This window comes from Armigeres subalbatus, chromosome 1 (genome assembly GCF_024139115.2).
Source record: "Armigeres subalbatus isolate Guangzhou_Male chromosome 1, GZ_Asu_2, whole genome shotgun sequence".
NCBI classification, from domain to species: domain Eukaryota; kingdom Metazoa; phylum Arthropoda; class Insecta; order Diptera; family Culicidae; genus Armigeres; species Armigeres subalbatus.
The window spans coordinates 236788835-236933013 of record NC_085139.1 but is presented as its reverse complement, the minus strand read 5'-3'; the positions used below and the strand labels follow the sequence as shown (position 1 = coordinate 236933013).

The window sequence follows — 144179 nt, the reverse complement described above, 5'->3', positions numbered from 1 at the left end:
TTAAGGAGGGTTATTCCTCGGTAATTGGCGCACTCCAGTCTGTGCCCTTTCTTAAACAGAGGGCAAATGAGGCCGTCCAACCAGCTAGCAGGCATTTCCTCGTCTTCCCATATTTTCGACATAATATGGTGCAGAACTTCATAAAGCTGCTCACTGCCATGTTTAAGGAGTTCAGCCGGGAGCTGGTCCTTCCCCGCAGCCTTATTGTTTTTCAGCTCTTTCACAGCTTTTTTAACCTCATCTAGTGTAGGTGACTCCACAGCTTGTCCATCGTCGCTAATATTTATTCTGTTCACCGATGCACCGATGCACCCCCTCTCCTCTATGTCACACTTTTTGTACGAAACATCTGAAAATTTTGTATGGATCGTCACACTTCAGGTAACCCCCTCCCCCCTCTGAATGGTCGTTCCCTTTGACGAAAAGTGTCATTCGGCCAAACGTGTCATGCAGCCGAAATGTCGTTTGGCCGAACAAATCATTTGGACGAAAAAGTTGTTTGGTTGAATAGGTTATTCCTGAAAATGAAGTTTGGCCAAAACGGTCGTTCGGCAGAAAGAACACTTTAGGCGAAAAGGTCATATGGCTGAACGGGTCATACGGGCGTGAATGTGAAAAGTGTGAAATAGTTAATGACAGTTTCGAAATTAGAAGTGTGAAACGTAAAGTAAGAAGTGCGACGCATAAATTCTCACTGTTTTCTCCTCTTTTATAACTTTTCACTTCGCACTTCTCTGTTTGAATGGTGAGAAGTAAGGCATGAGACGTATTGCTTTCCATTTTCACTCCTCATTTCTCACTTCTCATGTCGCACTGTGTAAAGTGCGAAATGAGAAGTGGGAAATACGTGAAAAGTGAGAAGTGAGACATGTGATCATTGATAATTGAGAAATTAGAAGTTAGAAATGAGAAATGAGAAGTGAGACGTCACACTACTCATTTCTAACTGTAAAACGAAAAAGACTCACACATAATTTCTCACTTCTCAATTCTCAGCGTAAAAAGTGAAAAGTACGAGTGAGAAACGGGAAATGGGAAGTAAGAAATGACTGAAAAGTGAGACGTCACACTTGCACTTCAGACCCCTAATTTTTAACTTCTCACTTTGCATTTTTCAATTTCTCCATTCCTCACTGTAGAAGGTGAGAAGTGAAGTGTTTGATTTTGGAGATAAGAAGTAAAAAATATCGGCTCGCTCTTCATTTTAATTTTTTGCACTATAATTCACATTCCTCCCTTCTCATTTCTTACTTCTAACTCTTAAATCATCCTTTATCACTTCACACTTTTCACATTTGCTAGTGTTCAAACAAACAACATTTCTGGCCAAATGAATCGCTTAGAAAACGAAATTTACGGTCCGTTAGGCCAAATAACATACACTTGTCCACTGGAAAACTGGAAGTGCTAGAGTGCTTAGCAAAGTAATTGCTGTTTGGTTCCTAAAAGTTATTAATCATGTGTGCGATTCTTCCCCTTTTCTAGTTGAAAACACTTTCTGACTTTGCGGTAAGGTACGATAAAATCTGCTCAGCATCAGCCGCCGCGAGAAAGCCCTGAATTTCAATCAAGTTAGTTCTCCTGCACTCACTAAACATGACTTGATTTTCGGCTGGGTTTCTGGGCATGTATTCGATCGGAACATTGGAGCCTCATTGCCCACCTCCTTCGACAGCTCTTTCGTATGACGGTTTGCATGGTTTGCTCGTTTCGAGTGGAGATGCGCAATGCCACCCTGATTTACGCTCAAAGCTAATGAGACCAGATGTCCCGCATATTCGCTATTTGTCCCGCACTGAAAAGCGTCCCTCGAAACGTCCCGCATTTTACAAATTTCTAGATAATGTCCCGCGAAATAATATTTCTATTATATATTTTCAAAGAAATTATAAGATTTTTAAAATATACAATTTTGACTAAAGCAAACGTTTTGTAACACAATCGTATGGATCATAGAAGTCAAGATTAAAATGTGCTTCTGTGACTCAGAAAAAACATCTCTATAGTTTGTTTTACTCAAGCATTATACTGCCATCATACGCATATTTGTCCCATGTTTGCTGGGATTTCATATGTACATGGGACAGTTATGCGTATAACGACAGTATAGTAGTGTCAAATTCTCAAATCTCATCCAGGATTCAAATTAAGCGCGAGTAAAACCCCACCCAACTCATGGCCCAGAGAATCGTTCATGATTCGACTTGCAATTTGCATCATTACATGATTTCAACGTGTTCTTCTACGATGTATTCATCAAATTAACAATGGATAGTAAAACCATACCTTAACATTAAATACTCTTCTATTGGGTTTTGACGCTTTTAGGAGCAAAATCATTTTTCGGCAAATGGGCGAAACGATGCGATTCTGTGTGAAAAAGACTCTCTACCAACACTGGCAACACTACCCTGGGAATCTTGTAAGCAGATTTTGCTCCCAAAATCCCACTCCATATACATTTTATGCGGACCAAAATCTTGCGGAAAACTTCCCCAGTTGGAAGAAGATATTGGATGTCGATAGTAATAGATCCGACAGTTCTAGATGCAAAAAGTTCTCCAAAAAATGAATATTGTGTTCAAGGTAGCCTCACATTTCGGGAAAATTTTCTATTTCTGGAGGCGGAAGCATCAACCGCAATAGACTTTAAAAAAATGATCTAATTAATTCTTAATCACAATACTTTTGTTAGGTAACTGCAATACTTTCTAACTGCAGTTCAGTAGTTGCAACAGTTTTGCAGTTATCAGACAGGGAACTTCAAAAAGATGTGAAACTCAATAACAGCTACTATGCGCTGCACATTCAACGTTTCAAGAAAGCTTTGACTTCTAAAATGAGTAACCGTTTATCGAACAGTTAGCAAACTAAACCTTGGTAATAAATAAGTTCTGAAAAAAAGGAAAAAAATCGCACAAAATTTATCTGGTCACATTGCTCAAAGCCCTAGACTAGATTTTGAAAGATGGTGGTGGCCCCAATTTGTCGTGCACAGCAGGACGAACAGCGGTAGCACAATCGTTGGTCATCAGTTCGCTGTACTGTCCTTCCAATGATACTTACACTCACTCACTATTCGGAACAGAGCTGTTGAACCACTTGGAAAAACGATTAATATAACTGGCGTCAAACTTTTATAAGATCACGCACACACTGGTAGATCTTTGGAAGATTCTTAGAACAGATAGGCCTTCGGTCAACCGGAACACAGCTTTTATATTTTCAGGGATGTATTCGATAAGAGGATGTAAGCGGACTTGTGGTGGAGCCAACAAGCATTAAAATGGAGCCGACCTGCTCTGTATAGCAATATCACCAATATGGGCTTGTGCAAGTGTGTGTTGTTAGAAATATACCAGCTACCAGTCGAAGTCTCTGAACAGGGGTTCCCAAGAACTAAATTATATTGTATTTGTTTCAGAAAAAGCGTAAAAACACACACTCTCCAATAAAGTAGCAACAAGATACTGAATAGATTGCACTCTGTAGGTAGCTGGTTGTGGAATTTGCAAACTATAGAAGTGAACACTCGTGAAGTCCCTTGGAGGGTTAAACAAAAATGCAAGTTGCCAATATAATAACATGGGCATCATCAGAATCAGTATCTTTGTTCCTAATCCATTGATAAGATAAATAATGTATTTTTGGCGTGAAAGGGGCATTTTAACGAAAGCCATTTAACCAAATATTTCTAAACCATTTGGCCAAAACCCATCTGTCTAAAAGTAATTTGGCCGAAAATGTCATCCGGCTAAAATGGTCATTAGATGAAAAAGTCGTTTGGGATAAATGGTCGTTCAACAGATAGGGTCATTTGATCAACAATGTCGTTTGGTCGAACAATGATCTGACCGAAAAAGTCGTTCAGCATACTTTTAATTGTGCTTATTCTGCGTCACGTACGAATTGAGGCGTTCCGAATGAAGTGACAATTGTCGATACCTTCCATTTTAATTACACGGTCGTCTCACGTCTCACGTCGAGTCATTCAAGACACAGAACAAGCACAAATTTCATCATTAACGTGATTCTTTAAACTGATAGATCAATGCCGTCGGACCAAAAATATCGTTTGGTCGAACAGGTAATATGGCCGAAACTGTCGTCATTTGGAGAAAAAATGTCTTTTGGCCGAAATGATCGTTTGGCCAAATCGGAAAATGACGTTCGACCGGAACGGTTGTCATTTGGCCAAAAAGATCACTTTGATGAACAGGTAAGATGGACGAAAATGTCGTCTGGCCGAACAATATAAAAAGTGAGAAATGATTAATGCCAATTGAGAAGTTAGAAGTAAGAAATGAGTAGTGAGAAGTGATACGTCTCACTTTTCACAGATCCCTCCTCTTTTCGCAATTCTCTGTTCACATGGTGAGAAGAGTGAAATGATGAGTGAAAAGTGAGATGTCTCTTTTTCCACTCCTCATTTGCCACTTCTTATTTTTCACTGTGTTCAGTGGCGCCGGGAGTGGGTGGGACAAGTAGGACATGTCCTGCGCATGAAAATACCTGGGTAGGACAGTCAAAGCATTGTCCTACCCATGATTATGACCTATGATAAGAAAATACCAAATTTAATCAGATATCTGACAATCGTGGAAGTTTCGGGGCTTTTCCGAAAAGCACCTCAGAGTCTGTGAGAAATTCTTTCTATTTCAAAAAAGTTTCAATTATGTTTTAAGATTTTCGAAGCAGTCTTGAAGTTTCTAATAGTTTCTGCTCTTCCATAAAATTGTTGATATTTTTCTGGAAGTACGTTATTATTTCTGCTAGTTCCGGGTGGCTCAGAGAATTTATGAAATTTCAGGTGAATTAAACAAAAGTTGAATAACAAGGATATAGTCAAATAGCTTAGCTAAGACTGACTATACTTGTCAATGGTATTTTCTCCGTGACTTATCAGAACGCTACGATCCAAGTGAATAAAGGTTGAGATTTACCACCTATTCTGGATATACACGTTTCAGAGCGTTCAAATATAGATCAGTCAGTTGGGAAAGGAGAGAAATGTTAGTGTGTAGTTTTTATGCTACTAGAGACCGAGAATACCTCAGAAGTATAAATCAAGTATTCACTTAGAAAAGTTATGCATTCTACATTATGTGATGTATTCTCCAGTAGACCTTCTGTATATAAGGCAGACGCGGTAGTCACTAGACTAGACTGCCGAGCTCATCTCCATCTCATTTAAACTAAGCAAGAGAATCTGCAAATATGAACTAGTTTATAATGATTGTAGCACATTCGGACGTGTGACAGCAAGTCTTTGAGGAAATTTGGAGTATAATTATTTTTAAGATTTCTTATTATTTATTTATTCAGACTAAGGCCGAAGTGGCCTGTGCGGTATATAAGAGTCTTCTCCATTCGGCTCGGTCCATGGCTACCCGTCGCCAGCCACGCAGTCTACGGAGGGTCCGCAAGTCATCTTCCACCTGATCGATCCACCTTGCCCGCTGCGCACCTCGCCTTCATGTACCCGTCGGATCGTTGTCGAGAACCATTTTCACCGGGTTATTGTCCGACATTCTGGCTACGTGCCCGGCCCACCGCAGTCGACCGATTTTCGCGGTGTGAACGATGGATGGTTCTCCCAACAGCTGATGCAACTCGTGGTTCATTCGCCTCCTCCACGTACCGTCCGCCATCTGCACCCCACCATAGATGGTACGCAGCACTTACCTTTCGAAAACTCCGAGTGCGCGTTGGTCCTCCACGAGCATCGTCCAGGTCTCGTGTCCGTAGAGGACTACCGGTCTAATGAGCGTTTTGTAGATTGTCAGTTTGGTACGGCGGCGAACTCTATTCGATCGGAGCGTCTTGCGGAGTCCAAAGTATGTACGATTTCCAGCCACTATACGTCTCCGAATTTCTCTGCTGGTATCATTTTCGGCAGTCACCAGTGAGCCCAAGTACACAAATTCTTCTACCACCTCGATTTCGTCACCACCGATGCCAACTCGCGGTGGGTGGCTCACATTGTCTTCTCTTGAACCTCTTCCTATCATGTACTTCGTCTTCGACGTGTTGATGACTAGTCCGATCCGCTTGGCTTCCCTCTTCAGTCTGATGTAGGCTTCCTCCATCTTCTCAAAGTTTCGTGCCATAATATCTATGTCGTCGGTGAAGCCAAATAGCTGGACGGACTTATTGAAAATTATACCACTCGTGTTAATCCTTGCTCTTCGTATTATCCCTTCTAAAGCAATGTTGAATAGCAGACACGAAAGACCATCACCTTGCCGTAACCCTCTGCGGGTTTCGAAGGGACTCGAGAATGCCCCTGAAACTCGAACTACGCACATCACCCGATCCATCGTCGCTTTGATCAACCGTGTCAGTTTATCCGGAAATCCGTTTTCGTGCATAAGTTGCCATAGCTGGTCCCGATCGATTGTATCATATGCGGCTTTGAAGTCGATGAATAGATGATGTGTGGGCACGTTGTATTCGCGGCACTTCTGCAGTACTTGGCGAATGGCGAACACCTGGTCCGTGGTGGAGCGTTCACCCATAAAACCCGCCTGGTACTGCCCCACGAACTCCCTTGCAATTGGTGCTAGTCGACGGCATAAAATTTGGGAGAGTACCTTGTAGGCGGCGTTCAGCAATGTGATTGCGCGGTAGTTGCTACAATCCAGCTTATCGCCCTTTTATAGATGGGACACACGACACCTTCCATCCACTCCTGCGGCAAAACTTCTTCCTCCCAAATCTTGGTAATGACCCAGTGCAGCACTCTAGCCAGTGCCTCACCACCGTGTTTAAATAACTCTCCTGGTAGTTGGTCAACCCCAGGGCTTTGTTGTTCTTCAACCGGCCAATCTCCTCCTGGATTTCTTGGAGATGCGGAGCCGGTAGAATTATGTCCTGCGTGCGTTCCCCAGGTCCATCACCATACCGCCATCTTCGTCTGCCACATCGCCATTCAGGTGCTCTTCGTAGTGCTGCCGCCACCTTTGGATCACCTCACGCTCGTTCGTAAGAAGGTTCCCGTTTATGTCCTTACACATATCGGGCTGTGGCACGTGGCCCTTACGTGAACGGTTCAACTTCTCATAGAACTTTCGTGTGTTATTAGCGCGGTACAGTTGCTCCGTCTCTTCACGGTCTCGATTTTCCTGCTGACGCTTTTTCTCCGGAAAATCGAGTTTTGTCTGTTCCGCGCCTGTTTATATCGTGCCTCGTTCGCCCTCGTGCGGTGTTGCAGCAATCTCGCCCATGCTGCATTCTTCTCTTCTACTAACTGCTCACATTCGCCGTCATACCAGTCGTTTCTCTGATCCGGGGGCACCGTGCCAAGTGCAGCGGTTGCGGTGCTACCAATGGCGGATCGAATATCTCTCCAGCCATCTTCAAGAGACGCTGCGCCTAGCTGCTCTTCCGTTGGGAGTGCCATTTCCAGCTGCTGCGCGTATTCTTGGGCTAGTCTACCGTCTTGTAGCCGCCCAATATTAAGCCGCGGCGTCCGACTTCGACGCGTGTTGTACACCGTCGAGAGTTTTGAGCGCAGGCATACTGCAACGAGGTAGTGGTCGGATTCAATATTTACACTGCGGTAAGTGCGGACGTTCGTGATGTGGGAGAAGAATTTACCGTCGATTAGAACGTGGTCGATTTGGTTTTCCGTTTCTTGGTTAGGTGATCTCCATGTAGCCTTGTGGATATTTTTGCGGGGAAAGAAGGCGCTTCGGACTACCATTCCGCGGGAGGTTGCAAAGTTTATGCATCGTTGCCGGTTGTCATTCGATACGGTGTGCAGACTGTCCGGTCCGATGACCGCTCTATACATTTCCTCCCTTCCTACCTGCGCGTTCATGTCACCGATGACGATTTTGACGTCCCGCAGTGGGCATCCATCGTATGTCTGCTCCAGCTGTGCGTAGAACGCTTCTTTCTCGTCGTCGGGTCTCCCTTCGTGTGGGCAGTGCACGTTGATGATGCTATAGTTGAAGAAACGGCCTTTAATCCTCAGCTTGCACATCCTTGCGTTGATTGGCTGCCACCCAATCACGCGTTGGCGTATCTTACCCAGCACTATGAAGCCGGTTCCCAGCTCGTTGGTGGTGCCACAGCTTTGGTAGAAGGTAGCCGCCCGATGCCCGCTTTTCCACACTTTCTGTCCTGTCCAGCAAATCTCCTGCAGCGCCACGACGTCGAAGTTGCGGGGATGTAATTCATCGTAGATCATCCTGTCGCAACCTGCGAAACCTAGCGACTTGCAGTTCCATGTTCCAAGCTTCCAATCGCGATCCTTTATTCGTCGCCTAGGTCTTTGACGATTATATCGAGTCGCATTTTCTTAAAACCCGTAAATAGTACATACTGAACACTCTGAAAAATTCTTAGACGATCATAAGCTTTACTGGTAGACCATAGCGATGTTTCTGAGAGTTTGCCAATGGCTCGAATTCCTAGTCAAAAGTTCCAAATCGTTTCATTGTCTCAATCGTTTCTTTGGCTTATTTAAGGTCATCTTTCCAAAGAACCAATATTTTTAAACCTCTAACAATTTCAAAAATCGAAAACAAAAGCCGAAAACGTGTTTTTTGTTTTAAATTTTAAAAATACTTAGAGGCGTCAAAAAATATGGGTTCTTTGGAAAAGTTGCCCTTAAATAAAAAAAAACAATGGATTGAGCGAATAAAAAATCTTGACGGGAAAGGTCAAATTGAAACCGTCATTAAATAAATATCAAATTTTCAAAACGATTTATCTGCTTTTGTAAGCAAATCTCGCGTGATTTTTGAAAACGTCGTAAGTCCAAGTGAGAGACTCTCTTTCACTACGCTCTCTTTTGCTAATATCTAGGCTAGTTTAAAATTTGTTCAGTGCTGGAAAATCCAATGTAAATGTTAGTATGGCTTTGTAACAATCGAAATAGAAAGTAAACAAAGAGAGCCTCTCTTTTGGACTTACGACGTTTTCAAAAATCACGCGAGAAATATTCAAACGTCAATTTGACGAATTACGCACTCCCACGTAAACCAACACAATCAACAGGTAGCAGAAGCCTTTACCTTTGCTTTCAGTGCTTTCAGATTCGTCAAATTGACGTTTGAAATTTTGTTTACAAAAGCAGATAAGTCGTTTTGAAAATTTGGTATTGAATTTTTTTTTTAAATACAGAAATCCATAGCCACTTCTGAAAATTCGTAAAGATGTTTGAAGACATGCTTCTAGGAAATGATCTAGCGAAGCGAGTTTTATAACTTACCCGAGGATGTCCGAAAAAATCTTTTGAAATATGAGAGGACCTTCGGATAGTGCTTGAAATTCAGTTTTTGTCCTACCCACGTCTCGGAACGTGACCGCGCCTCTGACTCTGAGACGAGACCTGCAAAGAGGAAAAAATGTAACTTCAGCTGCTGCCAGTCAACTGCTGTCACGAACTGTCAGGTGCAACCAGCAGCTTTTTGAGTGAAAGTATTGGTATCCCAAATAAAATATTCCACATCATTTTTGTTTTACCAAGACTTTTTAACTTTAACGAGTATTCCAAACCTTCCGTTTAGCTTGTTAATAATCAGTAATAAACCTGTGTTTTGTTCCCGGTATAAACATCCTTATGAAAATGAATTCACTATTTCGTGAATTGGATACAATTTTATTGTGCTCAGATGGGTCCACCTGGGGCTTAGGTGAAACAGTCAAGTAAACAGTTGAAACTCGATGGTCAACTGTGATGAAAAGAAGAACAAGTATCAAAACAAGAGAAAAGAAGCAGCGTCTTTGCAGGTCTCGTCTCAGCTTTGACTGTGTTATAAATTGCGAAATGAGTGGGAAATGGGTGAAAAGTGAGAAATGCAACGTCTCAATTTGTCAAGTGTTAAACGAGAAGTGAAAAATGAAGAATGAAGAAGATGATTGCGTTAAATATGTGTTGAATAAGAATATGTGTTAAATTAGAAGAGAGAAATTTAGAACGAGAAGTTAAAAATGAGACGCCTCAAGTTTTACTTCTCAAACCTCATCTCTCCCTTCTCAGCGTAAAAAACTGAGAAATGCGAAGTGGAAAGTGAGAATTGGGCAGCTGGAAACGATTGAAAAGTACGACTTTTTTATTTTGAGACTTTCTTATTTTTCACTTCCCACTTCGCATTCCTCAATTTGCATTTGCCAAAAAAAAGTAGTTTGGACTATCATATATATATATATATATATATTTTATAATGTCCTTATAACCGTTATTTTATAAGCTGTTTGGCTAAATATGTCGTTTGGCCAAAATCACGTTTGTCCAAACAGCTCACATGGTCGAAAATGTCGTATGGCCGAAATATTCGTTAGACGAAAAGGGTCATTTGGTCGAACGGGTCATGCAGTTGGGAATGTTGCTTAGCCGAACAAGTCATATGACCGAAACGTAGTTTTGCCGAATACACACTTAAATTATTTTTTAGATCTCGATTTTTACTGAAATTCGGTAATTCCTTTACCGAAATTTCGTCAATATTTTGCCGAAATTCAGCAAAGTTGATTTTTTGCTGAGATCTCGGTAACGATTACCGATGACTCGGTAAAGTTTACCGAAATCTCGGTAAAAAAATTACCGAAATTCGTCGAAATTATTACCAATATCTCGTTGGATATGTTGGATTCTCGGCGATCGGTAAACTTAGAATTTTAAGTGTGTAAGTCATTTGGCCGCAGATGCCGTTTGTCCCAAAACTTCATTTGACTGAACGGGTCAATGTCGTTTGGCCGAAAATGGATTAATCAACGATAATTGAGAAGTTAGAAGTGAGAAATGAGAAGTGAGACGTTTCACTTAATTCACTTCTCATTTCTCAGTTCACATTGCGTAAAATCGAAAGTGATAAATTAAAAGCGATAAATGGATGAAAAGTGAGAAGTGAGGCATATCACTTCCCATTTCACACTACCAATTTCTCACTTCACACAGTGGGAAGTGAGCAACGAGAAGTGAAGAATGAAAAATCTTTCTCACATTTAATTACTAATTTCTTACTGTGTATATTGATAAGTGCGAGATGAAGAATGAGAAATGAGAAACGAGGCATCCAACTTTGTACTTCTCAAACCTCATTTCTCACCCCTCGTTTTTTACTTCTCGCTTCCTATTTTTCAATTTGCACTTCCCAGAGTGAAGTCTCTTTTACTAGATGTTCTGTAACTCGATATACTCCCTTACTCGATGAAATTCAAAGCCCCTTGAATCTAGCATACTGTGTTCCCTGTGTAAGTCGATATCTCCTCTACTCGATACTCTATAAGTCGAAGTAATTTTGCAATGCATTTTCACCTCGCTAACTCTATGTTGTCAGAAACAGTACAGTATGTTATCAGAAAAATGAGAAGTGAAAAGTGAGAAGTTAGTAGAGAAAAGTAATGAGTGAGAAATGAGAAGTCAGAAGTGAGATATAAGAAGTTATAAATGAGAAGAGAAAAGTGATAAATAAATAGGGAGAAGTGAGAAATTCGAAGTGTGAAGTGAGAAGTGAGTCGTGAAAAGTTAGAAGTTAGTGAAAAGTGATAAGTGAGAAATGAGAAGTCGCAAGTGAGATATGAGAAGGGAGAAGTGATAAGTGAGTCGTGAAAAGTTAGAAGTTAGTGAAAAGTGATAAGTGAGAAATGAGAAGTCAGAAGTGAGATATGAGAAGGGAGAAGTGAGAATTGCGAAGTAAGAAGTGAGTAGTGGGAAGTAAAAAATGAGAAATCAGAAGCGAGTTAGAAATTAGTGAGAAGTAAGAAGTGCAAAGTGAATAATGAGGAGTGACAAGTGCGGAGTGAGAAGTGAGTTGTGCAAAGTGAGAAATGAGAATTGTGAAGTAAGAAGAGCGTAGTGGGATGAGGGAGGTGAGAAGCGAGCCGTGCGAAGAGAGAAGTAAGAAGTAAGTAGTGAAAAGTGAGAAATAAGGAATACGAATTGAGTTGTGAGAAGGAAGTAGGAAGAAATGAGATGTGAGTTATTCTTTCTCTTTTTTATTTTTCCTTCTTCTATCTTGCTTCTTCTTCCTGTCTTATATATTTCCACTCACTTCACACTACTCACCATCTCGCTTCTCACATCCCAATTGTCATCTCTCATTTCTCACTCCTTGCTTCGGTTTATGTCACTACTCACACCATACCTCTCATTTCGCAACTATCACTACTCACTTTTCCGCATTCACTTCTCGCCACTGACTTCTCACTTCTTATTACTCACTTTCCACTACTCACATGTTACAGCACACATCTCACTACTTAACACTCACTTTCTTTTTTCAGTACTGGCTTCTCACTACTCTGTACTTATTTCTAACAACTCATTTCTCACTTCTCAGTTCTTGCCTAATAAGGAAACAAATTTTAACTACTCGGCCAAACGGTATTCGGCCAAATATAAATGTGTTCCCTATCTCAATACCTACCTCACTCAATGGTCCCTTCAATATCGAGTATGGAAGATTTCACTTTTCATTCGTCATTTCTCACTTTTATAATGAAAAGTGAGACGTGGGAAGTCATAAATGTGGAGTAAAAAATGACGTCTCGCTTTATGTTTCTAATTTCTCACTTTTATTTCACAATCCTGATTTCATACTTCTCACTTCTCAATCATCATTTACCACTTCATACTTTTCACATTCGCTATTGTTCGAGCAAACGACATTTCAGGCCATATGATCCGTTTAGCAAACGAAATTCACGGTCGTACGATACGTTCGGCCAAACAATTGTTTCGACCGTATGATACGCTCATTGGGAAAGTTTTTTGATCACCGTACATGACTCAATCATTATTGATTTATTGGCATTTATCGGTGAGTACAACATCTAAAGCTCAAAGTAAGAGGGAGCGCAACAATGAAGAACAGTATGGATAGGTGTCACAAGCGAGCGACGAGTATGAAGCGAACAGAAATTGAAATTTTAGTAGAGGGCCAGTTGTGAGAACAGCATTGTTGAAATCGCTGTTATTCTGCCTAACGTCCACCCAGGAACGGCTTGGGTAGTAGCATGGTGACTACTCTTACCAAGACAGGCAAAATAACAGCGATTTCAACCTACTATTATGCTGTTCGGCGCATGAGAACAGTTCTAGCGATCGGTGGCTTGTTCGGAGATTCATACGAAAGTCGCGCTACTTTGCTTCACGCCTCATCCCGCAGCTCTTACTTTGCCCAAGATGATCTTATTCGAACCGCATTTCAATTTTTGCCATTCCTTTTTGCCAATTCGTATTCTTGGGCAAAGTAAGAGCTGCGGGATGAGGCGTGAAGCAAAGTAGCGCGACTTTCGTATGAATCTCCGAACAAGCCACCGATCGCTAGAACTGTTCTCATGCGCCGAACAGCATAATAGTAGGTTGAAATCGCTGTTATTTTGCCTGTCTTGGTGAGAGTAGTCACCATGCTACTACCCAAGCCGTTCCTGGGTGGACCGGTGGACGTTAGGCAGAATAACAGCGATTTCAACAACTGGCCCTCTACAAAAATTTCAATTTCTGTTCGCTTCATACTCGTCGCTCGCTTGTGACACCTATCCATACTGTTCTTCATTGTTGCGCTCCCTCTTACTTTGAGCTTTAGATGTTGTACTCACCGATAAATGCCAATAAATCAATAATGATTGTATGATACGCTCGGTTAAATGAAATTTTTGACCAAATGGCCCTTTCTGCTAAACGGCATTTCTGGCCAAATGACCTATTCGATCAAATGTCTTTTCCGGGTAAATTACCAGTTCGGTCGCATGTCGCATTCGATCAAACGACATTTTCGACCAAACGTCCAATTCGGTTAAATGGAATTCAGATTACTTTTGGCTTAACGTGTTATTCGGCATTTGCTCAAATGGCTTTCAGTCGAATAAGTATCGCTCTAACGGCTCTTTCGCATTTTGCACTTTTGACTACATTTTGTGTGTTTTTTACTCAGCATTCTTTTAATAATTAGTAATCATGCGTTTGTTTAGCATTTTTTATAATCACATTCTTTACCATATTTATGAAACAAAGTAAACGTTATATGGCCAGAATTCTAAAGCGTATTAAGCTGTCCAAAATACCGTTACCCATAAGTTTAATTTCTCTAAGTACTCTTTTTATGTATTACCCTTGTATAAATCAATATGAGCGTCATCCCTTGGATAGAAAAGCGAATCCATATTTTTCTGTTCGTTTGTTGTTGATTTCGATATAGAACTGTACGTCGTCAATGCGTGGCTTCAAAGGTTGACATTTTTATAAAAATAACGCCGATAGAATAAATAAATCAAACTCAACAAAAAATAAATAAATGCAATGTCCATTTGCAACAACATCACGTTCCATTTCATTCCGCGGAAATCCCATCGGTTCGCAACCTTTATCTCGAGCACACGCCACACGCATCCGTTCGCCAAAAGATTCCCAAGAAGCACTCCCATCAGCAAACCCCCTCATTCGACGAACCGCCACCACCACCAGCCAGCACCATTATTGTTGCCGCGATGATTTCGGCGAAGCCGCAAGCGGCAGCAGAACCGTCATAATTGAATTTATCGGACCTATCAATTATGAGGAGTATTATTTTTGCTTTCTGATATGTTTAATTACTTTTACAGTTAATTTAATTGTTATGCTTTTGCCGCGCTCGTGCTCCACGCCTCATGGCAAGCTCTTCACCGAATTCATTTTGCGGCCATGTATCGGTCGTGCGCGCGTAAAAGTTGATTCTGCCCTGATTGCGCCTCCCGAACCTTCCGGAAAACTTTGTATACGCGTTAACGTTGCAATGTCGCGTCGCGTTCATTGTGTTGTGTTTTCGATTCGTGACTGTAATTTCAGCGCTTTTTCGGGGAAACGGCGGTGCACTGTGGGTTGATTGTTCCAACATGCAAGCTCGAATTATTTATTTTCTTAAATTGTGTTTAACCAGATGCTCGTAGATCTTTACCAGACGGTTGTTTTAGAGATGCTCCAGCAGTCTTCGTGATGGCTTTATCAATAGCATTCTCAATATGGAAAGTAGCTTCAAGAATTCGTGAACTACAGAAACGACGTCAGATTTCTTAAGGACAAGCCTTCCGGAATCCAAAACAAATTTCACTCGCGTTTTCGAGGGCACCCTACTCAATACGGAAACAACGCACAACTGTCATTATTATTATTCCAGCTTTGCTGCGTCGCAGCATGCGTAAAATAATAAAAATGACAGTTGTGCTTTGCATCCGCATCGAGTGAAGCGTGCCCTCGAGAACGCGAGTGAAATTTGTTTTAGGTATATTCCGGGAGATTTTTCCATAAGTAATCAGAAAACATGTCTGGACGATTAAGACTGAGTGTACAATTTTTGTAAAACAATGACATGCTTTTTATTTGGGATTATCAGCAATCATGATGACTACTTCTTCGTAATGAAATGATCGTAAAAGAGTGATTAAAAATCGACATAATTGAGAATACCTTTTCCAAATTTTGATCAATCAAACCACAGTGCACCGGTCGGGGCGGTGCAATTTCCAGAAGGTCATCAACGACTAATTTGATTCATTCTCACATGGCGCGTTCGTTCTTTGGCTGGTTTGTTTACGCGTGCATATCATTTTTTTCGGTTTAATTTTAAGAAAGAAAACAATATCATAACGATGACGGTAAACCATTTGCAACTAAATTGAAACGCGATTATTTGGGGTTCTTTCCTCCGATCCCCTTATTTCTCCGATCAAGCCTTACTCGCTAGGGGTGTTACATTGATTTACCGATATATGTGTGTTTGTGTCATTTTTTTATATTTATAGGGTAGCTTATTTTTCATTTCATTGACCTAAACTAGAGATAACATCAGTTTGTTTCAGGTTTAATATTCACCTTGTCCTTTGACTATGTTACAAAAATATTCCCCGTGCATGAACTGTGTCTTTTTCGTTATGGCTTAACCTCGTTTTAGATTTCTGTTATCCTATACTTTCCTCAATATCGGAATGATGTTTTCGTTTTTTTTTATATTCAATTCGAAAAAAATGTACCAATCTTTCCACTTTTTATCCACATTGCTTAAGATTTGTTCGATTTAGTAATCTAGCTTTTGTTTCTGATTTCCATTATTTTTGAGATTTATAAATTTGAGCCGCACTGCTGTCCTTTCCTTAATTTGACATTTTATGTTTTTGGTTTGGATTTAATTTACTAAATCTCACTGACGCTTGGTTCAGCACGAATTGCGTCATCGGCTGTGAACTGGAATGACGCATTCCGTGTTACCACAACCAAACACAGTATGTACTTATCGTCGCTCAAGCCGGATAAATATCGCATGCATTAATGTGCTTTTGTCTTTTATACTCAATAACATCTTCCTGTCATTTTACATGGTATAATAATGTTTTGGTTTCATTTCCGCTACTACAAGTTCACAATTTATATTGATTTTTCTTGTGGTTTGTTTCATATTTTTGTTATGTTTTTATTTTCTCAATTTCATACTCAATGTACAAATTATAAGGCCTCGTTTTATGTATCTTTCGCATTTTCTCTCTCTCTTTCTTTCTTTCTTTCTTTCTTTCGTTATCTCTTGTGTGTTTGTATGTTTACAAGCGAGTGTATGCGTTCTGCTTCTTCTGTTATCCATTATACAATTGCTCCTTGACAAAGTGCTTGAAAACAAAGAATGGCTCTTTGGAGATTGAGTTTGCGGGGAAGTAGAAAGAGGCAAACATTACGTTGCATCATTCGATCAGATAATTTCGATAATTCTATTCAATTTCACTTATTAGGCCAGTTGACTGATTCGGACAACTGGCTCATTCGGTCAGTTTGGCAATTCGACTACTGCTGCCATATTGAAGAGAAAATTGAATTCAATTCCACTACTTTACTTTAGTACCATTTTGAAGCATTTTTGCCAGTTTCCCGTCATTCGGTTTCAATGTTATGACTTTGGCCAAAAGACCGAAAAAGATATCCTCCCTTTTTATCACTGTATCAATTATCGATTTCAAATCTTCATTATTTTAATACCCCAAAAAACCTGCTTCTGAGCGATAACTTTCCCATTTTTCTTATTACAATATCCCAATACTATAAAACCGGTCAAACGATATCCTTTCCAGAACATCAAACAATCCAGAACCCGGTGCGAACGTGGCGATATGATTATATGATTATGAGTATCGTCGGAAACGAGATTGCACGCTCCTGGTGGAAACGAAAAGGGGTGCCCATCCAGGAAACCCGGGATTACGGTAGAGGCGGAAAATATGAATGAAAATGAAATCTGTTCCGTTTTTTAGATGCTTTCGCCAATGGGGAGCAAGCAGCGGCAGCAGCAACAACAAAAAAACAGATTACGTTCGAGGTGTCATCAAAGAGGAAACTGAAACGACGGATACGAGATTGCGTCAGGCAGTCGTCCTTGTCCTTGTCGGCGACGCTGCTGTCGTTGCCTGGCGTTGATGATAGCAGGGAGCGATGATGATGAAAAATATTTCCGGTTGTTTTTCTTTATGCTTTGTCTTGGCGGATCAGCTTATCTCGGATGGGAGTTCCGTTTATTTTCGCTTGTTTCCTTCTTTTTGCTTGGGATTTACGCGGTTAGGACGGTTCAAGTGGAACCAGCAAATATTTGTGGGATAATAAGAATTCTCCTGGGAATTCTGGTGACGGTCCCTTGATGACTCATAAATATTGCTGCACGTACGTAGCGACGTGATCACAGCTTTTAGAAACATAAAGAATAGTTACGAGTTCATGGAAATGCGACAGAATTTGTTTTGATCCGTCATTGACTAACGATCCTCAAAGATCATGAGAGCTCATAGAAGTACGGCAAAATTTCTGACATCTATAGACCCACTATTTAACTAAAATTTGGCATAGCTCAATGCCCATTATAAATTGGTTTAGTATTTTCCGGTTCAAAACGATTCTGCCATTCTGGACACACGCGGCTGTCGTATAACTTCAGTGGGAGCCTGTCAGCATCGTCACCCTTATCTGTTGCATAAAGGATGGGGGCCTGTACGAACAAATGTTACCCAAATGGCCCTACGGGCAGTTCCCACGAAACGAGGCTTTCGTGCATTCCTTGGCTTCCCTAAAGTTGTAAGCCCAAACCCCTTGATAATTGCGTACATGGACGTATAACCTATTCAGACTATGAGTTTTATAATATAAAATAATGAGGAAGAAACGTCATGTACTTTTTTCCCAGTAATGTTTTCTTTTCAGTTAACGAATGCTGTTCGATAACTGCAACGCATTCTAGACGTCAAACGGCTGTCAATCGACGTCAGATGCAATAAAAATACATCCAAGTGTGCAGCGCAAAGCAACTATCATTGAGTTTGACATCAGTTTGAATTTTAGCGGTCCGATAACAGCAACTATCGAATTGCAGTTAAAAAGCATTGCAGTTTAATGACTTGCAGTTATCGAACGTCTACAAATACAATTATTTTCGAATATTTCCTATATGAAGCCTGTAGTTGACTATGTTAAATTAGGAATGCAAGGACTCATTTATTCATAAACCATGAAAGTAGTTCTGCTGTACCATTCAATACATTATTGCAACAGTAACGAAATTTCAAGTAACTTTTTCACTTCTGGCGATATTTTGATATTGAAATGTGTTTCTAAGTACTAAGACCAATATTTTTGTTTGTCGCGCTTCTGTATTGCAGTCCCGGATTTTATTTTGTTGGTCGTTGCGGAACGGAATTTGCTTAGTTTGCAACAGCCCTGCAAATGTCATTTGGCCGAAAAAAAGCGTTTGTCGAAAAAGTCATTTAGTGGAAAACCGTGGGTAAACGGGTCCCACAGCTAAAAATGTCGTATGGTTGTCGAACAGGTCATATGGCCAAAAATGCCAATTGGTCGAACGGCTCATTAGGCCAGACGCGCTGTTTGGTCGAATAAATCATCATGCTGACACCCATCTGCCCGAAGGTCATTTGGCCGAACGTGATACACGAAACAATGGTTTGGCAGAAATGGAAATTTAACCAAAAAATTCATTTGGCTGAACGTCATACTATTTGGTCGAAAACTCCTTATTTCTCATTTCTCAATAATATATTTTTTTAATAATATTAAGTTGAACACCAGATGGAAGAAAATCAGAAGGATTCTGTTCGAAGCCCAATCTCGATCCCCACTAATAGCAAAGTGCAACAACTTGAGTTAAGAGGAAGACTGGGCTAAACACTTTAAAATAATCTTAATGAGTTTCCTTCAGGGTTAAAATACTTCACTCTTTCATTTACTTCCACTCTATTCTTCCGCTATAGTTTCCTTCTTCTTCTTCATTGGCATTACATCCCTTACTGGGACATTTCTGCCTCGTATCTTAGTGTTCATTAACCTTCGTAACGTGTTCGGGTCAACGTGTTCTCGCAATATCTCAGGCATTTCTCTGCCAAATTCACCTGTTTGTATACCCAAAATAATTGTCAGCTCATAAGTTTTCCGAAACTGACCTCAGATTGTTGATCGGCCACACCTATATCCGGTAATCGTCGGAGGAAGGAGCCTCAGATGGCCACTTTTATATGGACTGAAATTGCACAAGAATATCACGAATAAACTATTTTATTGCTGTTTTTTTTCAGATATGTACCCAATACTATTTTGGTGATAACGAATCATGAATACAAACAATATATCTACAGATGTGCTAGGTCCTCCAAACCATTCTGGATTTTAGAGTCATGGTCTACCAGGTCAATTACGCTTGGTACGAAACCATCCCGACTAGAAGGTCATATCAAAATTATATCATCCTATGTTATTATGTTATACTAAATTTTTATAACAAAATGTGTTAGAAACATGGTGCAGGATGTTGTTAAAATATCTAAATTTCTATCAAAAACTGTACGACTGGAAACAAAAAACTATCAAATTTTGTTACAATTTTATCATAAAAATAACATATTTTGTTAGAAATTTATAATAGAATCAGATACAAAATATATTGTTTCTGTGCAGTTGGAATTTTTACAGGTCGTGATAGGGCTACAGATTGCGATCAACAATCATAATTTTTTGTTTTTGTCTGAACAAGAATATTTTTCGAGAACATGAAACTAACAACATTACAAATAAGGCAACCTTTTCAAATTATATCAGCGTTGTAATATCTATGGCTGGGAGACTTTGCTACATCTATTTTAATTGCCTACTGTTGGGCAATTCGGTGTTAAACATTTTTCAAATCATATTATGATATAGTCCTGTTACAACATTTGAAAGATAATGGCAACTGAGAACTAAATTGTATCAAAATAAGTTATAAATATCACAATATGTTAAAATTGTGTTAAATTTTTGTTATGCTCTTCTAGTCGGGATTAGCAACCTATGGTGCACATACAGGCCCTTGAAGGACATGCGCACAATTTATTATCTGGATATGTCTCAACCGGATGTTCTAAAATCTCCAAATCATTCTGGAGTCCAGACGAATTGATCTACCAAGATTACTGGGCCCAATATCCAGCCAATAACAACCCGTAGAGGCCCTTAGAGGCCATGCGCATGATTCACGATCTATATATGCCCAAACCGGATGTTCTAAGTTCTCCAAATCATTCTGAAATTCAGACGAAATAGTCTACCAAGACAACTGGGCTCGATATCAATCCAATAACAACCCATACAGGCCCATTGGGCCATGCGCATGTATCACGATCTATATATGTCCAAACCGGATGTCCTAAGCTCTCCTAATCATTGTGGAGTTCAGATGAATTGGTCCACCAAGACAAACCCGAGCAGCACACATGTTGTACAAACTTTCCATGACCCTTTTACAACCGAATTTAGTCACATTTGAGTTGCCGCAACTAACTCGATCCAGATTGTGCTGCTAGGGAAAGCCAATAGCATCCTATGGGGTTCATACATGCCCTTAGAGACCTTTTGCATGATTTACGATCTAGATATGTCAAAACCGGATGTTCTAAGTTCTCCAAATCATTCTGGAGTTCAGATGAATTGGTCCACCAAGACAACTGGGCTCAGTACAAAGCCAATAGTAACCCATGGGGATCATACATGCCCTTAAATACCTTTTGGATGATTTACGATCTAGATATGTTGAAACCGGATGTTCTAAGTTACCCAAATCATTCTGGAGTTCAGACAAATTGGTCTACCAAGGACACTTGTCCTCGATACAAAGTCAATAGCAACCCATCGTGTCCATACAGCCCTCTAGAGGCCGGATATCCTAAAAATAACAAAACATATAACAAACAAAATCGGATATCCCAAATCATTCTGGGTTTCAGGCAAATTGGTCTACCAAGACAACTGAGCACGACATAAAGCCAATAGCAACTCATGGTATCCATGCAATGCCTTGGAGGTCGTGCACATGACTAACGATTTGGATATGTCCAAACAGGACATCATAGGTTCTCCAAATCATTCTGAAGTTCATACAAAATGATCTACCAAGTCATCTGAGATCGGTACAAAATCAAGCCAGGATTTACTGTGGAGCTCAGACTAATTGATCTACCAAGTCAACTAGGCGCGCTACAAAATAAATAGCAACCCATGATTTGCGATTATGTTATATCCAAATTGAATGTTCGAAGTTCTCCAAATCATTGTGGAGTTTAAAACAATATATCTTTCAAGTCAACTAGTCTCGATTTAAAACCAGTCCCCATAGACCCCTAGAGGCCATGCACGTAATTTACATTTCGGATGTGTACAAATAAGATATTCTAAGTTTTCCAAATCAGTCTGGAGCTCAGACCAGTTTGTCTACTAAGTCAATTGGGCTCAGTACAAAATCAAAGACAATCTATGCTGTTCATATAGGCTTTTAGCAGCCAGGCGATTTACGATTCAAATATGTGCAAAAACGAGCACAGCTGACTTGAACATATCATAGATAGAAGATATCTAGATCGTAAATTTTGTACATGGCCTCTAAGGGCCTATATGAGTTGCTATTGGCTATGTATTGAGCCTTGTTGACATGGTGGATCAATACATCTGTACTTACGAATGATTTGGAGAACTAAGAACATTCGGTTCAGACATATTCAGATCGTAAATTATGAACATGGCCTCTAAAGGCCTCTATGGACACCATGGGTTACAAATGTATTTATATTGAGCCCATTTGACTATAGATTGACCAGTTCGTCTGAACTCCCGAATGATTTGGAGAACTTAAAATAACCGGTTTGGACATATCTAGATTGTAAATCATGTATATGGCCTCTTAGGGTCTGTATGAGCACCATGGGTTGCTATTGACTGTCTATCGATCCCAGTTGTTTTGGTAGACCAACGTGCCTTAAGTCCCAAATTATTTGTAGCACTTAGAACATCCGGTATGGTCATATCTGATTGTAAATCATGCGCATGGCCTTTAAGGGCCTGCATGGATACTGTGGGTTGCTATTGAGCTTGTATTGAGCCCAGTTGTCTTGGTAGACCAATTGGTCTGAGCTCCAGAATGATTTGAAGAACTTAGAACATCCGGTTTGGACAATTCGCCAATTCAATTCACCTAAACTCCAGAATGTTTTGGAGAACTTAGAATATTCGGTTTGGACATATATAGATCGTGGATCATGCGCATGGCCTCTAAGGGTCTGTATGGATTGTTATTGGCTTGATATCGAGCCCAGTAATCCTGGTAGATCAATTCGTCTGAACTCCAGAATGATTTGAAGATCTTAGAACATCCGGTTGGGACATATCTTGATAATAAATTATGCGTATGGCCTTCTAGGGCCTGTATGGGCACCATGGGTTGCTATTAGTTTCGTACCAAGCGTAATTGACCTGGTAGACCATGACTCTAAAATCCAGAATGGTTTGGAGGACCTAGAACATCTGTAGAAATGTTTTCTGTATTCATGATTCGTCATCACCGCAATAGTATTGGGTACATATCTGAGAAAAAACAGCAATAAAATCGTTCATTTGCGATATTCGTGTGTAATTTTTGTCCATATAAAAGTGGCCAACTGACGATCCTTCCTCCGACGATTACAGGATGTAGGTGTGGTCGATCCACAATCTTAGGTCAGTTTCAAAAAATGTATGAGCTGACGATTATTTTGGTATATAAACATGTGAATTTGGCAGAGAAATGCCTGAGATATTGCTTAGTCAAATCCGGGTCAATATGACCCGAACATCGTAAGTGTGAGTTTTTTTGAGCACTGTGGGAAGGTTAAGTTTCCTCCAATAATATTTTTTTTGTGGCTGTTCTTTGTGGTATATTAACTTGCTACTGAAGGATTGAGGCTTAGGTTGCGCATGCCGTGTTTTTGAACATCCTCGCCAATATTAGCTGTCAAAACGTAAAATCCTTGTGGATTGTTTGACCTTTCTTTTGTTGAGATTGTTGGGGCGATATTCTGAAATCCGAATAATCGGAAGGAGCATGGGTTTGCTCGATTGACCAGCGTTTCTTGCTGAATGTTTACGAGGGATGATGTAAGCGGGAGACCCATCCGGGGTCCGGGAGGGTTGTTTTTGTTTACTTATATTTGTAAAATCTCCGTTCGCGTATGGCACAGGTAAACACCCCCAAGACGAGGTGCTCGGGGGGCTCAAAATCAGAGTACTAGACTTCAAAGTATAGACCAGCATCCTTCAGGTAGCAGAGAAGGACTGCCATCGCGGCCGCGTCATCTGCCAGTGCACCCCGTATACTGCCTGGGATTCCATAAAGGTTACGTGGATATTCGTATCTGGGGCATCGACAGATAAAGGATAAAGGATCACAGTAGGACTGAAGAGGGCCTCCACCGAAGTTGTGGGAGGCCGTTGTGTGACTAGTCCGAAGCCTCGATATGATTACCTGCTCTTTCTGGGAGGCAGGGTCGCTCCGGGAGCTAGTGGTGCCATTGATTTTCCTTAGAGATAATGTTCTATTGCTGTTCCAGATCCGAGCCCAGTCCTGGCCGGCGACGGAAGGGGAGTATTGCAGATATTCATACCCGACACAGGAAACCAGTACCGGCCACGTTTCTAAGGATCCGGTCATCAGTGTCGATGCAGGCTGCTTCTGCAGGAGTGGAACCCGAGCAGCACAAGTCAGGCAAAAATGGTTGCAGCAATTTGATTGTGACTATCTCTGGTCACATATGAGTTACAGTAACCTATGTGGAACATGCGTGCTGCTAGGGAAAGGAGAAGACCAGAGGCTAGTTGTTGAAAACGGGCGTTAGAACACTGATCAGGTCTCTCTATTCGGTGCAAGTTGACTCCAGACCCTACAGCAAACGACCGTCGATCGTCGCTTGGCCTACCCTTAACCACATGTCTTCCATAAATTAACCCGAGACTTACAAGCCACCTTAACTGCCAGAAAATGCGGTAAAAAGTTGAGCTGCCGATCGACATCCACACCTAGAATGCGGACGATTTTCCGGTTTTGAATGGAATTGTAACCGAGCCTGATAGATAGTCCTGCGAGTTTATTGCGACCAAAGAAGATGTGTTCCCGGATACGCTTATCAGCGTTCATGATGTATGATGTATTCGTCCAGGAATTCTTCCTACAATGACCAGAAGGATGTCATCGGCGTAGACATACAGATAGACGTATGTCGGTAGATCGGCGAAGACCCCGTTCTTTGCAATAAGAAAAAGAGTTACGCAAGAGCCGACCCTTGGAGGTCGTTCGTTTCTTCGGCGAATTCGCCGGAAGCGGTGCCGCCGACCAGCACCTGGAAGGTCCGTCCGGTGAAAAAGTTTATAATGTAGGCAAGTATGTTGCCAGTGATGCCTCATTTTCTGACCTTTACTGAGCTGATGGTAAGGTCAAGATGCTTACCATCGTTGTAGGCGCTCTGAAGGACGATGCACAGGTTAGCAGAGTACCTGCTAGTGCTATACCCTGGGCAAAAAGTGTGGTATTGGAAACTAAACCTTCCATCGGCTCCCAGCTTCTGACGAAGCCGGCGGTTGATCATCCTCTCCAAGGTCTTGGAGGAACGGTTGCCCTGATCGAGGTGGATGGTAGCAGCCATCGATCTGTCGCTTATTGCTTATACACAGTTCGACGGTGGTCTGAGACGGGTTGATGCTATCGATGAATTCATCCCACTGCTTAGACTTCACCTCCCTGATGACACTACCGGTGCTATTCCTTGTAGCGCAGCGTTACAGGGCGTCAAGTCTGAGAGGATGGTCAATATTAAGCTTCCTTAGTGAGTGTAACGCATAGCGCCTAGCTTCGATAGCAAGCCAAGTTTGTTCGGTTCACCATCCAAGTGCTCGACGGCCGGGACGACCACTAGATTGAGAGATAGCTCACTGGGTGGCAGAGAAGGTCGTGTCGGTAAAATCGGTGAGAGATGAGGGAGTCGACATGACGCGCTCGTATTCCTCCCAATTCGCTTCACCATACATATTTCCAACAGCACGTCTCTTGTTGTCAACAGGAGGAGGACCGTTGGTGTAAATCGGCACTGGGTAGTGATTGTTACCGTACGCGTCGGTACTGGCTTTCCAGAAGAAGAGCGGTAGGACGAATACGAATCTTCTTGCCGCAGAGACGTCGATGGCTGTGGCATAGTGCTCTTTGAAAAAGTTGGGGGAACGCTTTTATTCCTGGAACGCTTCAAATAGAACAGAGCCTCTAGGGTCAGCCCTGGTGATTGGCACACTGTTTTTATCTGCTTTCCGGTGGATAGTGTGGTGAAAAGCGCTGCGCCAAATCTGGTATGTAATTGACTTTTTCGATGTTAGAATGGAGAGCTGGAGGCTGCAGATCTTAAAACATGTTTTTCCAGAAGCACTTGGATACGATATGTCGAATAACAATTTTACCCTCAAAATAAATTCAGCGTTGCCTCCTTGGTGAAAATTTTGGTGCAACCGAACAACATTTTAGGTTTTGCCCGGCTTTTGAATAAGGGCCTTCAACCTCGCCGATCTTTTTAAATATTTGTCTGAATTTTTGAACTTCAAGAATTAGAGTGATGTTAAAGGCTTCTTCACCTTCAAATCCACTTTATTCTGTATGGGGAACAGCATATGAAAGAAGCAAACTTTAAGCAGCAGGTCATTGGTATATTGTCAGAATTCAAGAAACTAAAGTTTTGGAGAAATACACCAAGCGTTGTTGCTTAGCCGGAACGCAGAAACGTGTTCTAAACCACAACCACATACAGTATTGCCACATACAGGGCAAACGGGACACGATATGAACGGGCCCGTAACTGACAAAATTTGATTCTCCGAAGGTAAAAGCCCTACCAGGAGGCTCGAGACCGTGAAAGGACGAAGCAACTGCAGCGCTCTAATAACATATATAAAACCCAGTCAACACAAAATCGTATATGATGCAAAATAAGATGCTAAAGTGGAGGCGATATACGTACATATTGTATGCGGAAGTACCTATATGGCCTTCACTTTAGCATATTATGTGACGCCATATACGATCTTGTGTTAACTGGGAAGCTCAGATGTTGAGCCGTTCACGTATATACATGAGGTCGCACGAGAGCACATACACAATACTGTTCAGCACATGATCAACAACCGAATCGCCAGCCGGAACAAACGCTTGACTTGGTTGGTGAATTGATCGCCGCACTGCCCGTTTCTTTCCCCACGACGGCCAACAATAGTGGTTCCCACACGCTATAGAGGGCCATGCTGACAACTACAAGGACCCAAGCCACACCGGCGGACAATGGAGCGAAAGTGAGCAAACAATGACGGCCCGCAGACAACAGAATCTGGAAGAAATTATTATTAATAAATCAATAATAATTTCTTTTATTTATCGGTGAGTACAACATCTAAAGCTCAAAGTAAAGAGGGAGCGCAACAATGAAGAACAGTATAGATAGGTGTCACAAGCGAGCGACGAGTATGAAGCGAACAGAAATTGAAATTTTAGTAGAGGGCCAGTTGTGAGAACAGCATTGTTGAAATCGCTGTTATTCTGCCTAACGTCCACCCAGGAACGGCTAGGGTAGTAGCATGGTGACTACTCTTACCAAGACATCCCAATTAGAATCTGGAAGAGTCAAAAAGCTCCTCAACCATTGTGCATGTCCTGATCATTGCAGAGATTGGTTCGTTGTGCTCAAAGAACGTACGATGAAATTGATCCTGCAGCACCCGTGGAATTGCACGAATATCCAGTAGTCCGAGTAACCGAGGAGAGTCAATCTCTCCACACAGTAGTCTAGCCACGAATGTCGCTTGCTGCCCAGCTTTCGCCTTCTATCGAGGGTATCCAAATTGAGCAATCTGCATCGAGCAGGGTTTGGAGGAGCATTTCGTGGATCGCGCCATGGGAAGTGACGCAGGGCTATTCGAAAAAACCTCCATTGGACACGTTCAATTCTCAAGTTCCATACAACGTCATTCGCTGTCCATACAATAGAAACGGTTTCCCACGATAGGTCAAATCAACGCACAGTACAAGGACTTCAAGAAGTGCAGATCAGTGAAGTCCTTCGCAATTTTCGGTATGAAGCCCAGCTCACGGTTTGCCTTGGCAATTATCGACGTATAATTGGCGTTGAACGTCAGTTTTGGATCCAACACAACTCCAAGATCCGTAGCCTCCGTATCTCTTTGAAGTGTGGTTCCATTTATACGGCAATCCAACAATAATGGGTGCTTTGAACGATGGAAGGTCATAACAGAGCACTTTGGGACACTGGCAGTCAATTTGTTCTGATGGCACCAGGCATGAGCAGGATAAGCGTACTTGCGAAATTGCACAGGGAATCAATTGAATGGAGCTTGGGGCTTAGCTATCATTCTCAATGTGCAAATTTCGGAAATTCAATTCAAAACAAAGTAAATTACGGCGCCGGCCACGTCCTTACGGTCATCAAGGAAAGGAAGGATTATTAGTTCAACTCTCGTTGTTACTACGGTTACCACGATTGTCTTAGGATAGGATATTGTGTTAGTATGAAGGGATTTATTATCTGGATTCACGTTGGGAAGTGATGCGATCTATGGGATAGCAATATATGAATCAGAATTAGAAGTATTAGAGTAATGAGATTAATGAGATTATTTTTTTACAATTGGAATTTGAGTGCTATTGAATTCTACCACGCACACATCTACCACACCATCGCAACCCGCACATCACCCCACACATTCTTACTTGGATGAGTTCTGCACGATGCGGGTATGCGTATGCGGGTAGGGGAAGAGGCCCCAAAACGCCCCCCCAATGCAAAACGCCTTTTGTGGTTTCCCTCATATTTACCGTCATTAATATGTCCGTAACAAAACTAGCTCTAAAATTATGTAGGATAGGCGAAGAAAGTTTCAAAATAGTGCTTGGGAAGGTCGGAAAAACCGAAAATTTCCACATTTTGAAGAAACATCTAACATTTTGGCGAGGCAAAACGCCCTAGTGGCAATAACCTACAAAGTACTTGCGTCTCCACGGACTATCCATACTAGAATGCTGATTCGCCGACGCGTGGTACTTTGTTCCCTAGGAGCTGCCAGCTAAAAGGCGTTTTGCCTCATGAGTTTTCCGGCAATAAAATATCACCACTTTTTTGAAATGTGAATATTATCAATATGATTGAGATTTTTGACAATTTTTGAATGGCATCAACTAGCTAACTTGTTTAACTGATACATAATATAAAAATACCCACGAATAGCGTTACAAATCAGACAATAGAGCAGTGTTTGCTTAGCTAGGGCATATTGCCCCCTCTTCTCCTTCAAATGAATACCAATCTATGTTTACATTTTATTTACTGCAACAAAGTAACAGGCAGTTTGTTATAGCAATTCTATATTCAGAATCATACTTGCTAGCAATGAGAATTTGATTTGCAAAGAGATTGAGTTTTATGATTTACGAAATTCGGGACCGATTTGCGATTTGGGCGTAACTTATTTTGTAAACAAACATTGAAAGGGGAATTCTTGCTAAAACAAGCATTTTATGAGGAAACCACGGTATGGATTCGACAGATTAAGCTTTTCTCTACCAGATAAGAGAATTAGTTTGGGATGAAAACGCTTGCATTCTCCGGAATCCATGAAGCAATGTTTGTTTACAAAATAAGTTACGCCCAAATCGCAAAGCATCGAACTCTTAATCTCCTGCTTATGATACAGAAGCAGTGACACAAGACCACCAAGCACCCTTGATGCAATTATGACTTATCTTAATTTCAATAAAGTGAAGTTTGCTAAAAAAGCTAGACAAAATATAACAATCATGGCGACAAATCTCACATACGTTTCGCTTCCAAAAAAGAGAAAGACCAAAAATTTAGTAAGTAATGATAACCAAAGAATGAAGATTAACATAATAAAGATCCTACATACTGACGGAACCAGAAATGGCACCACTAGTTACAAGGACGGATTGTACCCCGTTTGAAGTCATTTAGCATAATGCCGTTTGGCATAATGTCGTTTGGCATAAAGTCGTTTGGCATAATGGCCGTTTGATATAACGGCCGTTTGGCATAATGGTCGTTTGGCATAAGGTCATTTGGCATAATTGTTATTTGAGCTGTGTAATGGATAAGTAACATTTGTAGAGCCATTCAGTTACGTGGTTTCCTTCATATGGACATTACAGGATAATTGGGAACGGAATTGAACGGCGTGACAAATTAAGAACAAAAAAGCTGCCTGTCAAAACGGGACCATTTGAAATATTGACGCACGTACCAGCAAGATAGATCAGCATTAAATTAAATTTACGTTGGATTTTTTTCATGTAAGGGCAAGCCAGAAAACTTGCCCATTTCTCCCTTTTTTGAGCAAACGGTTTCTAAAAAAGATCATATCTCCCCTTGCATTGAACCGAGCGAACCAAATGCTTGAATTGAAAGAAGGAGCCATATCCTCTCTGGCTTCTGCTGGGCAAATGCATCCTTTCAAAGAAGGGATCATTATTTCCTTTTCCTTAAGCCGAGCAACTACCTGATTTGAAGGAAGAAATCATATCGTCTCTGGACGTCTACCAGGCAAATGCACCTTTTGAAAGAAGGGAAATATCTTCTCGTATCTTAAACCAAGCAAATTCTTGAATTGAAAGAAGGAACCATTTCGACTCTATGACGACTCTACGACACTACCCATAATTCCATTACCCATAATGCCATCACCCCGAAGGCCACTACCCCGAACGCCACAACCCCGAACGCCACAACCCCGAATGAGTCACTACCCCGAATGCAATTACCCCTAATGCGACACTACCCCGAATGACCCAGTACCCCGAATGAGTCATTATTTCAAGTTAAAAAAATGTTACTCAATAAAAGTTTATTCATAATTCAAATTGAATGAACAATAATTGGAGCTGTAAAAGTGGATGAGTGAGTATGTGAATGAATGAGAGTGGGGTTTTTTACGAGGTGAGACACGCTAGGGCTGAAAGCTCCGCAAATAAAGATAATAATAATAATAATAATAATGAGAGTGGGTGAATGTGTAATAATTAGCGAGACAGAGGAAGTGAGTGAGTAAGGAAAAGATATTTTAGTTACAAGATAAAGATTGTCGCTTCGGTTCCCTTTGTTCTGCTGTCCGAAACATGTGTGGTACTAAACTGTCAAATCATATGTATTTTTCCTTCATTGACATTTAGGTCCTCGCCGGTCCTCCTCCTATCCTCGCCGGCAAAAAATGTTCCGAACAGTGACGACAGCGACAATCTTTATGTAGTAACTAAAATATTTTTTGAGTAACGGGGTTTGTGTATGAGGGTGAGAGAAAGGGAGATCTTGTTTGTCTTCGGGAATTTGCGTTGACTTCAAGAAGGCATCATCTCGTTTAGCTTTCTAACGAGCAGACGTTACTTTTAAAAAGGCAGTATTTCCTCTGTATGCCTTATCGAGCACGTTAATTAAAAGGAGGTATCATCTCCTCTGTCTGTCTTATACCGGGCAAACCCGTCCATTTAAAGAAGGCATTATCTCCTCTGTCTGCCTTTAAACAATGCATTATTTCCTCTGTGTGCTTTATACCGGGAAAACACGTCCATTTAAAGAAGGCATCATCTCCCCTGTCTGCCTTATACCGGGCAAACGCGTCCATTTAAAGAAGGCATCATCTCCCCTGTCTGCCTTATACCGGGCAAACGCGTCCATTTAAAGAAGGCATCATCTCCTCTGTCTGTCTTATACCGGGCAAACGCGTTCATTTAAACAAGGCATAATTTCCTCTGTGTGCCTTATACCGGGCAAACACGTCCATTTAAAGAAGGCATCATCTCCTCTGCCTGTCTTATACCGAGCAAACACGTCCATTTAAAGAAGGCATCATCTCCCCTGTCTGCCTTATACCGGGCAAACTCGTTCATTTAAACAAGGCATCATCTCCTCTGTTCGCCTTATACCGGGAAAACGCGTTCTGTTGGAAAAAAGGATCTCTCACTCCATTTCGTAGAATAGTACTTTTCCAGGTCATAATGACAGGAATGACAATTAAAGCTAATTATGTAGAAGATAAATCAAAACTATTGGTTAAATTGGTTGGTTAAACACTGTTGCGATTCATCGATATCTGTTGGTGTTAAACATAAAAATAGAATACTATAGATTCTAAATGTTTTCGGGGTAATTGCCTTTCGGGGTAATGGATTTCGGGGTAGTGTCCCATTCGGGGTGATGGTTTTCAGGGTACTGTCCCATTCGGGGTAGTGGCCTTCGGGATAATGGCATTCGGGGTACTGGTATTCGGGGTAGTGGGGTGGAGCCCTCTATGACACTACCCATATATCCATTACCCATAATGCCATTACCCCAAAGGCCACTACCCCGAACCCCATTACCCCGAATGAGTGACTACCCCGAATGCCATCACCCCGAGTGGGACACTACCCCGAATGAGCAAGTACCCCCAATAGTCCTGATTTCAAGTTTACTGTTTATATCAGTGAAAAAAAATTAAACAATAGAAATTTATTTAAAACTCATGTGAAAAATTATTACTTGTTTTACGACTAATTTAATAGCAGGGCGACTCCAGTTGAGTAAATTACACAATTTATACGAGAATTTTTATCGTTGATCCTTACTTATTTTTCGATCCTTTAACAAGCTTCACCGTGTTGGAATAGTTCTCGGTCCTGAAACTCCCATTACATATCATGTGCTACCTTTGAAGACTGTTAAAGTTGAGGTGAGAATTTCGAAACACATTCCCATGCTCAATGCAGGGAGCTGGAGGAAATTTCAGCCCACGCTGAATGGGCTTGAAACGGCTCGCGAACATGTTTTTAAACAGAATAAAGGGGTAGAAAAAGTTGCTTATGAAATTTGCCGGCGATAAGCCTTACTGTGAAAAGAAGGGCATGACGACAAGACGAAACTATTTTTGTGCCATATTCGACGAAAAGAAGAGATTTTCTCATTCTAGAGAAAATCTCTTCTGTTCGTCGAATATGGCACAAAAATAGTTTCGTTATATCTTGCAAACGCGATCATTTAAGGTCACTCCTGACGGAATCCAATTTTCAAAGTACTCGCGTTTTCAAGGGCACACCATTCGATACTGAAGCAACGCACAACTGTCATTTTTATTGTTTTAGCTTTGCTGCGTCGCAGCATGCGTGGAAAAATAAAAATGACAGTTGTGCGTTGCTTCCGTATCGAATGGTGTGCCCTTGAAAACGCGAGTACTTTGAAAATTGGATTCCGTCAGGAGTGACCTTAAAGGAGGTGTTATCACTTCTGTTCGTCTCATACCGGGCAGACGCGTTTTTTAATAGCAAGCATTTATAACTCTGTTCGCTTTAAACCGAGCAAATGCGTTCATAAAAAAAGCATCCCCTGTGTTTGCCCTCAATCGGGCAAATTCGTTCATTAAAAGAAGGTATTACCAACTCTGTTTGCCTTAAAGCGGGCCAACGCATTCATTAAAAGAATGTGTTATCTCTTATGTTCACGCTATACCGGGCAAATGCGTCATTTTACGATTCATCGGTATCTATGGGTGTTAAAAATAGTAATAGTAGAAGACTACAGATTCGAAATGTATTCGGGTTAATGGACTTTCGGGGTAATGAATCTCGGGAGTCGGGGTAGTGTCCCATTCGAGGTAATAGCTTTCGGAGTACTGTCCCATTCATGGTAGTGGCCTTCGGGTAATGGCATTCGGGGTACAGGGGTGGAGCCATCATTTCCTCTCTTGACTTCTGCCGGGCGAATGCATTTTCTGATTGATTTTCTGATTTTCTGATCGCCTGAATTGAATAAAGGAACCATCTCGTCCTTTCCTTTTTGCCGAGCAAATGCATCCTCTGAATGAAATAATCTCATCTTACCTTGCCTCTAACCGAATAAATGCTTGAATTGAAAGAAGGAACCATATCATCTTTTGCCTTCTACTGGACCTTCTGCCATCCTCTGAAAGAAGGGATCATATCTTCCCTCGCATCAGACCGCATCGTGCTTTCGTGCTGTGCGGTTCTTTCTCTCTTTGCGGAAGGAAGTTTTTAATACTACCCGAAGCTATTTTAATTTCAACGGTGCTTCTTAGCGCTATTTGTACCCACTGATCCCGTTACGATCTTTGCAAGGACCCGTGCCTTCGTTTTACGTTGGACCCGTTTGCGGAAGTAAAATTCCGACAAGCGGTGGTAATCCTGCAGGGACACCGTTCTGGGAAAAACCTCTTAGAAGGTCACGTCTCCACGCTCAGCAATGAGTATTAACAAAAACAAGAGGAAGGGGAGTCTCTGAATTCTCCACTTCCTTCAAAGAAACAAGGTTTCAAGACCGTCCTGCCCAAGCGCGGAAAAAATAGAAGGAAGCTGGAGAATTCAGATATTCCTTCTAACTCTAATATCGGAAATAATACTTCTCCAATCGAACTGAGCAATCAGTTCGATTTGATTAATGATGAAATTGAGCAAATCGAATCTACCTCTAGCCCAGGTGATTCGATTCATGCGAAGAAGCAAAGGATGCCGCCAGTTGTGGTATCTGTTGCCGAGTTTTCTGGTCTTTGGAATGAGATTTTGAGTAGCCTTCAGGGGATCAAGGTTTCATTTCAGATTGCTAGGAAGGGTGACAGCCGCGTTTTGCCGGGATCTTTTGACGATCGCAAACGTCTTCTTCACTATTTAACTGAGAAGCGCCATAAATTCTTCACATACGACGACAAAACTGAGCGATTGTTCAAAGTCGTCTTGAAAGGTCTCCCCAGTGATGACAAATCACTGGATGAGATTAAAATGAAATTTCTCAATTACTTGGATTTTCACCAGTCCAAGTAATTAAGATGAAAAAGAAATCCCACTCTGGTACTTCCCAGAGGGCATTTCTCAAGAATTTTATTTAGTTCATTTTAACAAAAGTGAACTAAATAATATGAAAAGTTGGAAAAGGCCTGTATTATGTCTCATGTCCGTGTTACATGGGAACATTTCCGCAGGCCTGGGGGAAACTCCAAAACCCTACCCAGTGCCGTAAGTGCCAAAAGTGGGGTCATGGAACCAAACATTGTCACATGGATGCTAAATGCATGATTTGTGGAGGAACCTCTCACGCCAAGGACGCATGTCCTGTGAGAGAAGATTCCAATAAATTTAAGTGCGCTAACTGTGGGGGCAATCATAAATCCAATTTCTGGGAATGCCCTTCACGCAAAAAGTTTTGAATTCCCGTGCAAAATTGATGACGGAAATTCCAATCGGATCCCAGATTCGACGGGTAGAAATTTTCAAACGCTCAAATTTCGAAACCGGTTACCGGTCGAGCAATTCATACCCACCACAATTCACAAACAAATTTTGCCGCTCGTCAACGGGTAGCAAGCACTTCAGTAAATTCCAATTTTTCCAATGTACCTACGTATGCAAACATCGCTGCTGGTAGACCAAATTTCTCTTCTCAAAATGAGGTTTATACCCATGTCCCAACGGAAAATAATGGTCATGTTGCCGATTCAGGTAGCATGACTGCTTCCGATTTTGATTTTTAACTGAACAATTGCATCACATGATTGATGCAATGTTCAAAGCAAATACCATTCCTGAAGCTGTTCAGGTTGGTATAAAGTACACACAAAAATTGTTATCGGACTCCGTTTCAATGGATCCAAATAATTGTGTGAAAGTTCTAAATTGGAATGCCCGCTCTCTAAAGGGTAAGGAAGATGAATTATTCAACTTCCTTTCAGTTCATAATGTGCATATTGCCATTATAACTGAAACGTATTTAAAACCAGGACTCTCCATTAAAAGAGATCCAAACTATTTTATCTACAGAAATGATCGTCTTGACAGCGCCTGTGGTGGGGTCGCCATTGTCATTAATAGACGTATCAAACATAAATTATTTTCTTCGTTTGAAACCAAAGTTTTTGAAACCTTGGGAGTTTCTGTTGAAACAAATTTTGGACAATTTTCCTTCATTGCAGCCTACTTGCCTTTTCAATGCAATGGGCAGCAAAAGAATTTGTTGAAAGCTGATCTTCAAATTCTGACTCGCAACAAATCAAAATTCTTCGTAATTGGTGACTTCAATGCCAAACACCGTTCATGGAATAATGCTCAAAGCAATTCCAATGGTAAAATTTTATTTGAAGATTGTTCTGCGGGATATTATACTATTCAATATCCCAATGGACCAACTTGTTTTTCTTCCAGTCGAAATCCTTCTACAATTGATTTAGTTTTAACGGATTCAAGTCAGCTGTGTGGCCAATTGGTAACTCATGCTGACTTTGACTCTGATCACCTTCCTGTGACATTTGAAATCTCACAAGAAGCCATTTATAATCCAATCAGCTCTACTTTTAATTATCATAGAGCTGATTGGGATTTCTCAAAACGTATATCGAGAGGAATTTTGATGTTGATATTCCTCTCGATACCAAAAGTGATATTGATAATGCTCTCGTATATTTGACAAATTTAATTGTCGAAGCCAGAGGCATTGCAATTCCGAAATGTGAAGTTAAATTCAACTCCATTATTATTGACGACGATCTTCAGCTACTGATCCGTCTTAAAAATGTGAGGCGAAGGCAATACCAAAGAACTCGCGATCCCGCGTTGAAAGTTATTTGGCGAGATTTGCAAAATGAAATTAAAAAACGTTTCGCTATTCTGAGAAATACCAACTTTGAGAATAATGTCTCGAAGTTGGATCCCAGTTCGAAACCCTTTTGGAAATTAACAAAAATTCTTAAAAAACCTCAAAAGCCAATTCCAGCGCTTAAAGAGGACATAAAATTTTATTAACAAATGGCGAAAAGGCTCAAAAACTTGCTCAGCAGTTCGAGAGTGCCCATAATTTTAGTCTAGGTCTCACTAGTCCAATTGAGGATCAGGTTACACGGAGCTTCGAAGACATTCTCAATCAAGATAATGTTTTTGACCCTTCGTTGGGAACCAATTTGGATGAAGTGATATCTATTACTAGAAAATTTAAAAATATGAAAGCCCCGGGTGATGATGGTATTTTCTACATACTTATCAAAAAACTTCCTGAGAGCTCTTTATCCTTTTTGGTTAATTTATTTAACAAATGTTTTCAATTGGCATACTTTCCAGATAAATGGAAAAACGCCAAAGTTGTTCCAATTTTGAAGCCGGACAAAATCCAGCTGAGGCTTCTAGTTATCCTCAATCAGTTTGCTTTCTTCAATAAGCAAACTGTTTGAAAAGATTATTTTAAATAGAATGATGGTTCATATTAATGACAATGCTATTTTGTCTGATAAGCAATTTGGTTTTCGCCATGGGCATTCAACAACTCATCAGTTATTAAGAGTTACGAACTTAATTCGGCTCAACAAATCTGAAGGATATTCGACTGGAGTTGCTCTTCTTGATATAGAGAAAGCATTTGACAGTGTTTGGCATGAAGGTTTGATTGTAAAATTGATGAATTTTAATTTTCCTCTGTACATTATTAAACTGATCCAAAATTATTTATTAGATCGCTCACTGCAGGTAAACTATCAGAATTCTAAATCTGATAGATTACCTGTAAGGGCTGGTGTCCCCCAAGGCAGCATACTGGGGCCCATTTTGTATAACATTTTACTTCTGACTTACCTGATTTACCACCAGGGTGTCAAAATCTTTGTTTGCAGATGACACAGGTCTCTCAGCCAAAGGGCGTAGCCTTCGTGTCATTTGTAGTAGATTGCAAAAAGTTTGGATATTTTCTCCACTTACTTGCAAAATGGAAAATTTCCTGAATGCTTCCAAAACTCAGCTTATAATTTTCCCACATAAGCCGAGAGCTTCTTATTTGAAACCTTCTAGCAGACATATTGTCACTATGAATGGGGTTCCAATTAATTGGTCTAGCGAAGCTAAATATTTAGGACTTCTGCTAGATCAAAATTAACTTTTAAAAATCACATTGAAGGCCTTCAAGCCAAATGTAACAAATATATTAAGTGCCTATATCCACTTATAAACAGAAAATCAAAACTTTGTCTTAAGAACAAACTTTTGATTTACAAACAAATTTTAGACCTGCCATGTTGTATGCTGTGCCAATATGGGCTAGTTGCTGCAATACCAGAAAGAAGGCACTCCATAGGATTCAAAATAAAATTTTGAAAATGATTCTGAAGTTGCCTCCGTGGTATAGTACCAATGAACTTCATAGAATTTCTAATATTGAGACATTGCAACAAATGTCCAACAAAATAATTTCAATTTTAGACAAAAATCGTTGCAATCTTCTATTGCAACGATTAACTCCTTGTACCCTTAGTATAAAATAGGTTAAGTTTAGTTTAAGTTGAAAACATTGTAATTCCTACATGGTTCAATTCAACCAGAGGAAAAATTCTAACTGCCAGAGGCAATTGAAATGTATTAATAATAACTAAAAAGCGTAACATAGCAAATAAGGATGATAGTGTTAAGAAAACACGGAACACCTAGTCTAAGAGATGAATGCATGTATTAGATAATTAGCAAATAAAATTAGTAAAAAAAAAAAAAAAAAAATATCTTCCCTCGCATCAAGGTCACTCATTACGGAATGCGAGTTTCAAAGTGCTCGCGTTTTCGAGGGCACACTACTCGATACGGAAGCAACGCTTCTTCTTCTTATTAGCATTACATCCCCACACTGGGACAGAGCCGCCTCGCAGCTTAGTGTTCATTAAGCTCTTCCACAGTTATTAACTGCGAGGTTTCTAAGCCAGGTTACCATTTTTGCATTCGTACATCATGAGGCTAACACGATGATACTTTTATGCCCAGGGAAGTCGAGACAATCTCCAATCCGAAAATTGCCTAGACCGGCAAAGGGAATCGAACCCAGCCACCCTCAGCATGGTCTTGCTTTGTAGCCGCGCGTCTTACCGCACGGCTAAGGAGGCCCCGGAAGCAACGCACAACTGTCATATTCATTATTTCACGCATACTGCGACGCAGCAAAGCTAAACCAACAAAAATGACAGTTGTGCGCCGCCTCCGTATCGAGTGGTGTGCCCCCGACAACGCGAGCACTTTGAAACTTGGATTCCGTGAGGAGTCGCAAGTGGTACTCTATCAAATAACAGTAACTGACGCCGCCAGTGGTCAGACTTCACTGCAAGATAAAAGCAAAGAAAAAAAATCCACTTTGCTGTTTATATTGAATGCATTTTCAGACGAAAAAATGATTGACTTAGTTTTGGCCACGTTCTTACGCTGCGTATACCTATATGCGACGTTCTGACACCTGTATAAGTTATTGACGGAACACGGCCTTCCGGAAATAAGCTGTACGATTGATCGCAGATGTAGTTCCCGAGAGAATCTGATAAGAGTTTAAATTTTAAACACTTTGAACCAGTGAATTTGAGAATAATTTGTCATAACTTCCCATAGAAAAAAAACTGGACTTCAGCGTCCCTTTAAGGCCTGGCGCCCCTAGCGGGTGCAACACGGCCAACCACAAGCTACGACGCTGCCTGTTAGTAACATATGCTAATATAATTTGGATATGATCTAACTGGTCGAGTAATCCCAAAGATTTGCGTCCTATCTCGAAACCTTCAGCACCCTTTAACTTCGCACTACTTTCTTTTCATTTCTCACTCCCTGTATCCTACTTCTCGCAGTGAAATGTTAATGTGAAAAATGAGGAGTGAGGAAAAACAAATAAGTAACGAGAAGTTAGGCGATTACATCTCTTTTCTAACTTCTTAAAGTGAGAAGTGACTATTGAGAAGTGAAACTTCTCACTTCTTATTTCCGATTTCTTACATTATATTTCTCACTTCTTACAGTGGCAAGTAAGATATGTGAAGAGAAAAGTGAGACGTTTCACTTTTCAGTTTCCATTTCTCTCTTACCATCTTTATTCTCACAGTGAAAAGTGAGAAGTGTGAGGTGAAATACACCGACTGAGAAGTGAGAAATGAGACATCTTATTTCTCACTCTTATTCCTCACTTCTTGTGAGCGAAACGGACTTGGTAATCATACGACTACTGCTTCTGCCTCATAGCAGGTGGTCGTGGGTTCAATCCCAGGTCCGTTCCATTCTCTTACTTTGCAACTTTCTCTATATTTCTCATGTTCTGGCAATCGCGTTAACAGGATATGGACTTCCATACCGTTTAGAATTCTATTCTATACCATCAACTTGACTATTCTGGCAGTAACTGCTAGAATTGGAAATAAACGAAAAAGCTCGTTTGCTACATCCAATTAGAAATTCCATCAGTTGCTTTCTTCTATCTTATTACATTGGCAGCTCGTAAACCAAGACGAACCTCTCCCTCTCGAATCTAACCCAAAAATTCCAATAAATTCCGTATGAACTCGTGGCAAGTTCAAAGGTATATTCGGCTTGCAGTGGGCGAGTGGTTGCATTATCATTTTCTCCCCATTCCCTACATTGACTTGCATTCAGACGTGGCAGGCGCCAGTGTGACCTAACAAATGAGTTCACCAGTACTTGTACATTGAAGATGAGTGCTAGTCCCAAGCAAAAATCTTTTGGCTCTCTATGCAAGAACAGCTGATTCGGCCATAATTGAGTAGCAACTACGGGCAGTCAATCAGGCTCAAGCTCAAGCTTATTCCTCACTTCTCGCGAGCATTTCAATGCAAAATTGTTTCCCACTTCCAGAGAAAATTCTGCGTTTCATTTCATTTATTTAGTTATTCCATCTGAATACCTATTGCCATTTTATCTAAGCTTCCAGTTTCTTTTATACTTCCTTGATAAGTTCTTCCAACTTTCTGCGGAGTTTTTTTATATTTTCCACTGAATTTTTTTTTTATAATTTTTTCTTAATTTCCGTTTTTTAAATCTCTATTCTTTTAATTTTTGTTATTTTTTTTAATTTCCATTTTTAAAATTTTAATTTTTTTTAATTTGTGGGTTCATTTTTGGAAACTTTTACGTCAAACTCTTCTGAATCTGTAAGAAAAATTCTCCCAAATTTACATGAGAAATTTCGCTAGAGTTTTAGTGTAAAGCTATTCAATTCTTTTTCGAATCCATTCGAGAAAGATTTCAGTGAAAATTATTCTAAATTTCCTTCATGTTCATATTTTTTTTGGATAACGCAAGGAAATTCTTCGGAATTTCAATATTTCTTAGTCCTCATAAAACTCATCAGAATGTTCACGAGAAATGCTTGAAGCACGAAGCTTCTCCATTTTTTTCATTTCAACGCAACAGATAATTGTGTAACACAAAGGAAATTCCCCAAAATTATTCGACCAGTCTTATCGCGAGCATCTGCCTCCAGCTGGCTGCTCGCGCTTTTGCTGACAGAGAGTTTGACTTTGATTTGCAATTGTTTAACTTTCACGCTTTTTCTCGTCTCCGGACCCGGTTGTTTCACCTCTTTACCGCTTCCCCGCGACTCTAAATCCCCATCCAGGCAATGCCTGTCTGTCTCTGTTGCTGACGTTTCTTTTTCTAGAACGGACTCTTTTTTTTTGTCTCTTCGACTTGCCTCATTTCCTCTCGCCCGTCCACCCCCTCTGCTCTGTATAAATATGCGCTGTTAACTAAACGTTACAAAAATATTTATAAAAACTATCTAACTTTTCTCCTATCGTTCGTATCTCACCCAACCTTACGACCTTTTGCTTCATGCTTCGCGTCCGTTCGCTTTATTTCTCCCGCTCTCATCGCTTTCGCCTTAACACTAAATAGGATTAGTTTATCTTAATCTTACGCCGAAAAAATAAAGGAACAACACGAGATAAAAGGAGAAACGAGGGGCTATTCTATAACTAGAGTAACATGTGAGTGAGTGCTGTTGCTGCTGGCTGGTGCCTCTTTGGATGCTGGCCAATCCGCCGAGCTTCGTTTTTCAAGTTTTTTTTTGTTCTTCATAGCTATTTACAAGATTCGCTCGACTGACTGTTGGCGTGCTTGCTTCGGCAGCTGCTGTACAAGTTTATGTTATTTTTTGTTTTTTGTTTTGTGAGTGCGCGGAGTGAGAGTGTGTGTGGTGAAAATTGCAATTCCCCCCATCTCTCCCACCATCATCATCATCGGAACGCGTCTCCACTGTGAGTGCTTTTGATAGTAACGATACAATAGTGAACGAATTTCAAGTACGTTTTCTCCTTATTCCACCACCACACTATACATTATGAGGGATCAACAGAAATTGCTTCTAAAAAATTAACAACTAGAGTTTTTCCGATATTTTTCTTTGCTTTCTCTTTGCTATCTCGCATCTGACTTTGTCGTTTGCTCTAAGGAGGTCACTATCACGCTTCTTTCTGTGTGTACTTGATTTTTCAGATTTGGCTTCCTAACTTGGTGTTGGCATGGCTTTGTGCCTTTTCTATTCAGTGGCTTTCGGCTTGCTGGCTGTTGTTCGTTTCGAACGTGCTCTCCTAATGAGCAACCCTTGCCGACCACCCGCCGTCATTTGCCACTTCATATGACTATCGTTTTTGGTTAAGAGGTTGGCTTTTTTACAGAGATAGTGAAATTTTCGCAAGAAGTGATAGGATTAGAAGGGCTACATACTTCAGATGATGCTTCGAGTGCAGCTGTGACTCGTGGTGCAGGGAGTGGGCTGTGGAAAGAGATAACATTTATTTTAATTCGTAGTGCACACAAAAATGTTCTTTGTCGAATCAATTTTAAGGAAAAACGACTAAAACATGATCTAAATTTAGATCGTTGAGTCTTATTTATTCGCCATTTTATTTCTGTTGTGGGCCAGAGATTATGTGAACACATTAGTGGAAGACAGCTAGAAAATCATCAGAGCGAACTGTTTCAGTAGTGCCTTTCAAGAATAGGTGGATTTTAGCAAACCACATATCCCATAAGAATACACGATTTGAACCGATTATCGATACAAACATGGTCAGTTTTTTGCGAAACTAATCAAATAATTGTATCTACACATCGACGCACATTACAGAATCTCATTCACAATAAGTCGAAATGGAAAAAGTAACTGAACTCGTTGCTCGTGACCCTTTAGCTGTTTCCTTTTTCCCGTCCCAGCAAACAACCCATTAATCAGATCACCAGATAGCAGCAATACCAGTTCCAGGTGAAGGCATCCACCCATCCGGAAAACACTCACCTCCGTTGCGCCAGTTGATGAGCTTCTGGTTACGCAGCTCATCCGTCATCGGGATGTAGACCACCTGAGTGGTTTCCCGCGTGCCCTGCGGGAACGCATCGATCCGTGCCAAGCATTTGAGCACCAGCTTGCCCTTGATTTTGCCGAGCCGGGCCTCGTCGATGTGGAACCGTATCTCCAGCGTCCGGTAGCGCAGGATGAAGCCATCGTTCTCGATGGTGGTTTCCTGCTGCGGTTGCAGGTAGTCCGATGGGACCTGTTCAAGTGGAGAGATGGAATGGAATTATCCGACGCGGGGGGTCGAACGACCAGTGCGTGCGATGGGGGCGCTACTTACAATTCGATCGTTGATGAACCAATAGAGGCGAGCCGGCGGGCTGGACATGTCCGAGGAACAGTTCGCCACCACAAAATCGCCCAAGGCGTAGTTGTGCTGCAAACCGTTGATGATGGGGTCATACTGGGGTAGAACTGCGAATGAAACGAACGAAAGGTTGGAAAAAATAGTCAATTAGCTTGTCTCGGTTGGGTGGGATTCGGTTCGTTGGGGTTGGAAATGGATGCGCATACACGGACAGTATTTGATATTCTAGTTTAAACTGCCTTCTGGATTAAAACTTGTGATGTATGTATTCATTAAAATTAAATTGGTTTATTTATCTTCTCTATATATAAAAATTAGTTTTCATTTCCTATGAGGCAATATAACTCACGAACTAATGGGCCGATTTGCAAGATTCCCTCGCTAATCCATTCGTCGTAAGATCAGCTATGTTGAAATATCGACGGTTTCGTGCAATACAGGCACACCTCAAAATCTGAAAAATTACGTAAACAACGTTTTGAATTTTTAACTAAAAAAAAGGAAACTTGTATTGTATATGTTTGCGATTATTTCGAATTTCACGAATCTTTCTGCATGTTTTGATACAAATAGATAGGGTTTGAGTGTTTCAGCAAGAAAACTTGAAAAAATTGACAAATTCATGGATTTATATAATGTTTTTGGAAAATCAGCAAATTTTGAAGTACACGTAACTTTCTATGCATTGTGGAACCATTTGCATTTTCCTTTCTATGCCATCAAAATGTCAAAAACTAACATATCCTAATTGAACCAGTATTGCACGAAACAGTCGATTTGCAAAAAATTTACAATTTTGAAAGGGAAAGTTTTTTTTTTGTCTTTATTAGGTCAGCCCTAGGCTGGCTCGTCTCCGAAGGAAAGTTAAAAAATATTCAAAATACAATATGAGTTGGGAGAAAACCGAATGCGATCGAAAAAAATGATTCAGAATGTGGTGAGCAATTGACAGATGCAATGCAAAAATATACAACCAAAGCAAGGTCGGGTACGTTCAACTAGTTATTAATAAATTAAAGTTAAAAGTATGTTTGCTCACATTGTTTAATTGGGTATGTTTCGGAGATAGCAAGATTCTTGCATATTCTTTTAAATGTTCCTATCTTAATATTAATAATAACATTGCCAAGTAAAACGAGTATTTATGCGCCTCGGTCTCTCGATTATTTGATGTACTCCCGATTTGCTCCCGAGATTTTGTTTGTCTTTGGTTCGTTTATTTTCAATTTGGACGTTCGAAAGCTGAAAGAACCGGAAAACCACCCAACTCGGTCAGGCCGCAGACCCAGGAGTTAAGGCCATTTCCTTCCCATCGCTTGTTTTCCTTCGGAAGGTTACGAATTGTGTGAAGGAGGCGCATGGTATATGGTAGTTTGTTTTCGCATGTAAAATCATGGCCTAGAAAATCACCTTCGGTAGCAATAGTGTGATAATGAAGACCGTAGGGTTTAAAAAAAACCTGTACGTTGTGGAAGAAGTGCCAGTGCATAGTGATTTTTTTTCCAGTGACTATTGTAGCCAAGCCAATTCGTCATCCAATAAACTTCTTTTCGTTATTTAAAACAAGCGTTGGACAGTTGAAAATAAGTTGCGTGTTCACGCGAAACGAACACTGAATGATATTTTTGACGTTAGACATCCCAGACAACCAGAATGCATGCATAATAAAATTGTTTTTCTGTTATGCGATGCTTATGCGCACAAATTGCATCGCATACCAGTCGCGAAAACCCTTTTTAAGTACAAAAGTGGAGGCGATATAGGGGTAATGACGGCTTTGGCAGGTTTTGTTCTATTATTGGCAGGGGGTTTTTATCGACCGAATTTTATGAAATTTGGCCACAATATTCTTTGCATATCAAAGAATATTGTGGCCAAATCTCATAAAATTCGGTCGACAAAAACCCCCTGCCAATAATAGAACAAAACCTGCCAAAGCCGTCTGTTCCCCTATGTGTATTTCTTATCCAACGCTGCACGGTAGTGTATGCGATGTGCACGATTTTTAAGCGAGTTTCTTCGATATACATTGCGATGTAGTTTGTGATCACAAACTCGGTGTGACAGAAGATCCGATTTAATTTGAGTTTGTTTGCAGGAATATGCGATGTCAACAAATGAACCTGGAATGAACTCGCCTACTGTGCGCATCCCAATACGATTTTGATGAAACTTGGATTGGTAAACGATTTTAATCGTGAATTCTTATGCGATTTGTGGTTGCTGGGATCAGTAGTGGAAATACTCGCTTCACGAGTAAGAAAAGAGTGTAATTGGGCCTACCAAAAATGCCACACTCGCGCGAACCTACTGCCTGCATTTTTCTGGCGCTTGCTTTGTTCGCGAGTACGGACAGAGCAAATACAAAAAGCAGGGCAGTGTTTTGTTCGGGAGTCAAAATCACGGTCGCGAGTATTTGTGATTACTTCGAATACAATGGATAAATTTGACTTGACATAAACACAATAACAATAAACAATTGTGTTCTTGCTCGAACATCAGTGAGAAACATGCTCCGATGTTGTTTTATGACTGTAATGGCAAATGGCAAATTAATATCCGAATGACTCGCGAAGCTTCACGAACATTTTTCAAGGTTCGTTTTTTTGTTTTCTCTGCGAGTAGTAGGTAGGCAAGAAAAAGGCAAAACAAATGTTCGCGAGTCTTTTGCAGTGCCTACTTCTCGTTTTGTGAGTAAGGTTCGCAGATTTCCACCACTGGCTGGGATGGGCCGAAAACCTCACTAATAAAGATAATAACAATAACGTTAGACATCGTCTAACCCGAAGGTGACAAATCAGAATCTAAAATGTGTGACCGTCACAAAATCACGTAAAGTTTTGAGCGTTAATAACGCCTTTTTCTTTCGATGGAGTTTGGAAATTTATATATCATTCGATTATGAAACTCTCCAGCAATTTGTTAATTTCGGTGAAACTTTCAATTATTTACTATAAACTATTGAAAATTTCAATTATTGTCATATTCAGTAAAAATTTCAGATCCAACTAATTCCGTTCATGCATTCCCAACACGGGCATCAGAATGATGTAAATTACGTGCCGTTTGGCCCACTTCTTCATTTTCGCTGGAGATAAAAAGACCCGTATTTCTCGCACGCACTTCTGTTCGAGAATACAGAGAGAGCGAATAGAACGATGACATCGGTAGCGATCCCAGCATCAGCAGCAGCAGCACTCCAGCGGAATTTCCTCGCATGTTTATGGATCAGGTTTTGTTTTCAGTTAGTGGTTGGATAGCGTCAATAGCAGCAGAGTGAATTTTTTCTCTCTTTTTTTTGTGGGCTCAAGGGCTGACGATCCCTCCCCAGGCCATCTACGAGTTGTGGGGCTTGCCTAGGATGTGGTGGGGTTTGACAGTGGGCCCTGTTAAACCTCTATAAAAAGCTGCATGTATCCGCAAGTAGGCCCCACCAAAGCGACCGTGTGCCGCGCACAAGCCCAAGTCCTGGTGTTAGGTGGGACGCTAAACAGCCCTGACACGACGGCCCTCCGACGAGACAGGAGGTTTGCGCAGGCCCGTAATCATTACGAACAATATAAGAGATAATGCGACTCGATATAATCGGCAAAGACCTAGGCGACGAATAAAGGATCACGATTGGAAGCTTGGAACATGGAACTGCAAGTCGCTAGGTTTCGCAGGTTGCGACAGGATGATCTACAATGAATTGCATCCCCACAACTTCGACGTCGTGGCGCTGCAGGAGATTTGCTGGACAGGACAGAAAGTGTGGAAAAGCGGGCATCGAGCGGCTACCTTCTACAAAAGCTGTGGCACCACCAACGAGCTGGGAACCGGCCTCATAGTGCTAGGTAAGATGCGCCAACGCGTGATTGGGTGGCAGCCAATCAACGCAAGGATGTGCAAGCTGAGGATTAAAGGCCGTTTCTTCAACTATAACATCATCAACGTGCACTGCCCACACGAAGGGAGACCCGACGACGAGAAAGAAGCGTTCTACGCACAGCTGGAGCAGACATACGATGGATGCCTACTGCGGGACGTCAAAATTGTCATCGGTGACATGAACGCACAGGTAGGAAGGGAGAAAATGTATAGACCGGTCATCGGACCGGATAGTCTGCACACCGTATCCGCGCAATGGTAGTCCGAAGCACCTTCTTTCCCCGCAAAAATATCCACAAGGCCACATGGAGATCACCTAACCAAGAAACGGAACACCAAATCGACCACGTTCTAATCAACGGTAAATTCTTCTCCGACATCACGAACGTACGCACTTACCGCAGTGCGTATATTGAATCCGACCACTACCTCGTTGCAGTATGCCTACGCTCAAAACTCTTAACTCTTGACGGTGTACAACACGCGTCGAAGTCGGACGCCGCGGCTTAACATTGGGCGGGTACAAGACGGTAGACTAGCGTACGTCGACCAATAATACGCGCAGCAGCTGGAAGTGGCACTCCCAACGGAAGAGCATCTAGGCGCAGCGTCTCTTGAAGATGGCTGGATAGATATTCGATCCGCCATTGGTAGCACCGCAACCGCTGCATTTGGCACGATGCCTCCGGATCAGATAAACGGTTGGTATGAGGCGAATGTGAGCAGTTAGTAGAAGAGAAGAATGCAGCATGGGCAAGATTGCTGCAACACCGCACGAGGGCGAACGAGGCACGACATAAACGGGCGCGGAACAGACAAAACTCGATTTTCCGGAGGAAAAAGCGTCAGCAGGAAGATCGAGACCGTGAAGAGACGGAGCAACTGTACCGCGCTAATAACACACGAAAGTTCTATGAGAAGTTAAACCGTTCACGTAAGGGCCACTTGCCACAGCCTGATATGTGTAAAGACATAAACGGGAACCATCTTACGAACGAGCGAGAGGTGATCCAAAGGTGGCGGCAGCACTACGAAGAACACCTGAATGGCGATGTGGCAGACGAAGATGACAGTATGGTGATGGACCTGGGAGAACGCGCGCAGGACATAATTCTACTGGCTCCGGATCTCCAAGAAATCTAGGAGGAGATTGGCCGGCTGAAAAACAACAAAGCCCCTGGGGTTGACAACAAAGCCCCAACTACCAGGAGAGCTATTTAAACACGGTGGTGAGGCACTGGCTAGAGCGCTGCACTGGGTCATTACCAAGATTTGGGAGGAGGAAGTTTTGCCGCGGGAGTGGATGGAAGGTGTCGTGTGTCCCATCTACAAAAAGGGCGATAAGCTGGATTGTAGCAACTACCGCGCAATCACATTGCTGAACGCCGCCTACAAGGTACTCTCCCAAATTTTATGCCGTCGACTAACAGCTGGAGTTCGTGGGGCAGTACCAGGCGGGTTTTATGGGCGAACGCTCCACCACGGACCAGGTGTTCGCCATTCGCCAAGTACTGCAGAAATGCCGCGAATACAACGTGCCCACACATCATCTATTCATCGACTTTAAAGCCGCATATGATACAATCGATCGGGACCAGCTATGGCAGCTAATGCACGAAAACGGAGTTCCGGATAAACTGACACGGTTGATCAAAGCGACGATGGATCAGGTGATGTGCGTAGTTCGAGTTCCAGGGGCATTCTCGAGTCCCTTCGAAACGCGCAGAGGGTTACGGCAAGGTGATGGTCTTTCGTGTCTGCTATTCAACATCGCGTTGGAAGGGGTAATACAAAGGGCAGGGATTAACACGAGTGGTACAATTTTCAATAAGTCCGTCCAGCTATTTGGCTTCACCGACGACATAGACATTATGGCACGTAACTTTGAGAAGATGGAGGAAGCCTGAATCAGACTGAAGAGGGAAGCCAAGCGGATCGGACTAGTCATCAGACGAAGACGAAGTACATGATAGGAAGAGGTTCAAGAGAAGACAATGTGAGCCACCCACCGCGAGTTGGCATCGGTGGTGACGAAATCGAGGTGGTAGAAGAATTTGTGTACTTGGGCTCACTGGTGACTGCCGAAAATTACATCAGCAGAGAAATTCGGAGGCGCATAGTGGCTGGAAATCGTACGTACTTTGGACTCCGTAAGACGCTCCGATCGAATAAAGTTCGCCGCCGTACCAAACTGACTATCTACAAAACGCTTATAAGACCGGTAGTTCTCTACGGACACGAGACCTGGACGATGCTCGTGGAGGACCAACGCGCACTTGGAGTTTTCGAAAGGAAAGTGCTGCGTACCATCCATGGTGGGGTGCAGATGGCAGACGGTACGTGGAGGGGGCGAATGGACCACGAGTTGCATCAGCTGTTGGGAGAACCATCATCGTTCACACCGCGAAAATCGGACGACGGCGGTGGGCCGGGCACGTAGCCAGAATGTCGGACAATAACCCGGTGAAAATGGTTCTCGACAACGATCCGACGGGCACAAGAAGGCGAGGTGCGCAGCGGGCAAGGTGGATCGATCAGGTGGAAGATGACTTGCGGACCCTCCGTAGACTGCGTGGCTGGCGGCGTGTAGCCATGGACCGAGCCGAATGGAGAAGACTCTTATATACTGCACAGGCCACTTCGGCCTTAGTCTGAATAAATAATAATAGATGTCACAAGCGGTCCGAAAGGCCCTTCTGCCGAAATTATGTGATAATCGGGTGTGGCCGGTGCGGAGGCGGGAGATTACTTGCTGGTCCTTGAGACTAGGCATGTCGTTCCAGGGTTCCGTGGATCCCTTGACCTTCCGCAATTGCGTAGTTCTGGAAGCAGCCCATTGGTTTTCCAATGCTGGCTGACGATCTTTTTAATCCAGGCTTCAACGTCACTCAAGGGAACCGATGTTGTGAAACGCCGACCTTGGTGGCTGGCACCAGCCAGAATGTCCGCAGTGACGTTGCCTGGCACTCCGCAGTGCTCGGGAATCCAGGCGAAGGTTGTCCAATACAAATCCAATACAAATCCAATCCAAATCCAATCCAAATCCAATCCAAATCCAATCCAAATCCAATCCAAATCCAAATCCAATCCAAATCCAATCCAACACCAATCCAAACCAATCCAAACCAATCCAAATCAATCCAAACCAATCCAAATCAATCCAAATCAATCCAAATCAATCCAAATCAATCCAAATCAATCCAAACCAATCCAAACCAATCCAAACCAATCCAAATCAATCCAAATCAATCAAACCAATCCAAATCAATCCAAACCAATCCAAACCAATCCAAATCAATCAAATCAAACCAATCCAAATCAATCCAAACCAATCCAAACCAATCAAACCAATCCAAATCCAATCCACATCCAAATCCAATCCAAATCCAATCCAAATCCAATCCAAATCCAAATCCAAATCCAATCCAAATCCAATCCAAATCCAATCCAAATCCAATCCAAATCCAATCCAAATCCAAATCCAATTCAAATCCAATCCAAATTCATTTCAAATCCAATTCAAATCCAATTAAAATCCAATCCAAATCCAATCCAAATCCAATCCAAATCCAAATTCAATCCCCCTTTTTCTTCTGATAATAAGGAACTTTTGACAATTTTCGAGAGCCTTTTCCATTTCCTACTGGTTTCACAGATACTCCAGACTATACAGATTCCTCAACGAACGCGGGACGTTTAATTAGATGCCTGGAAATGCGGGACAAGTGGGCTGAATCCGGGACTCTCCCGCATAATCCGGGAACTGATAGGTGTGCATTAATAAGTGAGAAGTTAGTACTGGGAACTGAAAAATGAGAACTGAGTTATTCTAAGTTGAGAGTTGTTATAGTTGCAAACTAGGAGAAGGAAGTGAGTAGTACGAAAAACAGAAGCAAGAGGTGAACAGTGAGCGATGATAATGGGGAAGTGTGAAGCAAGATGTTGGGAAGTGAGAAGAGTGAGTTGTGAGATATGAGACAGAAAGACAAAGGAAGACGAAGTAGGAAAAAATTAACATGAAAAAAGAAGCAGCACATGTCACTTCTAACTTATCCCATCTCTTATGTTATTTCTCACTTCTCACTTCTCGGTCCTCACTTCTCACCTCTCATTATCACTTTTCATTTCTGACTGCTCATTTCTCACTTATCATTTCTCACTTCTAGCATCTCACTTCTTGCTTCTCATTTCCCATTCCTCACATCTCACTTCTTACACAGAGAAACAGACGTCTCACTCAACATATATTTCATTTATTTTTTGAAGGTAGTCAATCGGCCATCGATGACGCTTCCATCGAATTTGATTGCGTTTGACGTTTGCACACTACCGCCATCTGGTTGCCGCTTGTCCACTCACAGTGCATTTAGCATTGCGCGATAATGTTTCCGTGACGATGATTTTGATTGCATTTTGTTCAAAGTGAGACGTCTGTTTCTCTGTGCCTCTCACTTCTCACTTCTTACTTTTCAGAAAGAAGTTGGAAGCAATAAGGATTAATTTCACAATATTCAATTCTCACATCCTACTTCACACTTGTCACATCTCACTTCTCATTTCTCACTTGTCACTCCTTGGACCTCACTTCTCATTTCTCATTTTTTACATCTCATTTCTCACTTCTAACTTATTATTTCTCAGTTTTCACTTCTCTATTCTCACATCTCGGCTCTCGCTTTCCACTGCTTATATCTCACTTCTCACTTCTCACTTGTCTCTTTTCACTAGTCATTACTCACGTCTCACTTCTCATTTTCGCTTCTAACTTTTTACTTCCTTCTTCTTACTTCTTACTTAACACTTCTCACCTCTCAGTTTTCACTTCCTACTTTTCCCTTTTCAATTTACATTTCGCACTTGTTACTTTTCACTCATATTACTACTCACTTCTCATTACTCAGTTTTCACAATTCGCAAAGACACAATTTTGACTTTAATAACACAGAAATTTTGAACAAATCGAAAACCATGAGAGCATGTTCATTGCGGTGACATTCCACATAAAGCTGATGGGAAATGATATGACGGTAAACCTGCAACGAGAACGCGGTGGTATAGACTCGGCCTACAACGCACTAGTGTGCAGAATACGATAGTTGAGCAGACGAACGTCCACTCGGCAGACACGATTACGCACATGATGCAAAACACACATGAGAGTTAGAGTCGATAGTATTAGATTGAATAAGGTGGATTGAACATTAAACTACACTGGTGGTAATCGATCTTTTTTTTTCAGAAATAAAATTATAATCAACTATAAATCATGAATATTTTTTCGCAGATCTGATGATGATTATCAACAAACAAAAAATTAAGAAAAATTAAAAAATAATAATAATATAGAAACTCTCTTTAGTTGGTGCCGCATTTCACGTGGCTACATCCGTGTAGCACATTTCGATCAGATTTGGTTGCAGCAACTTGATTGTGTATGAAAAAATTGTAACATTCAACATGTGTGCTACTCGGATAGTTCTGCAATCTCTCTACTGCTGATGGTCGACTGGAAGCCGCTTCACTCAAATTCTAGGACATGCATACAATTCCTTTCATCGGCACATCAGACGAGAAATCCGCTAAAACTCTTTACCTTCACTACTGTGCTCAATTTTGTTGTACAGTGAACCCACCCTAACTAGATGTTCTGGAACTCAATATTTTCCCTTACACGATGAAATTCAAAGTCCTTTGAATTTAGCATACTGCGTTCTCTCGATATCTCCCATACTCGATATTCCCGAAGTAATTTTTCAATGCTTTTTCACCTCGCTAACTCGATGTTATCAGAAAGGGTTCACATGCACGATATAAATGGTGTCGAGCCATTAGGTCGACTTCCGTTTGACCGAATGCCATTTAGCCGAATAGTTGAAAATTAACATAGACTTAGCATCCATCGCATCTCACTTCTCACAACTCATTTCTCAATTCTCACATTCCATTACTCACTTCTCATTTGTTACTACATACATCTCACTACTAAGTGCTCACTTCCATTTCTCAGTTCTCAGTTCACACTTCTCACTACTCACTACTTCTAACATCTCACTTCGCCGCTCTCACTTTTCACTGTTCATTTCGAACATCTCACTGCTTTTAATAAAGAAAAAAAATTAACTATTTGGTCAAACAGCATTCGGCCAAATGCCGTTCGCCCAAATGACCCTTTCGGTAAAAAATCACCCTTTCGGCCAAATGGCATTCGGTCAAACTATACTTCTACATGCTATGAAAAGTACCTCCCTCAGCCGTGCGGTAAGACGCGCGGCTATAAAACAAGACCATGCTGAGGGTGGCTGGGTTCGATTCCCGGTGCCGGTCTAGGCAATTTTCGGATTAGAAATTGTAACGACTTCCCTGGGCATAAAAGTATCATCGTGTTATCCTCATGATATACGAATGCACAAAATGGTAACTTGGCTTAGAAACCTCGCAGTTAATAACTGTGGAAGTGCTTAATGAACACTAAGCTGCGAGGCGGCTCTGCCCCAGTGTGGGGATGTTATGCCAATAAGAAGAAGATGAAAAGTATTTGATTTTTCGTTTTCGCAAAACTCATATGTTGCATTTATAGTTCTCGATCACTTAAATCGACTGGTTAAACGGCGTTTGTTGTTTTATTGGGACAATTTCGAGATTATTTGGTCATAAAGTATGAAGGGGATCACCGCTAAAGGCGTTGAAGTTGCTTGCATGTTTGCATGTTCAGATAAGTTAAAATACTAAGTTATTACGATATCTGAATGTATCCAAGAGTGTTTTTAGGCAAAAATGGGCCTCAAAGAGAACGATAGGTAGGGATCTCGAAAACTGTTCAGCAGCATAAAAGCATATGGAGACGCATGGTACATTTGTTTGATGATTCATCTTGTGACTAAACTTTGCAGGCAAATTTTATCTCATCCTTTTTATCAGGTTCCCCTTACCAGGTTCCTGGGCGTCTTTCAAGCGATTTCCACAATTCTTTCACGGTTGTCTTATCCACCTCATCTAGTTTCCTGTAGTTTGCTAGCTTGTTATTATTCTAGGGATCCTATTTTTTGCTAAATTATTTGTAGTAGCGATGCTGTCATTTAAAATGTAGAAAACTTTGATTAACCAAATTCAATATGAGTAAATTTTACCGATTAAGAAGAACTTCGAAACAGAAGGCAACCCAGCTGCAAGCCCCTAAAGTCCTTGCGTCAAATGAGAAGCAAAGGCATACGACAAAATCTTGACAACCCTGCGTGCAGTGCTCTATATCCACTCCTCATCAGCTGGGTCCATGCCCCACTCTAGACCGCAACTATAGCTACGCCTATGTCGGTGAGTTGACGTTGGGTAATTTTCCTCTCAGCTACCGCTAACAATGTAACGACCTTCAATGTCTACAAATTTGAAAAAATGCAATAAAAGGCCGATTTTGGTGTTTGTAATCTAATATTCTCATAATTAAATATCTATTGACCATTTGTATGAAATAATTCAGACAAGCCTCCGTAAAATAGACTGTTCGAAATATGTATGTTCGGAAATTAAATCAAAATGGTATTTTTTATCGAAAGTATATCCATTTCCATTGAATCCATTTCCGGACTCCCAGGGCACAAAAAACCCAAAACTGATTAGATTGAAAAGTCCTACAATATTTGTGTCTCTCAATCGCTCTCATCGTCGGCAACATTCGAATGCAAATAAAATAGAATATGTTATAACTACGTTACTAACTCCCACCCAAACTTTGGCAGATAGCAAGCCTCAGTGACTAGTAATTGATTACCATCAATTATCAATAGAAAGCTCATATAGATACATAATGAATGAAAGTGGAAAAACATCTTTGGAAATGAATCAATTCCAAATGCTCTTTTCCAATTTGTTCGAAACAGCGCTTCCACTCCATAGCAAAAACCTTCTCCCATCAGCGCTCCAAACACCGATACCGGCTCGAACATGTTCCGAGAAGGCAACATGAGAGACCGAGGGCAAAACTTTTCACGAAAGTTATGAAAGAGCAAAGTTGGCTCGGTGAATTCAGCTGTGTCTAATTAATCTTTTCAGATTTTCCTAATGAGCGAGTGCTTTGGGAGGGCGGGCACGGCCACCACCACACCGCCCGCAAGAGATGGTGGGTGTGGTTGGTCGAGTAGTGATGGATCCCATCCACGGACGCGCGCCGCTGATGAAATGTAAATTGACCTACTTGAGGTTCGAGTTTTGATTAAGGTAAGAGGCGCAACGGCTCTCCGGACAACTTTCGATTAATTACCGATAGCACCTGGGGCTCTTTGGAATTGAGTTCTGTACTAGCGCGGATGAACTTGTCTCATTTTTCGAGCATAATATTTCTGAAAAGAAGCTTGTTACTCTTAGTGAAGATAATAAACCCTTGATAAAGTTTAATTTTTCAAGAGCATCGCCAACAGAATAAGTTTTCGACGACTTGAGCGTGGAGAGTTCGGAAAACTGTTCAGGCTCCAGTGTAAGATATGGAAATAGTACAACGTCATGGAAGCAGGTTGATCGGCATAACACCGTTTAGGATGACGTACAGTCAGTCTCAAAATTGAGCGTACAGCATGGATTAGATGAATATATTCGAAAATTCCAAAGGAAATCTAATTGTTGGCTCGGTTATTTTTAATGCATTTCAATATTCATCTCTTCCTTCAATGTATGCGTACATAAAATGGTTGAAAATTTTTCTCCAAAGTTCACTTGTTTGAAAATAATCTCAGGTGAAAAAATTGAGCGTACAGCGAATGTTTTCCTATAAAATTCCTTATTATAAAAGCGATTAATATAATTTAATGTTATTTTTGCATGGCTACATTTCTAATAATAAATATCCGCTACTTAAACATTAAATGTTTTGAAATTAAACCATATTTTAGTCAAAATGGCGAAAAAGTAAGATGTATAAACAATGCTATTTAACAATTCAATGCTGCTGGGCAAAATAGATGCCCTAAGATATGGATTTCACCGGCATCGTGTTTTATATATGATAGATAATCGAAATCGAGCGAGACATACAATAAATTTGGGAAAATTCAGTCGGTAAATGGTGAAAACAGATGTAAACATACAGAGAAAACGACAAATGTTGGGAATGGCATAATTCAAATTAGGTATAACTTTATTTAAAAGTCGATGTATAGGTAGCTTATAAGCTCAGGACACTCATTAATAATAATATTAAAGAAAAACTAAACACGATTTAATGGCGTTTGAACAATCTTTTGACGTAGGATTACGTCCGTCCGGAACATAGGGGGTCGTTCTGCAGATTCAAATCTGAGACCGTCGCGAAAAGTGGTCAGGAAGTATGGGCTAATAACTCAGCCGTTTTTCAACCGATTTTAAAGATTTTGGTGTTAATCGATCGACGAACTCTTTAAGATTTTGCTCAACTATCGAAAAAATGCATTCAAGGTGCTAAACTATTGAAAAATTGAATTTTACTAGGCACTGAAAAATCGGTAAACCAACCAATCGCAAGCACAGACATCAAAATCGTGCAACTTACGGGCTCGACTCCAATCCTCAGTTCAATTAAATTTTCTCGGAGAGCGGGCACAACAAAATATTTGGACTATCGTTTAGTTACTGTTAGTGGCGCATTTTGGAAAGAAAATCGGTTTTTCTCAGGACCAAAATTTTATGAGAAGAAAGAGTTGATTGCAAAAATGGCATCGATTACGGTCCCCGGATACCAGTGGTGCCACTGAAAATGTTTTCTTAATAGTGGCTATTTAGCAGAAAAGTGAAATTTTTACGCAAGGTACGGACTATCGTTTGTTTGCTATAGACCTATGCAGAAGTTCATCAAATTCACTCACCCGATGGAGTTTGACATTTGAGCGAGTCGTCCACGCGAACAAAAGTTCATTTTGCGTTCATTATGCGACCCGCTCAAACGTCATAATTTCTTGGGGGAGTTCATTTTGCGTTAGTCTATGAATGATTAGAAAGGCGCATTGTGCATTCACTAGGAGCTGACCCTGACTGGTGACGACCTTGGAACCCTCCAAAACGGTGGGCTTGGCCAGCTCATCACGCACGAAGATGTCGTTTTCGAGGCTGTTTATAATGCTCGACGTCTTCGATGAGACGCCCTTGAAGATGTATCTCTGAGCCTTGTTGCCGCCGCTCGTAGCAATTATCGTTGCTGCCACCGCCCGCAGCAATCATCATTGCTGTTGCCTTCTCCGCAGCCTTTCCACCGCCGGTGAAGTCTGGTTGGCGCTGCGAAGCAATTGTCCTGCCGATTTTCCGAGAAAACCAGACTTCGGCTGGTCAGAATAGTAGTAGTAGTAAAATTCTTCTTTATTTAAACATTTTTTGTTCTACAATTATTTTTAAACATGTACAGTGCTCGGCCGGCGGCCCTCCAACTTGAATTTTAATTATTATTATTATTATTATGTTTATGTTGTTAGGGGTCGTACACTAATTACGTAAGCACTTATGGGGGGAGGGGGGTCTGCCATTTTCTTACGCTCCATATAAATAAAAAAATAATTTGTATAGGAAAAATCTTATATGGGGGGAGGGGGTGTTGAAAAACCCCGAAAAAATGCTTACGTAATTAGTGTACGGTCCCTTACTTAATTTTTAAAATATAATACGGCCTTCAGGAGGCGCTAGTGTGTACACTAATGTTTACAATAAAAATTTGATAACCTAGAATGGAGCTAGCGCCCTAATTGGAGCCTGATCCGAATGCAAGCAACGGACCCTAAACTTTTCTTTACACTCACCAAAGCGTTCATGTAAGGTTTTTATTCCGGCCAGACGGTGGACCTCGGATGTTCTTGTCCAGGGAGGGGTGTTGAGGATCTTCCTAAGGAATTTGTTTTGGACTCGTTGAAGTTTGAGGTGGTGTGTTTTAGCGCAGCTCTCCCAGACCGGCATCCAGGCTTCGTTGGAGTTTTGCCACTAGCGCTCTGATCACTCTACCGTTGTAGACGATGGAGGTGTCATCTGCGAACAGAGACAGAATGCCGCCTTCTGGAGGTTCTGGCATGTCGGAGGTGAACAGATTGAAAAGCAGGGGCCCGAGGATACTGCCCTGGGGGACGCCTGCGACGGTGTTGTGCGCATTGGAACTCGCTCCGCTGATTGAGCCCCGGAATGTCCTTGCCGCCAGGTAATTGTTGCTTATTTTCACCGGGTAGCTGGGAAGATTATAGCGTTGTAGTTTGTACACCAAGCCATCATGCCATACATTGTCAAACGCCTTCTCGACATCGAGTAAGGCCGTGATGGAGGGTTTTGAGACAAACTTGTTTCGTCTGAGGACGTAACTCGAGTGGGGTAACTCGAGTGAGGTAACTCGAATCAGTTAGTGTACGGTTGACCGACCGCGTCGGAAACCAAACTGTTCCTCGAGCAAGATGTTGACATTTTCGGCAGACTCAAGTAACCGGTGATGAATAGCTTTTTCGAATAGCTTGGATAATCCTGAGAGAAGGTTGATGGGACGATAACTTTCGGGGGAGGAAGAATCGTTCCCAGGCATCCGGATGGGGATGACTTTCGCTGACTTCCAGGACGATGGGAAGTAGCTGAGTCGAAGACACTGATTAAAGATCAGCGAGAGGTGCTCAAAGAACGGAGCACTCATGTGTTTGAGCTCGAGATTCAGGATGCTGTCGAAGCCTGGGACCTTCATGTTCTTCGATGGTTTAATATAGGCCATCAATTCGCCAACTGAGATCTCCAAATCCTCCGAGAAGTCGTTGGGAATCAAATGGATGTTGTAAGCATGCTCGTTGACGGCTGCTTCGCGTGGACTGCCGATGTTCTGCTCAAGATTGTGTGAGCTGACGAATTGACGACCTATTTCAGCGACCTTCTCTGCAGGAGTTATCAAGTGATCCGAACTGATAGGCGACCGGCTGCGAGACGTGACCGGTCATGTTGGTTATGTATAGGTCGAGGGTTGCGTGGACACCGGACCGACTCAGCCGAGTGGGGGAATTCGGGCTCAAGATCGTGTAGTGGCCTTTCTCCATGTCGTTGCTCCGTTTAGATTGCTGCGACTTTTGCCCCAGGCTTGATATTTGGCATTCAGGTACTGCCCTTGTCTCCGCGTTAGCTTGACGATGTCAGATTCTTCTGGCGGGCAGTTTGATTCTCCGGCTGCCGACGGAATCCAGGAGGAGGAAGTGGGGGGCATTCGCTGGAGGATGGAGCTGGTGGTGCTGGGGCTTGAACCGATGCTGCTGTTGCGACCAATCGCTTGTGGGGCTGCAACGGTGAAAGTACTGGTACCGATCGTCGGGGAGACGTGGTAGCAGGAAGGTTCACCTCGTCGATTACCGGAACATGGTTCCTTTTCGGATTGGCTTCGGTGGATGTTTTCCGTCGGATTTCCAGGAACTCCGCGCGTTTCGGACAGCCTTTCGTAGTGGCCCGATGTTTTTCGCCACATGTTAACAGAAGAGAGTTGATTCAATATGAATTTTCTTCGAAAGAACAGAAAATTCAATAACAATGGGAATAGATAGAAGGTGAGGAAGAAGACCAAATGCAAGTTTATAAGTGGATGGTGGAAAATGTAAACAGCAAATGGTGGCGTACATATTTGCACGGCCTCTTATGGGAGCTTGTTCGAATGTAGCAGTGAAAGTTTTTTCGTCATACACGAATGCCACGCACACAAAATATGGATTTCCATACCTTAGTATCTATTTTCATTGAAGGTTGCGGCAGAAAAGTTATTCGCTGCGATAGCTTCTGCAGCCATTTATTACCAGGAAGTGAAGTTTTCTTACAATATTTAGTCATTTGTTTGTTATTAATGTTTGGAAAGGCGCATTATAAAAATAAATCTGACCTAGTTTGTCAGGATCGCCACGACAAACTCGGGAAAGGGGCAAAAAGTTTTTATTTAGAAATTTCAATTAGCAAGGAATGAATAATTTTCAAAATTCTAGTATTCTGATGTCATTTTCAATTCAGTCAATCCACTCGAAATCAGATTATTTTTCAGATGTCCTGGTGTTTGCCAAAATGATTTATTTTTATTGAAGTGAATTTCCAATCACGGGGAAGGGTCATTTGGACGAAAGTCATTCGTCCCAAAGCCATTTGGCCGAATGCCACTCGGCCGAATGTTGTTTGGCTGAATATACCATTTGTCCGAACAGTCCATTAGGCTGAAAGTCTTTTGGCAGAAAGGGTCATTTGGCCGAAAGTCATTTGGCAGAATGAGTCATCAACACATTATGCCGTTTTATGGTTCATTATGCCGAAAATCATTTGGCCGAAAGGGTCGTTTGGCCGAATGGGTCGTTTAGCCGAATGGATCGTTTGGCCGAATGGGTCGTTTGGCCGTAAGGGTCTTTTGGCCGAATGGGTCGTTTGGCCGAATGGGTCGTTTGGACGAATGTGTCATTTGGCCGAAATTTCTCTTCACACTGTAAAAAGTGAGAAGCGCGAAATGAGTAATGAGACGTCGCACTACCAACTTCGCAGACAACTCACTTTTCACTCCTCATTTATCACTTCTCGCTGTCAAAAGTGAGAAACACAAGGTGAAAAGTGAGACTTCTAACTACACACGTCGCGCTTTTACCTTTTTACAGTGAGAAGAGAAAAATGAAGAAAGAGAAGTAAGACGTCTCACTTCCCACTAAACTTTTCTCATTTCTCACTTCTCATTGCGAAAAGTGAGTAGTGAGACGTCTCACCACTCATTTTTCACAGTGAGAAGCGAGAAATGAGGAGTGAGAAGTGAGACGTCTCACTACTCATTCCTCATCTCTCGCTTCTCTCACGTCTCACTACTCACTTTGTGCTTCTCACTTTTGGCAGCGAGAAGTGATAAATGAGGAGTGAGAAGTGAGACGTCTCACTTCTAACTCCCTATTTATCACTTCTCGCTGTTAAAAGTGAGAAGCGCAAAGTGAGTAGTGAGACATCTCACTATTCATTTCGCGCTTCTCACTTTTTACAATTAGAAAACAAAAATGAAGAGTGAGAAGTAAGACGTCTCTCTTTTCATTGCTAATTCTCACTTTTCATATGAACTATTCAGCTAAATGTCCTATTCGGCCAAATGATCTTTTCGGCCAAACGACCCTTTCGATCAAATTACCCTTTCGGCCGAATTACTCTTTTGGCGAAATGATCCTTTCGGCCAAATGACCCTTTCGGCCTAATGACCTTTTCGGCCAAACGACTCTTTCGGCCAAACGACCCTTTCGGCCTAATGACCTTTTCGGCCAAACGACTCTTTCGGCCAAACGACCCTTCCGGCCTAATGACCTTTTCGGCCAAACGACCCTTTCGGCCAAACGACCCATTCGGCCAAATGCCCCATTCGGCCAAACGTTCGGTCAAACGACCTTTTCGGCCAAACGACTCTTTCGGCCAAACGACCCTTTCGGCCAAATGGCCCTTTCGGCCAAACGACCCATTCGGCCAAACGATCATTTCGGTCAAACGACCTTTTCGGCCAAATGACCCATTCGGCCAAACGACCCTTTCGGCCAAATGACTTTCGGCCAGATGGGTTTCGGCCTAATGGTCTGTTCGGCCTAGTGGCATTCGGCCAAATGGCTTTCGGCCGAATGGGTTTCAACCAAAGGACCCTTCCTCCAATCACAAACGTCAAAAAACGAAAGTCGGAAAATTTCAGACTTTTTTTTATATTTCTTTATGGAAATTTTTATATTTTTTCATTGCTCTTTATTGTTTTTTGTGGTAAAAAATATTTTGTGGAAAATTTTGTAATTGTCCATTCACAAAGTACGTCCACCTCTATGGGGGAGGGAAGTTCAGTGCAGCATGACGATTCATACAAAAATGTTGTCAAATGTCAAGTCGAGTCAAGCACGAGACACTGAAGACGGCCTTACTGTTGAGGTCGAGATACGTATCTGTCAAGATACAATTAAGTGGTGGAATTCAATGGGATTGTACAAACTCGTATTATGACAAGTGAAAAATGTTATTGTTAATATTGATGTTAATATCTTCTTTCTTATATATAAAAATGAAATGCAAATTCAGCAGAAACATTCGTTATAGTTTCCGACGGGTTTATATGATATTTCGTGATGGGAAAATTACGAGTAAAGTTGAGCAAACCGTGAATAACTAAAATTGTGATTCCTATTCAAACTTTGCATGGGCAGTTCGGAATGCACATTCTCGCCTACTATGCAGGACAACGTCTGCCGGGTCAACTAGTTGTTATATGTATATATCTATCTATATAAAAATGAAATGGTCTGTGTTCGTATCCGCATAACTCGAAAACGGCTGGATGGATTTTATTCATTCCTTCAGCAGTTACATTCGTTATAGTTTCCGACGGGTTTATATGATATTTGCCCATGCGGAAATCACGAGTTTGGTTGAGTAAATCGTGGAAAACTAAAATTAAGATTCGTATGGAAATTTCGCATGGGCAGTTCACCGCGCGTTTTCGCCTACTATGCAGGACAACGTCTGCCGGGTCGACTAGTATAATATATAATAAGTTAATATGTTAATATAATAATATTAACATTGATAATGTTAATATGATGTTAATATTTATGGGAATTTTGTATTTTTTCCGTGGAACATTTTGATTTCTTCATAGAAAATTCTTCTTTTATAATTGCAATTTTTGCTTTCAAAAGAGCTCATTTATTTTTGTTTTGTGAAAAATTCTTGATTGATTATGGAAATTGTGCATTATTTGTGGAAATATTATATTTATTTATTGCTCATACCATGATTTCTTTATTGACCATTTCCTTATTTTTTATGGAAAATTTATAATATTTTAAGGGGAATTTTTATTTTAGCCTTGTGGAATTGGAGTTGTCGATAATTGATGTCTCCATTTGAAACATTCCAAATACATTATTCACATCGGTGAACGATGTTGAAGAACTGTGTTTTCAGAAATTAGTGAATAGGCTTGAGCATTTCTGTTGAAAGGCATCGACTGTTTTTTATAGGATTAGATAAATGTATCAGTTTTCGATTGCGACAATCAATTGTGCCAAATTGTTACAATTTTGTTTCTATAGTTTGTATGTATGAAAGTTCGACGTGTTGCTCCCTGATTGGCAGCTTCATTTTCAGGTCATTGAGATGTTTGGTAACATCTACTATGAGGGCCACTCACCAATTCAGGATCATGCAGTTTGGGCATTGGTTTTGCTCTATCTTGTAAAATTATTGTGATTTCCTTTCGAAGAGAATTAAATCTCTCAAGCAAGGTACCACGGGTTAGTTAACGAACTTCGCAATAACACAGCAAATCTCCGTATTCTGCTTCCGTGCTAAGAGTCGCTACGTCACGAATATTGAAATATTGCAAATACACTTTTGTGGCTGATTAACAATCGATTAACAAATAAACAAATTGCTTTGATTTTAAGTGTCACATCGCTCGTGTTCTTTCCCGTCATTGCCGGAGCTCCATCAGTTGTTAGGCCTTGTTTTCAAAGAAGAGTTTAGGCTCCTTCATACACTGCCTGTAATCGCATAGGTTTTTGCTGGGTTTCCTTTGTATATGGGACAACTATGGAATTACAGGTAGTACAGGTCTTGGAAGCTTTCTTAGGTCTATACTGCCTGTAATTGCATAAAAGTCCCATATGAATAGGAAACCCAGCAAACATGGCACAGCTATGCGATTACTGGCAGTATACCTGAGGTAGTTGTTTCCTTCATTGAGATCAAAGCTGCTAATTCCTCTGTAATATGAAGATGATCATCCATTCCACTTATGGAAACAGCTACCTGTATCTTGTTTTTCCATTCAGTATTTTTTCCTTTTTCATGTAACGTAGTTTCTAAGTATTCTTTGAGAACTCTAACAGTTCTGCTTTACGACAAACTGGTGCTACTGAAGGAGGCTTTTTCTTTAGAGCACACCATATCACCAACAGTCGATATGCATTGCCTAACGAGTTCTCCCTTCATCCGTATTGCTAAAATCACATCTACAGCAAAATTGGCCCGTGCTGCATTATTAGACTCAGGGCTCGCCCTGATTTAATTTTTGTGTTTTCTCAAGACCAGCCAGCCTCGGGCTGAAAGTCTCGGTAACAAAGAATAAAAAAATGTGATTTAAACCTACAGTATTTATTAATAAATAATGAGTAGGAGCTTCTCGAGCCAAATAGAAAAGCTGTCGGGTCGGATATGAAGTATTTTTTCTTACACGCTGCGAGCCACAACAAATGGAGCCAAGGGCCGCTACCGGCCCGCGGGTCGTACATTGGGCGGCCCTGCTTTATTGCTTCATGGTTACCTCGGAACATTCTCGAAAATGGTGGTTCGAAACCGACCTTTTTTGCACGCAATTGCGCTTAATTTCTACTGTTATAGCTATTTGGAGTCAAAACAGATTACTTTCTAGTCTAGTAAATTTCATTTTTTTTTTTTTTTTTAAGAGAGCAGATGCGTGTTTTGGTCGAAAGATCATTCAAGATTACCTTTGTTTGGGTCCCTTCTCACTGCTCAATCTACGGCAATGAGAAGGCAGACTCGCTGGCAAAGGTGGGCGCACAGGAAGGTGAGGTTTATGATAGACAATTCTCGAGCAACGAGTTTTTCCCATTAGTCCGTCAGAGTACTCTTCAAAGTTGGCTAAGAAATTGGACACACAACGAACTTGGACGGTGGCTATTTTCTATAGTTCCAAAAGTTTCTGGGCGAGCGTGGTTCAGAGGTGAGGACTTAAGTCGAGGCTTCATTCGCGTGATGTCGAGACTTATGTCTAATCACTATTCACTAAACGCACATCTGTACAGAATAAACCTTGTCGATAGCAACTTATGTAGGTGCGGAGCCGGTTAAGATGACATCGATCACGTAGTTTGGTCCTGCTCGGAAAATGACGCCTCCAGAGAGCAATTATTGGATACCCTAGTGGCCCGAGGTAAACAACCCTTCAGGGAAGTTCGAGATGTTTTGGGAGATCGTGATGTGGTCTATATGCAGGCCATTTATAGTTTTCTTTGTGCTTCTGATATCAAAATCTAATAGTTTGTTTTTTTCTTTCTTCAAAGTTTTTTTTTGTGATTAGTCTCTGCTTTCTGTTCCGTAGAGCACCATAGCTCTTGCCATCCGGAAGATGCTCCCAGTCGAACCATTCCTCGAGCACGACGACACGCCACATCGTCCCTGACGCCAAATACCCGGATGAGAAGCTGAAATTCCCTGATCCCAAATCCATAGCCCCGTCCATCCTTAAACATTGTAAACTAACCTCGAGTCACCACGAGTACGCTGGCTTCTACCCCTCTCTTACTAACTGAAAATTAAATGATATTGATTGTATATATCATAAAGAACCATGGCTCCGTAAAGTGTTATACACGCCTGAGCCTACCAAATAAACGAACTTGAAAAAAAAAAAAATTTTATTTTTGATATTTTCAAACATACAAAATGAATATACCTATGTAAAAGAATTTCAATCATTCTCCGAGCTGCTGTCTCTATTGAAGCAGGCTAAGCTATCTATCAGACGCTTGCGTTGAACAAGTAGAGCTCGGGTAAAATGGGGGTCGGATTTGAACCACCTCGACTTCTTTTGCAATATAACAATACACCCGATTCTTTTTTTACACGGGGGATGCGTTCCGTGTAAAAAAAAGTTTTCAGTTCAAAATTTGTAAATCCGTGTAATAAAAGTTTTATGATTTCTCGACGAATCATGCAAAATGGAGCGAACTTGTTAAGAAATAAGTTAATTTACGCGTCGTTATTTCTACGTTCTGAATACTGCTCATTATTCTTTTTCTATGTAAACACGATATCTGAATAGCGACCAATATTCATTCGTTATTCCAAATCGACTGTCAGGACGCGTTCATTAAGTCATTGAAACGTACATGGTGATCAATCCGTTAATTTTTTTTTTGTCTTTATTAGCGAGACTTTCAGCCCTGGGCTGGCTCGTCTCGAATCCGTTAAGTTGATTCATTAGGCAATTTCCCTGATTCTGATCAAATACAATGTTTCAAGCATAAATATGTGCAATGTATAGTCCGTCTGGTATGAACGCTGATTTTATTGTCAATGAATATTTGTTTTCCGACCGATTATGTCATTGAGCTCCGTTAATATTAAAGTCAAGAACAGTCTTCTGAATTTCTTTTAAAACGCTTACCACAAGAAAACCACAGAAAAACAGTCTGCTTATCTGCCTCTTAAACACAATATTTCCTTCGGTTTAATTGAAGATTGTTTCCAGAAAAGCGCTATCGCTGCCATTTCCAATGTATACGGCTCACAAACCCCAAACAAAATATTAAGTCATCTCTTGATATTGAAAGCGAAAGCATTTCAATCTTCTCCGAATTTTGGGTCCTTGTCTCATCCTTGGCACTGAAAACCGAAACCGCAGGACACTACCTTCGCGAAAACTGTATCCCGCACCATCCTCCGAAGAAGAGCGATGATTGGTTTGGGGATTTGAAGGTTGCCGACCGGGGAATTTAAATATAGAGCACTGTGCTCCGTGTTCCGTTATTTTTTTGCTTCCCGGGGGGAGGGAATGGGGTGCTTGCGCTTGGCGGCTTCAATTTTAATATTTTCTTTTGATTGCCCACGCTTGAAGGACGGTCGGTGGCCCTTGAGGGGGCTTCAGGTTTGACGGTTGGAAAAATACGACGCGCCGCCTCAGCCGTTCGGAAAATGCCCCCGACTTCCGGCACGTGGAGCAAGTCTGTCAGTGATAGCTGAACCCACTTTAAGTTTGGTGTGGTTTGACAATGGGAAAGATTTTAATGGATTGCTGGAATTTTGCGTGGAGTTTCCCGTAAAGTTGGGCAATCGACATTTAATTTTCAATGGCCACGTTGTGGAGCCCAATTTCCTACAACGACACTTGAATCGGTTCGAGAAAGAATAATGAAGCCACTAAGTTGAGGAGTTTCCCGCTTGTTTTAATAGCAAACCAACGCCTTGCTTCATTCACCCTAAGCATTCTTCATCGCCCGTTTTCTATGTTTTTGGAATGAAACGAAACGTTCTTAATTACAGCTGGAGGATCATTAATTAGCCATCAATTTGCACGTTCGCGAACATGCGGATGAGGGTGAGGGAAAGTTATAACATCCATCTGTTCCCGTTTGTTGCTGGGAAACACCCGAGCAGTAAAGCAAGGTGTTACATATTATTGCTGTACATGGAGTCGCTGTTCAAGGGTATAGGTTCATATTAATACAGCAAGTGGTAACAATAAAAATGGAAGCAGATAAAGATGTGCAAATTTGGAAATTTAAAATTCATTTATAAAATAAGCTTGTTAGATTTTTGTTTCGAAAGTTATCGAATATCGTATGGAGATATTATCGATTTCTGAAGAACTCTTTTCTATCATCTTTGTTTGCGTTGCAATAAAATTGTATTAGCAGAGGAATCTTTGCTCGGGCAACTCTAACCAATGCACTGACAGAGCAGAACACTACAGCTGTTTGAGGCTAATCGAGAATTGCGGATACTGTTACTGTTATTGGGTGAGCTGCCTCATCAACGACCACGAAACGAGATGCTATAGACGCTACTGAATTGATGGGGGTCAACTTATTCGTTGATTAACTTTTCACTAGCTGCTCATTGAACATGGATGCTGGTTTTTAAATACCGTCCGTTTGAAAAACCAAACTAGAGTTGGACGTTTCAAATGAATATTATGTAGCTGACATCCACGATAGACATATACAATAAACTAATAGTCTAGAAGAAGGCTAGTTTGACCGAATAACGCGCGTTGGGAATTATTATTTTTGTTTAGTCCCGTTACTGTACCCAGTCAATGTCAGTCCGTGAACCAGTCTCATGCCTATGTCTTTTGCTTGTTTTGTTTTATTTTGGACATTTTACACTCCTAAGTGTATTCATGTCACGTGAAAATATTCCCTCCCACAATCGTAAGGCATTTCAAAACATTACAATTAAATCCATTTTTTCTTAGATCTAGTAGCGAGCGTCTCCCATGCAGAGCTGAACAATATCAACAGCGTAGGCTGATTTGTGATTCCCATCAAATATCAAATATCACTTATAAATGCCAGCTATCACATATGCACTGACATCGTCGTCTGCTCTATCAGTCAACCTCAGTCACTGACAGTGAAGCTGCCTCCACTGATAGGAACTGGGTGTCAAGCTCGCATTTTAAATCGTTTTTATCGAGATGTCCGCAGACCAAGGGAAGGAAATTCAAAGCACTGGCCAACCCCACAAGAGAAGTCAGACTTCAAGGGCATTCGTTGAGCTGGCAGAGAAGTTTGTAAAAAAGGATGACGGGAAATTCCACTGTGGAATAGATGAAGACAGTTGATACCAGTACTATCAAGCGAAGTATGAAGCCGGAAATATGATCCGACATTTCTACTTGAAGCATGCCACTTTGGCTGAAGCCTATAGAATGGCAAAAAATGATCCCCCGGAGAAGAAACAGCGAATCATTACGAAGAAGTAAGTAGCTGTAGATAGAAACTAAAATTTATGAAGAAATGGAAAAACAAATATCCCTTGTCAGAACTCAATATCCGGAGTTAAGTATGTTTTTACAATCGTAAAAATATGCCTCGATGTTTTATAAACATATTTTGTAGGCCTATCTGATGAACAAATGGGATTCGTAAAAGATTATGTTTCAGCAACTAAACTTTTATACGAATGTACCATCAAAATGCAATCAGCACATTACCCGTCATCTCAGTTTTACCTAGATTGGCTCATTGCAATCAAACAGGTCAAGATATTAAAAATGAATCCTTTTTCTGATGAATTGGTAACAGCCTTGAATACGCGACTAGAAAAGCTTCATGACAACCTGGTTTTTAAAGCATCATTATATTTGGATCCGAGGTTCAATTTCTTGAATTCAAGAGTTTTCTAACATGCCGAAGAAAAAGATTATGTTCACTTAAGCCTTGAATTCAAATTCTACATAGTAATATCAAATTTAATTCTTATTCGCCAGAAATTTGTCGTTAGTACTTGGGACAGAATTTCTGCGTTACAAGGTTCACCAAGCACTCAATCTGTAGCCGTGAAATTGAGGTCAAATGACGATACCGATGACTTTCTTACGGAGATGTTTGGAGGTTCTGTACTGCCAGAAAGTGCAGCGTCAGTAAACTTTCATTAAGGCTTAAGAGAGGATACCTTGGAGAACATTTTGCTAATCAAATTAAATATGGTTGTTGCAGAAAAAGTTTTGCCAAATCTATACAAATGGAAAGACAATATGCCCGATCTATTTTCTTATTTTTATTTAAGAGATTTGTAGCCCGAGGCTGGATCATCTCTGGGGGATGACTATTATTTTGCACAATCTAATTATCTAGAAGAAGAAACTAAGATAAGAGGCACGGGACTTCGCCACAGTAAATCTAAAATCACACCACAATTAAAATGCTTGTGAGCCAAATTCCATCGAAAATTTGGCAATAGATGTGGCATTAAATTTGTCATGATTTTAAAACTTTCCCCTAAACTCATGACCGGGATGTGTAATGTAGTTGAAGTTAGTATAACAAATTATAAAATGGTATGAGCTCCATATAATGCAACATGCCCCTAAATACTAGGCTTAAGTTTGCCTTTGAGTTCCAATGGCTTCAACCTATGTTCTTTACTTTTATTTTCCTCTGAGAACATGCGCACATGCGCACTAACTCCGCTAGCAATGATGGTTCGCTGTAGTTGCATGTCCGAAAGATTGTGAAACTATTGAGAACTTGAGCTACAGGTCCTAAGCCCTGGTAAAGGAGGAAGGTTGCGATGGCTGTTATTCATGGCCATCGTGTAAAGCAAAAATGGATCAACCCCAATGCCAAGGTGTCATGCGACCCGTGCCGAGGGCTGAATGGTTGAGGGGGTTCTAAACATGCTCAACCGCGAACGGAGCCTGGGGTGCACCAGGGCGAACACCCCAGTAAGCAGCCCTTACTGCACTACGGCGGGGCACTGGTGCAGCGGACATTTATTTCCCTAGCTACTCGTGGGACCAAAAATGAGTACAAATTCTACAAACAACCCTCAAGGTGACGACTGCCTCTCTCAGTCGTGTGAGAGCGAAGTGGAGAATACTCTGAGTCAGCTTGGCCTTACCGAAGACCAGCTACTCAGTAGTTCGCAGGAGAAGATGGAAATATCCTGCCCCTCAACGCCTATCTCCCGGAGCAGCACATGTTTCGACAAAGCTGATCCAGATCTACAACCCCCCTCATCGACCGACTCCAACCTGTTGGACATGGAAGATAACGAAGATGATGGTATAAGGATCATCATCAACCCCCAAAAATCTTTAGCAAGTAGCAAAGGATCCGAAGATCACAAGGGTTCTACGGAAGCCAAGGGTGCTCCGAGAAAGAAAATCCCCACACTCACACGCTCGCAGAGGAAGCAGCTTAGAACTCTCCGGGAGAAGGGAAAAGACCGGAATGAGGCCTTGTCCATAATCCTGAATAAGGAGAGCGAGCCCACTTCCTCAAAACGCTCGAGAAACGACCTAGACAAATCCGCCACAGAGGACCCCAAACAAAAAAGGGTGAAGCACCATCTGGATCCGAGAGAGCGCGCCCAACAGTCCTCAAACCGCGCGCCTCAGAAAAACGTGTCTGGACAACAAAACCCACTCCCGCCAGGAGTGGGAAGGAGGTGGACCCAGCGTTCCAACAGGCTCTATAAATTTCTTCACAGATGGTTCGAAAATGAATAATCTGACAGGATCCGGAATCTATGGCCCTACAACAAAAATTTCTGTCCACTTAGGACAGTGGCCCACAGTATTTCAGGCGGAAATATATGCAATATTAGAATGCGTGTTATTATGCCTGAGGAGAAAGTATAGATTTGCAAAAATATGTATTTTCTCTGACAGCCAAGCGGCACTTAAGTCGCTTAATAACTACACTTGTAACTCAAAGCTAGTGTGGGAATGCATTCTGGCTTTGAAAAACTTATCCATACGCAATCGAGTCTACCTATATTGGATCCCAGGACATACGGGTCTAGAGGGAAACGAGATTGCTGATGAGCTAGCCAGGAATGGATCTAATGAAAGGTTCATTGGCCCTGAGCCCTTCTACGGGATCTCAGACTGCTCTGTAAAAATGGAACTGAACAAATATATAGTCAGTCAAATCACATCAAACTGGAATGCATTTCCCCATACGAGCCAATCCAAAAGGCTCGTAACGATTAACCCCAAGAAAACCCAACAACTATTAGGTCTCAACATAGTGATCTCAACATCTACACCGGTCTAATAACTGGACACTGCCCCTGCAGATACCATCTACAAAAGATCGGAGCAATCCAAACCTCAAATTGCCGCTTCTGTGACGAGGAGAGAGAAACATCAGAACACATCCTCTGCTATTGCAGTGCACTCACCCAACGTAGGTTCAAAGTTCTCAGCAAGCCCTTTTAGGGCCTGCTGACATATGGATCTTATCCCCAAGGACGTGGTTGGCTTCATAAAGCTAGTCTCGCCAGAATGGGGAGTCACATACTGTAACTCAGGATCTCTATTCATCAATAATAGATGGTCTTGAGTTCAGTCGATACCAAGGTATCTCAGTGACAAACATGTTACTGAGATAACTTGCGTATTTCACAGTAAAAGGGTATATCACAATAGTCCTAAAATCTGGACGCAGTGATCTTCACCCGACAAACGAGGAGAACGAGGAGATGCGCACGTGATAAACGAGTTTCTGTATGACAATATTGTAGACACGTTCTCCATTTACAGGTGCAATACTTTGCTATCCCTATTCTGTAATAGATGTGGTCCACAAGATAAGTGCCATCATTCGGTACACTACAAATTACCCAGGAGTACTTCTATGTCATCTTGCAATCTGTTTTGCGAATAAAATCCCTTTTCAATGTTCAGCTCTTTAAAATACATAATATAGGTACCTTTATCATAGGTTGAGTTATTGATAATAGAATACTGTTTATCCGCTGTCATTGACAGGCGTTTCCTCAAATATCACGGACCAACCTATCAATATCATAAATGATTTGATAGTGTGCTAGGAACATACTGACTGCTTGGATCAAAAATGATTTTGTTTCTAACACCAGTATCAATGTCTCAAAAAATACTGTCGTGATGGTGATACTGAGCAACTCTGCTCCCATGCGGAAACAGGAAATCAAAACCAACAGAAGAAAACAAAACAAAAGTCCAACCGTTAATTCTTCATCCTCCAATAATCGACAATGCCCCTCCATCACCATCCACCAATCGTGTCATCATCGGCTCCGAAGGAAGACATACCAAGAATACCACCGACTGCTGAAAAACCCCTCTACTCGCTACCTGAAGCTGCCCTGTCCAATCCGGTCATCTTCGACAAAATCGTCGCAGAAGCCCTCGGCTCGAGTCGAGTCCACAACCCACTTTTGCCTGCTGTCGCGGCGGCCCTGCCCATGGTTGGTCAACCAGCGGTATCGATCATGGGTGGCAAACCGCCTTGTTCGTGCATCCTCAGCTCATTATCACCACTTGCTAAGCCATTCTCCCCTCGTCGAGCACAAAGTGACCTGTCCATCCGTCCAAGTTCCGCAGCCCGGTCTTGGGTCGTAAGTCCCACCCCAGTACTCATCGCTATTGTCGCAACCGCAACCAAGGTGTAAGGACATCGCCATCACACACCCCACTGACATCTGTTTGGACCGATCCAACAACCTACGACCAGTGGCTGACAAGTATGATCGTTCCCATACCTGGGATAGGTATAGCCTCAACATCCAAAACCCACTTCTTGCCTGCCGTCGCACAGTGGCGAGCCCCCATACAAATCCCGGACAAGAGATAGCGTTAACTTCACCACAGAGTAATTTTGAAACGTTGAATTCATTTTGAAGTTAAAATGGTTATTCGACATACTTTATGTTATCCAAGGGCTTCCGCAAGCCCAGGCCCTATGATCTATAACAAAGTCAGCGTCTTCATTCTAACATCCCGATCGGCAAAGCATAACAAAATTATAACAAGGGGAGTTATTTATTTCAGAAAAATATTGTAACAAAATGTGTTATGAATTTGGCTGGTAAGTTGTTAAAATAACAAAAATTATATCAAAAATCCCTCTAGCCGTAACACCATTAAATCAGAGGTTGATACCTTCATACATAACATTATAACAAACGTTGATATGATTATCCTGTAAAAGAAATCTACTTTCAAGGTAATTGCCTACATTACGTATAAAAATTTGGTACGCTACAACGACGGATTTCCATCCATAATGTAGGCAATTAACTTTGAACTAACTTATAATATCGAACATAGATTCAAGTTATACTGTAGGTGATTACCTCCGCCTTTTCCAATATCTTAAAAAAATGTAGGCAATTATTTTGTATAAATATAGGGGTAATGACGGCTTTGGCAGGTTTTGTTCTATTATTGTCAGGGGGGTTTTCTATGACTGATTATGCTCAAATTTGGCCCAAACATTCTTTGCATATCAAAGAATTTTGTGGCCAAATTTCATAAAATTCGGTCGACAAAAACCCCCTGCCAATAATAGAACAAAACCTGCCAAAGCCGTCTGTTCCCCTACATAACTAATGTTGTTATAATTTTGATATGAAATAAAACTAGCCAAAGACACATTTTTATCGAATTATCTAATTATAACACACATTGTTTTAAATAACAACTATTGTTAAAATTGAGTTATAATTTTTCAATTGCTGATCGGAATTGCACTAGTCAATTTCCCGCTTTGACGTAGCTATGCGCTATTCACCACACTAACCACCGGAAAGTAGACAAAAAATAGATTTTAATACATAATACCAGATCTTTTCGAATCTTTCCCAAAAAAGTTTAGCCAAATTTCATTTTCCCATACATATTTGTTCGGGAGACACTTTACGGAATGAACTTCAACAAGACACCAAAAATTTAATTTACAAGCTACAATCAAAAAATTTTGGAACTAGCTCATTCAATATATATGTTAAACTAGCGAAAGAAACCCAGCGTTGCCCGGGTGTTGCAAATGTCACAATGAACTATTTGCAGCACCGCACTCTAGATCAATTTCCGTGCGTTTGTTTTGTTTTCCTCAACAGCTAACCCAAAATTGTATTCCAATGATTTTTTACATTTCCCCTTCAAATTCACCACCTTTTTGTATATACAAACCTTGCGGATCCCAAAACGAATCGATTAAGGAGAAAATCTTGCAAATCTGTCAACCCGTTCGCGAGTTAAATCGTCAGGAAGGAAACCTCAACTCATTTTTATTATATAGATTAAAAAAATATGGGCTTCACGAAAATCACGAAAAAAAATTTGAGGTTTTGTTCGACTTTCCGCCACTGTGCGTCGGGGTGGCTCTGCCTGTGATCGGTCAACCAACGGTACCGATCATGGGGAGCAAGTCTCCTTGTTCGTGCCCGAATAACTCGTCTACTCTATCTTCTACTCCGGAATATGGGCAAACCAAGTTCCGTAGCCCGGTCAGCCCGGACAGCCATTCGACGTCTTACAAATCGATTCTGATCTGCCAATCATCGGCATCAGAGTTAAGGGCTCCATCAACATTTCCATTATCAACTGCTATCTTCCATGCGGGTCGATTAACAACGTCAAAGGCAAGATCGACGAGGTTATCAAAAACAAGACAAGCAAAATTAGACACTTGGGAGGATTTTCTGGAGTCCATCAACCCCATGCAAGCAGAACTATGGCGAAAAGTGAACGCTGTTAGCGGCAAAAGGCGAAATCCCGGTATCACCTTAGACATCGGAAACTCCACGACCTCGGAGCCCTTCGAAGTTGCGAAACGGCTGGGAGAGTATTTTTCCTCTCTGGTTCGAAGCGATAGTTACCCAGCAACCTTTCGAAATCTAATCGCCAAGGAACAACCCATCATAAATAACTACATCCTCACCAAAGAAGCCGAGACATCAGTTCAAAATCTTCCCTTCTCGATGCAGGAACTATCGTTCGCTCTCGCATCTCATGAAAGATAAAACGGCCTACTTTCTCATACCAACGAAATGGGTGTTTTAAAACATTATGCAACTCAAATGGGTTGCATAATATTCATCATAACACTCATTTGGGTGCTAAAATGAAAAACCAACATCAGAACAGTATTTACATGACTAAATTTTGCCGAATTAGCTGAATTAGTGTTAAAATAGTGAATCCTCTACGTCGCACAATAAATTAAATAGTTTGATGGACATGGCATCAAAAATTTCCAAAGGAAAGTACATCCATCGCTTCACGGCTCATCGAACTATGCAATCTGGCACGGTAGCATGGAATCTGATTGTTCTCTGCAGCAACATAATTTATTGGGAAGAATGATCATGTGAAGTAAATTAGACTGTAAAGTTAGAGTAAAGTTAGTAAGTTAGACTGTAAATTTTGGAACAGATTTATTATATTAAAGTCCATTTTTCGTCATTGCAAAAAATAGCGTGTGCAACTCGTTGCAAAACTCAATTTTTTCAGCACTCGGTAAGCCTCGTTAGATGAGCGTACAACTCGTGCTGAAAAAATCATCTTTTTGCAACTTATTACACCAACTACTATTGTTGCCCATCTGAGTGTTCCAGGGCAAGTTTTGTGGAAAGTATGCTAGCGTCGCTCCAGAATGTTGAGCAAACAAACATTTAAAGTTACATCGAAACTGTAACTTTTTGTATTTTGCTTTTTTTTTCATTATGTAACATAAAAATACGGGGAAGGGTCATTTGGCCGAAAGCCATTTGGCCGAACAGACCATTAGGCCGAAAGTCATTTGGCAGAATCGAAGTGGTCATTTAGCCGAATGGGTCATTTGGCCGAATAGGTCATTTGGCCGAATAGGTCGTTTGGCCGAATGGGTCGTTTAGCCGAAAGGGTCGTTTGGCCGAATGGGTCGTTTGGCCGAATAGGTCGTTTGGCCGAATGGGTCGTTTGGACGAATGTGTCATTTGGCCGAATGGGTCATTTAGCCGGAAGGGTCGTTTGGCCGAAAGGGTCGTTTGGCCGAAAGGGTCATTTAGCCGAATAGGTCATTTGGCCGAAAGGGTCATTTAGCCGAATGGGTCATTTGGCCGAAATTTCTCTTCACACTGTAAAAAGTGAGAAGCGCGAAATGAGTGGTGAAACGTCTCACTACCAACTTCGCAGACGTCTCACTTCTCACTCCTCATTTCTCGCTTCTCACTGTAAAAAGTGAGTAGTGCGAAGTGGGTAGTGAGACGTCTCTCTACTACTCACTTTTTAAATCGAGAAGCAAGAAATGAGGAGTGAGAAGTGAGACGTCTCACTTCTCATTCCTCATTTATCACTTCTCGCTGTACAAAAAATGAGGAGCGCAATGTGAGTAGTGAAACGTCTCATTTCGCTTTGCGCTTCTCACTTTTTACAGCGAGAAGTGATGAATGAGGAGTGAGAAGTAAGACGTCTCACTTCTCACTCCTCATTTATCACTTCGGGCTGTAAAAAGTGAGAAGCGCGAAGTGAGTAGTGAGATGTCTCACTACTCACTTTGCGCTTCTCACTTTTGAAAGCGAGAAGTGATAAATGAGGAGTGAGAAGTAAGACGTCTCACTTCTCACTCCTCATTTATCACTTCTCGCTGCCAAAAGTGAGAAGCGCAAAGTGAGTAGTGAGACGTCTCACTACTCACTTTGCGCTTCTCACTTTTTACAGCGTGAAATTATAAATAAGGACTGAGAAGTGGAACGTTTCACTTATCACTTCTCGATGTAAAAAGTGGGTAGTAAGACGTCTCAGTACTCATCTCGTGCTTCTCACTTTATACAGCGAGAAGTGATAAATAAGGAGTGAGAAGTGAGACATCTCACTTCTCACTCCTCATTTATCACTTCTCGCTGCAAAAAGTGAGAAGCGCAAAGTGAGTAGTGAGACGTCTCACTTCTCTTTCTACATTTTTCTCTTCTCAGCGAGAAGTGATAAATGAGGAGTAAGAAGTGAGACGTCTGCGAAGTTGGTAGTGAGACGTCTCACCACTCAATTCGCACTTCTCACTTTTCATAGTGTGAAGAGAAATTTCGGCCAAATGACCCATTCGGCAAACGACCCTTTCGGCCAAACGACCCATTCGGCCAAACGACCCTTTCGGCCAAATGACCCATTCGGCCAAACGACCCTTTCGGCCAAACAACCCATTCGGCCAAATGACCCTTTCGGCCAAACGACCCTTTCGGCCAAACGACCCTTTCGGCCAAATGACTTTCGGCCAGATGGGTTTCGGCCTAATGGTCTGTTCAGCCTAGTGGCATTCGGCCAAATGGCTTTCGGCCGAATGGGTTTCGGCCAAATGACCCTTCCCCTAAAAATACATTCACATAGTATGATTATTGTTTTCTAGAAATCAAAGGGGGGCGTTTTGACCAGGTGGGGCGCATTATACTTACCCTACCTAAACTACATTGAACCAAAGCACAAAAATTTTGCTCAACGCTTCGGATTTGATACTAGCAGGACGTTTTATCTATTGTGAACAATACAGGTTGAGCGCATCGAAACTGTTAGTCATTGTACTACAATTACTTGTTTGTGATGCAGAAAAAAGAAAATGTTACGGTAATTGCAAGTTGAAAGTAGAGAAAACCGCAAGATGAGAATCTGTTTTTCTTTTTCTCGCAATCTAATAAAGGCCATTAGTCCATCTGTTCAACTAATGGCACCGCCTTCAATGACTCTATAAATTCATCCAGCAAATCTCCTATAAGCTTGATGTGCTTAACAAATCACCGCTTTTGTCCAGATGATTACCGCACCAGAAAAAAATAACACCCAAAACAAACGTGACACATCCCTAAAATCCCCACGGGGACATTGTTGGCAATTGTTCCTTGGGAAACCGCACAGTGATTGATTGTGGGTCTGTCCACCGGCACAGATCAAATAAACCCCGAGTCACAATTCACATCAGTCACTTCCGAGTATTTGCTTGCTCATTCCAACTCAACCCACACCGCACCGCAGCACCGTACCGACGACGGGGAGATCCCGAGGGAACGATTGATTGAGGAAAGTGGCGGATGAAAGACACATTCACATATTTTCCACAAAACTGAAAATGTGAACCCATCCCGCCCGACATGCCGTTCCACCCCCGCCCCAGTCAATGGTGGGCTGCTTGGTATCGTTCTGGACGACTTTCCACTGAAAATCGTTCTCGTTCTGGAGGTACTGAAATGAATGAAAGAATTGGCACAAAGAGGACCGAGATAAAAAAGAAACAATAAATTTTCCACAACATTAAGCTCCTTTCTAGGAGGAGAAACCCAAGTGGAACTGTTCCCTCAGTACTGGCAGCAACCACCCAAACAGGAGTACGTACCCTACACGGTTAATGTGGACTACGTCTTTTGAGTTTTTGTTTTTTTTTTGTTTTTTTTTAATTCGGAAGTGAACTAAGTAAAACGAATATATAGTATGACCATCTTTTATTTTTTTGAAATTTGATGGACAGTCGACCATCGTGGTCGACCATTTGTCAACTCGAATTTCTATTTCTCGTCTCGAAACCGCTAATGAAAATTATTCGCTGGAAATTGTCGATTTTTAGTTTCTGGTACTCGAGCTCTTTACGGGCACTGTTTTTGTCTAGAATCTGCCATCTGATCTAACCGACAATTGGATCTTGAAGTCCAAATAATTATAAATCAATAGACCTTAGTGATAAATATTATGATATTCAAAACTCATTCACGTCATTTGGGCAATTAAATTTTAGAGTGTACCACACTTTTCCTCGACAGAAGAGGCAAAACGAATCTAGAATCGCTCCAGTAAAAGACGTACAACTTCCAACAATCTTATGGTGGCTTATTTCAAAACTGCTGCTGCCGCTTGCTGCTGACAGAAACCGACGAGAGGAAAGCAGTGAGATGGCGCATTCCAGGATGACAATAAAAAGACAACCATGAAAATGCAGGAAATCCTCCCTGGTCTGCCAGACCTCGATACCGCAGTGAGCCCCGGAGGCTATAACCAAAGCGTGTACTGCTGTGAGTGAGAAGAAAATCTCTGACCAGTCATGCCGATGTGATAATAATAATCAAATCTTTCCGTTTTAGGGTCCGTCCCACAAATCGGACGAACTTTGGACGCTGAGGATGATAGCCGCCCGTTGCGCGCGTTCCTTTTGCCGGACACCACGCTCCTAAGTACTGCTCGGTTTGGTGCCTCCGAGCACTATCCGCCCGGTTGCAAGGAAAATTGCTTCCCATAGAGAGGGAGATTTCCTATTTTCAGGACAAGCCGTCCGAGCTGAGCCAAATCTGTTCAATGGAATGAATTAGAATTGATTGTGGTTTTCGGGGGAATTTGAATAATTTGAAGATTAAAATTGTGTGCTGCGATTCTGCTCTGTCATTAGGTGGCAGTCGATTGTCTTGTTTCGAGCGTGAAAAGTGGATTTAGGTGGACGTGGATGGATGGAAGTGTGATTACGGAAAAGTGCCTACGATTGATTTATCACTGCCTGCCTGGGAGTATTGGAAGTGGCAGAATAATTGTTGATTGATTTTATAGAAATTTTACAATATGGATTAAATAACAAGGGAATTAAAAAAGGAATAGTAGTCTATGCAACTAGTTGCAAGAAGCGCAAATTGTACGTTTATCCACCGAGGCTTGGCGAGTTGGATATTGTTGCATATAGTAATTAAAGCACCAATTTTGTTTGTTTCCAGTTTTTTACGCTAACCATAAATCTGGGAAGGGGTGATTTAACTATGACAGATGATGAGTACATTTTTATTAGGGATCCAATATTAAGAGTCGTGCGAATACTTTTCCAGGCGATTTAGCAACGCTGTTACTTTCGTAAACAAATGCTGCCAGCACTTGCCGCGGCACAAAATGTTGGAGCTCGAACATGACTTTGCGTATGATGGCACCTTTCGCACCACGTCCAATGCATTATCACTAAAATAAAAGTGCAATACAAATGAACATAATACCATTCATAAACTAGACTACTTCTACTTGCCATTGTAAAACAAATTGTTTATTCGACAAAACTATTCGTACAATCTTTTTCATAGTAATCGCAATACCTCTCAATCCGCAACGATAACAATGTTCATTTGGCTCAGATTCTGACATCTCTCAATGCTCGATTGGCTCAAGATGGCCGCTTTCGCATATCTCTGAATGTAGGATCCCTAATTTTTATAGATGAAATCAAGATGAATACACTACTAGGTGCTCCAATCTGCCATGTTTATGGAAGAGAAGTAGGCGGGGTGAAAAATACATTTTCAGTGCAAAACGAAAACAAACCGGCTGGCTCTCCCATATTAAAATCCAAGATGGCTGAAACGTGAATTTGGCACCCCCATGAAACGGCTGTCATCCACGAACAACTCGCCTGAAGCCAAAAACATGGTGCTGCGACATGGTGCTGGATGTAAACATTGCCGGTTAAGCAATAAACACACGATGTCAGAACAGTCGGATGCATAAGCGGCATGTGTTGCATTTTTAAATTATATTCAACGAGGTGTATTGCATTGTTGCGTGAAAAAACATATCAAGCATATCAAAGAACATTGTGGCCAAATTTCATAAAATTTGGTCGACAAAAACCCCCCTGCCAATAATAGAACAAAACCTGCCAAAGCCGTATTTCCCCCTATGGTTTCCCGTGGAGATTTTTTCGATTATCATCTTTCTGCTTCTTCTTCTTCTTGGCCAATTGGCGCAGAAATATTATTTTTTTAAATTTTCGCACGGGAAAACATACGAGAAACTCTTCTCTGAAATTCTAGAGGCAATTTAATTAAAAACTGTAAACAGTACGGGGTTGGACTTTTCTTATACTGTGTATTAAGTATGATATCACAGAATAAGAATTAAAATTGAAATATTGTGTTTATTCTGCAATACAAATCAAGTCTAACCCCGTACTGCTTACCGTTTTTAATTAAATTGCTTCTAGAATTTTAAAGAAGAATTTCAAAAATTTCTTCGTATGTTTTCCCGTGCGAATATTTATGATTATCATCTTTCTGCTTCTTCTTTTTCATGCAATATCAAAGCGCCAATCGCCAATGTTCTCGCGGCGGTATGAACGGAGCTTAAAATAGGAAAGACAACACTAGCGCCACCCAATCGGTAGACGGCTTCAAGAACTACATCTCATTTCAGGGGGTAGAATTTGGCAGATTGGAGCACCTAGTGCCCTAGTGGTGTATTCATCTTGGATCAAATCTTAGAAGCCATGAATTTAATGTTTACTTTATACGATCTGTCTATTTTCAACTCATGATTTTTTTTCCGTTCCTGCAGTTCACGGTAAAATGGTTCAGATTATATTTATAATAATAAATCTGCATTTTAGATTAAAAATCTACAAATATCAAAGGGAACCAAATAATGTTCATACAATGTTGCGAACTGTTGAGCATGCCAATTCTTGCTCTAGCACACAAGAAGCCGCTCCTAAGTCCCAAGTTTCTAAACAACTCTGAAGATGATTCGGAGGAATTAGACTCCGGGAAACAAAAGCAGCCAATACATAGTACTCTCCTGTAAGGACGATGGTCCCTTCAAATTCCATCTCTACCCATTGGCGTAACTACAGGGGGGCTAGGGGGGTTATAGCCCCACCTAGAATCAAGTTAGCTCCCCCCTAGAATTCCTAAGACTTTTCATGAGTATGGAACATATCTAGCGATCTGTGCGATAACTGCAAATAATGAATTCTTATCATCTCTTTCTACAGTGAGTTGAAAATATTTTATCATGTTTTCTAATTTCGAATAATTTATATATCTTGGGTTAGGAATGCTAAACACGAAGGATATTACGCTCCCTTTATTCTCAGCCACACATATAATTGCTCAAGGTGAATTGCGTACGAATATAATTTCTAAAGTAAATTACACTTTCGGAGGCACATAACGCCAATACACAACTCGTTTTCAGTACTCACAAAAATGTTTTTAGATCACCTATGCATTGACATTTGTGCTGCCAAAATGAGAAATGAGCCAAGGTGAGAAATAGGACGGGCATGGTTACAGTCATTTTGGGACTCGAGAGAAATGTTGGAGTTGGAATAGTATTTTCATACTGATTCAATGCTGATTGAATAAATAATAGGAGTAACAGACTAACAGAACAAATACAATAGCTGAGATTTTGATTGAATAAAGAAAATTCAAGTAAAATAATACACTGCCTGTAATATTTAGACAACATGAAAAAGACAATTGTTTAACTTGAGCAAATTTTGACTATTATTTATCAGCAAATCATCAACTCTTCAAGATTTTTATGCATGGCATTGCGAGTATTTTTTTTTAAAGTGTGCATATGACCGCTATAGCTTTCCAACATAACCCTTAAAGATGGATTGTCAAGAGAAACCTTTCATATTGTGATAGTTGAAATAGTTGAAGGCATTTCTTTCTGCAAATTTCTCTGGTAAAGTATTCAAGCGATGTTGCTTTTATTTCCCGAAAACTTTGAATTTCCAATAATCTTGATAAACCGAAAAAAAATCCATAAATTCCAAAATCCGAAAAAAAAGCTCGGTAAACCCTGAAATTTCAAGGAGAGGTAACTAAAATGTAAAAAGACAGAAACGCCGTCTTCGACCAGAGGTCGTACAGGCTGAGCACTTAACACTTAGCATGAGACAACGGACAGGACACATAACACCCTACACCCAGTGGTACAGTGGGGTATTTGTCAATAGCGAAAAGTTTCCTCCTTACCGGGGGAATCGAACCCATACTCCCTAGCACATGCGTCTAGACGATTGACGTCGCCTACCGCACGGCCATGAAGCTCACAATAACTTGAAATTATTTCTAATGGATATGCAAAACTCGAAAGACTTACATATACTTTTTTGTGTTTGACTGTAAGAATAGAAAAAGTTAGCCCCCTAGAATTTTTCCTTAGTTACGCCAATGTCTCTACCCTTATCTTAATACTTTAGTAGACGTTATCGTGATCAATGATAGTTGGACAGAAGTAAAACAAAAGAAAAAAAATCATTTTAGAATTATTGTTTAGTCTTGTTTGTGCGCTGTCGAATGAGGGCTTGGTGTTATTGGTTTTCGGGGGCCTAAATGCTTTTGTGAGTGGTTTGCGCTCCCAGGTAGATTTCTGGGTTGTTCTGTCGCAATGCAGCCGCAGTGGTGTTTGTGATGTCTTGAAAATAACTGTATCGACGCACTAATTATTCGAATGCTTAACAGTGGTACAAATTCCATCTGGATACTGAAATGAGAAAACATTCTTTTCACTCGATGCCAATTAAATAAGAATAAACGTTGGAGTTGAAGCCTCTACCCTCTATTTCTTTCTCATTAACCTTCGTTTTTGTCCTAAATAGATTTATTGTTCGTTTAGATATCAAAATCTCCAGATTTATAAATACACGGGGGAAAGTATACAAGGAACGTATCAGGAAGAGATTGTGGTTCAACACAAGCAACCATGTAATCGTGAATCAGTTTCGTCGGAAGTGAGCACCGGTATATCTGAGCCGGCTCCAAATTGCTGAATATGTCATTCCAGTGCACTGCAGAGTCTAACATAACGCGTTCATAGCTCCGGTCCATATATTCTATTGGCCTCTTGCTGAAAACGAACGCACGAAAACTTGCACAAAACATACAAAAAGATCTTTGTTCGTCCGAATGATTGCATCTCTTGGGAGGTCCACTGAGACCTTCCAGTTACCAATTTCTAGCAAATATGCATTTTCATCAATGGTCAGCCTCATACAGCAGCTCTTCAGTTAGCTAAGAAAGATAGGTAATATTTAAAAAGACAATTGAGAATCAAAAGCCTTCCGTGGAAGACATTCACTTATCTGACGTTTCCAGAACCTCTACATTTTTCCCACGTAACAGAGCATACTTTGATCGAATTTCGAAATTTATAGTGGACAAACGAAACGTCAGATAGGGATGATTCAAAGTTTATAGCGTGGCCAGCGTAAAAATCTGGATGGAAAAGTAGGCCGTTTCATCACTCAAAGACAAACTGTAAATCAGGTAATATGATCATTAATTGCGAAAAAAAACTTTTACTAAACATCAGAAAAGGAATAATACAAAAACTATGTTCTTTCGATCTCACCTAAGAGCGGAGCGTTTGCGTGAGTTTTGACAGTTTTCCCGTGGCAAAACTGTCAAAACGCACGCAAACGTATCCATTCTGCTCAGCTCTTTACGGTCAGATGATGACGTTCCAGAGAATGTCGGAGGAATTCTTCCTTCTCAAGAAGTCAATCAACCTCATGCGCTTAATTCTGGATCAGGCTGTGGAAGTACTGATACGGATGAGTACGGATGAAGATATAAATTTTTCATCAATACCGTAGAGCAGACTCGGAAAACGTTTCGTATAGAGGTGATTTTGATTTTGATTTTTAAACACTTCAAAAGCAACGCTAAAACCTAACTAGAAGAAAGAATATTTCACGGAGTACTTTATTGATAAAAGATAAAACTTATTCAAGCCGTTGAAATTAGAAGAAGTTGAATTTATAGAATACGTCATTGAAGGGGTTTCATCGTCATTTGAAGAACCAAGCCAGAATGAGCTGCAATTCTTCCTAAGGCCTTCCATAGTATTCGACTACAACAAAGATCTTTTACAATGAAAATAAGAATTTTAAGGGTATCGGAGATTCTAGACTAAAGAGTGAGTAAATTAAGAAAATTTTTCTGAAAGCTGATGCACAATTTCACTTTAAACCACGACGACTTTCTCAAAATGATAAAATAAAGGTTAACAAAAAGATGATGAATTGCTTAAATTGGGGATCATTAGAGAAAGTGATTTACCTTCTGCTAGTTCCATTGTAATAATTCCTAAGAAAGGCGATATTGCGTATTTAAAAGTTTTTTGAGCTGATTTACCAAGTAGGTACGGTTGCAATTTATAACCGAATTTACTCTCATTCAACTTATCAAGTGTACTAGTTAACGCAAAGTCTACACCCAACCGGCGGTTGTTAGATTTTCTAACAATTCTGTATAAGAATCTACCAAAACCTGTATAAGAACTGGGCATATGCGAAATTGTTAGCTTCTTATACAAAAAATGTAAGAAAAGCTTACAATATTGTTAGATTCTTATACAATATTTGTATAAGAATCTAGCAATTTCGCATATGCCCAGTTCTTATACAAGTTTTGGTAGATTCTTTGGAAAATCTAACAACCGCCGGTTGGGTGTAGTTTCACGATTTAAAACAGCAGAAATCCGTTGAATTCTTCACGGAAACCAAGACGGCACAAACGAACGACTGTAAGTAGGGCGCAGTGTCCATTTTCTATTTTCTAGGTAATATAGAACTTAAGTAGGGTTTGAATCCAGTTCGTGTTCAGACTCCGTGCGTAACAGACGTCTTTCTAGTACTGGTAGTCTATTAAATCCCGTAGTGATATTTTTCCTTTGTTATTAGTTAGACAATAGATATACGTTATAGTTGGACGGTCAAAATTCGAAATGGCTGAGCTCAAGGTCAATTCAGTGCGGGTGCGGTTCGAACGAGGTAGTGCTGAACCTAGTGATACGGACATTTTTACCTTTATGCGGGATAAAATGAAGCTACGGCCTGATGATCTTTTGTCGATGTACAAAGATAAAACGGCGATGTCGGTGATAATAAAGTTCAGATCGGAAGATGTTATGTTGAAGGCGTTAGAACGTTTACCTGGGACGATGGATTTCGTGATTGATAAATATCGGAGCTGCAAAGTGACGCTTTCGGCAGCTAATTCTGTTGTTCGATATGTCAGGTTATTTAACTTACCGCCGGAAATTGAAGATAAAGAAATTTGGTCTGTTCTGTCGAAGTATGGGAACATTCAGCGTATGGTTAGAGAAACATACGGTGCTGAAACCGGTTTTCCAATATGGACATCTGTGCGAGGTGTGTATGTTGAACTGAAGGAAGGTGAGGAGATTCCAGCATCCGTTAATGTTCGGAACATTCGAGCTCGTGTATATTATGAGGGCCTGGTGAACAAATGCTACCAATGTGGTAGTACGGAGCACTTGAAAGCGGATTGTCCACAGCGAAAATCAGTGAACGACAGGTTGGAGACGGATCGAACCGGCTCGTATAGCAGTGCATTGAAAGGAGTATGGTTGAAACCCAACACGGAACGACGTTTTTTGGAAGATAAAACAAATGACGGAATAATGATAAATTTGAATTTGTTAGTTGCTGCAAGCTCCAGTACATCAGCCAGTAACAATCCATTGTCGAAGGGCGATGTGGTGGAAGCGAGCGCTCTAGCAGTACGGAAAAATGCTCACGTTGAATCGAACGCCATCACAATTGCGTGTCCAACGCGCGCAAACAATGGAGACGAGTGGTAGTTCACACACAACGGGAAGAGAAGATCGGTCGGATACCACACAGACGAACGATGAATCTCACACAACGGTGATGAACACTACACCAGCCATCAGCGATGAACCGTCACAACACATGGAGACGGAGGGTTGCTCATAGAAACGTGGGCGAAAAGGTGTAAATCTAAAATCTAACACTGTAAAATCTAATGGAGAATCGGAGGAGGAAACTGAAGAGAGCGCTTCTTCGGACACATCGAGTGCGGATAAAGGCTCCCCCAGACCTAAGCGATTTCATCGCCGCGACGGCGATTCTAACGTTGGGTCGCTGCAGGCAATGTTCTATTCACGCCTCCATACCAACGGCGACAGAATCGTTGTCGCCAAGCGATAGAATCGCGTCGCGACTGTCGCGTCGCGTGTGTTTGGGGGAACCATAAAGCGGTGAACGAAGACACATCCACTATCAATGGGTGGCAGAAAGTAGCAGCACGAACGCGATGTGAGCAGTTGAAGTTGGATGAAAGAGAGAGCAGAAGTAAGTCGGTGGTTGACCGGCGTTAAGGTGACTCTGGGAGGCACTACACACCGTGTTATTTTTCTTTTGTCTCTTTCTAGCATTGCCACCTCGCAACGTTGGACACGTATTTCGGTTTTCAGATGTTTGATGTAACTGTAAATATATCAGCATGTAGATTGCGAGTAAGCACGCGCCGGTAACACTTTTTCAAAATATAATTTGTTGTAGAAAAAAATTAAGCATTCAATGATGAAATGATGACGATTTGATGATTGTTTGTGCTTCCCGTGTCACCTTAAACCAGATTAGGCAACCGCGAGTATCAGTTAGGTTTCTCTGCACTTTTTTTCCAATTGCTTAGTGAGAATATTACAATGGTTGGTTCAGTGAATCTTGATAGTTCAAAAAGCTCCATCAACAAAGGTCTATTAAGAGATTTCGTTTTAAATCAAAACATAGATATTTTGTTTTTGCAAGAAGTGTGTTATGCAATTTTTTCCTTTGTTCGTTCTCACTCTGCTTTAGTTAACATTGGTGAATATGGTTCAGGCACCGCCATATTGATAAGGAGTTCGTTCGAGTTTAGCCAGCCCTTATTGGATCCAAACGGGAGAATATCATCTATTGTTGTTAACGGGGTAAACTACATCAACATCTATGCCTTTTCGGGGAGTAATAAGAAAAAAGAAAGAGACAATTTGTTCGTTAATGATTTATCTATTCATTTTGGCAAAGGGGGAAAAAAGGTCGATGTTATTGGTGGTGATTTTAACTGCATTTTGAATAACTGTGACTCTAATAGCTCGGTTAAAAATTTTAGCACCGGTTTGAAACAACTTGTAAATTTGTTCAATTTAAAAGATATAGCTTTGGAGCTCAAGAAAAACGTTTTCACTTTCATTAGAAATAGTAGCTCATCAAGACTAGACCGATTCTATAGTAGTTCTACATTCCTTCGGAGTGTAACGGAATTCTCGACTATCCCTTTAGCTTTCTCTGACCATTTTGGTATAGTGATGACAGTTGGTGTATCGGTGTAGGGTATCGGAAGGGGTTATTGGAAAGTAAATAGCTCACTTGTTAAAGACGGTACGGTTTGCGCTCGTTGGAGGAAATGTCGCGTCGTCATGTTTATGTAACTGATAGAAGCAGATGGTGGAATGAAGTGGCAAAACACAAGATAAAGCTTTTTTTTAAAAGTGAATCTTTCTTGTTGAATACGAGAATCTCAAATGAAAAAAAGTTATTTCTATGGAAAAATGGCTGAATGGATGCAGATGCAAAGTAATGATCAGCCCACTTTACTAGATATAAATATGATTAAGTCGCGTTTGGTCGAAATTGAGCAGGCGAGATTAAAGCATTTAGCAAATAACTTTGACGAATCCAGTTGCTTACAAGGTGAGATGATGAATATTTTCCAAGTGGCAGCTCAAATTAAACGATTTGAAAACAGTGGTAATCTCAAAATTAGAAATGGAAATGTTGTAGTAACAAATCCTGTCGAGCTAAGCAAACTCTCTTTCTATATATATTTAGATTTTCGAAAAGGTGCCCTTCGTTTAGTTGATCCGGAGGCTAAATCTAAAGCTTTGTTTCTGAAAAATGTTTTCTATAACTATGACAACAACGGTCGTAATTTAGATGAATATTATTTGTTAAATGACAATATTAGTGGGAAACTGTCACGAAATGCTCGTGAATGGTTACGTGAAGGAGTTTCGCTCAACAGTAATTTTAATTTGCAGACAACTCATCTCATGTATGACTATTTTGTAGATAATCACAGACAAACACCGGCAATTGAGAGTAAACTACAGCTAGATTGGAAGTTCAAACTTTTTATCGCTAAACGATCGTGTTGTTTGTATTCATGAACGACATTATTCCAAATAAAGATAAATTGAAAGCTTATAATATCGGGAATATAAACGTAACAAGTTGTGATAAATGTGGTTTAATTGATACCAAAGAGCATCGAATCAAAAAATGCCCTCAAGCCAAAATGATTTGAGATTGGTGTTCTAACATAGTTTTCCAGAGATTGAAATTAAATATACATGATATGGAAAATATTCTCCGGTTGAAGACTCTATCATGTTCAAAGCAGTTGAAAGCTGTTTTATGGCAATTTCCTTCAATTTGATGGCACACGAACCATCGTTATTTGGTTGGGGTTCAGCCAAAACGCACCAAGCGCCAATGAAAAATTATCCATTTTTCTGCCCAAGCTTTCATTTAGCAGATTTAATTAATCACAAATCACATCGGATATCCCTCAACCCCAAAACTAAGGATATCCTACAGCATATGTACGCATGAATTGATATGAAACGTTTTTCGTTGTCTTTGTATACTAACAAAATATCACAAGTCAGTCGAAAAGCTGCTTGGTGCGGTTTGGCTGAATCCCGACCATTTGTTTTTAAAAAAGAATTACGAGAGATGAGATGGAAAAACAGGAATATTTTTTACGCGGAGTTTGGAAACTTTGTAAATATTTGTTGATGGATCTTATCTTTGATAGTAAGGGAATTGTAATAAGAAACTAAAAGATAATAATCTGTAAATTATGAAAATGTAATACGAACTTTTGGTTATATAAAAAACCTCAAAAAAAAATCCAATGGAGAATGAGAAAATCATAACCTTTGAAGCTATGAAAACAATTAGCCAGTAAGTTTTCATTGTTCAAACACAGAAGGTGAGCACAGAAACGCTGTTCTACAGCTAGCTATCGGTCTACGAAACTACGGTCTTTTTGCAAACATCTTGGGTAGAATCAATAATCTGTGCTCGTAAGACGAATTTCATATGTAGATTCCGCCATCCTTGCTACCGAGAAGAGGACAAAGACCCATTGGATTCCGCCACCACGGTTGAATAAGATCCCCGTTCCTTCATTATACGCCTGAGACTATCAAATTCATGGCGACAGATACTGTGTGGCCTCTTACCATGGGAAAGGGATCAACCGAATACTTGGGTAACTGTCGGGGACAAAATAGTACTCACGTGTCATCCGTAACTAATCAGGAGAAAAACTGCTTGCTTTGCAAACGTGTTGTAATTCATGGCCTACTGCTGCTCAATTAAAATTCGCGACTACGAAGGTAAATGCTTCACGCACAGTCTGACAGTTCCTTATGGGATTTTACTGTGGAGGAACAAGAATGGGTGATTGGCGGCCATGTTTCACGCACAGTCTGACAGATAGCAATGAGATTTTCCCATAAGAGTGAGTAGAGGCATTACTTTCGTATTCGCGAATTATGCCGCGTTGGCGCGGTTGCGTATGGCTAGTCACGTCAGACGTTAGATCGAAAAGACAGATTTCGGCAATGGATGTTATGCATATTACACACTGCCAAACGAGAATTCAAATAACTTCAAATTCATGGCACACAGATACCGTCAAGGAGAGCACACGAGAACAACGGATTTACCAACTTTAACAGATGCGTTCATTGGCTCATCGAGTAGTAATTCCACTCCTATCTTCCACAGCTGCCACTGTGACCCAAATTTCATTAGCACAAATAAATAGCACACCGACAGTAAACCAATTTACCTCACGTATTCCGATTATTCTGCACAAATCCTTTTTTACTTCTACTAGTATAATTTAGTCTAATTCTCACTCACGTATTATTACTGAAGATATTGATTGTTTAACATTACAAAACAAGCAAAATCTAGAGCATGTGCTTACAATTTTTATTATTTTTCCATCGTGCACCACGATTTTTGGCGAATTTCTTCAATTTATTACTGAAAGTAGCTTTAAAAAATATCGTTATTTTAAGTCACTTTCACTACTATTGGTTACATTTTATTTGTTTCAAATTATTCTCAATTCACTTCGAGAAATTCACTTGGTTATAAAACTTTTGATATCTTAACACTTCGGCGGTCTGAACTAGAAAGAACAAATACAAATATTTTTCGCCAGATTTGTTAGATTTCTTCTAAATTCTTTTTATTTCCGTTCACAAAGTGTCTTAATTATTTTTTTCTTGAAATAATAATCTTGATCAGCGTGTATAAGGGGCCCCACACACGCTCCAACATGTTGTACAACTTTGACTCCGCCTCCAGCAAATTTGAGTACGGAATTGATGTTGTGACACACACGGACCATTGTGGCCACCCCTGGAAGATCCGAAACATCCATGAAAACGTCAATTAAAAAATGTCATCGTAGAGCGAATCATTCATTATCAAACCTTGAGTACGGAATTGATTTGGTAGCCACATCAAAAACATTGTAGTTACCAAGTGGGCTGCAAAAAGATCCGGAACATACATAAAAAAGGTCATTTCTTTAATTTCATCATGGAACTCCGAAATTTTTAAGAACCATTTCAAGACAAAATTTTCAAAACGACTTATCTGCTTTTGTAAACAAAGATTCAAACGACGATTTGACGAATCTGATAGCTCTCCCACGTAAACCAGCACCATCAACAAGTAGCGGAAACCTTCACCTACCTATTGGTGGTGTTGGTTTGCGTGGGAGAGCTATCGTATTCGTCAAATCGTCGTTTGAATCTTTGTTTACAAAAGCAGATAAGTCGTTTTGAAAATTTTATCTTGATTTGTTGTCCAACCCTGAGTATGGAATAGGACCACACACGGACCATAGTAGCCACCAGATGGACCCATGGAAGATCCGGAACGTTCGCAAAAATGGTCGATTCGTAAATTTTCTTTTTATTGACCCCCCAAAAGAAGTTAAGAGGGAAACACAAAGGAGTGCGGCAACGGAACGGCAAGCGGTTTGTCGACAGTTTATACTAAAAAAACATCTGCATTTCCACCGGAAGTTCCTCCAGGAATTCCTCCGGAAGTTCCTCCGAAAGATTCTCCATGATTTCTTTTTAAACATCATCAACGAATTCCTCCGGGAGTTCCTCCAGGAATTCCTCCGAAAGTTCCTCCAGGAATTCTTCCGGAAGTTCTTCCAGGAATTCCTCCGGAAGTTCCTCCAGGAATTCCTCCGGAAGTTCCTCCAGGGATTCCTCCGGAAGTTCCTCCAGGGATTCTTTCGGAAGTTCCTCCAGGGATTCCTCCGGAAGTTCCGCCAGGAATTCCTGCGGAAGTTTCTCCAGGGATTCCTCTGGGAGTTCCTCCAGGAATTCCTCCGGAAGTTCCTCCAGGGATTCCTCCAGAAGTTCCTCCAGGGATTCCTCCGAAAGTTCCTCCAGGGATTCCTGCGGTTGTTCCTCCGGAAGTTTCTCCGAAAATTCCTCCAGAAATTCCTCCGGAAATTCCTCCAGAAATTCCCCCAGAAGTTCCTCCAAGAATTCCTCTGGAAGTTCCTCCGGAAGTTCCTTCCGAGGAATTCCTGGAGGAACTTCCGGAGAAATTTCTGTAGGAACTTCCGGAGGAATTCCTGGAAGAAATTTCGGAGGTATTCCGGGGGGAACTTCCGAAGGAATTCCTGAAGCAACTTGGGAAGGAATTCAAGAGGAATTTTCAAAGGAATTCCTGGTGGAATATCCGATGGAATTCCTGGAAGAACTTCTGATGAAATTCCTGGAGGAACTTGCGAAGTTTTTTTTTTTTAGTCTTTATTAAGGTGTTTTTTTAATCTACAGACTAAGTTCAACACCGGGAAATTGCGAAGGAACTTTCAAAGGAATTCCTGGAAGAACTTCTGATGGAATTCCTGGAGGAACTTCCAACAGAATTCTTGGAGGAACTTCCGACGGAATTGCTGGAGAAACTTCCGAAGGAGTTCCTAGAGGAACTTTCGAAGGAATTTATCTAATGACGTCATAACTTCCCCCGTGGATGCATGCGGGATTTACGTAGAAGTTAGGGGATGGAATGTACTGTCTGAGAGGGCTCGACAGCGGGACTCAACCATTATGGTAGAATGACAATCTCGAAAGAAGTAATAAAAGATTCATCTCGCTTCGTGAGTGGCAGATCAACCACGTATCTGAAGAAGAAGCTAACTAAATTGTGGTTTATTGTCCATAAAGGAGCATGCATTGATTTAGCCTCCTTTCAAGAGGCCCGGAAGCCTCCTTTCAAGAGGCCCGGAAGCCTCCTTTCAAGAGGCCCGGAAGCCTCCTTTCAAGAGGCCCGGAAGCCTCCTTTCAAGAGGCCCGGAAGCCTCCTTTCAAGAGGCCCGGAAGCCTCCTTTCAAGAGGCCCGGAAGCCTCCTTTCAAGAGGCTCAGAAGCCTCCTTTCAAGAGGCCCGGAAGCCTCCTTTCAAGAGGCCCGGAAGCCTCCTTTCAAGAGGCCCGGAAGCCTCCTTTCAAGAGGCTCGTAAGCCTCCTTTCAAGAGGCCCGGAAGCCTCCTTTCGAGAGGCCCGGAAGCCTCCTTTCGAGAGGCCAGAAGCCTCCTTTCAAGAGGCCTGGAAGCCTCCCTTCAAGAGGCTCGTAAGTCTCCTTTCAAGAGGCCCGGAAGCCTCCTTTCAATGGCACGGAAGCCTCCTTTCAAGAGGCTCGGAAGACTCCTTTCAAGAACCCTGAAAGCCTCCTTTCAAGAGGCAGGGAAGCCTCTGGGAAGTGTTTTCATAACATTGTAAATTTGACGTACTTACTCCGGGGCACTTTTTAATTAAGTCATCATCGAAAAGGATTCCGATACAACTGGGAATCCTTTCAACCGCCTACGGCATTGGCAACAAACGCAGAAACTATTTCAGTTATTTTGGAAAAGATGGCAAAGGAAGTATCTCGCAACTATACAACCTTGTTCGAAAATGGTGCTTCTGAAAAACGAAAACGCTCCGCCAGACAGACAGAAACGTCGTACTCCATAAGGACCTAATCTTAGTAGTGTGCAATGTAGCCAACGACATGAGCAATAAAGATAACTTACCATTCATGCAAAAAAGTCTTTTGCTGATGTCTCCTGCAGCACAAAAACCAATTCACTCGCAGTTAAAACACAATATGGTTTGAACACTCAAAACTAGCCAACAATGGAAGATGGCTGCCTACAGTAAAGAAAGATCGGATTGGATGGGGTTGGTTTGGAATCCACTACCAGATGTCATTTCCATGATTTTCATACATTTTTTGCTTATTTGTACTGAAAATGCCACTTAGTGTTGAGAACAGGATAACCCAAATAAATTTAATCGCTCCTTCTTAATTTTGGATCTTAACAACCAATATGCATTACTTTTAATAGTGAATCTGAAAATCGTTTTCAAGGTGAACATTTTCCTTTCGGTATATAATGGTGTATAAAAATAATACTCAATAGAGCATACATTGATTGATAGACGTGATCATGATGATTGACAGACATATCGATATTACCTCAGAAGCAACCCTAGTTCTACGAAAATGTTATTCGATTCGACACAAAATCTTGCTGCATTCCTTTAATTATGTGGGTATTATAACCATTCCGTTGAACCCCGCTCAATATTCAAACAATGACAATGCTCCGAAGTGGGTACTCACCGGCAACCGTCATGTTGTAGACGCCGTGCGCCAGCTTGAATTCCGGCGCGTCCCCGCTGACCTCGCACCGGTAGGTCCCACTCGACTTGATGTTGAGCCTCTGCAGCTGGATGCTGCACATAAATCGGTTGCAATAGTGCTCCGGCGAGTCCCGCACGACGGTGACCCCTTCGACCGGGAACGTCCGCACGTTCTGCTCCATCATCGGCGAGTACCTGTGGACGAGAGTTTTCCGGGAGGAAAACAGAGAATGCAAAGTAGCAAACATAATCCGATATAGGACGGAGCCGGAAGATGAACTTGAATGGCGGCGGATAGATAGCAAGATCTGGCCGAGGCCCTCTTCAGAGTCAGCTGGTCATCGTGTCGATGGTCGTCGAAAACGGGCGGGCAGCAATTATCGAAAAATCCAATCAGTGTCAAAACATCTGCCACTACTGGTTGGAGTTGTCGTCCGTTTGGTCATTCGGTCGTCATCATCGATGTAGTCAGGAGTAAAACATCGAAATGCTATGAAGGGTTCAGCCACTTCAGCACTCAGTGAATTAGTTTACTACTTCATTCAGCATAATTTGGATGATAATTTCAAATCAAAATCTGCATCTAATAAGTTTAGTCTCCTAGCTACGTCAATGGCCGTCGTTTAAAACTGGAATGACAAGAGACACCACTGGACTCACCTGAAGAACTCGCTATCGTCTTTGTACCACTTGACCGAGTTGAGCGTGTGCGTTCCCATGTCGTAGCTGCAGGACAGTGTGGGCGTATCGCGCACATCGACCACGTCCGGCACGACTATTTCCGTCAGCTGCAACGTTCGGATTAGCCGAAAATCTGCAATGGAGCACCGAAAAGAAGCACCGTGAGATGTGTGGTTATGAATGCAAATTGAAAAACGCATATCGTCTGTTCGTCAGAGTTGGCACCGGTTGATCGACAGCCTATCCTGGTCAATCAAAAGCTGATGAGTTTTTGGATTATCAAAGTCATTATCAATGTGCGGGCTGACAGATCGATTAGGAGGAAATAAGGCGTGCTAACTAGTGCAATGGGTTGTTGTTGTGGTCAAGATTTTGTTATGTACAGGTTATCCGACTTGTCAATATCCCCAACTCAGCCATCTTGGATTTTTGTATGGAATTTATGCTCGTTTGTTTACGTTTTGCACTGAAAATGTATGTTTCCCCGCGTTGGTTATTCCCATCTATTGACGAAGTCGGATAACCTGCACATAAAAAATCTTGGTTGTGGTCTCGTGAATAAGGGTGTACAGTACATATTGGGTGAATTCTTGTACTACCATGTAATAAAACATCTTACATCATAATAAATGTAATCGCATCTTATGGCATGCCGACTTATTCATGAAAGTTGTCAGGCAAGAATACCCACTTCAAACTTCACAGAAAAAGTTTCTCAAATAAATTACTTCTCTACACTACTAAAAATCCACACATATTTAATGGCAAAAATCCATAGATTTCACTTATGATGTATATCAGCGCACACATAACCATTTTCCACGTGAACTACTTATAAAATATATATCCAAATAAACTTTATGTGTGGTCTCGAATTAGCAAATATTTAATTTATGTGTGATTCTATATCGATTATATTAGGGTGGAGCTATTGCAAAAATCTATAACGGCGACACATAGGGGAACTGTTCCGTTTTCCATCTCACTGTACATATATCCATCTCATCGATAAACAAAGAAATACGGCACCAAATTCGTCGCTTCTTTTTGTCAACACGCGTGCTCACTGCTGAAAAAAATCACAAAAATAATAAACAAATCAAATTCCTTTCCATTGCTTTGTTTTTAATGGGATGGAAATAGGAGCTATGAGATGAAGTGGCGAACCGTTCCCCTATATCTTATATAGATATTTTTGGCAGTCTATCTTTCTCGGGGAATGACACGTTCGACGTTCTGTTTTTCTTGCAGTAGGCTTGTGTAATGATGGCATGTCAAAAGGTGGAATGAGATAGCGATGCATATACGGTAATCATGAGTGACATTGTGATTGGTACTGTGATGTCCTATGAAAGGCAGAAAAGACGAAAAGCTCACAAGAAGCTTTTCACGAGGCGATTAAAATCAGCTGATTTCACCGCCAATTGACAGTTCCTCTATGAATGTGACAGCTATGGGTTTGGTAGAGTTGGCCGAGCTCTAAGTCCATCCTTCGCCGACATGCACCACTCTCTTGCACACCGCACAGATGTTCTTGGGCACGTGTTTCTTGAATACCTCGGATGCTTGCAAGTCCTCCTCTAGCATGGTCTAAGTACCATGTCCGTGAAGGATCACTGGTCTTATGAGTGGTACATGATACATTTGCTGCGCTGCGGGTGTGAATATTTTTTGACAGCAGCGGTAGACAAATTCCTTGACAGCCTCGAATCCCCATTTTATGCAACACTGCTTTCCAGGCGGACAAGATAAATACATAGCTAGGTGTTTCAACCTGCCAAATTTATAGACGAGAAGAAGGTGCACACCCGTTTCAAATCACTCAGAGACTGAGTGAAATTGTATTGCCGTCTCTTTTTATCTCACGGAAATCTTACTCAATTTTCGTAAAAAGTGGAACTACTCAAATTTTGTTCCACTAGGTAGGGTAAAAGTTCCGATAGTCGTGGGTGTTCCTATAGTTGCGGTAGTGCTGATTTCAGAAATTCTACTAATTAAACGCAGCAACCCACCTTACCAGCCAATTAGTTGACCTGTCATAACACGATAGAGACGAAAAAGTTTTGGAATTCCTTTTAAATTGGTAAAGTATCTTAAAAACATCTTATTTTTTCTCGCCTTTACACCAATAGTTGCGGTAGTGTTCCCATAGTTGCGAATCCCGTATAAAACCTATGGGATTCGCAACTATAGGAACAAGAATAACAAAATACCACAACTATTGGAACACTGCACCAATAATTGGAGGATTAATTTTCTGATCCTGATACAGTTTCAATACTTTTTGAATGAAATAGATTTAATAAACTTTCGGATGCACCCTCCAGGTAAGCAAAATGAAGTTTAGATTAGATGTAATCGAGAAATGAGTGTAGTGACGTGCTTAGTTCCTCCACTATTGGATCTTTTACCCTAGTTCCACTTTTTACGAAAATTGAGTGAGATTTCCGTGAGAAAAAAAAGACGGCAATACAATTTCCCTCAGTCTCTGAGTGATTTGAAACGGGCGTGTGTGGGTGAAAAATTAATTTTCGGTGCAAAACATAAATAAACTGGCTGGCTCTCCCCAGGGGTGAAAGCGGAGCACTGAAGCCCTACCCAGAAATGAGTGATATCTGGATTTGGTTCTATAATGTAAACAACAGTGCAGGGTTCGGATTTCTCACTCACTCACGCGACAACAGATCACTCCACCATGCATTTTATCCGGATAAATTACAGTGCGATAAACTCCGGCACAAGCGATCCTTCTTCCCATGTTTCGCGAAAATCAAATACTGCTCACTTTGCCTCTCCAAGCTGATTGAATCTGACGATGAGCCACGATAAGCAGAAGGTTCAATACAGCAGTTTTTCCCATTGCTTTCCATCAATTCATGTGGCGGCGTGGTTTTAGTGGGCGCTCTGAACATTTTAAAATTGTTTTGGGTTCGAACCCCGTTGCGGTCCTAATTTTTTGTAAATCTATATACTAAAAATGAGTTGAGATTTCCTTCCTGACGATTTAACTCACGGACGGGTGGATCGATTTGCAATATTTTTTCGCTTATCGATTCGTTTTGAGATCTGCAAGGTTTGTATATGCAAAAAGTTAGTGAATTTAACAGGGAAATGTAGAAAACCATTAGAAAGCAATTTAGAGTCAGGTGTTGAGGAAATCAAAACAAACGGACGAAAATTGATCTAGAGTGCGGTGCAAATAATTCATTGTGACATTTTCAACATCCGGGCAAAGCTGGATTTGTTTTGCTAGTATGCTTATAAAATTTATCTGATGAGGCGATGAGAAGGAAAATTTGTGAATTAAAATTAAATTATCCGGCGATCCGGCGCTCAATTTATCACCCGCCATTCTATCCGTATAAAAATGTTGTGTGAGAATACTTCCTCACAAGGGGACCATGAAGAATCACACTCCGCTAAATAGATTAATCGCAGGTTTTTATTCATATGAGTGAGAATTCCGAAGCCTGCAACAGTGTCAATTATCTACCACCTTTTTGTTATGGTGAGGCATTTTTATGCACATTTTTGCTATCGATATTTTACCAAAATCAAACACTCAATCATGCAGCAATATAACGATGTGGTATGCTTGAGATACCCGCTTGATTATAGGGGCTCGAAAAAGAATTTATTTGCAGTAACTAAACGAATATAAATATGTTCGCATTAACGATTGCGCCCTAACACCGCACACTGGTTCAGGAGCCTCGAAAACGTGCGTTTTTTATTTTTCGGTATGAAAGATAGGTTTTAGATACATAGTCTCTTGGGATGAATCGAAGGGTATTCTATGTGCTGTCATTTGACATGAAACATCAATGATCTGTCCACCTAGAAGGGCGGTGTGGAGTAAAAATTTCATTGAGATGATACAAATAAAAAAAAATCTCTGCTATATTATAAAGAATGCGAATTGGAGCAACTTTGCTGAAGAAACGAAATTTGTAAAACGATTGATTGAGCAGTTATGGTACGTTTTGTATGAATGACCCCTAGAAAGCATATTTTGATCATAACTTTTCAAACATTGATTTTGGAAGCAAGGTTTGTTCTAGAAAGTTGTTCGCAGTGACAAAAAAAACTGTATGTTTCAAAGATTACTTTGATCTAACTCTTCATCTATTTTTTACAAAAAATCCTTCATAACTTTGACATTATGAAGGAATTTTTGTTAAAAATAGTCAATTTTCATAACAATCTAGCATAAAAAGCGGCGAGAAGCGGCAAACAAAACAGTCACAATCTGAAAGATATGACTTTAAACTGTTAGAAATTGCCAGGGCTAAGAGTGCTGAGTTATTTCCAAAAATCAAAAAAATTATAAAATTAATACCGATATCACGCCTGATATTCAGTTGGAAGTTTCAAAAGCTAGGTATAGGAATGCTGTGCAAACAATTCAAACTATTTGGATCATGGAACATCGAACAACGACTCATTTGTTTGAAAGGAATGCTCAATTTTTTGATCGACCGTTCAAATTGCCCGAATCAATTCTGATTCAGATTGCATCGACATCTAATAGAGCTAAATGTGGTCGAAAAATATTATCTTTTTCCGATTGTTCGGAAAGCGTCAAAAGAAGAAAAACGTCTAAGTAACGTCGTGAATATACCGCAAATGAGCTTTCCTATGCCGCTCAAATGAAACTTCGTGAGGAAAATAACGTGAATGAATCATTTCTGGTTAAAGAAGCTGTTTGCTCTACCCCTACACGTGCAAAAGAAATGATATCAATTTTGCGGAGTAAACGTTCACCGAAATTAGTATCATATACTAAGAATGAAGCGTTAGCGTTGATTTTGGATGCTAATATGACGAAATCGCAATACATTAATATTAAAAAAGGAGCTAAGCTAAGGAATGCAAATTTATACCCTAGCTATTACGATGTACTGGTGGCTAAAAAAGATTCACAGAAAAAAATAATGAAAAATAAACACCGCGTAAAACTTGACATGCGGAAATTTACGCTATTCTACGCTGAAATGGCCTTCTTCCTAACAATATTTCTTACAACTTGTATGCAATATCGACGATTCACGACAAATATTGTATACATTAAGGCTACTTCTCGTGTGGAAGTACGCTAATAATGACGTTCCATTTATGTGCATGATTTTCAGCGTAAATTTCAGTGGATTTTTCTATCTGTGTTGCTATCCCAACCCAAATGAATAATTGTGACAGAAACATCGATCGAAATTAATCTTCAGGATCTTTTAGATCAAACCACTTCACGGATAATTGACGCAGGTATTCATAAGCTGGAAGAATTTTCAGATAGCGAATTACAGCCCATAATTCTTACCATAAAATGGGGCTTTGATGGTAGTTCAGGCCATAGTGAGTTCAAGCAAATGTTCGATTCAGACGATAGAACTAAAACGGACTCTAACTTGCTGGTAACATCTATCGTTCCTGTTCGTGCGCAGAGCGGTGAGAAGTGCTTTTTTTAGAACCCTCGACCATCTTCAACACGATATTGCTGGCTGCTACACATCCAGTTTTTGGTCGAGACAGCCGAGATTTCGATTTTAGAGAAAGAACACATTGAAAAACAAATTCTGGAACTACAACCTAGTTGTATATCAAGAAACGGGCAAAACATTAAGGTTTCGTACAAAATGCTTATGACTATGGTGGACGGCAAGGTATGCAACTCAGTGACATCAACAAAATCAGCACAAAGATGTTATATTTGTGGCGCAACATCATCGCAATTAAATGATATTGAGATGTCCGTTTTACGTCTCATATCGATTGGGCATCCAAAAATGGCGAGTTACAGGGTCAGATAAGAATATTGTACAGAGCAGGAAGAAACAAATTCAAATTCGTTTTCGAATCGAAATGGGCCTGATTATAGATAAGCCCCATTCAGGAAGGTCTGGTACATCTAACGATGAAAATAGTGCGCGCAGTTTTTTTTTTCAAAACTGGGAAAAATCTGCCAAAATAACTGGCTTAGGTGCATCTCTGCTATACAGATGTAAAATAATACTTGAAGTTCTATCGTCGGGTCTAGGAATCAACTGTACACGATTTGAGAATTATTGTCTCAAAACCGGAAGTAAATTTTTTAGCGTTTATCTCTGGTATTACCTTCCAACTGCTGTACATACATTACTTATACATGGATCGGATTGTCGTTTTCGGTGCCCATTGGCAGCTATCAGGGGAAGCCCAAGAAAGCAGAAATAAAGATATAAAACGCTACAGAATAGACCATACTCGGAAGTTTTCGTGGATAACAACGAACACAGATCTTCTACATCGTCTATTAGAATCATCAGACCCCCTCATTTCCTTGCTAAGGTCCCAACCGGATAAAAGAAATCAACCATTATCTAATGACGATTGGACCCTTTTGGTTGACATGGAATGCTTCAGTTCGAATGAAAACGACAGTGAGTACAGCGAGCCGGAAAGTGATGAAGACAATGAGAATTAGCCTAGTGGGAAGGTCAAGGTTTGTAATCAGCAAAAATCTTAAATATGTAGTACAATTTGTTTTTCTAAAAGATACTTTCTTTTATTTTTCAGGTATTATTATAACAACATACTATTAAAAACTTGAAATAGCAAAAAAAATAAAACCCCTGATTAATCCACCTAGCAGTGTTGGTGCCTTTCTCGTGTAAAGAAAATAAATACAAAAAATAAGTAGAGGGTTGTATCAAAGATACGACCGCAAATTGAACGTAGAATTACGTATAGTTCGAGGGCGGATACGAAATTTGATCGTCAACATTTTATGCATGTTCATGCCGGATGGCTAATAGCCGAAATGTAGTCAATTTTCTGTTAAAGTGCAATTTCAACATTGGTTGGCGAAATTGATTTTTTCAATAGTTAAATGCATTGAACAAATTGTTTACAATAGTTTAGAAAAATATATAAAGCTCTTTTAGTGGAATGTATTCAACCGTGTGGAATGTATTCAACAACTGTGTGGTCGTCTTCAGTGTCTCGTACTTTACTCGACTCAAGTCGAGTCAAGTACGAGACACTAAAGACGACCACACAGTTGTGGTCGAAATACGTATCTGCAAAGATATCGAAAATTAATTGGTGGAATTAAATAGAGAGTACTTAATTCGTCTTAGACGGTTACAATAGTTGTAAATAATCTTAGAGAGTTTACTGATCGATTCATACCAAAATCTCCGGAATCCGCTGAAAAACGGATGAGTTATTGGCTCGTACTTCCTGACCTCTTTTCGTGACGGCACCAAAGTCGAAACTTTGAAATGACCCCCCTATCTTACCGAAAGACATAATTCTACGTCAAAAATATGAGTAAGTGCTTTTTGACGTGTTTTACACATAGAACATAAAATTTTGACCATAACTTCTGATCCCATAGTCCAATCTGGATCCAATAGTATAATTTTCAATAGCAAACAATGGGACAGGATTCTCAGTCGAATGGAACTTGTTGCGAGTGATTCGGCCAATGCTAAGTTCCAAAAAGTGTGTCTACAAAATTTTGTATACATACACACATGCACACACATACATACATACACACAAACAGACATCACCTCAATTCGTCGAGCTGAGTCGATTGGTATATAACACTATGGGTCTCCGAGCCTTCTATCAAAAGTTTGGTTTTGGAGTGATCATATAGCCTTTACGTATACTTAGTATAAGAGAAAGGCAAAAAAAAAGATTGACTCTTTTGCAGCATTTATTTATAAATTTTGCCTTTCTCTTATACTAAGTATACGTAAAGGCTCGTACAACAAAGTTGTACCGAAAGGCTATCATTTTGCTCCTAAATCGAACTTTTTATAGAAATCTCGGAGGCCCATGATGTTATATAGCAATCGACTTAGCTTGTCGAGCTGAACAAATGTCTGTCTGTCCGTGTGTATGTGTGTGTGCGTATGTGTGTGTGTGTTTGTGCACACGAAAACCCAAAAATATTAGCTACTTTTTCATATAGTAATTCTTCACCGAATATAATCAATGTAGGCTGTAATGTAGTAATGTAGGCAATTATTTATGATGTGTATCACAGTAAGGCAAAACCAAGGAATTGAATCGAGAAAGGCATCGTCACCGCTAGGTGGATTTATCTGAGTTTTTCTAAAAAAAATCGCATTTTAGTGGCATGTTGTAATAGACAACTGTTACACCCTCCGGGCGCAAAAAAAACGATCAAGAAAGTGGGTTGGTGAACGAACTCAACTAAAAATATATTTTCTTGAATAATAACATAAAAAATAAAATACAATAAACATACAATCTAGTTTTCTTCCTCAACAAACCTTTTCCTGCTATTTGTCTTCAGACTAGCGGACGATTCTAAACAAACAATTAATTTAGTTACAAACAAATTTACAAACTACCAAAAAACAAACTCACGGTAAGTAACGGTAATATGATCTATGCAAGACGATGACGAAACAGGGACTTCAATACAAAGACTTCACTACAGCAATGATCTACGAATAACACAATGAATACATCATCTACACTACACTACAATATCCACAATACTCAACAAATTCTCACATTCAATCTTTCACAATTATACTATTATACACACATTTCATTCCACTAGAAAGAAAACCATCTTTCTTCATTCCTTCTGTACAGAACCATCAACAAATCTGTTATGGCCGTTCCTTTTTCTACCGCTTTTGCTTCAATTAGCTCCCTCATGTATGTGTGTCAACATTGAGCAACAACAAAACGGAACGCGTTCGCTCCATCGCTCATCATACGCGTTCACGCTATTAACCCTTTCAGGCCCGTCGGAATTACCCACGGCAACAGACAACTATTGTTCATAGATGATCAATTGGACAACACAGCTATTGGATATGAATGGAAAAAAATCATACATTGATTTTAGTAACAGATTTCTGAAATAAAGCTTGTCGCTGTAATGTTTTCCGTAACAGTTTTCATGGAAAATTGACTTGAATGGACCATTTTACAATTGATTCAAACTAGCATTGGAACACGTCGGAACACAACAGAACTTTGTGCATTCTGAAATAATTAATATTGAGCGTCTTAGGGAAAAATGTTACAAGGTTAAAATACTTCAAACTTCCATTTACTTCCATTTAGATCATAACTGAACCAGACGTGCTAAACTTAAAAAATTGGTATCGAACTAGTTTTCAGCAGAAGGAACAACCAACTTAAAACATTACTTGGAACCACAAAAGACCCCATGGACGCCTTGGGAAAATCTGGAGTTTATAAAATATCATGCCCTCACTGTGACAAAATCTACATAGGACAGACAAAACGAACATTAGACACGAGGTTCAAAGAACATTTGGCAGAAGTCACAAAAGCAACCAAAGACACAGAAAAACGTTTACATTATCATTTCAAATCAAAAGTAGCAGAACATAAAGCCTGTCCACGTTAAATTTCGGACACCCATCATCCAATGCGATTTTTAAAAATTTTCACGAATCACTAAGAAGATCAATTTCCATGACAGCTGAATCTTTCCACTTTATGTGATTCTTTCAGCGTGTTTTCATTCTTGTCCAAACTTATAAATGGCTACAAATCAATTGGACATTGTTTTAGTGTCCGAAATTTAACGTGGACAGGCTTTATATTTATCGAAGATCACCATTTAACTAAAGACAACATATCAATTCTCAGACACATCCAAAATCCTTGGAAACTTGACGTAGCAGAAAGCTTAGAAATTTACAAATAAAAACAATTAAACTTACTAAACAAAGATCAAGGAAACGGATTCACCTGGCTCTTTTTACTATTACTACCCACAAGACGACGACGAACCTATCTAAGTGATATATTTTACTCTATATTTAAAGTTAGAAATCAATGTTTTTCTTCAGTCGAAAACAAAACACTGAAGAAGTTTTCAAGTAGAAAACGAAATACGTATCTGTTGATACATAAATGAATATAACGGAAGTAAATGGAAGTTTGAGTATTTTAACCTTGTATGTGCATTCGCTTCAGATTGTGAATGTTTTATTTGCTGTAAAAAGTCAGATAAATCGTTTGGAGAAGATTTCGTGGGCTGGACACAATAGGAAGATATTCATTTTGCCCCTTTTGCCCCTTGATTTATTTTCAAGTCGATTTTCGAACAAAAGAAGTATAAAATCATATTTTTGAGCGGATTCTAGTGAAATACAGTCATGAAGTGTAAAGCTATTTGTGAGTAATTAACACGGACCATTGAATGTTATAAAAAATTTCGAAATTGCTCTATTTTGCCCCAAAATGTCCCGATATTAACAATTTTTAAGTTTATCCAATAATTTTACATAGATTAGTTGAGGGCTGCCCAACGTACGGCCCGCGGGCCGGATGCTGCCCTCGGTTCCTTTTGCGTTGTTTAGCGCATCTTTAGGCGAATCCAGCGCATTACTTCCGAAGTTGAGAAAGTTGCCTGTGTGGTAGCCGCGTGTTATCAGCACGAGAGTGTATATAAGACTAAACACGTGATCCACTGATTATGTAATTAGCAATCGCTGTCGCACCGCTGGTCACTGGTGGCCAGTCGTGTGTCATATATAGGTTCATTATATCCACTAACATAGTATCGAGCCAGTATGCGCGTCCTGTCAAGTGAGACACTAGTCACCACAGCCTGTATCTGGAGAAAAATCCAACTTCGGTATAAAAAGCGTTATAAATTTATTCCGGATAGACAATATTAACTCCAAGAGGAGTAAACAGAATTTGTTCAGATTCATATCTGCACAATTAGCACGCTAATGAAATAACTTTTATAGTGAACACTGTTAGCCACATCCTTTAAGCTTTATTGACGAGCAAGCAGGTGAAAAGTGTCATGAACGGTGTAAACATGCCAGAACCCGTTTAGCAAGAAAAATTTCACCCGAAGAAAATTTGCTGGATATAACTCAGATATTTCTAGTGCTGAACTATTTTGACTTACATAATCATTAAAATGAAATAAAACTCTGAAAAAATGGAAGAAAAATAAATGTCACTTTGTCAGATTACGGCATTTTAGTCACTTGAATATTCAACTGCTGTAATATTTGCACGTTTTATATTTTTTTACAAAAAAATGATTCTTGATTAATGACTTGTGTTGTGAGAGAAGTCAAGTGGTTTTTTGTTACTTTTTTAGGAAAGTTGTTTAATTTTGATACACATAGTTAAGTTTGCCATTTTAAGGTGTTTTTATGAGATATAGTGAAAAAAGTTTCGGCTGCCGGTGGGAATTGAACCCACACTAGACGTATTACCAATTATACAACAGCTGCCCTTGCAAGAAGTTGTTCCATAATTAGCTAATAACGATGGGATATCCGTCAATTCTCCTTCTTCTTCTTATTGGCATTACATCCCCGCACTAGGACAGAGCCGCCTTACAACTGAGTGCTCATTAAGCACTTCCACAGTTATTAAACTGCGAGGTTTCTAAGTCAAGTTACCATTTTTGCATTCGTATATCATGAGGCTAACACGATGATACTTTTATGCCCAGGGAAGGCGAGACAATTTCCAATCCAAAAATTGCCAAGACCGGCACCAGGAATCGAACCCAGCCACCCTCAGCATGGTCTTGCTTTGTAGCCGCGCGTCTTACCGCACGACTAAGGAGCGCCCCTCAGTCAATTCCCCGTATCCATCGAATCTGCTTTGGCAACATTTCACACCTTTTATCAATATGGGTATCAATCTTCATGTGTTTTTATGGCCATAGCAACGAAATACTTCTGATGTAGAGGAGAATGATCTAGAATGCACCCGTGGTAATCGGCCTCTGGAAGCTGTTTACACTGCATTTCGGAGCGAATCCCTTTACAATGTCTGAAGAGTGCCGGTCTTAACATCGTCGGTAATTAATGTGACCAGCAAGCGTCCTGTGAAATGCGGGACGCCTATCTGGATTGCGTCATTGGCTTGAAAATGGATCCTCCAAAAGTGCATTTTGCATAGATTTTGGGCCAAAAAAAATTGGAAAAATATTTGTATGGCTGTATGAATTGTAATGAATTTGTAAAACGAAGTTGAAAAATGCAGCGTCTCGCGACATCTGGTCACATTATCGGTGGTGGTGACGATCATATGCGCTAAATTTGGTCAGGAAAATCGTATACATTTTTCCGGCAATCTTCTTCTGAATTTTCTTGAATAAACTTTCGGGGAATTCTTTTTTAATTTACTAGATGGTTCTTCTATACTTCCACGCAGAATTCTTTTGAACTTTTTTGATAAAATCTACGGATTTTTCTCAAAATAATTTTCTAAATTTAAAAAAAATCTCCATTTCTTTTTTTTTAATTTAATTTTAATTAATTTAAAAAAACTTGAAGCTTTAAGAAAATACGTATGAACTTCCACGGGATTATTGTCTGTATTTCTACCATTGCAGATTATTTTCGGACCCTGCGTTGCTCGGGATAGGAACTTTTACTTTTCAAATGTCAAATATTGCAGCAACGCACTCTAGATCGATTTATGTAGGACAATCGTTTAAATTTTCTTAACAACTCACCTACTTTTTGCATTTTAGTGGTCCCCGTGTCCATTCATGTCATTTTCTGCATAAAAACACAGCTGATCCCAAGGCAAATCGATTACTGAAGAAGCCATGCAAATTGGTCCAACCGTTTGTGAGTTATATTGCCTCAAAGGAAATGCAAATTCATTTTTATTTATAGAGACTTGCAAAGTAAATTTACTCTTCTTTGTGATTCAATACTGCTACCATAGCGTTTGCGGTAAATCTTTTATTTTCACTTTTAAGAATGGTTGCTATTCTCGGTTGTCGGCACCCAAACATGGTCGGTTGTCGGGAGGGGAGATATCAAGACAAATCAAATTAAATTGCCTAAATTCAGATTTTTAGCCACGTTATGAGCGAAACTAACAATTTGTGTAAGCTTAATTTAATAAGTATAATGTTCCCAAATGTAATTAATTTCATTGACATTCACATAATAAATCTTGATATTCTCAGCCATAACGCCCTTATTTCATATTTTGCCATTTTTTCGACCACTTTTTTTCTAAACGGCATAAAATAAACACATAGCAACACTCTTCCCCACCTATTGTACAACAAGTAACGCGTTACCAGACTCTTCCTTTAATTACGTAACACTCATTGAGACATCCCCCTCTCTATTGTACAATTGTTATAAAAAACATCACAATCTCAATGTTCAATTATCATTTTAAGCAGAAAATTGTATTAATGCAAATTGCGTACCCGATTTAATTTTTTTCAAAAAACCAACCAAATAAACGAACTTGGAAAAAAAAACCCACCCTACATCATAGAGGCACCGATGTCGCTCATTAGTGTTGTTAAAAAGTAAAATGTGTTGAGTGATTATCTCGACCCAAATTACATGAACAAACATCCACTTTCTCCAGTTTGCTTACTAGTCAGGAAAGTAAAAATTGACGGCACAACAAAGCAGAAGCTCTATCGACAGAAAAAATAGCGCTTGGCTTTTATTTTCAAATAATAAAGAAGCTTTCGATTTCGCTTTCTATTCGTCTATGATTACTACCATAAAAAAAAACTTTGATATGAGCATAACTCCAAAGCTCGTTTATTACGGTATAAGCAATGGATTTTGTCCCCAAGAAAAAAAACTTCTTGCCCGCTAATGTGGTCCTCAGTTTCAGACGACCTTCCGGGAAGCCAAAAGGAAAAAAGTTTGAGGTCGTAAGCTTTGTAGATGATGTAGAGGGGAAAATTTGACAATATCAATTCAAAAGGAATGTGATGGGCTTTAAAATTTACCCTTCGTGGTGTGTTCAGAAACACATAATCTATATATTTACTTTCTTTCTCCTACGATGATTACGGAAATGCATTGAAGTTTACTTCAGATTCCTTGGCAGATATCCGAAGACAATAACTTTGTCAAGCGTGCTGAAGTTAAATATTGCACAAAAAAAAATGCAGAACTTCCCAACAAACAATTTCGGATGAATAGGCTCGTTTTTTAACTGAAGAAGCCTATTTTATATAAAGACAGGAACACCGTCTTCGACCAGAGGTCGTACAGACTGAACACTTAACACCTAGCATGAGACAACGGACAGGACACCCAATGGACCAATGGAGAATTTTTCGATCACGAAAAGTTTCCTCCTTACCGGGGCGGGAATCGAACCTACACTCCATAGCACATGCGTCTAGACGATTGACGTCGCTAACCGCACGGCCACGAAGCCCATGAATGAAATACCTAACCCCTTAATCAGTTTTTAATGTTTGTTGGGTTGCTGATCTATTAGAAAGCAATGTCAAAGAAAGCCTTCGCACATACGACCTTTTCTTCCTATTCTCAAAGCACTCTAGAGTTATAAGTATCACATGGAACAGTAAATTACTATTTCATTTCTTATAACATCTCTAGAATTTATTCATTACTTATAATTCCAAAATGCTGATCGATTTTAAAAGAGCTATCAATAAAAACATGATGTATCAAAAATTTATTATTCTAAAAGGCGATTCAAATAGGGGAACTGTTCCGTTTTCCATCTCACTGTACATATATTCATCTCATCGCAAAACAAAAAAAAATACAACACCAATCACGTCGCTTCTTTTTGCTAACACGCGTGCTCACTGCTGAAAAAAATCACAAAAATAAGAAACAAACCAAATTCCTTTCCATTGATCTGTTTTTGATGGGATGGAAATAGGAGCTATGGGATGAAGTGACGAACCGTTCCCCTATGTCGTCCACTGCATTTTATCGTGGCTACTGCATGCGATTCTTTGTAGTGCTGAAGGTCCATTGTGATTCAATTGCATTCTTTAGACGACCTTTTTCTGCAAGCACAGGTTCGTTCGTTAATCAGACCTTCTATTTCGACATCTCGCGTTGGTACACAAACAAAATACACCCGACTCTGTTTCTACACTGATTTTTGACGTAGGACTTACGTCTTTCTTTACTATACTGGGTGTCATTTAGATTTTTGGAAATCGAGAGCGTTACGCTGGAAGGGAAGATTTTGAACGTTACTAGCACCTTTATCTTTCGATGGATTTTTAAGTTTTATATATCAATCGACTCGGAAACTCTCCACCATTTTGACTATTTCATTGAACCTTAAGATTATTAACGATATGCTATTGAAAATTCAATTCTTGTCAAAACCAGTAAAAACTTCATATGTAACTAATCCCGTGCATTCCTAACACGGACATCAGAATGCGGTATGTCACGGGCCTACGCGTCTACCGGAAGATTTTCTTTGCGTATAAAAGAACCAGTGCCTGCCGTGTGCGAGTCATTCCAGTTCGAGACAGCAACACGTACGGACGTGTTTTTTGCTCGCGCATTTTTTCGAAGTGTTCTTTCTCGTTCTTTCGCTGTTTACGTTTTCGCTTGTCGCGTTGGCGTTATTTTCTCCCGGACCCGTCATGGGAGACTCGGTGGCCGATTCGGTCGCTGGAAAAGTGCCTAAGCGCACTGCTCTTGGAGGCGCGGGTAACCCCTCCAAGCAGCTTTTACAGAGCAACGTGTTCTCGCCGTTGCCGCTTGATGACGCCGGCAATCCGCCGAAAAAGAGGAAGAAGCAGCAATCGCAGCTGCCGCAGGTGCAACCGGAGCGGAAGGAGAAGTGCCCGCCCGTGTTTGTGAAGGGCGATCCGCCGGATTTACGCCCAAAAATTCGCCAGCTGATCGCTAAGGGGCTGAAATGTACTTTTCGGCTCTGCAGCGAGGGCGTGAAAGTGATGCCGGCCAACAGGGACCATCATCAATCCGTCGTGGAGTTCCTCGAGGTCCACAAGTATGAGTACTACACTCATGACCACCCCGGCACGAAGCCGCTCAAGGCTTTGCTGCGAGGACTTCACGACATGAAGGAGGAAGAGCTCCAAGCAGAGCTTGAAAGTTGCGGACTGAAGCCAGTAGCCGTCCACAAGATCGCTCGTCACAACAAGGCGAGGAAATATCGCGACCAGCTTTACCTGATCCATCTGGAGCACGGCTCCACTACCTGGAAGGACCTGAAGCTGGTTGGCGTTATAAATTACACCGTCGTTGACTGGGAGCGATATCGGCCAGTGCACCGCGATGTCACGCAATGCACCAACTGCTTCAATTTCGGGCACGGCACCAGGAACTGCCGCATGAAGCCGCGCTGTAACAAGTGTGGCGAACCCCATCCGACTGACGAGTGCGACAAAATGGATGTGGCCGATCCCAAGTGCGCCAACTGTGGCGACAAACATCGGGCCACCACAAAGGGCTGCCCAAAGCGAGCCGAGTTCCTGGAAATCCGGAAGAAGGCTTCCACCAGGACCATTCCGAAGAAGAACCGTGTTCCTGTAATCAACGAGGTGAACTTTCCAGCTATCCCGGCTCCCCGTCGTGTGATTCCAATACTCCCACCGCTACAGCCGCACAAGCGACTGGCGGCGGCAGCTGCATCGGTCCAAGCTCCAGCATCGTCGGCACCATCCACCAGCGAATGGGCCCTCCTCCTCCTGGGTTCCGTCGGCAGTCGGAGAACGAAGCCGTCCCACCGGAAGAATCTGCCCCGCTGTACACTCCGGAGCAACTGATGCCGATCTTCGCGCAGCTCGCCACTCAACTGCGCGGCTGCAAACCCGATTCGACCAGGTCTTCACACTTGGCATGTTCATCATTGAAAATGGCTGCTAGGGTGGGCCTGGTCAACTGGAACGCTTGCTCGCTAAAGAGCAAAACAATCGAGCTGAAGGATTTCCTTGAGGAGAAGGAAATAGACGTGGCGTTCATCACCGAAACGCACCTAAAACCGGAGGTGAACATCAACATCCCGGACTTCCGCATCGTGCGACTCGACCGGCCGACCAGGGGAGGTGGTGTGGCCATCGCTCTTCGCTACAACATCAACTGTCGTCTGCTTCCAAGCTTCCAGCTCAGTGTCATCGAGGCCATCGGTGTCGAAATCACCACTTCGGTCGGCACAATCGCGCTCATCGCGGCGTACTGTCCAACGCAAGCCAAAGCCGGCGATGGATCATCGGCTGCCCTTCGTGAGGACATCGTCAAGCTGACGCGGAGGCAAGGCCAGTATATCATTGCCGGCGACTTGAATGCCAAACATCAAGCCTGGGGCAACAGTCGCGGCAATCGAAACGGCACCATCTGGAGCAACGACATGGAGGAAGGCCACTACACGATCCTGAGCCCGGATTCCCCACTCGGCTGAGTCGGTCCGGTGCCCACGCAACGCTCGACCTCTACGTAACAAACCTGAGTGACCACGTCTCGCAGCCGGTTGTATACCAGGAGCTCAGTTCGGATCACTATCCGGTGGTGGCGGAACTGGGCTCCTCGGTCAATCGGCACCAGCAGTTACGGCGGAACTACCACCGAGTGAACTGGCAACGTTTCCAGCAGTGCGTCGATAACACCGTCGACTACGAGGTGCGTCCGGAGACGCCGGAAAGAATCGACCGCCAGCTGTGCGCTATCGAGGAGGCGATAACGGCGGCCCGAGAGCTACACGTACCGACGGCTCGGCAGGTAAGCAACTCCTTAAACATCGATACACTCACCAAAGATTTGATTCGATTGCGGAATGTCACTCGCAGGCAGTTTCAGCGTACTGGACTGCCTGAGCTTAAGGCACGCTGCAATCGAATCACAAAAATTATCAAGGCCAGAATGGTGGACCTCAAAAATAACGACTTCTCGAATAAGATCCGCACTCTCCCAGATTATGCTAAGCCGTTCTGGAAAATTACCAAAATTCTAAAATCCAAGCCTCGGCCCATTCCACCTTTGATCCCACTAGACAATAATGGCTCTAAGGATCGCTTGATAACTCCTGCAGAGAAGGTCGCTGAAATAGGTCGTCACTTCGTCAGCTCACACAATCTTGGGCAGAACATCGTCAGTCCACACGAAGCAGCCGTCAACGAGCATGCTAACAACATCCATTTGATTCCCAACGACTTCTCGGAGGAGTTGGAGATCTCAACTGACGAATTGACGGCCTATATCAAATCGTCGAAGAACATGAAGGCCCCAGGCTTCGACAGCATCCTGAATCTCGAGCTCAAACACATGAGTGCTCCGTTCTTTGAGCACCTCTCGCTGATCTTTAATCAGTGTCTCCGGCTTAGCTACTTCCCATCGTCCTGGAAGTCAGCGAAAGTCATCCCCATCCGGAAGCCTGGGAAGGATCCTTCCTCCCCCAAAAGTTATCGACCCATCAGCCTACTCTCAGGGTTATCCAAGCTATTCGAAAAAGCTATTCATCATCGGTTACTTGAGTCTGCCGAAAATCTCAACATCTTGCTCGAGGAACAGTTTGGTTTCCGACGCGGTCGGTCAACTGTACACCAACTGACCTGAGTTACCAACGTCCTCAGACGGAACAAGTTTGTCTCGAAAACATCCGCCATGGCCTTACTCGATGTCGAGAAGGCATTTGACAATGTATGGCATGATGGCCTGGTGTACAAACTACAACGCTACAATCTTCCCAGCTACCTGGTGAAAATCATCAACAATTACCTGTCGGCAAGGACATTCCGGGTCTCAATCAGCGGAGCGAGTTCCAATGCGCACAACATCGTCGCAGGCGTCCCCAGGGCAGTATCCTCAGGCCCTGCTTTTCAATCTGTTCACCTCCGACATGCCAGAACCTCCAGAAGGCGGCAGTCTGTCTCTGTTCGCAGATGACACATCCATCGTCTACAACGGTAGAGTGATCAGAGCGCTAGTGGCAAAACTCCAACGAGGCCTGGATACCCGGACAGAGTACCTCACCAGCTGGAAGATCTGTATCAACGCGGCGAAGACCCAGGTCATCATTTTCCCCACTCCAAATCCCTAAACTTGTTCCGCCTGGGGACTGTAAAATCATCCTCAATGGCACGACCGTGGAATGGGCCAATGAGGCCGGCTACCTTGGCTTGACCCTCGACAGCAAGCTTATTTTCAGGCAACAGGTTGACAAAACGGTGACAAAGTGTAACGTCTTGTTGAAACTACTGTACCCTTTGATCAACCGCCGGTCGTCATTGTCCCTGAAAAATAAGCTTGCTGTCTACAAGCAAATCATCCTCCCTGTGATCGAATATGGCATGCCGGTCTGGGAGAGCTGCGCTAAAACCCACCACCTCAAACTTCAACGGGTCCAAAACAAATTCCTGAGGGTGATCCTCAACACCCCTCCCAGGACAAGAACATCCGAGGTCCACCGTCTGGCCGGAATAAAAACCTTACATGAACGCTTTGGTGAGTGTAAAGAAAAGTTTAGGGTCCGTTGCTTGCATTTGGATCAGGCTCCAATTAGGGCGCTAGTTTCAATCTAGGTTATCAAATTTTTTATTGTAAATATTAGTGTACATAGTAGTTAGGTTATCAAATTTAAAAAAAACACACCAGCGCCTCCTAAAGGCCGTCATATTAACAGTATATCATATAAACCCTTAAATAACAATGTAAACATAAAAATTTAAAATTGAAGTTGGAGGGCCAAGCCGGCCGAACACTGTATATGTAGAAAAATAATAATTGTAAAACAGAAAATTATTAAATAAAGAAGAATTTTACTACTACGTGTGCGAGTCATTACAATTTGTGACAGCAGCGCGTATTGACGTGCTTTTTGCTTGCGCATTGTCGTTTCGTTCGTTCGTTCGCTGTGTTTACCTACACAGCGACAGCATGCAGTCACCAGCGGTAGAACTGTCGGTGGGTGGTGGGTCTGCGAATATGCATGAAAGAAGTGGGCGCATTTTTTTTGTCATTCTGTGCTCAATGATGGTCGGATGCAGTGGTGTCGGTTGCGATGGATGCAATCGCCCATCGCATCGCTCGGAGTTCACGGCTAGAGGCCGATGATGTCTGAGGCAGCGAGTGCAGCGGTGGTGAATGAAGAAGAATAAAATCAGAGAGATTTGGTCTGCTCATCCAGGTAATTGGTTTCATAATCCACATGATTCCGGGATGGGAACGAGTCATGTCATATGACTGACCATATGTTAAGTTGTGCTTGGTACTAAGCAACACGTACATTAAAACATGGTAATATTATAACAGTTCTAATTCCCCAGCAAAAAAAAAACCACTGATGAAAATAAAATTTTGATTAAAATAATTACTTTTATTTTTTGCAGAAGGCATTAACAATTAAAGATGCACAATCAGCAATAGCGTTAATATCCATTTTTTGCTGAAATTACATGTTAATGTTTTAAGAAAGTCCGCAAAAAATAACTTCTAGAAGAATATTTAAATAAACTTTATCTTATTCTTTGTTTTTCATTTTCTGAGAAATTGTATTATTAAACTTGACGTAGACTCAAAGTTTGGAATCAAAACATTAAATAATTTTTCGTTGACGTATTAACAGTACCTCCTCTATTTTAGTAGGGTTACTGCTCCTTAACTTGTTTCTTATTGTTGTGATTTTTTCAGCAGTAAGCACGCATGTTAGCAAAAAAGCAACGAAATTGGTGCTGTATTTCTTTTGGAAGCTCGTTAACGGGACAGGAAAACGGGACAGTTCCCCTAAAATAGCACATTTTGCCCAAGTCTGAAAATTTCATAAATAGAATTTTTAAACTTGAAATACTATCATCAATAAGAAATCTATAAATGCCCTACATTTGCTTGAGTAACTAAGGGCTTAATAGTTAGAAACAAAGCAATTTCAATTATGTATTTAATTATTAGTATTATTTCCAGAAGTTTTGAATAAACAAATTGCTAATAATTCTACACGGCATGGAAGTTGTCGTTTCCAATATCAATACCTATAATCAAACTCCATAGATCCAAAAGTTATAAGTTAAATGTAAAAACGTTACGTTTATACAAGTCCTACGTCTACTCGCGGTTATGTTGAAAACATTACCCATTGCTTTTTTTTTACACGGCCGTGTTACAAAACCCCATACAAAATTTCGCTCCATATTGTCTCCAATGTGCTCCATTTTACATGATTCGAAAAAAAGTATCTCCTGAGTCCTGAAAACACATTTTTACAATTGACTGAATGCGTCCGAAGAGAGCAGCTTTCAAAGAAACGTCCAAGAGTGTCTTATTGTCGATAATAAGCTTGAGATCCTCTTATAGTATTGGATGTTCTTGATCCTCCAAGATGTGTCGTTAAATCATAAAGATACCAGAGTTTTACAGTGTTTTTCAAGGTCGTTTCTGTGCCAAAATAGTCGAACAACGAACAATTTTTTAAATGGTAGTATCGCGAACAGCAATTCTGATTAAAAATGGTTTGAACATAACTTCGGAGTCCATAGTCCGTTCTGACCAGTTTTCAATAGGAAACGATGGGACAGGATTCCGCGTCGAATAAAACTTGTTGCAGAAAGGCAAAAAGAACTAGAAAAAAAATTTTTTTTCAATCAGACGTGTCAGAGAAAAGGAAGAACAATAGAACAATATTTGCATTTATCTGCGTAGGATACACACCACACAATAACCTTCGCCCCACCGAACAAAATCCTCGATGAGACACAGCACACACATCTGGTTCGTTCAAGCTTGTAGCACGAAAATTTGGGGCATATCATGAAGGATACACAGCGTTTGCTTTTATGTTTCCTAATGTTCTTACAGTATAATTTGAGTTTTGGTCGCTAAGTACACTGTTGGAAATAATTTCTGATGTTCTCCCTACAGCTGCATGCAGGGCTAGATGTAGGGGAGGAGTGACCCCGGGGCCCTACAAATTTTATGTAACAAAACCAACCTTTTTTGCACATTTTGGGGCCCTCACAAACTGTCGGCCCGGGCAAGCAAAAGCATGTAATTACTTAATCATCTCTTCATTTGGTCAACTTACTAAGAGATAGAACCTGCGAAAAAATTTCATAATTCGCGGTCCAAACAATAATCTCAACCAACCGTCGGTTGAATCATTTGTCTCGACTTTTAAAAATTCTCTGAAATACAATACGATCTTATTTAACAAGTCAAAACGCGTTGCATTCATCAGAAATATGAAAATCAATGGCACGTCTTTTCGAACGAACCTGGTGCTAAATATAGCTTAAGTGACTAAATGTTTACACGGAATGTTGCATTATGCCATGAAATTCAGAAAAGAATGGTATCTCATGTGTCGTTGAAGAATTATAGAATAGAGTTAAAAAAAATCTATGCATTAGCATCAAACTAGCAATAAAGATTTTGATGTAGAGAATAAAATTGAAAAATCTGTATATACGAAGAACCTGTTTCGTATTGGCACGAAAAACTGACGACAACTCGCTGTTATTGTTGGAGGATTCTGAAAAAAATATGGAATCAATCAGAACGGCCCAAGACTGTTGATTCTTTAGCAAATGAATTCACTTAAAAATGTAAATGACGACCAACCGGATCGCGGAACTGGACTGAGAACTGTCTGTATGCAGCTTTTTTACATAACGCATGCAAAAAGGTGTGAAGTTGTTGTAGTTTAATAGGGTATATGGCTCAAACTTTACATGCTTTGTTTGATCAGATTTTTCGTTGAATTTTTTCTTATATTGAAGCTCTAACCCAAATTATGCAACCAGACGACTTGCTTATTTTTGGTTATTACGCCAAGTAGAAAAAACGACAATTATTGTAGGTACACAATCTCATATTTAGGCCATCAAAACCAGAACGGGAGAAAATAGAAGCGAGAGGCTCGGCAAGAACAGTGGAACAGCGACAGAATAAAACAGATAGAACCTCTTTTGAACCCGAAGACAGAGAGTTTTTCAGCTTCTTGGCGGCTGCGATGACCATTGTGAATGTTGTATCATCGGTATCAGTATCAGTATCATCAGTATTAAAAAATCTAGCGAAGAGTTCACAACATTCTGCAGATGTTTTCGCTTCAGCGATGTCATACACCACATTACTGTTAACGAGCTTCCAAAAGCTTTTGGGATCACGTTTGAGATTGGTTTGCACTCTCATGACGTGGGCCTTATACAATTCCGAATTCAAACTACGGTAAATATTACTAGCACGCTGGAAACGGATTTTTCTCTCGAGAGACCGTTGCGCACGATGCTTTCGCTGACTGACATTTTTTTGTCGCGTTTACATAGAAAGCTATGAAACGAGGTAGTCCAGGCAGGTGACTTTGGGTGCCGTTGACCAGGAACATTTGCTTGCAACCATTGTTAAATGATGAAACAGAATTTACACGCCCTTTCATTAACATTCTGACTCGCATTTAAGGTAGTCTTACACCTCGGTAAAAACACATGGCGAAAAAATCCACGGACCAAATTCCCGAGGTGTCAGGCTACCTTTAAACAGTGTACCAATCGACATTTTAAAGATCGCCGCAGAGCAACTCATAACTTTCCTTGCCAAAATCAGTCGGAAGTTCACGTCACGCTGCTGGGAAAGATATTTCATACGGAGGATGATGCATATCCACAGGCAACAAAGCAACTACAGCAGAGTTGACGTTTGGTTTATAATTATCGGAACACAACACAAGGTCCAGTGCACGGTCGGATTGATTACGATGATAATTGATCTGCGTCATATTAATCAAGTTCAATCCGTCAAGCAATGCAGCACTTGATGCAGGGACAGATAAAGTGTCAGCTATCAGCACGTTATCATCAGCATTCATAATCCACTGTAGACAGGGCTGGTTATAATCTCCCAAAATCAACACAGGTCGCACAGGACACGAACGATTACTCCAAACATGGATCAAAGCACTATCTACAAGACCAGAACAAGTACAAGAATTTCCTTGTGTTGCTATCACAACCATTATTCACCATTTCATGAAGAGTTAGTACGTACATATTCTGATCAATGATGAGTAGCGAAAGACGAATCTTGATTTATTCTTTTGTCCCTATTTTTTCCCATCCTAATCCAAATCCGATTAAAATCTAATCTAAGTCCGTTTCAAATCCAAATCCAATTAAATGCAATTCTAATCCAAATCCAAATAAAATCCAATCCAAATCCATTCCAAATCCATTCCAAATCCACTTCAATCAAAATCTAATCCAAATACAATCCAAATCCAATCTAAATCCGTTCCAAATCCAAATCCAATCAAATGCAATTCTAATCCAAATCTAAATCAAATCCAACTCAAATACAGTCCAAATAAAATCCAAATCCAACCAAAATCTAATCGGAATCCTATCTAAATCCAACCCAAATCCAATCCAAATCCAATCCATATCCAATTCAAATCCATTCCATTCAAATTCAACCAAAATCTAATCCAAATCCGTTCGAATTCCAAATCATTTCCAATCCATTCAAACTAATATAATGATAGGATACGAAGCAATTCATAATGGTTTGTTCAATCTAACACGAACTTATTTTTATGCAAATTCTAAAAGCCAATGTGGGAAGGTCGCAAGCAATATGTGATTCTGCTAGGCGGGTCGCATGTCCAAGTAGTTTGGGAACATCTGGCCTAGGATATAATATTTATCTAAAATTTCGGAGAGATATTCTAGACCAACATTTGAAAAGGGCGTAACAGCCAAAATTTATTCCTTCTGATTCTTCGTCTACATATATAGCTTTATATGTGGGCGAAAAATCAGAAGGATTAAATTTTGGCTGTTACGCCCTTTTCAAACGTTGGTCTATATATCATACTTAAATGAGATAGTATAAGTATATACCTTATTTTTAGACTTATGTTAACCAGTACTATTAGCCAATAACTCCAAACTTATGACTTTGTGAATGCTGGCAACGTTTTTTCCCGAATAAAAAATACAGTAGAATAACAATACAATTTATTGTAACACTACTATTAATAACATTAAATTGTCAATAGATTATATTGTAAATGAAACCATAGAAATACATTAGAATGCATTGTTATGAACCATTTACTCAAATGTAAATGAAGTTTTCGCAATAGAATGTACGGGTTGTTAAGTATCGTAACTATACAAAATCTGAGTTTTTTCCATACATTTTTGCGTGTATGGTTAGTATATTGTTGAAATATCCGAACAAAACTGTTCAAAATACAATGGATTGTATTGTATTTGTAGAGTAAAACAATACGATTTTTGATTTCTCAGTAGTGACAGCTTTACTGTTCAACAATGCAATTTAAAGGGAAAAAATGTATATTTGGCGCTATGAGGCAAATATTGTTATATAGTTTATATGCAATGTAAAGAAAGGTTTCAAAAGTTATCAATGTATGAATCTTATGTACGGAAACGTTTCAAAAACAATTGTAAGTATTGTTACATTAGAGAAATATGTTGATTTATTGTATCCTCACTGTTGATACAATCTGTGCAACCATCAAGAAACAATGTATCCTATTGTATACCGTATATTGTATGGTAATTCAATTGTTTACACTATTGAACCAATAGTACATTTTTATCCGGGTTGAGTTTCGTGAATGTTGGATATCTCATCCAACGGGTAATTCCACTACGACTACTAAGTCATTAAATTCCAAAATAAACTTCAAGATAATATATTAAGCCTTCCAAACAACTTTGTAGCATACGATAGATGTTCATTTCTCCCAGATTTCGATAGAACTAGCTTATCTGGTAGTCTCATGTACACTAAAGTCGCTAAGTTATAAATTTCAAACTAAATTTATTTTAACCAAAATAAATGCATCCATGACCACCCTTGGGATTGTCAACTTTTTTTCTCGGCAGTCTCCCAGACACGCCTTGTGGTATTACAAACCACAAACCAGCGGTCTCCCATGCTTTGTGATTTCTTAAACCACAATCCATTTTCCAGCGGTCTTCTAGACGCGCTTTATGGTTTTCCAAACCACAAACCATTTTCCAGCTTTTCCAGGCGCGCTTTGTGATTTTCCAAACCACAATCCACTTTCCAGCGGTCTTCCAGAAGCGTTTTGTGATTTTTCGCACCACAAACCATTTTACAGCGGTCTTCCAGACACTCTTTGTGATTTTCCAAACCACAATCCATTTTTCAGCGGTCTTCCAGACGCGCTTTGTGATTTTCAAACCACAATCCATTTTCCAGCGGTCTTCCAGACGCGCTTTGTGATTTTCCAAACCACAATCCATTTTCCAGCGGTCTTCCAGACACGCTTTGTGATTTTCCAAACCACAATCCATTTTCCAGCGGTCTTCCAGACGCGCTTTGTAGCAATACAAACCCATTGCCTCGTGTTTTTTAATCAACAGATATTTTAACACATTACCAATTGAATTCAACTCACCTTTTGAAATCAGCGTCAGGATCCAACAAACCTCCTGGCAGGATCGTTATGACAGCAGCTCTCCGTGAGTGCGTGTGCACGCCACGGAGGTCTGACCAGAAGAGGCCGAGTCATGGCTTGCTGCGCACTGATCGACACGCTGAGGTGTTAATGTATAATCACACGCTGATGGTAATATACTCAAACCCCACATGGATGTCAGTTGTTTGAATGTAGTTGAAATGACTTTTTTTGTCCCTGCCTTCCTCAATCAAACTGCCGTTCATCCAACATTGTAATATTTCCGACACTTACTTCGCGTCGCCATTTTTAAACCTTTGTACGAATCCTTGCAAATTGTCTCTGAAGTGAATCAGATTGGTTTTCTTGGCCTGTAACTTCATGATCAGCGAGTTTAGTTGATCAGAAATATCTGTTAGGTAAGCGAGACGAACTTCCATTCTTCTTTATTTATGTCGAATTCGTTTTTAAAAAGTTCCAACCTAGGTTGGAACCAGTTTCAACCTAAGTGCTGTCAAAGTGTTTTTTATTCGCTCAGGTTGGAACTAGGTTCGCACTAGTTCCAACCCCAAAGCTGTCGGGTTCGCACTGTGTTGTTTCACGGTTTCGCACCGGGTTCACCAATACAACTGTACACCCAGGTTTTTTTTACACGGTTTGGTTTTGGTCGTTTAAGACCTTCAGCGTCAATGAACCAATGAGTTAACCCCACGAAAAAATTAACAAAAAATCAAAGAAAATTCAGGGGGTATTTAAAAAACTGTGAAAGTTCAGGTTAACCGAGAAATTAATGAAATCCAACCGTGTAAAAAAAACCTGGGTGTACTTCAACTGACAAAACCATATGAGTGGGCGGGACTGGGTGGAATAAACAAGCAGAAGGGAAAAACGAAACTGTCTGTTATTCAAATAAAATATGCGCGTCATTTTTTTTTTCAGGAATTTCGTTATATTTGCTATTGTAGTTTTAAATTAAATCAATCCGATACTGTTGTCTAGATTCAGTTTTAAAAATAATTTTTAGGGAAGTTATTCTTTCGTTCATTCAGAGTTTTCCTCACAGATTGTGTCCTAAATTTGGTCGGTGGATGGAATTAGTTTGGGAATTCCCCTTGAAACCCGTTCACAAAATCCGCTAAGAATTGTCCGACAAATATATTTGAGGAATACTGAATAGAATTCTTTCTTAAATAATATGCAGAATTTCTTTTGAAATTATTCCAAAAACTCTTTCGTGCGTTTCGGAATTTAATTCCAGTAATTCTTTCTTGAATTCTTGTATGCATTCATTGGCGATATCTTTCAGACATTCCTCCATATTTTCTTTCCAAGAGATCCCTTCGAGATGAATTCCTTTGAAAATCTTCTAGAAATATCTTTGAATACTGTTCCAGGATTTTCTTTGAAAGTTGCTCCAGGAATTAATTTGGAGGAACTCCTCTGAAAATTCTTTGAGGAATTCCTCCTGAAGTTCCTTGAGAAATTCATCCGGAAGTTCCTTGAGGGATTCCTCCGGAAGATCCTTTAGGAACTCCTCTGGAAGTTTATTAGGAATTCCTCCGGAAGGTCTTCAAGGAATTCCCCCGGAAGTTACTTGAGGGATTCCTCCGGAAGATCCTTTAGGAACTCCTCCGGAAGTTTATTGAAGAATTTCTCCGGAAGGTCTTTAAGGAATTTCTCCGGAAGTTCCTTGAAGAATTCCTCCGGAAGTTCCTTGAGGAATTCCTCTGGAAGGGAAGAAGCTCTTGGAAGTTCTTGGAGGAGTTCTGCCGGAAGTTCTTCCAAGAAATCTTCCGCAAAATCCTACAGGAATTCCCCCGGAAGTCCTTCACGAGTTTCACCGGAAGCTAAAACAGAACTTCTTACGGAAGCTCCTTCAGGAAGCAGGAAGTTTCTCGAAGAAATTAGTGGAGGAATTCCCAATGAACTTTCAGATGAATTCCTGAAGGAACTACCGGAGGAGTTCCTGGTGGAGCTTCCGGAGGAACTTATGAGGAATGCCTGGAGGAACTTCCGGAGGAAATCCTGAAGAAACTTCTGGAGACAATCCTGAGGGAACTTTCGGAGGAAATCCTGAAGAAACCTTCGGATGAATCCTTCAAGGAACTTTCTGAGGAATCCTTCATGGAACTTCCGGAAAAAATCCACAAGGAACTTTCGTAAGATTTCCTCAAGGAACATGTAGAGATGAAACCTGCGGGGGAATTCCTGAAGGAACTTCCGGAGCAAAACGTTGTTATGTTTTCTATGTTGGACTATTAAAAGATAAGGGATTTCAGAAGGAAATCCTAGCATTAAGGTAGCTTCACACCTCGGGAATTTGGTCCACGGATTTTCCCCCTGTATTTTTACATATGTTTTCAGGATTTAGGCACGGAAAATCAAAATCCCTGCCCCATTGAAAATTCAGCGGAAAATATTCCCGAGATGTGAGGCTACCTTTATCAGGAGGGGTGGCATGGAAAAAAAAATTAGCGTATCCTGTAGAATTTTAATTACATGCTTCTGAGTATTAAAATAAAAACTTTTGCAGAAATAGTGATTGGAATATCAATATGATTTATTAAATGATTTTTTGTAGAATAGAAAATCTCCTTTACATGAATTCCATACGGAATTCTTTGTATAAAAATGTGCACGGCATTATAGAATATAAATAATTAAATACATATATCCGCCGCCCAAAAGTAAATTCCATTATCCGCAAAAACAGTTCACACACTTGAACATTTTCATTTATCATGATCTGATTAGTCAAGGCCAACGCACTGCTAGTGCACTGAATGTCCTGGATCATATGTTTCAAATCAAAACAAACACGATGCTACGCACACCAACATATCCAATGACGGATGGACCTGAAAATGTTTTTTTATTCAGGGTTCAGGTTGGCACTGACCCAGGTTTAAAAACGAATTCGACATTAGATTGGCAAGCAAATCATTTTACCCTGATTTTTTATGAAAATTTCAATATCATCCCTCAATTCAAAAACGCGATTAAAAGCATTACAACGCATTAGCAACGTACGGCAATGCAAAAAAGTAGGGCTTCGTGATCTACATTAATTTATTTGAAGAGTTTTTTTAACAAACGTATGTAGATTTTGCAATGGTTGCGGGTCTTACCAGCAAGGGCATTTCGGTGAATCATGCAATGATCACCTTTGGCATGTGACTGAAATCCAGATTTGATGCGCTAATAATACAAGCATTCCTAACTTTTACCCTTGCAGGTAAGCAAAGTAAAGTAAGTAAAGCAAATAAATTTATATGTTTGTACAAATATTATATCATAACCAGTGGTGCGAATTCTCAGTCTCTGTGACTGAGATTTGTAGGATATTGATACCATTGCCTGTTCACACTCACCTGCTAGCAGTGAAAATTGAAAATGATTGATAAAGTAAACAATCAAAGATAAAGTAAACAAAAGACCTCTTTTCCCCTCGCACACGCAGCCCGCAGTGACAGTCCATTTAGTTTACTCGCTGGTGCGTGAAAGTGACGACCCTATATAAATGCATGGATGAATACTATCACTTGAAAGAAAAAGACAGAAAATTTGTGCCGAATAATCATCAGCTTCAGCCCGCTGTTGGAAAAACGAGTAGGCCAAGATATTCCTGCTTTGTCTTTCTGACTGAAAGGCATCGTCATAGGCAAAGAGAAGCAAAGAGAAGAGAATTTGTAGCAAATGTCTCACGGCCCCCTTGAAACGGTCTAGGACGGACGGACCCCCAGGGGGTCGCGGACCACCGCTTGAGAAACATTGGTATGGCCTTTCGGTACAACTTTGTTGTACTTGAAAGGCAAAAACATCATCCAGTGATCTTGCTAGAGCTCTTTCTCAGTGAAGCTTGCTTACCACTAACGTACGTGTCTTCTCCATTATAACTACTTTAAGGTCGTTGGACAAATGCAGTTTGGAATCCCGGATGTCCTTTCAAGATATCCGTTATAAATCGTCGGAACCCGTTTTCCTGGGATCTTGTTTACTTCCTACATTGGATTTTTTTCTCCTTGATAGTCATTCATAGATTCTTCCTCTATTTCAACAATTCCGTCTCCTGTGAAATCTGTTTCAACAATTTTTGATTGTTTCCTTGATATAATGGTAATTACACGTTGCGGGTCACGATTTTTCCAGAACCAGTGTTTCGATGATGTCTTGTAGCTTGACATAAAAAGCATGTGTTCCTCAAACCGTTATGTAAAACTTCTACATTTCGGTAGTTGACTTCAATCGACGATTGTCTCCTTAGTTTCCATATACACACCTTAACACCAGTTTAGACAAGGTTCAAACCCAGGTTTGGAAAAAACTTTTTCGAACTGATTGAGATGAGATGAGTATATGAAAAATACTCTATAAAATAGGAATTGAATGCAAATGAAACGAGTGTACAACATTTACACATTGAAAACAACGAAAAACATGATAAACTAATGAATTAAATCAACACCTCCCAAATCAAAATCCGTCCACCGAGTACGGATTTCAAATCAAAGGATCGAAATTCGTACAGCTATTTTTTTAGCTAAATATTTGGACTAAACTATCACTGAAAATAGTTCAATTCGCATCTTGAGAAGCGATCCCGTATTCCGCTTATCTTACTTTATGATTCGCAAGTTGCAATTAAAACACAGTTACTTTTGGTGGTATTTTGTTCTATACTCCGCGTTTGGTGGGTGGCGATTGGTTTTTGATTTATGTTGTTTTAATTTTCAGGCCTATCCATTGACGTAAACACTTACTGTTAAGTATATGAACAGAATAAAATATATTGTTTTATTATTAGTTACCTAAAACCTCCTTCAAATGATCAATATCTCATGAGATGGACAGATCCCCCACGGTACCACAAAGGTTCAAATCAATGGGCGCTCAATCAAAAGGCGTTTAATCTGGACCTCCGAGGGAGATAAAAACCCAGGCTTGAGGTCGCTACCACGCTTTGTCATTCAGGCTACCTTAAAAAGGTGATATTCATGCTCGTCGTCGTCTTTTCTGGTACGTGTGATGACAAGCCTGTGTCTATTATTAGTGCGGGGGATAAAACTTGATCACATGGGTAAAACTGGCATTGGTAAGAGAAAGCAAATAGCACATCCGCTTTGCTCTGAAATGTTTAAAATTATCCAAACAATATTACATTGTACACAGTGCAAAAAAAACGAAACATAGATGCTCTATCGAAGGATCTTGAAAGAAATCTTTCTCGGTGTGATGGGGCCATGAGCCTACAAAATTATGTTACCGGCTCTTTCCATATGTAAATCACTTCACTTGAACAACATGCTCACCATTGAAATTGAATTGATTGAAATCCACGACCTCAAGTTAGAATTCTGTTTGTATTTCCTTTTTGAAATGGCTTGCGATAATGAATAATTCAATCATGATCTAGTTTCAGCGTTATTCTTAAAGACAAACAAATATTAGAAAACCAATTTCATTCACTTACATTGCACTGTGAAGATGAAGGACAGAATTGCCTTCCGTTGATGATGCATGGTTCTGCTTGCTGGCTGATGTGTCGCTTTCTCAGGAAAAAGTTTTAATGTGCTGCTTCAATTATCCTTCGATCGATTTTTTCCTTCTTCGAATCTTCTCGTCATCAGCCCCCTCGCACTCGATTACCAACCCTCCTCCAAGCACTCCACCTTCACACCAAACTCGCTTGTGTGTACAAAATAAAGAGAAAAAAAAGCACGACTCCTGTAGGTGGGTGGCTTTCAGAAAATCAGCGTAATCACCGCGTCCTCTGCGAATCAGAATCACCTACGCTGCCGGGTACAACACATCACCGCTTCACCCACTCATGACAAGAATAACTTTCCTATTTTCATCTAATCGCGATCAAGCAGGATTCACTAGTTTAGCTTGGCAAGGTTGGGGGTGGAATCCTCATTTCGTTTTAATTGCTTTGGGAAAAGGACGAAAACAAACGGATTTCTTCTTCACCATCCAGCGCGCACTTATGATATTTTCACTCAATTAGTTTCGAACCCCCTTTGCGGTTTCCACGTATTCCGACCGCACAATCTACCCGAGATGGTTTAGCCGGTGCTGTGGGAGACGAAAAAATGCATTCACTTTGTGGAAACGAGTTTTCCTCGGAACAGCTTAATCCTTTTGTTATGATTATATGATTGGGTTTCGCTTCGGGCTCTTCTTTTCACTCAAGGGCGCAGCTACTGGCTGCTGGACGGGGTTTTCCACGTACACACAAACACACGCGCTCGCTACAGTTTTCGCGTTATCATCTTCCACTCGGTTCCGGTTCTGCACTGTGCCATCCACCAACGACACTTGACCCTCACCGCATGGCTCCGGCCCGCACTCCGGAATGTCACGCCCTCCCTCGAAGTGCCAATTATTCCGAGTGGGGTGTGGTGACCGGGAGGACGACCCCACCAATATGATGGGTTGCTGATTCCACAACCTTCACCCCGGACCTACTACCGCCCGTAATCAATTCGCCTTATTCGTCCGAACGTAGACAACACCCGTAAAGAAATGTCACAATCGTACCGACACTGAATCAGAAGATTAGATCTGAGAAAACGCTTCTACCGTTTGACTACGCCACGCGCGCGAAGCTTCTTTCCCCGATGGATTTTCAGCCTGACCTCATCCGAGTCGTAGTATTAACTGAAAGCCGAGCCACGGTACGGGCGGCCTGAATCCTTGTGCTGTCTGCTGCCAGAATTCGTCCTTTGCATCGGTTTTGCATTATCTCCGACACGCTCCCATCGAAAAGCATCCCATCTGTGAAGTTGCTCCCGGTATCGCTCACGTGAGAAAAGCATCCCTTGCTGATTGTCTCACGATGATGATGACGATGGTCCTCCGTCATCGGTGGAGACGATGACGGCTGTCGACAATGACGGAAGTGAGTCTCTTTTTTATCGGGTATCCATCGATCATTGGGACAACGATGATGGTGAGAGGAAGAGAACTGGGTCCAGCTCCATCAGAGGAGTCTGCGCTGGATTTTGGATCTCGTGAGAAATCGGAGCCAAGTTTCGCTGCCGAGCTCTCACTTTTGGTCGGTCGAGTGGAGCAGTGGGTGGCGATGTTGACGGCTACTGAAATAAGCAATTTTGCCTGGTTTGTTTCCGGTGCTTTTGTGTAAACATTGCGTCCTGTGAGAGATAAGTGTTATACACACGTTCTGTATGGCATATTAATGGGACACTCTGGAGTGATGATTGACCTGCAATTTGACACAGAGCAAGTTCAACGAAGCAGTAAAGCTAGGGTTAACAATGATCGAAAAAGGATGAGGCTAACAAATGCGGTACAAACGGGGGTGTTGCTGTTGCTGTTGTCGTTTGATTCTGATTGAGGAAACATTCGCTTAAATACAATTGATGTCCCATTTTTGTATTCATTCCTTAAATAATACTAAGCTGATATGTACCACTAGTTGGAAATCTAACATCAGGAGCGGTACACTACGGTATGTACAAACAGCGCACCACTATTGAAGATTGATTTAACGCATCACAGGTTCTGGGAACAGAGACGAGCCAGCCACGAGCTGAAAGTCCCTTTAATAAAGATACAAAAAGCTGACTCGGAAAATCAAACTTTGCTTATTCTCGAGAAGCACACATGTTGTAAGTTAGTTGCCGAAAACATGTGAATAAATTTGGTCACACCCAAGTTTCTGCAACTGAATCTGTTCAAAATGTCCTACTTGGGTTATTCATATCAGTTTTCAGGTGAATGCAATCAGGGTAACTGGTCCGTTTTCCATCTCACTGAACATATATTCAGCTCATCGCAAAACAAAAAAATACGGCACCAATTTCGTCGCTTCTTTTTGCTAACATGCGCCCTGCTGAAAAAATAAAATCACAAAAATAAGAAACAAATCAATTAGAGCAAAACAACCTATTATGGAGGGGTTAAGCACCGCGTCAAAACATAATTGATTTCGAAAAATCTGAAAAAAATAAAATTTTTATCTTCTTTTACATTGCAGTAGTCGACTAGGTTGCTCAATAACCTAAGTTTCGTAAATATCACGTCAATTGTGCTAAACTTATGGCGTTTTGTTTTTATCTCAATCAAAACAAACTACCGCAATATTAGGACACAGTATCATTGCGATATTGTTTGAAGGTCAGTCCTATTGTTGCGGTGAGGAAGGGTTGTTTAATCGAGTTTAATTAGCCGTCGGTTGTGGACGCATTTTTAAGCGCTCTGCACTTATTTTAATTATTATTATTTTTATTTTTTTGCTTCAATTGTCGCGCGCGGCCGTTCAGTTAAAATGCAGTGCAGTGTTAAATCGTGCAATATCAGCGACGACCGGTTCCTATGGAAGTGTGAATTTTGTTTTAAAACTTACCATGCTGCATGCGTTGGAGTGCAGAGGCATCAGGAAAATTTCATATTGTCATACATGGTTCCCCTGTGCGACGACTGCCAGCATAACTTGAAGTCAGGAATAAACACCCGCAAGGTACTCCACCAGCAGCAGCAGTTAATTGACACAATAAAAGAACAAACGGATGCTAATCTTCGAGTGGCTTCCGACCTGAAGAAATTAAGTGCAGTTGGCGAATTGTTTGACAATATTGAGTTGCAGCTCAAAGAAACGACTGCGTGTATAAATAAAACAACTTTGTCCAACTTATCAAATGCTGTTTCATCATTATCACGTTTAATTGAAAACAGCCCGACAACAAGTAAAACAGATAGGTCAGCTGATGAGCTGTCTGCAATAAAAAATCATTTAACGGGACTGCTGAACATTTCTATGAACTCTACTAAACAGCATATAAATGATTTCGTGGAGGATCTGACAAAAGATTTGACAGAAGAATTCAAAAAAAAATGTAGTGAATTTCAAACGCTGAGCAGTCTGACTATGGATATGGCTGCTCATTGCAATGAACATAACTCAAGTCAGCCACAAATAGTATCACATGCTTTGACTGAGTTACAATCACTGGCCTCTTCTGTTGGAGGCTGAAGTAAAATCTTTGGCGACTGTAGTGAACACATTGGAGGCCAACATTGGCACTGCTCGCCTTATTCCTAAAGAATCACCACCAAACTTGTTGCAAGAACTAGCTGAAACGGAAGCTGAATCAGAATCGCTCCAAACTAGCTCGGGTTGGCGGCTTCTTGGTTCTATGAAAATATGGAAAGCCGATTGGACTGATTACGATGCACGTAAGCGTCGTCGACTGAACCAGCAACGATTATCTGAGAAAGCTAAGGGAAAGAAAAGAGGTGTCAACGACGTTATGCTGAGCAATTTAAGAATGATGGCAAGAATGATCGTAATAAAACTAATAAATTTACGACACCAAGTCCACACATCAGAGTGCCTCATTTTATTAGAACCAGTAATAATAAAATGACAACTCAACGAAGCCACTTCGCCCTTCGTGATGACGATAACCATTCTTTTAACCTACCGATGGACAGAGAGTTACTTGCAGCTGCTAAGGAACGTTTTTCGCGTCCGCCTCCAACACTGTATCGACCAATTGCATTCCAGAGAGGAGAAATTCTGAACCCGTATCCTGCTTCTGACCGTCCAACGACATAACTGGTGCTCAAAAAACCTTCTCGATATAAACGTGAAAAAATGTAGCATAATTTCATTTACTAGAAAGCAGATATTACAAAACATTACCTGTAAGCTAGGCCAGGAACGAATTATACGATGCACAAAAGTGAGAGACTTAGGGTTATTATTAGACTCCAAGTTGACCTTTGTAGAACATTATAACGTCATTATTCATAAAGCACATAACATGCTTGGATTCATTAAACATTTCAGTTATCATTTCAATGACCCTTACACGATAAAAACACTCTATGTGTCCTACGTCAGATCAATATTAGAATACTGTAGCATTGTCTGGTCACCCTATCAAGAAGTCCACTCAAATCGAATCGAATCAGTACAAAAACAGTTTTTGCTTTTTGCTCTTAGAAAGTTAGGTTGGTCAACCCTACCGCTTCCGTCATATGAATCTCGGTGCCTACTAATTCATATCGAAACACATAAGAAAAGAAGAGAAGTTGGTTGTGTAACATTCGTTGATGGTTTAATCTCACATCAGATAAAAGCAGAAAGCGTTCTGTCAGGCTTGAACTTTTATGCACCTACGCGTACCTTGAGAAATCGTGACTTATTTCAACTAAATCTGCAACGCACATCCTATGCAAAAAATGGACCGCTCAACTCTATGATGAACATATATAATAAATATTGTGAGGTCATCGACATATCAATGTCTAACACGCTAGTGAGGAAAACAATGAAAAGTATAGCATAATAGTTGTCTAGTGATTAAAACAGATAGTGTTTAAGTGAAACAATGTGTTTGTAGTCTACAATGCTTGACGAAATAAATAAATAAAAACCCATTCGGCCGAAAGCCATTTGGTCGAAAGCCACTAGGCCGAACAAACCATTAGCCTGAAAGCCATCTGACCCAAAAGTCATTTGGCCGAATAAGACTTTTGGCCGAATAGGACGTTTTGCCGAATAGGACGTTTGGCCGAATAGGACATTGGACCGAATAGGTCATTAGAAAAGTGAGAATTGAGATGGCTCTCTTCTCACTCCTAATTGCTCACTTCTCACTATGAAAAGTGAGTAATGAGAAGTGAGAAGTGAGACGTTCAAATGTCCTATTCGACCAAACGTCCTTTTCGGCCAATCGTCCTATTCGACCAATCGTCCTATTCGGCCAAATCTAACGTGATTTTTGAAAACGTCTTAAGTCCAAAAGACAGGCTCTCTTTGTTTACTTTCTCTTTCGATTATTACGAAGCCATACCGAGATCTTAAGGAAATAGCTTTGTCTAGCGTGCTGATGTGGAAATGTTTTAATAAATGCAAAACTAGCTTCGATATTAGTGAAAGAGAGCGTAATGAAAGAGAGAATCTCATTTGGACATACGACGTTTTCAAAAATCATGCTAAAAATATCCTTTTCGGCCAAATGTCCTTTCCGACCAAGTGTTATATTCGGCCAAATGTCCTATTCGGCCAAATTTCCTATTCGGCCAAATGTCCTATTCGGCCAAACGTCCTATTTGGCCAAATGTCTTATTCGGCTAAATGTCCTATTTGGCCGAATGTCCTCTTCAACGTCCTATTCGGTCAAATGTCCTATTCGGCCAAATGTCCTATTCAGCTAAACGTCCTATTCGGCCGAACGTCCTATTCGGCCAAACGTCCTATTCGGCCGAACGTCCTATTCGGCCAAACGTCCTATTAGACCAAACGGGCTTTGGGACTGCTCGTCGAATAACATTTCATCGAGTGACGTTAAGTCGAATGACATTTAGTCGAAAGTATACTCTCATTTGGACATACGACGTTTTCAAAAATCATGCTAGAAATGTCCTATTCGGCCAAATTTCCTATACGACCAAATGTCCTTTTCGGTCAAATGTCCTTTTCGGTCAAATATTTTATTCGGCCAAATTACCTATTCGGCCAAATGTCCTATTCGGCTAAACGTCCTATTCGGCCAAATGCCCTAATCGGCCAAATGTCCTATTCGGCCAAATGTCCTATTCGGCCAAATGTCCTATTCGGCCAAATGTCCTATTCGGCCTAATGTCCTATTCCGCTAAACGTCCTATTCGGCTGAAAGTCCTATTCGGCTAAACGTCCTATTCGGCCAAACGGGCTTTGGGACAGTTCGTCGAATGACATTTCGTCGAGTGACGTTTAGTCGAATGACATTTAGTCGAAAGTTTATTTGGTCGAAAGGACATTTAGTCGAATGGACATTTAGTCGAATGGACATTTAGTCGAATGGAAATTTAGTCAAATGGATATTTAGTCGAATGGACATTTCTAGACCAACATTTGAAAAGGGCGTAACAGCCAAAATTTATTCCTTCTGATTCTTTGCCTACATATAATGCTATATAGGTGGACAAAGAATCAGAAGGAATAAATTTTGGCTGTTACGCCCTTTTCAAATGTTGGTCTAGATTTGGTCGAAAGGATATTTAGTCGAAAGGACATTTAGTCAAATGGAATTTGTTTCGTCCTCATCGAAAGCAAGTCGAGAAATGCGCCAGCGTCAACCAACCGAAAGAGCTATACGGGTATGCGTATGCCTCATCGAAGTTCGTTGAGTTTGTTTCCAACCACCGACCAGGTAACATCAGCGCAGCAGAAGCAACCCTTTGTAAATGAAAAGTAGAGGAAAAATAAAGTTTTGTTAGAGTAACGGTCTGGAAACTTTTCTTCTACACCATCCTCGGTAAGAGTAGTTTGTCCAAGCCACATAATCCAATACAGTCCCAGGTGTGATCGCACGAGATCGATCAAACCCCTTAGACCGAACATAAATTTGGTCCATCACGAACCGGATTACGAGCCGTTTCAAGAAACTTTCGCCAGAAAGTTGTGCCCACTGATAGTCCTTACGAAAGGATTCATCCGCTTGCGGCATTTCGATTTTACGGACGAGCTACGCTGTGCTAACTCGATAGTTCCAGCAAGATAAAGTTGCTTCATCTGCTGCCGCTGACAGCCGTGCGAGACGCATACTAGCAAGTGAATCGTGTTCGTGTGTGCGTGTGCGCGTTCGCGAAATGTTTCGTTAAGTTATTACGAACAATAAAAAACGTTAGAAGATGCTGCCTACAAGGTCGTCGAATCAGGATGATGCTCAAGATATTACCAAAGAACAAAAAGAAGGAAATCCGTCAGAAGGTTCTGGATCATTCCATGGATTCGACGAGTGGGAAGACGAGTTAGATGCAGCCGCTGCAAAAGAATACACAGATAAAAATATGTTGTGATTTTAAATGTATTTTCATGCACATATTTGGAGCATGCAAATAAACGTAACATTCAATCGATCTCACTTTTCTTTTAAATCGAAATAAATTTAAACGTTGTTTGCTTGTAAAATTCAATCAAGTTTTATTGAATATCGAATGATAATTCGTTTGATGGGATAAGCTACAATTTTACACGTCGTTGAATTTTCAAAATTATTTACCGTGGTTTGGTTCGTCAGCGTAAACATGCAAAAATGAAGTTGGTGAGGATTCATCGGACGCTGATCAACGAGCAACTAGGGTTGGCACAACTTGGTGTTCTATCTAGGAACCTGTCCGTTACTTACTCGGAGTATAGCCAGTTCCACAGCAAAGTAATAGCTCTTGTACCTGAGCATGGACTTGATACACAGGAAGAGGAGTACGCTAATTTCGAAAAACTGTATTACGATGTTTCCAATGTTGTAGAAGAGTTGCTGTTGGAGGCAAAACAGCAACAATTTGCCAATTCAACAGCGCCCCATGTCATCATTCAACAGCAACCATTAGCAATGCCGATCCCAACGTTCGATGGAAGCTACAGTGCATGGCCTAAATTTAAAGCCATTTTTTCGGACCTGATGGCGAACTCGAGGGATACAGATGCCATAAAATTGTATCACCTCGACAAAGCACTGGTTGGAGATGCGGCTGGAGCTCTGGATGCAAAGGTCATAAGCGATGGGAACTATGAACAAGCATGGATCATTTTGACTGAGCGTTACGAAAACAAAAGGGTCATCGTGGAAACTCACATCCGTGGGTTGTTGTCGCTCAAGAAGATGACGTCAGAATCTCACAAGGATCTACGGTTATTGCTAAATGACTCCACTCACCACGTCGAAGGTTTGCGTTATCTACAGCAACAAATCACTGGAATATCAGAACACTTCGTCGTCTATCTGATTATCTCTGCGTTAGATCAATCAACACGCAAATCTTGGGAAGGTAGGAGAGAACGGTCCAAAATGCACCCCTTAAGCTTTTCGATGTTTTCGCCTTTATTAACAAAAATACCCAACCATGATCTCCTATTCAAAACAATAAGGTTTTCATGACTTTCTAACGTATTTAAAAAATGTTTTAAAAATAGGCCTGGGGCAAAACCCCCGAATGGTGGTCTAAAATGACTCAATTGCATGCAAAATGATGGTGGTGGGTTGTTTGTTTTTCTTAATGGATTGAACTACAATCTTACGGATGTTGTAGAAGAATAGCAAATCGTTAAATTTGAGTGAATATGAAGGGATTTAGCTAAATTTTTCCCATGGAGCTCGATAATGGATAACTAATTATGAATTGTATTGATAATATTCGTTCATAAATGTACTACAACAGAATATATGAGTGATTTTATGAGTTAAGCCATTTTGCCCCAGGGGTGCATTTTGGACCATTCTCCCCTACTCAAAAAAGGGAGACCTTCCGAATACAATCAATAGGCCTGTACATAAATGACATGAAGAAGGCTGTCAAAAATTGTGATATTAATCTATTTGCGGATGATACTGTACTATTTATTGGTGAAAAGGACCCATATTTGGCAAGCAGAAAAATCAAATGTGATATTGCTACTTTAACTAAATGGCTAAAATTTAAAAAGTTGAAATTGAATATTCAAAAAACTAAATTGATGATAATTACCAACAAGAAGCAAATTGACTATGAAGACATGAAAGTTGAGATCGATGGATTTGAAATCGAGAGAGTTGATGAGTTTAAGTATTTAGGAGTTCATATTGACCATGATTTGACATTTTAGGAGCATATAGATAATGTAGTCAAAAAGTTGCAAAGAAATATGGAATGCTATTACGATTGAGAAAACAGTAAACATTTTGGAGCAAAATATGTTTATACAAATATCTAGTTGCACCACACATGGATTATTGTTCATCAGTTTTATTTCTTGCTAGTGACACTCATTTAAAACGATTACAGAAACTGCGAAATAAATTTAAATTGTAATTAATACGTGATGTTAGACACATTGCAATGGTAGTCTGTGAAACAAAGAATTACTTTCAATGTGCTTTTGTTAATATTTAAATTGATGAACAGAATACTTGACCCATATTGTTGTAAGAGGTAGAAATGTACACCGACTCCCAATACAAGATATGCTGACGATTTACGGGTGGTCCCATTCACGATGACCACCAATCAGAAATCTATTCTAACAACGAAATACGACTTTTTAATCTGTTACCTTTAGACGTGAAAAATGCAAGATCAATAATGGAATTTAAAAGAAAATGTACTGTGTTTGTAAAAAATATGTATGGATTCAGTCTTGGATTAAGTTAAACTTGTTTGTATGGATCATATTATAAATTATCTGAAGATAAATAAATGAATTACTACTACTACTAATACAATCAAGTGATCGAGTTCCTGAAATGCAGGTGTCAAATTTTAGAAAACTGTGAAGCTGCGTTCCAGTCCGTAACTCCATCAATCAAGCCGAAGCAAAGCCAGCTACATCTCAAAATGCAACCACAGAAGAGCCACGCAGTTTCATCAAACACGTCCGATACATGTGAGATTTGTGATGGTAAGCATCGAAATTTTCAGTGCTCCGCTCTCAGCAACCTTTCGTCGCGCCGCAGGAGTATGTTTTAATTGCCTGCGGAAAGGACACCGTGCTAATAAGTCGTGAGAACAAGCCGAATGTTTCCCTTCCAACGGAATTAATTGCAAGCCCACCATCTGTTCCGGTTCCGTCATCGTTGGAGGAAGAAGAGCCTGTGTCCACTACTTGCTCGTCCAACTTCGCCAAGTCGTCCAAAACGGTGTTGCTGTTAACCGCCGTTGTTCATGTTTTTGATAAGCAGAATCATCCCCATCAACGTCGCGTTTTGCTGGACAGTGGCTCTCAGGTAAATTTTGTAACCGAAAACTTAGCCAATCGCCTGGGCCTGTCAAAGAAGCCAGCCAACGTACCAATAACTGGCATCAACGCGTTGCGCACTCTTGCGCGTGACAAAGTGACATTGAAATTCAGATCCCGAGTGTCAAGTTATCAGGCAAGTCTCGAGTGTCTAGTTACCCCGAATGTAACGGGAACCATACCGTCAACAAAGATCAATCTCAATTGGAACATTCCTGATGGAATTACTTTGGCCGACCCTGAGTTCCACAACCCCGACAAAGTGGACATGCTGATCGGTGCAGAATTATTTTTTGATATATTGAAACCAAACCAACTCAGCCTTGCAGACAATTTGCCTCTGTTGCGGGACACTCAACTTGGGTGGATTGTCGCAGGTGTAGTCGTGGAGCCACAGATTTCCAACGTTTCCATCAAGTATACTCACCATGCGTATTCTTGAGGACACCAAGCGTATGATCCATAAGTTCTGGCAAATTGAAGAAATTCCGGACGTTCCCAAGCTGTCAGCAGAGGAGATAGCCTGTGAAGAGCATTTTTTAGCTACATACCAGCGCAACGAATCCGGAAGATTCATCGTTAGATTTCCGTTTAACGATAGTTATTCCAAGTTGGACGATAACCGTGCTTTGGCTTTGAAACGATTCCTGATACTGGAGAAGCGACTGATGAACAATCCCGAATTACAAACGCAGTATGTGGAGTAAGGTGGCTCAAAAAACACTTTTTCAAATTTTTTGATGGGCCGCCCCTTTATTCTGTTCTATTTGATGCCCTGATGCTCTGGACAAAATTTCAGCCAAATCGGTCAACGTTTGGGCGGTGCTCAACTCGTTGTAAGTTTATATGGAAAAATGTATGCAGAAATATCCAAAAACAGTGATTTGCAGTTGGGCGGCACAATTTACGATCAAGAACAATGATACTCATTCAGTTCTTGTAGAATTAAATACAGAATGTTATGCTGAAAACCGCGAGAAGATTAGAGTTTATTAGGCAAAGATATTAGCATTTTACTGGAGTGTTGTAGGGGTGAATTTATTTCTTTTCAAAGGTAAAAGAAACGAAATTTGCTCAAACCCCACTTCAGAGAAATGCTAATAACTTAGCCGGGCAAACTCTAATCTTCTCGCGGTTTTCTGCATAACATTCTGTATTAAATTCTTCAAGATCTGAATGAGTATCATAGTTCTTCTAACTGCAAATCACTGTTTTTGGATGTTTCTGCATACATTTTTGCATATAAACTTCCAACGAGTTTAGCACCGCCCAAACGTTGACCGATTTGGCTGAAATTTTGTCCAGAGCATCAGGGCATCAAATAGAACCGAATAAGAGGGCGGCCCATCAAAAAATTGAAAAAAAGTTTTTCTCATACTAATTTGAGCCACCCTAATGAGGAGTTTATGCAGGAGTATGAGTCCCTCGGACATTGCCGCAGCATCGATGAAGCTGACGATTCATTCAATCAACAGAAGTATTTTCTTCCTCATCAAGTGTCGTGTTGGGTTCGATTCCTTCCCATCTCCGATGGCTGTGAGGACGTGGCCAGCGCCGTTATCGACCATCCAAAATACTAGAACTCTCGGACTGTGCACATTGAGGTTGGAAAGCAAATCCCATGCTTCCATCCATTGGTTCCCTGTGCAATTGCGATTGTTCGGTTGATCACGGAGTAGCAACTACGAAATGCACGGTCATCATGCTCATGCTCGTGCTCATTTTGCGCTTCCGCAAATTCAAGATTGCATTTTCCGGAGACATAGCCAAAATGTACCGACAAGTCCTACAAGCAGAACAAGATGGTCGATTCTTGAGAATTTTTTGGAGACCCCATCCATCGCAACCGCTGCATGTTTTTGAATTGTGTACTGTCACCTATGGTACCGCATCTGCACCATACCTACACTGTTCGAACGAATCATGTACATTTACATCAAATATCATGCACATAATTGGAGCATGATAAACGATATAAATTTACATTCCATTTTACGTTTACATCACTTAACATCTCAAATTTTTGTGTTGTTTTAAATTTACATGTTCTATTTTATCCTATTTAAATAAAAAATGGTTATCATGAGATTCAAACTCAGGTCCACAGAGTGATAGCCCGTTCTGATACCACTCTACCGTCTTCACTTGTTGAAACCAATGTTGCCCAAAGAGTAACAAGTTCTGAGTTATGGCGATTCAAATATACCAGTATCGAACCCGTCGTGATCGGGTCCTGTTTAGGTAATGTAACTTTACATGCTTTGAGTAAACGCATGCGCAATGCGCATCGTCAAGGGGAAACATCTGACTGGATGAAGTGCAAGAATTCGAAGTTTTTCCAACGATTTAAGTAAACGCCTGATGAACTACACCGATGAAATGCAACATTATGGATGTTGCTTTGTAGTCGTAATGGAAAATCTTCACTTTGGTATGACTGTGGTCGAATACGAAGGTTTCCCGCTGCATTTGCAGCTGCCGTGATGGAATTATTTGTTTTGTTTACATTCTACCGAGATCGTCGCAAGCATGGCCATCTTTTATTTCGGTTCACATAATATCATGTAAACTTAATGGTTTATAAATGAATTTTCATGGTGAATAAAGTATTGTTGTCAACAGAGTGTAGTAATAATGGTAAGGTAATGTATTTATACGGTTTAATTCATGCTCTGTTTATGTGCATGATTTTCAACGCATAATTACATTGAGAAAACGATTACATGATCTGCATTTACATTAGTTTCATTGATTACATTACCAGTAGAAGTCAAATTTTTTTGCAGTGTAGCAACCCGGTGCCTACTACAGCTTGTCGAAGAAGAGGGGGAGTCCTATCCGCTCGCCGCTCGCATAGTCAAGAACGAAACGTATATAGACGACGTTTTATCAGGTGCTGACACTGTGGAAGATGCCATTGAAGCTCAACAACAATTAAACCAGCTCCTGATAAGTGGTGGATTTCCGATACATAAATGGTGCTCGAGAATTCCAGTAGAGGAACGGGAAAAGGTGGTACCATTAGAGGAACGAGGCGTGAACGAAGCTATTAAGATCTTAGGCTTACTCTGGGATCCAACTGCCGACACGTTGTACATCGCACATCATTCGAATCATTCACCACCATTACAATGTGTTACTAAAATAGTAATATACTCGTCCATCGCTAAATACTTTGACCCCCTCGGGCTGGTTTCGCCAGCAGTCGTATTGGCTAAATTACTGGCTCAACGACTATGGCAGCTCAAAATCGGATGGGACGACCTGGTTGACAACGACACAGCTCAAGAATGGCGACAACTTCAAATTTCCTTCTCATGTTTAAACAGCATTGCCATCCCAAGATGCGTGATATTCCAAGAAGCTACTTAAGAAGTTTGTTCACCGATGGTTCAGCGAAGTTGTGCCTACTAACAAGTAAATCTAAGTTGGCACCTCTCCACGATCTTTCCATTCCGAGGAAAGAACTTTGTGCCGCGTTATTGTTGACCCGATTAATTTCGAAAGTAGTGCCAGCGTTGGATATGGCATTTCGGGAAATAGTTCTATGGTGCGATAGTACAATCGTCCTTGCCTGGATCAAAAAGCCACTCAATGAACTTCAATTATTCGTCCGTAACCGAATCGCTATAATACAAGAACTTACAAACGCGCATCGGTGGGAGTACATCCGGTCACTACAGAATCCGGCCGACATCGTCTCACGCGGCCAATTACCTCTTGCGTTGGAGAGCAACAGTCTTTGGTGGCATGGACCAGAGTTCCTTCAGAAAGTCAATTATCAGACCGATCCAGTCGAAACCATTACAGATCCATTGCTGCCGTCACCGCAGCTGTGAGTATCGAACCTTTTCTATTTTTCTCAAAATACAGTTGCTTTCGCAAAACCCAACGTGTGATGGGTTACGTTTTGCGGTTTGCTGCTAATTGTCGACTAAACAATCCAAGCGAGCGAAAGAAGGACGAACACCTGACAATCTCGGAGCTACGTCAGGCAACCAAAATAATAATCCACGTAAGTCAACTGGTTCAATTTGGAGACGAGATTCAACGTACCTTGACGGACTTCTTCGTGTGGGCGGTCGACTCGCTCGTTCCCAGCTACCATTTGAAAGTCGTCAGCCCATCATCTTACCGGACAAGGATCCGGTGGTACGCCAGTTGGTGCGACAAATGCATGTCGATCAGCTTCACATAGGGCAATCTGGCCTAATAAATTCGATGAGACAACATTATTGGCTTCTAAACGCTCGCTCCACCATTCGTCAAATTACACGTAAGTGTGTGACATGTTTTCGAGTCAACCCAACAAATACTAGTCAGTTGATGGGAAACCTGCCAGCGTCAAGAGTTGTGCCGTCAGCACCATTTGCTGTAACCGGCGTGGATTACGCAGGACCCATTTTGGTCAAACAAGGAGCCCGTCGACCCACCCTGGTGAAAGCATATATTGCCGTCTTCGTTTGTATGACTACCAAGGCGGTTCATTTAGAAGCGGTATCCGATATGAGCACTGATGCCTTTTTGGCATCTTTGAAGCGATTCATAAAACGACGAGGAATGATACACCAGTTGCACTCAAATAATGGCACCAATTTCAAAGGTGCCCATCACGAACTGCACGCTATGTTCAAACAGTTTGAAGAACAGCAAACCGTTGACAACATCGAAGAATTCTGCCGAAACCGTGAAATAGAATGGTGTTTCATCCCTCCTGACGCTCCTGAATTCGGGGGTCTTTGGGAGGCTGCTGCCAAGACCCATCTTAAGCGAATCATCGGGAACACGAAGCTAACTTTTGAGGAGTTATCCACAGTTTTGGTTGAGATAGAAGCGGTGCTTAATTCACGACCACTATTCTCCGTTTCCAATGATCCGGTAGATTCGCTAATGATTACGCCAGCGCACTACTTAATTGGACGCCCCCTTACCGCTATACCGGAGCCATCAATGGATAACGTTAAGGTGACACGGGAAGCATTAACAATCATCAAATCGTCATCATTTCCATCATTGCATGTTTAACTTTTTTTCTACAACAAATATGATTTTGAAAAAGTATCATTGGCGCGTGCTTACTCGCAATCTACATGCTGATACATTTTCAGTTATATCAACCAACTGAAAACCGAAATACGCCGCTCCAAAGTTGCGAGGTGATAATGGTAGAAAGCGACGAAAGATAGGAGAAATAACACGGTGTTTAGTGCACCCCGAGTCACCTTAAGGCTACCCGTTTATCGAGGTGGCAGTATGGGGGTAGTATGTTTCGTCTTCATCGAAAGCAAGTCGAGAAATGCGCCAGCGTCAACCAACCGAAAGAGCTATACGGGTATGCCTCATCGAAGTTCGTTGAGTTTGTTTCCAACCACCGACCAGGTAACATCAGCGCAGCAGAAGCAACCCTTTGTAAATGAAAAGTAGAGGAAAAATAAAGTTTTGTTAGATAAGAGTAGCGGAAAATTTTCTTCTACACCATCCTCGGTAAGAGTAGTTTGTCCAAGCCACATAATCCAATACAGTCCCAGGTGTGATCGCACGAGATCGATCAAACCCCTTAGACCGAACAGAATTTTAGTCGAATGTTAAGTGTTTAGTCGGTAATAGGTAATTAGTTAAATGGATAATTCGACAATAGATTTTTGGTTAAATTTGAATAAATAATTCACAAAAGACATGGAAAAACTGATTAGAGGATTTCAGTGCACACGAAGAAGTTCAACCAGCAGCGAAAGAAACGAATACGGATGCCAATGAGCATTTTTCACCTGAGCTAACAAAAACTTCGGAAGATCCTCCTGGTGGATTATAGGAAAATTTAAAACAAACAGAAATAGCAAATTATTAGGTACTGGTGGTGAAATACCCTCTATTCTATTTTTCGGCACATTATCAAAAACCAATGATATCAATGTTATTTTGCCAATACTTCATCGTAATCGGCTTTGGAACATTTCGTTGATTGACATTGACTTGACATTTGGTGAAATGACATTTCGTCGAAAGGACGTTCAGTCGAAGGGACATTTGGTGCAATGGAAATGGTTTTCTTATTCTTTTCATTGAAACTCTTTCTTTCACTCAATATTTATACAATAATTAGTTCAGAACAAAATTGTCTTCCAACCATAATTCATTGGGTTTAAAAATCTGTTGTCTTCCTTTTACTTCCATTAATTCGAATTAGTGGAAGTAAAAGGAAGACAACAGATTTTTAAAACGTGTAACATTTCCCCTAAGACGATAGCAAAGAATTGTTAATTTTAATTTATTAATTATTGACCGAAAATTCAATTCCGACCAAATGGTCATACCTAATCTATTCGACGTCATGCCTAATAACGAAACATTCGATTGAATTTCTTTTGACCAGGTGGTATAGAATCATCGTAGTCGGTTTGAGGGGTTCGCCAAGGTCGATATATAGTCGGGAATATTCTCGGGATATTCACCGTTTTCCTATTATTTATTCTTTTTATGAACCCATCATTCTTTGGACAATATTGGAACAATAATTTTGTGACTTTTAGAAACACTGCAATAAATCATATATTTATTAATTGTTACTGACTCAAGTTTTTTTTGTTTCAAATAGACATTCAATGGAACGTCATTAGATGTTTAATTTGAAAATCCGCTTTCGACTAAACGTCATTCGGCCAAATGTACGAAGATTCTTCATTCTAAAATCTGATTTCGACTAAATGTCCATTCGACGTAGTGTCCTTTCAACCAAACGTCATTCAACCAAATGTCCTGCGTCTCTAGTGGATTAAAAAACATTTTCGACTAAATGTCCCTTCGACCAAATGTCCATTCGACGTAATGTCCTTTCGATCAAATGTGATTCGACTAAATGTCATTCAACGAAATGTCTTTCGCCGAAATGGTATAGATTCGATTTAGCAACCCTGTTACTTTTGTTAGCAAACGCTTCCAGCCCTTGCCGCAGCGCAAAATGTTGAAGCTTGTATATGACTTTGCATTCGGTAACAATCTGGAATATGTTTGTCTGTCCACTAAAAGAGTTTAAATAAGCATTGTCACTAAAATGCAATACAAATGAGCGAAACACGATACATAAACTAGATTACTTCTACTAGCAAAAGTAAAACAAATTGTTTATTCGATAAAACTTTTCTTACAATCTATTTAATAACAATCTCAATACCTCTCAATCTGCAACAATAACAACATTCATTTTGACAGTTCTCAACGCTCGATTGGCTCACAATGGCCGCTTTCACATATCTCTCATTATAGGATCCCTAAACAGCCCCTATGAGTGCTTATAATGTGACAGCCCGCTACATTTCCATCTGGTCTTTTGAAATCTAAAATGCCACAGTTTTCGCTTTCACATGACTAGCACGAAAACTACTAGTACTGAGACTGCATCACTCCTTGGTGAATCCTCGATCTATGACTAAGTATATCTACCCTACACAATGAAAAAAATTTTCTTTTCGTGGTATTGTTAGTATGCAGATGTATTATCGGTCTCTTGTATCAACAATAATTACACACTAACATTTCCCTCCTTTCCCAACTGACTGCGAGGTAATAGCCGGCGCAGTTATTGATCTACATGTTGTTACGGTTTGGCAAATTATGCTTGAACATGGTTTTCCGGCGAAACTGATACGGCTGATTCGTATAACGTTGGA

General features: G+C 40.8%; 2 protein-coding genes across 2 annotated transcripts in view; one reads left to right on the top strand and one right to left on the bottom strand.

Moving 5' to 3' along the window:
* Positions 1 to 38607: 38607 nt before the first annotated feature.
* On the bottom strand, positions 38608 to 127376 carry LOC134211945 (uncharacterized). Its single transcript, XM_062689359.1, has 6 exons — positions 126259 to 127376; positions 94605 to 94758; positions 93925 to 94139; positions 42764 to 42897; positions 42427 to 42682; positions 38608 to 41904 (listed from the first exon to the last, which is right to left on the bottom strand). The coding sequence occupies exons 1-6, from the start codon at positions 126305 to 126307 to the stop codon at positions 41801 to 41803; spliced, it is 912 nt and encodes a 303-aa protein (XP_062545343.1). The 5' UTR covers positions 126308 to 127376; the 3' UTR covers positions 38608 to 41800.
* A 13462-nt stretch (positions 127377 to 140838) lies between these two features.
* The window catches only part of LOC134207108 (uncharacterized), a 15068-nt gene continuing 11727 nt past the window's right edge, over positions 140839 to 144179 (top strand). The window contains exon 1 of the mRNA XM_062682826.1: positions 140839 to 141477. Within this exon, the coding sequence (XP_062538810.1) occupies positions 140839 to 141477 (639 nt within the window). The remainder of the gene's footprint in view (positions 141478 to 144179) is intronic.

Coding starts and splice junctions, on each gene's coding strand:
- LOC134211945 (XM_062689359.1), bottom strand. CDS start 126,307: ATGCATCATCAACGGAAGGCAATTCTGTCCTTCATCTTCACAGTGCAA. Junction 94,140..94,604: donor GACGATAGCGAGTTCTTCAG/GTGAGTCCAGTG, acceptor TCTCGTCCACAG/GTACTCGCCGATGATGGAGC. Junction 42,683..42,763: donor GGTTCATCAACGATCGAATT/GTAAGTAGCGCC, acceptor CCACTTGAACAG/GTCCCATCGGACTACCTGCA.